Raw genomic sequence first — 128,799 nt, forward strand, 5'->3', positions numbered from 1 at the left:
GAGGGCTTTCTGGAAGTTGTTTTATAATTATATTTTCACCTCACTAGCCCGGAAAAACTTTCTTCCTCATTAGCAATCCGTGCGCTTAAGCGTTTTTCCACGCTAGTGTGGAAAAGGTTTTTGACATTCGAACTTGACAATGGACATTGGTGCACCTAACTTTTTCTTTCGATAAAAAAAAAACATAATGACACATTCAACTACGCGATTTCTCATACATCATTTAGCCATACGACGCCCACTGCTGGGCATAGCATAGGCCTCCCCCAACGATCTCCACAACGATCAGTCCTGCGCAGCCAGCATTCATCGGCTTCTCGCGACCTTTACCAGATCGTCGGTCCACCTGGTGGAGGGCCTAACCACTGAGCGTCGTCCGGTGCGCGGTCGCCACTGGAGAACCTTTCCGCTCCAACGGCCATCGGTTTTCCTAGCTATGTGCCCCGCCTACTGCCACTTCAGCTGAGCAATTCTTCGAGCTATGTCGGTTACCTTAGTTCTCCTACGGATTTCCTCATTTCTGATTCCATCACGTAAGGAAATACCGAGCATCGCTCTCTCCATTGCCCGCTGAGTGACCGTGAGCCTTCTTATGAGGTCCATATTGAGGAACCACGTGTCTGATCCATATGTGATCACTGGCAACACTGGTCAAAGACTTTCGTCTTGAGACATTGAGGTAATTTGGACGCGAAGATTTTTTGTAGTTTCCCGAACGCTGCCCATCCGAGCTGAATTCGACGAGAGATCTCTTTCTCAAAGTTGGACTTACCTAACTGGACTGTCTGTTCCAGGAACACGTAATGGTCAACAACTTCGAGTGTAGTGCTCCCAATTTTAACTGGAGCGGGTACAGCATGGGCATTCGACGTGATCTTCGTCTTGCCCATGTTCATCTTACGATCCACTCTATGGGAAACACTACTGAGATCTTTGAACATTGTTTTCATGTCTCCCAAGGTGTCAGCAATAACAACTATATCATCGGCAAATCGAAGGTGTGTTAGATACTCGCCGTTGATGTTGATGCCAAGTCCTTTCCAGTCCAGAAGCTTGAAAACATCCTCCAACGCAGCAGTGAACAATTTCGGAGATATCACATCTCCCTGTCCCACGCCTCGTTGCAGTTGAGTAGGATTAGAGCTCTGATCCCGTAATCGGACTGACATAGTGGCGTTTTTGTATAAGTACCTGAACACCTCGATATACCTATAGTCTATTTGGCACCTTTGAAGAGACTGCAGCAACGCCCAATCTCGATCGAATCAAATGCCTTCTCATAGTCCACAAACGCTAAGCAAAGTGACCGGTTATACTCCTCGGTCTTCTGTATAACTGTCGATAGAAACTCTATCTCCCTCAGAATTTCACGCTTAGATGAAATGATGATACCGTCATCAGTTTTCAGCTTGATCAGTTGACTTTGCCCAATAGACAGATTTCTCGCAAACAACTTCAAGCCTTTGTTCCGCTCAATGGCCTCTTTATTAAATTGAGGCCTCTTTATTGAAATTGATATAAAAATACGCTCTGTATTAAATTGGTGTATGTCGCTAGTCACAGTCTTCAATATCTGCTTATTTAGCCGCCTGCAGTTACTTGCATCCTCTGAGTTCTGTAGCCTCATTTCACGTCTCAGTTCCATGAGTTGGAGTGTTTTGTCGGAGAGTTTCTTCGTTCTGGTACGGTGGGTTTTGAAAAACTTATACCCAACCGTACGGACAGTATCCACCACCATGTTGTTTAGATCGTCCACATCTATGCCGTTTTCGAGGGCCTCGAAGCGGTTCCCAAGTTCGAATTGAAAGCTCTGGTGGTTTTGGAGTTGTGCTGGTATTGGTCGGAGCGTAGACTTTATCAGTCGAGATCTTTCAAGCCTGATATTGATATTCAATATGCCTCGTACCAACCGATGATCACTTCCTGTTTTAACGGTGTTCATCACAGAGACATCATTGAATATATGCTTTTTCGTCGACATGATAAAGTAAATCTAATTTTTTACTTTACCGTCCGGACTCATCCAGGTCCATTTTCGAGTTGTAGATTTCCTGAAAAAGGTGTTCATGAACATCCGACCTCTGGCGTTCCATTGCCCAACTCCAAATTACCTCACTCTTAGCTCATCACCGCAACGCTTTCTCAACTTTGCATTGAAGTACCCCATAACAACCGTGTAGTGGGTTTTGTTGCTATACATAGCTTTTGAGATCTCCTCATACAAAGCCTCCACTTCGTTATCTGGGTGCGTCGAGGTCGGAACATAAACCTGAATGACATTCAACGAATATTGTTTTGATAGTCTGAGTATCAGGTATGCCACCCTGGTCGCCACACTTCCGATGGAAATCACATTGTTAACGAGGGCCTTGTGGACGATAAACCCGACACCGCCAAGGGACCGTTAGTCGCCCTCCCCGTATTATAGCCGGAGTTAAGGATTATCGAGTTCTTCCCCTCTCTTCGGACTTCAGATAGCCCAATAATATCCCAACGTAGCTTACTAATAGCTTCTTCCAATTCTGTGAGCTTTGCGTCGGTCCTCAATGTGCGCGTGTTGTAGGTTGCCAGGTCCAGTCGTCGTCGTTGATGGTAGCCGGGTCTCCACCGGGGATTCTTCGCAGCCCATGCCCTGTTTCCAAAGTCGCTACCGTGACTAGGAAGAGCAGGACTGCAGGGGACTAGGGGCTAATTCTTTGGTGTGTGTACCATGGGGGGGTTTGACATAGTCGCCACGCTTGACAGGCGGGTTGTCGATCATGGCTCTGGCCAAGATAGGTAGAAGACGCTGCTGCCCGTCTACTTCTGGCAATTTTCCTTTAGTCGCCTTTTACGACACTCACAGGATGAGAGGGGGGTGGTGCTATTCTAGGCTGGTAATATAAATCCGATGGTATATTTTATTCTTATTAAGTATTGTTGACATTAAATTGAGAACGATAGCTAATTTTGTTTAATAAAACTTTGTTATAGTTCAACTATTTTTCTCATTTACAATTTTCATCGCTATAGAGAGGTGAAAAGTTGCGTGTTTCGCTCGGCAGCAAAATTGTGCCTTGTTTTCTTCGCTGCGCTCAGAATTCCATTTTTGAATCTTAGGCTTCTTCGCTTGCTCAAGTTTCAATACAAGCACTCACGTCAAAAAACATGTTTGCGGCCTTGTATAACAAATAACGATTATATACCTACTAATTCTTTTATTGTAAAGTATAGAAAATCTGTTTATAAGTTGTAAATTAAAGAAATTTGCCCAAAAAGATGCCTAAAATACAGGTACACATTTATTTAGTTTATACATCTCAATTGAACATATTTGTTACGAACATTGTATAATTTAGCTTCCTTTCTTCTTGTTTATTTTCCTTGTCTATGCATTTGTTTTCCTTATATTATATTAGATTAAGTTATACTGAATTAAATTTACCTTATCTTGTCTTAATAGCTACCAGAAGATAACGAGTCCAATAACAAAAACTACGACTACAGCTCCTGATTACAAATGTTAAATTTGCGGTATATACCTTCTATATTATTGAACTTTAGAAGTAAGTAATCATATAGTTTCATTAAATTGAATCAGTCATGTTTAATAATTAACTAAATAAAAAAGTGCCATTGCCAATTTTTTTATATTAAGTCGACAGTGACTAGTGGTTAAGATTTCTCTATCAAAACTTTTTGTTTCTAAGCCTGGTAAGAAATCTAGCTCAAAACACACTGTTTAATTCTAGGCGTGTTATTTTGTCGAGCTGTGTTTATACCTATGACCATTGATCTACCAACAAAGTTACATTAGGTTACCTAGCGGTAGTCCGAAATGACATTTTACAGAAATAACGTTTGGTCGAAATTTCATAACCTCGAAAGTAATTTAGAGAGGAAAATGTTTTTTCTTTTAAACCTAACTTAACCTAGCCTAACCGAACCTAATCGTGTCTTTCCGATAAACATTCAACATATCCTGAAAGAACAACTGTTTCGTTATGATTCGGTTTTCGGTGTATTGAAAATTTGAACAAACTATATTTCGAACAAAATATTTTCGACTTTGTGATAGGTTTCCATTACATTAGCGTGATTGTTACACATAAGATATGAAACTAGTTTTTCGCATCTAAATACCATAATAATTGTTTACAGATTTAAACCAACGTTGTGTTTTTTTGTAAAAACTAATATAGATGATTTGAATCCGAAAAAATAGTTTATTTTCCTATATCGTTGCCTTACTTTCACAAAGTAACTTAAATGCTAAAATGCATAGTATATACAAATAGTGCAGGTCGATTTCACGTCATATTTCCTTCATATTCACACACTGGCTAATAAAGTAAAGCATCCCAACTAACACGCTTAATAATAATAATGCTGGTCTCGGATATGGAGCTAAAAACGGATGGTAAAGGCTAGTAATTCACCTATTTGTAGAAAGCTTGGATCTCTGCTGCGATAAATGTTACATCTCTAAAACTTTAAGACACTTTTTTACTTATCCTGTATGTTCTATGCAATGTTAAGAGAGTGTTACCATCATCAACAACCGATTATACGTTCCACAATGTTGCACGTGTTTTTTTCTGAGGAGAGCGTTGAGGCAATGCGAGTTGGGGACTGATACGTATTCCGAGAACCTTTTTAATCATGCAGATCTTATTACGAACTTTTCCTGCAACGTTAGCGTTAATTGCATTTCATAAATGTTTGTAGATAGTAAATATATGCCGGCACAGAGATTCGATCTGTCGTCCTCTCAATTATTATTGAAATATATTAAAGTAATGATGTCCCAGTTAGCCACACTAATTACCTGGTTCAAACTGGGGAAATTCCCATGAGTACCAGAGCAACGTAATTCACCCAAATCAGAACCAATTTAGAAAAGGTCATTTCTTAAAGTCCTACCGGGGAGCGATTTCTGGACCGCCTCGTCCAGTGCACACCGAGGTCGTCCTAATTGAAAAAATGTTCTCGTATTAGGCGATCACCAATTAATGAAAAAAGAACCACAAGATTTATGATCAATATGAGCTCTACGCATGAGTACTTATTACGATTCAGTTACATCAAATAACAAAAAATGACACAACAGCGATGAAATAATTCCTGCCTACCTTGTCGTTGGTAAAATCTAAGACTGAAAATACTTTCTCTTATGCGACCTAGAGCGTGCGCGTACGCTTTCCGGCTCGATTCTCACTTCCTATAAGCACGAATGAATGTCCAGGAGTAGTATATAAGACAAACCAAATTCAGGAGTAATCATTCGCAGATCATTGTGCAAACAAATCAAACGTATCAAAATGGCAGCTAAGGTAAATGATATCGTATAGTGGTGGAATAAGTGAAGTGCAGGATTCACTGACCAAGGATTCATGTTGTGAATTATAATAATTGTTTTGAATTACGGACAGTGCGAGTAAATTTGACAAATGGGCGGCTCTTGCAGAGGCTAAAGTTTAAAATTCGTTTTGTAAATGTGACAAACTTGCTTAGATCGCAATGCTTAGTCAAAGGCTAAGTCTGTTCTACAAATCTCACCCTTGATTCCAAATACTATTCAGTATAAGATATTTTGTCCATTTAAGCCCGCCTAAGATTTTAGGGACAAGGAGGTGGCTGGAAAACAGCGCTGTCTGCGACAACAAGGGTTCCAGGCAGCACAAACTGAGACACCTCTTTGTGCTCTCTAACATGTTTGGCGTACCGCTTATTTTTTGTTTATTTAACATGTTATTTATGTCCAAAAAGTGTCATTGTGGCAATAAAGAATTTTTGTGTTTGTATTTATCAACAGTTCGTAGTGCTCGCTATGCTAGTGGCTGCCGCTTCGGCCAGCGGCAACAGCTACACGTACTCGTACGGCGTGGCGGACCCGCACACCGGCGACGTGAAGGGCCAGCACGAGACCCGTGTCGGCGACAGCGTCGTGGGCCAATACTCGCTGCTCGACTCCGACGGCACAAAGCGCACCGTTGACTACGCCGCTGGACCCCACACCGGCTTTAACGCTGTCGTTCGCAAGGACCCCGCCTTAGTTGCCGCTCCAGTCGTCGCACACGCTGCTCCTTTGGCCGTCGCCCATGCCGCTCCACTGGCCCATGCCGCCTACGCTGCTCCCCTGGCCCATGCCGCCTACGCCGCTCCTCTGGTTCATACCGCATACGCCACTCCTCTGGCCCATACCGCCTATGCCGCTCCTCTGGCTCATGGTGCTGTTGCCTATGGCGCTCGAGGACTCGGCTATAGCGCCCATGGTCTGGGCTACGCAGGCCATGGCCTTGGTCTCGGCTATGGCGCTCACGGTCTCGGTTATGCGGCTGCTTGGTGAAAAACGTGTTAAAACAATTTAGAAATAAAAATCGAACTGTGATTCAAATATATGGAATAAAAATATTTTATAAAAATTTTAGTATTTTCATTTCCTGTGAATTATTTTATAAAGCTCCATCGATGTTAAAATTACGTTTTACTCGAGCGGCCTGTGGGTTAAGTATATGAAATGAGTTTACAACGCCCTCAAATTTTAATTAAGTACATGATATTAGTGTAGATATTCGTATATTATTCATAAATATGACAGAGATGAATCTGACCACAAACACGTTGTTTTATTCGAGGCGTATCATTTTGTCGAGCCCTGTTTTATATTTATTTAGTAATTAGGTTTTCGCGATTATTACATAACGATGCCTTACTTATTCAAACACGTGTCTTATAAAGAGAAATTTTTCAGGAGATGGCAAAATTTTCAATTTATTTTAAATTTCTTATAAAGGGTGCTAATTTGGATGTATTACTTTAGAAATAGGTAAAAGCTAGTGTGTGAATATGAAGGAAATATGATGTAAAATCGACCTGCACAATTTGTATATCTCATCACACCTTGAACCTCTAAAACTGCGTAGAGACGTTGCATCACTTAGCGCCCTGTATCGGATTTACCATGGCGAGTGCTCTGAAGAACTGTTCAACCTTATCCCGTCCTCCCCTTTCCTGCTCCGAAGCACGCGTGCGGGCCTTCGTAGTCACCGTTTTACAACTAGCCGTATTCCATCGAGAACTAAAAGGTATGGTAGCACCTGAGAAATGGAACTCCCTTCCAGCAGACTGATTTTGATTCAAATCGGGTAGTCTCGAAATCAGATGGGTTTCCGAGAGAGAAGATGAACCTGATTCCTGCTATATCTTTCTAATTTGTGAGTTAATATTGTTCCGATTTGAAATGTCAAAATTTTCCGATCGACCAATTGTGGATCGCAATTATGCGGCTCGACTCGGAAGAGACGCAGTTTCCGATCGGGAGAGGCAATCAAATTCAAACTGGGCATATACTTCCTCCGTCTTACGATATAGGGTTCTTCAAACGAGGCATGAAAAGACATCTTGTTAGCAAGTAGATTGGAGGTGGCTAGGGTGGTGATTATATTAACACTAATTATCATTAAGCTTCCTTCACGTTCGGATTCCATTTTCCATTTTACATCAAGTGGAATAGAGTCATCTGCCTGTCATATATAAAAAATAATGCATTTTTGCGTTTCAGTTACTTTGTGCTTTAAGATACGAGTTTGAGAAAGTAAGGCATCGATGTGTAACAATCGCGGAAACCTAATAATTCGATAAATATAAAACACGGCTCGTCAAAATAACACGCCTCGAATAAAATAACGTGTTTATGGCTAGATTCATCTCTGTCAAAATCGAATATCTATACATTTCATGTACTAAATTAAAATTTTCCTGTAATTTTACAGCATTTTTATTATTCATGGAACGTCTGTGATCGGTGAATTGGGTACATCGTATTCAACCTGTGATGGTGTGACCTCCTTACACCGTCATCTCACCTTTTTGTATCGCCTCTCTCCGCTTGTATCCTATCATTTTTTTTTTTTTTATATGTATTTAAATTTTAAACTTTAATTGTTCCATCTTCCTTCACTTTTTCATTTTGTTTTCGTACCACGGTCACTCCCAGCTCGACCGCCACAACAGTCGGAGCTGTTAATAAGCTAATCATGTGTAATAATTTATAAGTCTACATCCTTCATGTATCTATTTCTGTAATTCGGTTTCTCGGCCCATTTAGGGGTAAGTGCCTTTATTAAAGTGTAGGGAGTGCTTTATACTGTTGTACCTGTTTTTTTTTACATTTACCTTATATTGTTACAGCCCTTTCTTTCAACTTTACTTCTTTAATAAATTTTGTTGACCGGAAGTTTCCCGTTTCATTGCCGTAAACCTATTCAAGGCTAGTTAGGGTTACAACCCTTTCAAACCTACTAGCAGATGCACAGATACTGATATTTGGTCTCTACGCTTAAGTTTTATTAATATTTATAGAATAGAATGGAATTCTTTATTTCACGCATTGACAAATATAAATTGGACGCAATTAAACATAAAAGATATTTGGATCCTTTCGAGATATGGCAGTTTGAAGTTTAAAAGTGTTTCTCACTCTTGTTTTGTTTTCAAAACGTATAATGTCATGTATCTCCAGAGATATTTATTTATGTTTATATGTTAGATTTTTTTTTTGTTGATCTAAGAGGCTAGACTTTAGGAACCGTTTGGTACATATAACTCATTCTTTGATAATTTTGTGGATTGGATCCTTTTTGCTTAACTACGTCCAATTGTTACTAAGATTTTCACTTAAAATAGGTTAGTATACACGATATAACGACATTTTATTTAATATATATAAAAACAGGTTTGATTTGCCTAACCTAGTACTTATAGAGGATAGGACAATCAAACCTGCCTGCAACCTTTTTTAGGATGCTGTTGTGGCTAACTTCCGTCACGTGTTATAAGCGATACTATTTTTTCCGCATTATCGCTTGTGAGCCATCTACTTGCGCCTCTGCGAACATGCCTGATGCACTATACCATCTTGGTAGTCTCAACAGCATCCTGAAAGCCTTATGGCATTGAACGCGTAGGGCGTTGTAAACTCATTTCATATACTTAACCCACAGGCCGCTCGAGTAAAACGATTGGCTGTAAGTGTTGAATAAAGTAATTTTAACATCGATGGAGCTTTATAAAATAATTCACAGGAAATGAAAATACTAACATTTTTATAAAATATTTTTATTTCATATATTTGAATCACAGTTCATTTTTAATTTCTAAATTATTTTAACACGTTTTTCACCAGCCAGCCGCATAACCGAAACCGTGAGCGCCATAGCCGAGACCAAGGCCAAGGCCTGCGTAGCCCAGACCATGGGCACCATAGCCGAATCCTCGAGCGCCATAGGCAACAGCACCATGAGCCAGAGGAGCGGCGTATGCGGTATGAGCCAGAGGAGCGGCATAGGCGGTATGGGCCAGGGGAGCAGCGTAGGCGGCATGGGCCAGTGGAGCGGCATGGGCGACGGCCAAAGGAGCAGCGTGTGCGACGACTGGAGCGGCAACTAGGGCGGCGTCCTTGCGAACGACAGCGTTGAAGCCAGTGTGGGGTCCAGCGGCGTAGTCAACAGTGCGCTTTGTGCCGTCGGAGTCGAGCAGCGAGTATTGACCCACGACGCTGTCGCCGACACGGGTCTCGTGCTGGCCCTTCACATCACCGGTGTGCGGGTCCGCCACGCCGTACGAGTACGTGTAGCTGTTGCCGCTGGCCGAAGCAGCAGCCACTAGCATAGCGAGCACTACGAACTGTTGATAAATACAAACACAAAAATTCTTTATTGCCACAATGACACTTTTTGGACATAAATAACATGTTAAATAAACAAAAAATAAGCGGTACGCCAAACATGTTAGATAGCACAAACAGGTGTCTCAGTTTGTGCTGCCTGGAACCCTTGTTGTCGCAGATAGCGCTGTTTTCCAGCCACCTCCTTGTCCCTAAAATCTTAGGCGGGCTTAATTGGGCAAAATATCTTAAACTGAATAGTATTTGGAATCAAGGCTGAGATTTGTAGAACAAACTTAGCCTTTGACCAAGAATTGCGATCTAAGCAAGTTTGGCACATTTACAAAACGAATTTTAAACTTTAGCCTCTGCAAGAGCCGGCCATTTGTCAAATTTACTCGCACTGTCCGTAATTCAAAACAATTATTATAATTCACAACATGAATCCTTGGTCAGTGAATCCTGCACTTCACTTATTTCACCACTATACAATATTATTTACCTTAGCTGCCATTTTGATACGTTTGATTTGTTTGCACAGTGATCTGCGAATGATTAGTCCTGAATTTAGTTTGTCTTATATACTACTCCTGTACATTCATTCGTGCTTATAGGAAGTAACAATCGAGCCGGAAAGCGTACGCGCACGCTCTAGGTCGCTTAAGAGAAAGTATTTTCAGTCTGAGATTTTACCAACGACAAGGTAGGCAGGAATTATTTAATCGCTGTTGTGTCATTTTTTGTTATTTGATGTAACTGAATCGTAATAAGTACTCTTACGTATAGCTCATATTGGTCATAAATCTTGTGGTTCTTTTTTCACTAATTGGTGATCGTCTAATACGAGAACAACTTTTCAATTAGGACGACCTCGGTGTGCACTGGACAAGGGGGTCGAGGAATCGTTCCCCGGTAGGACCAATTTAAGAAATGACCTTTTCTAAATTGGCTCTGATTTGGGTGAATTACGTTGCTCTGGTACTCGTGGGATTTTCCCCAGTTTGAACCAGGTAATTAGTGTGGCTAACTGGGACATCATTACTTTAATATATTTCAATAATAATTGAGAGGACGACAGATCGAATCTCTGTGACGGCAAATATTTAATATCTACAAACATTTATGAAATTCAATTGACGCTAACGTTGCAGAAAAAGTTCGTAATGAAATCTGCATAACTAAAAAGATTCTCGGAATACGTATCAGTCCCCAACTCGCATTGCCTGAACGCTCTCCTTAGAAAAATACACGTGCAACATTGTGGAACGTATAATCGGTTGTTGACGATGATAACACTCTCTTAACATTGCATAGAACATACAGGAAAAGTTAAAAACAGTCTTAAAGTTTTAGAGATCATTTATTTCAAGTCACTTAACATTTATCACAGTAGAGATCCAAGTTTCCTACAAGTAGTTCACTTTTAGCCTTTTACCATCCGTTTTTAGCACCATATCCGAGACCAGTAGGTCCAAGAGCCAGAGGCGCAGCGTAACCGGCACCGTATCCACCGTGACCGGCAAATCCCGCTCCGTAACCGCCGTATCCACCATGACCGGCATATCCCGCTCCATATCCGCCATAACCAGCGCCATATCCAGCTCCATAAGCACCGTAACCGCCATTGGTGACAGCCCAGCCGCCATTGCCGGCATAAGCTCCATGAGCACCGTACACACCGTTAGCTCCATACGCTTTAACCGCGTATGGAATATGAGCACCGTTGTAGGACACTTGGTTGGAATAAGAAGTGCCGGTACTGGCGTAAGGACCAGCATAAACTGCCGCATTGTGTCCCACAGCACCGTGTCCCACAGCGCCGTATCCCACAGCACCGTGTCCCACAGCACCGTATCCCACAGCAACGTGTCCTACAGCACCATATCCCGGTGCGCCATACCCAGCAGCGCTATAGCCAGCGTGGGCTAAAGGAGCAGCGTAAGCCAAAGGTGCGACAGGAGCGCCGTAACCAACTCCCACTCCATGGGCTCCGTAACCGACGCTCTGTCCAGCGTATGCCACAGGAGACGGGTGGACACCATGAGCAGGAACTTTACGGACGACAGCGTTAAATCCAGTATGAGGATTGGCAGCATAGTTGACAACACGCTTGGTGCCATCGGACTCCAATAGAGAATACTGGCCTACAACATTATTTCCAATGCGCTTTTCGTTCTGCTCTTTCACATCTCCGGTTTGAGGGTCATTGACTCCATAGGAGTAGGAGTAACTTTGACCGCTGGCGTTCACTGCCACCACGAACAAGGCAACAACTAATAACTGCAAAAGAAAGAAACATTTTTGAACAAAACTGAATATAAAATGTTACCAATTAAAATTCTCAAGGTGTTTCGCTAAGCGTGAAATGTTTACAGACAACATAATCTACAATTTAGATAGCAGTAAAGCTCCTTGTGACAGACTTCGTCTAGGGGAATAACTGCTGCCATATTTATGCCGTCAAGCAGTAGTGAAGTACAATCACATGGGACTTGTCAACTTTCTGTCTCAGTGTGACGGGCACAATGGCGGTATCTCTCAAGTCTTTACGTTTTAAAGAAATGAGTGATATTGCAACTGTTGTAGGCAGGTGTGTCCCTCACCACCAGGCGCAGATTGTTTGTCCCGTCAATTAATATTTTTTTAAATATTTGAAAGTTTACCTTGGCTACCATATTTCTGACGTGTGCTATTGTTCGTCTTTGGCGAGTGAATGATAAACCCGAGGGTGGGCGGATTATTTATATTCGCAAGAAATCTCTGCACTGTAGTTTTAGGGGTCATAAGAAATTGTATTATGCATGGAGATGTTGCATTAACACTCATCTAGGCGATAATTAAACTAGCAACGAGTGTTTAATGTTTGAATATCTAAGATAATGTTCCCTGTTCCATTGTAATTACGTAATGAGCGTTGTAAGTTCCAAATAATTTGCGTACAGTTGGTAATGAACGAGCTGGTGGAAATATTTTTTAAACTGTACATTTTATTACGTAATTACTGCGTAAGGGCGCGTTCCCACTAAGTCGTGACTACAGATTGTCGTGCTGTTTACAGTGTCGTGGCTTGTATATTTAAATGGATTTGTTCACATATAGGACGACACGATTAACTATCGTTCACGATTTTTTATCGTTACAACGACAAACTATCGTCACAGTGGAAACAGCTAGAACGACAGTCGTCAGACGATAAAAAAACGTCACGATAAAAACGTGACGACAGATTGTCGCAGCTCCTATTGTCGTCACGTTTTATTTACCGCTGTCCGCACGTATTCTGCTCCCTGCCCTCCCCTCTCGTACCCCGCGCCCTCTGCTCGCTTTGCAGTAGCGTCGTAGCCAGAGACGGGCAAGCAGGCTGTCGTGAAACGATAAATTGTCGTCATGATCTAGTGGGAACAGCTAGTCACGACAGTCGTTCAACGATAAAAAATCGTCCACGACAGATAGTCGTGATATGGAAACAGGCTAGACACGACAGTCGTCCAACGATAATAGAACGTGACGACATAGTGGGAACGCGCCCTAAGGCAGATTCTCCTGAGGAGAATGAACAAGAAATCTTAGGGGTTGCTCTTTGTAAATATATATTTGAATGCATTTACGAGTATATTAATTGAATTTAAATATGACTAATATATTCAATTCTATATCTCTATATATAAAAAATCTTGTTTATTCGTATTATGCATTCTCTTATTATTCGATTGCGATGAAATTTACATGAATTACTACGTCTACACTCGCAAGTATTAGAACCATTTAAAAATATCATGACGGCGAGTTGTCTTAACAAATGTGTCTAAAGCCGACAAGGCAGTTTTGCAAATGCACTTTTCTACTACATGACCTTCTTTTGTTTTAACAATTGTTGCAGTTTTTTTTTCTTTTAGTGGCGTTACAACACATGCCTTACAGGTAGTACAGCTAGTATGTTTTAAATATTAGATATAAGGTCACGTTTGTCCACAATGTCACCTGTGGGAAATTTAAGTTACAGACAAAAAGACAGAGACAAACAGATCTCCAGGTGCGCTATTGCGAAGTTTTTTATTTAAGAATACTGCGTGTATAGTATTCTATCCTAGCTAGCCTATCCTATAATCTCACCGACTGAAGAAGGTACACAGTTTATCTAACAAAAGCCCATTCACACTTATAAAAAAAATATTGATTTCGGGAAGCTGAAATACCAGAATATATCCAAGTCCAAAGTCATGGTACCACGATTTCGCTTAACTAAGTTAAACGATCTTTAACTTTTACTATTTACAAGCCCCATGTGCCAGTTATATCACCTAATGCCTCTAAAACCTCACGTTACTGCTGGACGGTAGAAGTAGGAATGATGTCAGTAATTCCCTGGACGAACACTTACACAAGGACCTATGTATGTATGTTTTTATGATACTACGTAATGGGATGATCAAGTCGTGCTCCTGGTTGTGTGACACGCCTGTCTATGTATATAACAGTTGCAGAGCTACACAGAGCTTTAAATCACAAAGATCTGAGGGGTACTGCCATTACGCCCGTCACCCACAGACATAAATTACAACAAGTCCCAAGTGTCTGTTATTTCACTTAACTCTCACATTACTGCTTAACGGCAGAAATGGTAGGGTGGCAGTACTTCTCTTGCCATTACAGCCATGGTCGGTAAAGAGAATTCTTTATTTGTAGCGCGACGTACTGCCTTAAATAGGTCAGATTTAAGTTGAAGCAAAACGGTTACTGAAGTACAACATTGAAACTTTCGCTTAAAATGTTATCTAAACAGAAATTTCTTTACAATTCAGCCGTCTTCGTCATCGTCTTTGCTTTTTACAACATTGTGTTGTGAATGATATTTATTCATACAAGAAATAAACATTGTATTTATTTCCTCGCAAATGTGGTGAAAAACATTGTATGTGTTACGGACGGTAAAAAAATACAAAACTCGAGTTTTTTAAAATTATTAATTATTCTTCCATCCTTAATATACAATCTACTGTTGGTTTTCATTCGATGTTTTTTTGTTTATTACTGTGGACTTTTTACTTGTAAATAAAACAATACTAAATAAAAAAAACTCTTTCACAAGAAGCTCTACTGTTATTACATCTATGTGTGTGTGAGAGAGAGAGAGAGAGAGAGAGAGAACTTGACTATTACGGTCTTCAGCTGAGTAATTTATATTTTATTAAACATTTTAGTTTTCATTCGCATTGCTTGTCAAATAGGTTTTGATTTCCAATATTTACAAAGTAAACGCGTGGCATATTTCTGGAATCAACAACACAATTTCAAATCATTCCAACTAGTTAACTTCTGCGTTTGACTTTTATTATAATTTGCATTATTATTATAATATTACAAAATGTTAACCTTATTTAATTTTATGGTTTTGAATAAATTCATTAATAAGTTGTAAGTAAAAGGAAAGAAGTTTCCGTAGGCCATTATTTAGCATTTATCGTTTCCTGACAAAACCATTGCATTAACTAATAAAGTTAAAATTAACCTAAGTATAAAAAGGCGGACAATCAAAAATTATACACCAGTCGTTATCAACGCATCAAATGGTAACAATAGAAAAAATGATTTTCAAGGTAAATAGAATTTAAATTAAACAAAATTATAATTAATTAAGTTGCTTTTGTTCAATACACATACATTTCTGTTCTTAACGTGTCCTTGTAACAAGTATTAGTTTTCGCAATTGATACTTCGTCCAGGGAAGTACTGAGTTTCGGTTTCGAAGGGTGCTGGTGAAATTACAACTTCTTATTTGAGAACTTGAGTAGACCCCCTTGTCTGTTGTTCAGTATTTGTTAACATCCTCATCTATCTCTACCCGAAATCACCCACTGCTGAGTATATACGTTCGATTTTGTTCTTGATTGAATGATTGAATTGATTGCCAGGTGGTATTGATAGCGCTGTTGGCTGCAGCTGTGCACGCCGGAGCGATCCACGGCGGCGGCTACTCCAGCTTCTCGTACGGCGTCTCCGACCCCCACACCGGTGACGTCAAGAACCAGCATGAGAAACGCGTGGGCGACAGCGTCGTCGGCCAATATTCTCTTCTCGAATCTGATGGCACGAAAAGAACAGTCGACTACGCTGCCAATCCTCACACTGGATTTAACGCCGTCGTTCGCAAAGATCCTGGTCTTGCTGTTCATCCCGCCCCTGTGGCTTACGCCGGCGCAGGTTACGCCGCACACGCCGCCCCGCTAGCATACACCGGAGTCGCTCCTTTGGCGTACTCTCATGCGCCAGTAGTTTCCGCGTACTCGTCCACTGTTTCTCACGGCAGCCCGTATGCCTACGGCGGTCTTTACAAATCTTACGCTGCTCCTTATTCCGCGTATGGAGCAGGTTACGCTGGACATGGCGGATACGCCGGCTATGGCGGTTATGGATACGGGGGACTCGGGTACAGGGGCCTCGGCTACGCGGGTCTCGGCCACACGGGTCTCGGCCACACGGGAATCAGCCACACGGGTCTCGGCCACACGGGTCTCGGCCACACGGGTCTCGGCTACGGCGGTCTCGGTTACACGGGTCTCGGCTACAAGAGTCTCAGCTACGCTGGCTACGGACACGGCCTCAACGGATGGTAAAACCTCAAAATATAATCGCCCACCTTCCAAAGAACTTTGCTTGGAACAAGGACCTCTTCTATTTACATAATCACTTAAAACTATTTTCCTTTCTCTCCTTTCTTTAACAATGATGCTTGTTATACAAACAAATTGCAGCGACCTTCTTATTTCTTTACTTCTGTTTGAATAAAAATCCAATGTAGTAGTACACTATTATATTGGTAAAACTATTATCTCTTTTATTAAACTATGTCCAAAATTCCCCTGAGAAGGATGAGTAACAAACTCCAGGGGTTTCAAATCTATAATTTGCAATACAGATAGAAATGACTTGAATAACCTAAATGGGTTACTGCCTCAAATTTTGTCATCTAAATACGAAGAAACTGTTTTGTATTTCAACAAAAACCTCGTAAATCGCATCGGCACTTAAGATCCTATGTCCCATAGCCACTCACTCATAGAATGTACATATTTATTTATAACTGCAACTGCCTCCGTTGCCGAACGGTTACCATGCCGGACTGCCGCGCAGAGGTTCCAGGTTCGATTCCCGGGCCGGGAGAAATATTTGTATGGTCTACATTTATTTCTCTCGTGAGTTTGGGTGTAATTTGTGGTTGTCTATGTGTGTGTCCATGGCACCTGAGACACAGGGTTTTCCTAGTGCGGGGCTATGTTGAGTGTGTGCGTTATTATTATTATTTAGCGGAACAAAAATAATGATAATATAATATAGGAACTTTTATATCTAAATAATAAGAATTAAATTAGCATATTTTAACAACGACTTAATAAAGGCTTACTCAGTCGTTATTGAAAAAAAAATCTAAATTAAACAAAATGCATTTTTTACATATTATTTGAGAATTTTGTGAAATAAATCCATTAATTGTGTTATGATTATTAATATAGGAGCGAAAACATAGTAATATTTATTGGACCCGGTGGGACTTAAATCCACGATCATACTGCACCGTTACATTGCTCTTACCAACTGAGGCACAGGTCAAGTTTTACCTAAAAAACTTTTTTCTGTGTGTTCGATCTTTGTATTAATAACCAAAGCAATAACTATTACAAATTTAAAAATTGTGATAGTTTAACATTGATTAAATCAAAGTTTAAATAATAAAAAAAACTTTTAAAAGAATTTAAACTCAACCTAACCAACCACCAACCATTAACCAAACCAAGTAACCATTTGACAAAATTTTTCATTTTGTAATTGGCCCTAAAATTATTAATTTATCATTTATTAATTTATCTAGTCGTTTTATTAATTTAATTAATCAAACAAAATCAAGTTTCAATCCAATTTTTCTAAAACAATAAGTGAACTAAAAACCTAGCAAATCCTTTTTTTTTTTTCAATTCAATTCAATTAATTTATTCATTCGTTATTACAGGTACATGATATAGATTGTAATAATAATTTTATGGAATCTCTGCAATAAGCCAAAGTGGCATACGAAGTCAATTAAATAAAAATGTAATGTCAAAATAAAAATAAAAGAAAAATGGATACAATGTCAAAAAACTAATAGTAATTGAAAAGTCTAAAAATATTAATAACTAAATGGAACCGAACTGTCAGCATTTACCCATTCTAAGAAAGTGTCATTAAAATATTCTTCTATGCTATAGTAACACTTGTCAATGAATAATTGTTTTAATACATGCTTGAATTCCATTCCACTAAGGTTTTTTATTGCGTCTGGAATTTTATTAAATATTTTGGGTGCCATATCAACAACGCAATTTTGTATAGGGCCGTTTTTGTGTCATTTTTGTACTTTTTTACGTTAAAGTTTAAGGTAGACCTTGATTTGTGTTTTTGGACTTGTCTAAACCACTAACTAGATTTTGTTATGGGACAGCCGAAAATGCTTAGTACCATAAAGCGTGAAAAACAGATAATGGGTGCGGGTCGGCGGCTTGTCGGGTGGGGAGCACGGCGGGTGTAATTCCGTGTGGGTATGGACGACAACGACGTACACCCGACACGCGCCCGCTGTCAGTGTGTTTCACGCTTAAACGTCTTAATGTATACGCCTTATACTATTTTAAGCCCCATTTCTGAGCACAAGTCTCTTTGTATGCAGGTTTTATTACAATATTTTCCTTCACCTAATCATTCACAAATATATTTAACCTCGAAATTAAGGTGCCACGGGAATTGGAACCGTGGATATCTCAATTGTGAAGCAACAGTTCTCCCACTACGCTATCGCCGCTCTGTTTTTAATTACTATAATTTCATTAACAAATCTTGCAATTAACATGCTTAAAAAGCTGAAGATATTTACAAATCTTCTATTACAACGCAAATAAACATGAGGTCAAGTTGCAATGTTAAATATTCAGTAAAGTTAATGATAATAACTTTTTATGAAAAAAAAGAAACCTACCTCAAAAATGTGGAATTATCTTATATTATCTATCAGCCAAGTTACAAATTTTTCAAAGTTTCAAGTTTAAAATCAGATAAACCGGACTCATCCCCTAACTTGCCACCCTTCGATGTGGTATATTTGCTTTAAATTTTAATGGGACTCACTATTGAGGACTAGGACCCCCTTTACAACAAAAAAGAATCATTGAAATCGGTTCACAAATACCTATCGGAATCATCGCGTAACATATTCACACAAAAAAAAACAGTCGAAGAACCTCCTCGTTTTTTTCAAGTAGGTTGAAAACAGACTTTAGTTTATTAACGCGACAGGTACTTGATATAGACAATAATAATAATTTTATGAAATCTCTGCAATGAGCCAAAATGGCATACAAAGTCAAATAAATAAAAATGCAATGTGAAAGAAAAAAAAAATAATAATAATAGGTACAGTCTTAGAATAATAACGCATAGAATGATAGTTTCATATCAAACGAACTGTCACAAGAGAGGCAAAAATCAAATTCATGTAGGCATTTTCGTGTCTTGTTGCAACGAAATTAATTTTCGGTTTTAGTGAATATTTATATAAAAATACAAGTTGAAACGCGTTACTTCCTTGTGGAATGTGATGTTAGTATCTATTTACACTCATTTACCGCACATTTCGTCATTTTTAGCTAAAATTCTGGAGCTGTTCCCGGTGCAAGTTGACCTTGAGCACTGTAGGCCCGCCCGCTCGTGTAGGCCCATTGGGCGCGCTTCAATTTGCCTCACTTAGCGTGTGCGGACTAGGTTTCTATGCGTTATTATTGTAAGGGTACAATGTAAAAAAGAAAGTTTGAAAAATCTGATAGTATTAACTAACTGGTATCCATTAATTAATTAGCATTTACCCATTTTACGGAACTGTCATTTCAATATTCTTCTATGCTCTGGTAATACTTGTCAATAAATAATTGTTTTAACTCATGCTTGAAAAGCATTCCTTTGAGATTCTTTATTGCGTCTGGGATTTTATTGAAAAATTTGGGTGTCATGTTGACAACGCTGTTTTCGAATAAGGCCGTTTTACAAATATTTCCTTGGACCATGGACCAGGTTGTGAGTATTTTCTCTGGAAATTCACTCGAGTTCGTCTTAACAAACAAAGATTCCTCCAGGACGTACAGATATGAGAAAGTCAACAATATCAGGTCACGTTACGTTAATATCATATTACGGTTAATATACAACCTTTATTTTCAGTCTAGTAATGATGCCTAGGCATGGTTCATTGGTTCTCTTTGAAATAGTAATCTAGTTTCAACACTACTTTAGAAATAATTTGTATTTTTTTGCCTAGAAGAGTTGCTTCCTGTATTTTTAATAATTGGATAAATTTAAAAAGTCAGTACTTTAGTTAGTTCTATTAAATATAACTAAGTCATAGAAGGATAAAGAGTAGAATGATAGTTAAAAGTTTCAAGATACTTACTAACACAATAAACAATATCTTGCGTACAGAAAGACCTGTGCCAATCCGTGGGATGTAACTAGTGAACATTTTAACTTAAGAAAGCGTATAGAAAATAAAATATATTTTGCCTTGTACAGAACGTAAATAAGGCACACACTGATAGACATAGGAGTTAATACTCTCACATCCTATCTTGAGATCATGTGATTGGGTGACGCTCTAGTTTGTGAACAGTAACACGGTGATATACTATTTTAAGTATATGTTTTTTAGTTAGTAACAGTAGAGCTCCATGTGAAGTCGAAGTCAAAATACGTAATAAATATTTATTCATGGATATAGTCCTGTTTTATCTTTAAAAGCTGCCTCTACGCTAATCCAAGCTACGACACTCGTTAAAGTACTCACAAGTAACTAAGGAACATATTCAATAGAATATGCATTTTCCAGACAAAAGCGTATCATTAGTCAAAGTCAAAGATTATTTATTCCATAGGTAAAATAAATTTACACTTGAAAACGTCACATTTAAGCTACTGCTTGTTCACTACGCTGACCTCCCTGAGAAGAACGAGCAAGAAACTCTAGGGATTGCTCTTTTCAAATAAACTTAAATGCTATGGAATACACTTTGAATCAAATTTGTGTGGATTCTGGAGCCATGTCGTCTTTCCATACATCTTTATCTAACACGTAGTCTTCAATTTTGTAATATGATTTTTCGATCAAAATATTTTTAATGTAGTTTTTAAACTTAGGAAATAATAAACTTAATATATGCTCTGGAATCTTATTGTAAAAACGTATACAGTTCCCCATAAAAGAGTTGTTTACCTTGGTTAAACGAAATCGTGGTACCATGAGTTTGGACTTAGCTCTAAGGTTAATATTATGGATATCTTCTTTCTTATTGAAATTATGTATATTTTTACGGGCATATAAAATGTTTCAGTAAATGTACTGTGATGCCACAGTCATGATACCAGTCTCCTTAAACTTTTCTCTGAGAGATACTCGAGAGCCTAGACGGTACACAGAACGAATCGCTCGTTTTTGCAATACAAATATGGTTTGAAAGAGTTCACCTAAGAAAGAACTGCCACCAAACCTTTCTCTGCCGCCAATGAGCAACGTGAACGTTTATTTATTTATTTAAACTTTATTGCACAACAACAGAACAAATAGCGGACTTCATGCCATTAGGCATTCTCTTCCAGTCATCCGGAGAGCTGTGTTCAGAATAATTAACAGGGGTGCATAACATTACAATTAAAAAACCGATAAGATCAACACTTTTTAGTACCAGCAGGGCTCCTTGTGAAAGAGTTCGTCCAGGGAAGTACTGCCACCTTACCTATTTCTGCAGCCAAGCAGTAATGTAAGCATTACTGCGTTCCGGTTGCGTCACTTGATAATAAAAAAAAAATTAAAACACAATAAATAATGCACACAGTATATAATATATTTCATAATGCATTACTAACTACGTCCTATAGCATTATTGCATTCCAGTTTTGAAGTATAAAGGTGCTGGTGAACAGTCACATGGAACTAAACAACTTTATGTCTCAGAATAGCACGCGCAGTATCACTTTGAGATCTTTGCGATTTAAAGCTCTGAGTGGCACTGCAACTGTTACGGGTAGACGTGTGACTACTACCAGGGGTTCAATTCAGAACCTTACGATAACTCAGTTGTCGACAGATTTCTTTTTATTTTTATTCGCAACACCCGAATCGAACGTCAAACTGTCGTATTCGAAACCGAACCGAAATAACGTCACACCCGTACGATTGCACGAGCTTCGTCACCTATTGTTTACAAAACAAGAATGTAATAAATCTGTTATTGTTTTAAATAAAGTCTGGATTTTGTACAATTTTTTATAAATATTAATACAAAGATCGAACACTCAGAAAAAATTCCTTCGATCCGGTCGGATTCGAACCGACGTCTTCTTGCATACCGTGCCAGATGCTATACCAACTAAGCCACGGAACGAACCAATGGACCTCACGAATTTTTCTATGTGCTTGCGTCGTGTCTTTGTACTTGGTCTTTCAACGACTTTTTAGTCGTAGCGCCATCTATGAGAAATCTATGACAGATTTATCACCCAGTTAGTACCTTTACAGTTACCAGTCCTGGCGAGAGATGTCGCTATTCAATGTATTAACTAAATTTTTATTGAATTCATATTCAGTTATTTTTTGTGAAATTACTCCACTAGTTTGTTATAATTATTAATACAAAGATCGAACACTCAGAAAAAAATTCCTTCGATCCGGTCGGATTCGAACCGACGTCATTTTGCATACCGTGCCATTATAACAAACTAGTGGAGTAATTTCACAAAAAATAATTGAATATCAATTCAATAAAAATTTAATTTGCACAATTTTGCATTGTATTTTAGGCTTATAAATTCTTAAAAATGTATATAAAAGTATTTTCATTTTTCTTATCATCTATTTCACCGACTAACTCCGTAAACGCTGTTGGATAACGATATCGTATCCGAATCCGACTTGAACGTTTAACTCGGAATTTTCTGAATAACTCGCCCGGAAAGTGCCCTTCGATTCGAGAACGATATCCAATCGAAAGACTCGGTTAAAATATCGAAGAGTTGTGAATCGGGGTACGGGTGCGCGATTTATTTGTCCCGTGACTTGATGCCATAAAAAGTATTTCTTAAATTTTTCTCCTGCATTTTAGCGTTTAAATTTTTTCTTACAAATACCCAACACCAACTACGCAACAAAAAATACAAAGCGTTCCAATTATTCATTACGTCCTTGACGCAGTTTATTAGGCCGTTAATTTGTAGCATGGACAAAGTAAACCTATCAAACGTATATATCATTGAGTATTACGTGTACTATTTTTACTTAAATGCTTCCTGTTAAACTGGTTGTGCAGGTACTTGATCTTTATAAGTTATAATCGAATTAGTGGTCATTGTATAGCTATCGCATTTAATTCGTCCAGGGAAGTACTGCCATCTTACCTATTTATGCCGCCAAGCAGTAATGTGTCCCGGTTTTGAAAGGTAAGGGTGCTGGTGAAATTAAGGCACTTGGGACTTGTCAAGGCTTTGTGTTGTGAAACGTCTAAGAAAAGAAGGTTTTACTACAATGTTTTCTTTTAATGGTGGCGAGACATTGCCACTAAATAATCATAAACGTACATAGATTAGAAATAAAAATCATAAGCATGCCGCCACTGGGATATGAACCGTCGCATTCTCAATTAAGAAGCAACCGTCTTCCATTAAGCTATCGCTTATCGCTTACTAGCAGGCCCACGGCTCGTTCGTCCTGTCACTTGGTTTCTGACAAAAAAAACTTAAGCTAATTGATAAGCGATTGATATTTGCCAAATTGTAATCGCTGTAAGCATTTTTAAAGTACTAACAACCTCGTTAGACCACATTACTAATATTATTTATATAAACAACAACTTTAGTTCCAAGACTTTTTTACAATGCAATAAATTCACCCAAAAAAGCTTTTAACTTATTGTTATATGATTATTTGAAATTGATATAGGTATTGACTAAACTCTACTACCCTTCATAGGGCAGAGTCCCCTGAGAAGAATGGGCAAGAAACTTTTGGAGTTGCTAACCGAATATTTGTAAACAAACATTTGTTATGCTCGTTGATTGGATACGTATATATTATCAGCACCGGAATAATGGGAAATTCTTGATGTAATTTGAAAGTCTTAACAGTGATACTTGAGAATATAAGAAATATTATGTTAATAGCTTCTAATTATGTATTAATAGTATTTATGCTCATGGAATTGACTTATAATTATATGGACGTCGGGTCCGCGCTAAAAAGTGTCCGAACTTATAGGGCGTTAAAATCGTATACAGAGCGTCATTCACGCTTTAGTCTTCGTTTGTTTGACTGACAGCGAAGCAAGCAAAATTAGACAGTACTGCGATGACATTACATTTTAAAAGCTTTTTCATATTCCTTTACATGTCACTACGTTTAAATAGGTTGACTTGGGACATTTTTCTCGTGGTTTTTGTATTAGACCCGTCGTCCATTTATTTGTAAGTCAATGGCTCATGGACATATTTATATAGAGGTCCTCTAAAAAAAGTTGAATTACAATAACAACGTTCTTAAGCGCCATTGGCCACGTTTAAATCGCAGTCATAAGACAATTTGAAGTAATTCTTTTTTTTAAATTGAACGTACTGGTGGCCAGTGGTTCATACGACAGGTGTATCTTAAAACAGCACACTATTTTGTTATACGTGACGAATAACTAAATACATTATGTTTATTTTCTTCATATGTATATATATGTATATATCTTCAAATTCGTATTAATCTTCTTGCGCTTTCGACAGCTGGCTGAATGGTAATGTATGTCAATTCTACAAATTCAAATTTCAATTGCGAGTTTTCAAAATGGTTTCCATAAAGATATAACGGTTTTCCTCGAAAAAAATCAGCCATAGCGCCCAGTTACACGAGGAGAAAGTTTTCCACGCCTACATGTATATTAATGACGAATCTGAGTTCTATTTATTAGGCAACAACATATAAATTCCTCTGAAGAATTCTATCGCGCGGTCGCCGCGCGGGCCGCCTGACTCCGCTCAACGACCGCGCGATCGTCAGGCAAAGCCAGGCTCGCCCGCGTGTCCGGAACGCTCATTTAAGTTAAAACGTAAAAGCTAAACAAATAAGGCGTATTTTGCCATTACAATTAGACGCATGCGTTCGCTGCGCGGCAGCAACGCGGGCGTATTCCATCACGCAGAGCGCGAGGAAATTCGTGTCGAATAAAGGCGCCCTAAAGGTCTATTTACACATATCCGGGCCGTGCCCGGGACGTGGACGGGCCGTGCTCCGTCAGGGGCTCAACAAAATATCGTTCGCTCCCTGCCCGCGTTTTTCCGCATTAATAATTGATACCTCTGTGCCATAACGAAAGAAAGCGGTAGTGTAAAAAACCAATGCCCCTACCATGAGTTTAATGTGACGGTTGTCTAGCGACCGCGTAAATTACTTCTCAATTTTGTATGGTAATCTCATGGTAGTAGAGGCACTGGTATTACGATACCGATTTCATTTGTTGCGTCCACTAAAATTGTTGTTCATGATGTTGGATTTTACAAATAACCTTGTAAATCAATGTGACAACATTAGTTGTGTTAAAATCGTTGCTTAATTCGTCCATTCGTCTTGATTTCTAAAACATGCACTTTGCAATTGTCACAATGTCACCCACTATAGCTGCGAAGGTAGATTCTTCAATATGAAAGCGTAATGCAAATATCTGTTCCGATCCGAAGGTTGCCTTGAATCCATATAAGGAGTATGATAATGATATCTTGTGCAGCAGTTGAACGCTCTTACATAAGTTTGAGTTAAATAATATCACGTCACCAATGGAGGTAAATTATAATTGAGTCTAGTTAATGTTTAATGTTTAAAATACAGTGAATAGCAACAACTCTAGCTGGTAGCTGTAAAGGTGTCTAACTGGGTGACGAAATATGTTCATAGATTTCTCATAGATGGCGCTACGGCTAAAAAGTCGTTGAAAACCAACTACAAAGATCCGACAAAACAAGCACAGATAAATTCATGAAGCCCGCTGGTTCGTTCCGTGGCTTAGTTGGCATAGAGTAGTTGGCATAAGTGTTCGATCTTTAAAGAAATTATAATGTTTAAAGGAATTACATTAAAAAATGTATCGACTTTCCCTTACGGTAACTCCATACCTTGTCTTTATTCTTATTTATCAATAGATCGACCTTTTTTATAGATCACGGCTTACACATAACAATTTTTTTCTTAAATGTCACATGCGCCATTTCAACTAACGGCGGCAGTGATTAAACTATTTTATATAAAAGACGGACCACAAAAGTTTATGGCATTACATCTAAGAAAGTGGGTGAAATCCAATAAACCGGATTCACCCCCTAATTTGCCGCCCTTAGAGGTGGAATATTTTCATCAAATTTGAATTGGACCACTACTATTTATATTCCAACAAAAAAGAATCACCGAAATCGTTTCATAAAAGTCGGAGTAACCGCGTGACATACAGACAAAAAAATACAACCAATTGAGAACCTCCTCCATTTTTTGAAGTCGTTATAAATGACTATACGATTGGCACTGTGGACTCCAGACAAGGAGGTCCCGGGGTTGTTATACAGTAGAACCAACTTAGCAAACTGTTTTTGTTGTTTTATTTTATTAAATTGGTTCCAATCGAGTTGTGGTAACTGATAACTACCTCGGTGACCGAACGGTTACCATGCTGGACTGCCACGCAGAGGTCCCGGGTTCGATTCGAGAAATATTTGTGGTTGTCTACCTATGTACGTGTCCTGACACCCGCGACACAGGATTTTCCTAGTGCAGAGCTATGTCCATTGATCTCTCATGATATAGGGAATTCCCTAGTTAGAAATCAGGATATTGGTGTGGTTGTCCAGCAAATCAAATGACGAAATGAACGTAAATACAATTTATTATTGGTACAAAGATCTATGATTGGATTCGAACCAGAGTCTGAAGCCATGCCGAAGCCACCGCTTTTCGAACTGAGCTACAGACCCCGATATTTCTTTATTGTAACATCTAACACATTTGTATTGTCTTTATTGAGAACTGATAAAATAGAATTTTTTTTATGCTACCAAATGACGAAACGAACAAGCCTGGTGGTAAACGACACGTTAGTCGATAGCAGTTGCAGTGCCACTCAGAGCTTTAAATCGCGAAGATCTGTGGGGCACTGCCACTGCCCCCATCACCCTGAGACATAAGTTGACAAGTCCCTTGTGCCTGTAATTCTGCTCGCATTGTAAAATGTAAGTAGTTGTCAAAATTATAAATTCCAAGCATTGACTTACAAATAAATGGACGACGGGTCTAATACAAAAACCACGAAAAAATGTCCCAAGTCAACCTATTTAAACGTAGTGACATGTAAAGGAATATGAAAAAGCTAAAACGTTGAATTTAAATTGTAATGTCATCGCAGTCTAATTTTGCTTGCTTCGCTGTCAGTCGAACAAACAAAGACTAAAGCGTGAATGACGCTCTGTATACGACTTTAACGCCCTATAAGTTCGGACACTTTTTAGCGCGGACCCGACGTCCATATAATTGTAAGTCAATGATTCCAAGTCAAAGTTTTATATACAATAAATAGAAAAATAAAAAATGTATCCATAGATATAATTTGTAGATCTTGGTACTTGGTGCAACGAGCTGGTATCCGCAACTCGACGACAAAGCGCCTATTTTGCGTGTATAATTTGTAGATAATAATACGTAGACTATACGAGGTTTAGTATCAGTAGAGCCTTCCATAGGGAAGGCAGAAATAGTTCTGCCGCCAAGCAGTAATGTGAGCATTACTGCGTTCCGGTTTTGAAAGAAGGATGCTGGTGAAATTGAGACACATGGGACTTTCAACTTATGTCTCAGGGTGACAGGCGCAGTGGCAGTGTCCCTTAGATCTCTACGATTTACACTGTGGTCAGGCATGTCGCACACCAAGGGCACATCACAAAAAAAGAGTTATGAAAAGTTAATATGACACTTTAGAACAGTAAAGCTTATTAGCTCTTGCAGATAACATCTCACGGAAAAGGTCACCAACTCTATTTTAAATATATTCTTACCAACATAACATAAAATGCATTGAAAGCGTTTTTTATAAACGAGCTTTTGATATGAAGCATCTCCTTATAAATTCTTATAAGGAGGTGCTTCATTTGTACCTGTATTTTTATCTTGTGCACGAGTCTCATAACTTTCGTCGCGCAACTCAGTCGATCTTTCTTATACATTGTTTCAACACAATGTAAACGATCTCTTAAACAGTAATTGCTATCCGTGAACCTTAAAGAACTTACCGAAGAGCCGCGAACAAAGATACCACATCGTTATGCATTCCTTCTTCTTCGCAAGATCGCATCATTCGTAGTCTTAACAACCGAGTAATGTAAACAGTGCTTTGCAATTCAATTCGTTATTGGGTAAGTTTTTATTTAAGCTCTTTGACGGATCATCAAACGGCCTTGCGTTTCCGGATCCCTCGGGCAATGATTATTACCTGCGCATGAGTTTTTAAAGATCAACCGACCACGCCCTCGCGTGTTTTGATTATAAAAGCTCTTCAATAGATGATGTTGTACTCATTCGACCAGACATCCTCAAATCTAACACTATGTTCAAGGTGACAATTTTTTTTTTGTTGTTAATATGTTAAATGACATGTGATTTAAATAGTGTTCAATTGTGCAATTATTTAACCTGTTTAAAATTAACAGTGCTCTTTTAAAGTTTACTTTAGGTGATAAAGAATTTAGCTTAACACGTTTTTTTTTAAATTTCTTTTTAAAATTTTTAATGTGTTCCTAAATTTTTGATAGTTTAGCACTTGAGATACGGTACTATTTTTTAAACTCGGTTTTTTGTAAACAATACTGAAGTAATAATTTCGTAAATCGGTAAAACATAACTTGAAACATTAGCCTTGTATCAAAATTGTTAGTCAAATTTAGTCGATTACTTAAGTGTTATAAAGTTCCGACAACAGCATGTCAATATTTAATACAAAAAAGATAATTGAAAATGAAACTGTTTTTCGGACCTAAGTCGCGTAATTTTCTGGTAAGATTTCTCTCCATCTGATTTCGGTGTCAATTTCTATAATTTAAATATCGTATAATACTACATGAAGTATCATTTAATATTCGAGTGTAATTAAATATAATTTAATATATCAAAGTAAAAATTGCCACCGAAATCAGATACACAAAATGTACATGTATATTTGTTATTTTGAAATAAACCAAACTTCGTGTGGTCACCACTGATAGTCACTAAAACGAATGTACACGACTTAGGTCCCAAAAAATAGTATCAATTAACAATCGTGTAAATCTAAAAATTAGTCATCCAATAATTGATTGGCACCAACTGAATAAATATAATACAATAATAAATAAACAGTTAAACTTTTATAATTCCCAGTTCATTTGTTACTTACCTTACCTATTTATGCCGCCAAGCAGTAATGTGAGCATTACTGTGTTTCGGTTTTGAAGGGTGCTGGTGAAATTACAGGCACATGGGACTTGTCAATTTACATCTCAGGGTGACGGGCGCAGTGGCAATGCCCCTAAGATCTCTACAATATAAAGCTCTGGGTGGCACTGTAACTGTTATCAACTGGCGTGTAGCTTACCATCAGACGCACGACTTGTTTGTCCCATCACTTGATGTCATAGAAAAAATAAAAAAGTTGTTTCTAGAACCACAGGTTATATAGACGTTGACACTAACAAAACAAATCTGAAAAAACGTTCGATTCCCGGGCCGAGAGAAATATTTATATGGCCTACATTTATTTCTCTCTTGTGAATTTGGGTCTAATCTGTGGTTGTCTATGAGTGTGTCCTTGGCACCCGAGACGCGGGGTTTTCCTAGTGCGGGTCTATGTTGAGTGTGTGCGTTATTATTATAAAAAAAAATGTAATTTCACCCTACCTGGCCAAGGATTAAATATACAAATACTTTGACGGTATATTGCATATGCAGGTAGTCGTTCATTAAAATAATACTCAGTGGTCTAAATTAGGCGTAACATGTTTTTTTTAAATAATATCACATGGGCGTGCATACGGCACTTAATATTCCGTCCTCCTAATCATAACTAACACAATCGACTAGCGAAATTTAGTTATACATTTCTAGCAGCGTAACGAGATCTACAACCCATCCAACCGTTTTATTTATCCCATTTAGTTCAGTTTTTTTGTAAAGCAAAATCAGCGTAAGTAATTGTAATTTTTTTTTAATTGAGAAAGAAAAAAATTTAGGTGCCAATAGAATATTGTAGAAAATTACCACAATGCATGCAAATGTGCTAGTTATGACAAGGAGGGCAAATATATCAATCAATAATTTATTGTGCGATTTTGGTGTTTTTGAATAATAATAATCGTAAAATATATCTAGATTGAAATAATTAACTGCTAACCGATAAATTACAACGTTCATTAATGTATAAAACAGGTTAAAAATACAATCGACAACATCCGTCAAACTCGAAAAGCCTAAACTTCTGATAACTTCACCAACTTGTCTAGTTAAAACTAAAACTCCAGCCATTACTAACTTGATAATTAATTTTTCGCAAGATGTTCCATGTTTTACTATGACAGTTCTTTTAATGCCTTTTAACGAATAAACTAAATTTAGACATTCTATTTTTCTGTTTCTTGGTATATCTACATGACCATAGTCCACTCCTGATCATAAGTAAATCAGTTAAGCTGTAAGAAGAAGACGTTTCAGGTCACATCTCGAAGACTTATGTAACGAACATAATCAAAAATGAGTTTTATGCTAAATATATTTGGTATGTCTATTCCGATATTACTCGTTTCATGGACAAATCGCACCTGTCGAGTGGTAAGGCCACGAAATTGGTCTATAACTTTTATGGGAAAGTTAATAAATTTCACATTATATGTAGTTTTTATTTTTATGACAATAGCGCTTTTGACGTATCACAAGTGGTTTTATTATACCAAGGGATTGAAATAGTTTACAGCAACGATGCGTAGCATTTATCACATTCCAGTATATAAAGACCAAAAAATATGATTATTGACAGTGAAATCCTAACTTTTGTTACTTTGTTTATAGTTTGCCTTGATCCTCGCCTTCGTGGCCGTTGCCCGTGGATCTGTCGTGCCTGTGGCGCAAACAGGTGCTGACTACACAAGCTTCGCGTACGACGTGGCCGATCCCAACACTGGCGACTACAAAAGCCAGGTGGAGACCCGCTCCGGAGGCAACGTCGTCGGTCAATATTCGCTTTTGGACGCTGATGGCACTAAGCGCACTGTCGACTATTCCGCTGATGACGTCAATGGATTCAACGCGGTTGTGCGTAAAGACCCTGCCGTTGTAGCTGCCGCTCCCGCTGTGGTGTCTACCCCCGTTGTTGCCGCTCCTGCTGTGGTTTCCGCTCCCGTTGCTGGCGCTCCTGCGGTTGTTGCTGCTCGCACTTACACCGCTCCTACTGTGTACGCTGCGGCTCCAGCCGTAGCCTCCGCTCCCGTGGTAGCCGCTCGTACTTACGTCGCTCCCTCCGTATATGCCTCCGCTCCCGTCGTTGCCCAAACGTACGCCGCTGCGGCTCCCGTGATTACCAGTACGTACACGGCCGCTGCTCCAGTAGTAGGAGCTCGGTCTTATTCTTCTGTTTACTCTGCTGGCCCAGTCGTGTCTCCCTATTACACCGCGTACTCTAACCCCATTACCCACTGGTAATTCAATAAGATCAAACCACGACTTATTCCAACGGTTTTCTGAGTTATTCAAATGTTATAACGAATTGTACATTTCATTGAAATATATGAAAAATGTAAATGTTTTTATTGTTTTTTTTATATTCCAAACCTCGTCGTTCGTTGATGAAATCTGTTCTAGATCCCAATTTTTCTATTTTAGTACATTGGTACTGATCATTAAGCTGAAAAATTTATGATATTTTTTTAATATTTCTATTGAGTGAAGTTTAAAACGATAGCATAAAACATCCTTTTGCTTGCAAATTTCTAATTTAAGTACATTTATATGGTATGATGGACCCAATACATTAAGGAAATGCTGTAACTGTAATAAAGCACATCTCCACCAAACTAACATTTCACACAGCAAATATAAATCGTAATACATGCAATGTGGCTATACATGTCAAATAAGTAAATATAATTTCTTAGATCGCTACACATTAGAAATGAAAATGCTTTTCAAAAAAAATGTACGCTAATATTAGATCCGAAAGCTCTTCTAGGTAACGAAAAACCTTGAAAATATCGATAACTCTAAACGCGAGACGATTAAATAATTCCTGTTCATATTATTAAGTAGCTTAGCTGTCGTTGTTATAAGACAAAAAACAGATTAGCCTTATTCGGATGCAAGACATGATTTACTTGCTCGGTAACAATGAACCTTACATACCGTTATTAAGAAATTGTGGCAAAGCGGTTACTGTAAATAGTAGAGAGAAGTATCGACATGAATATATCGATAAAAAAGTTAGCTTAAAGATTAGTTGGAAGAAATGGGTTGGTTTGTCTATTTACACTAACATTAAAAATTATTTGTTAAAATTTGTAATTTGTTTGTTTTGTGGTACAATAAGATATATATGATATTTCGTAGTATGGGTAGTTAAAAAAAAGATAATAGTTTTTAATTCCTGACCAAATGACATTGGATACTGAGTTTCAATAAAAAAATCGAGATAGATATTCAAAAGGCAGACACCAATCCAGGAGATTTTGTAGTTATTGTTTCTACAAGAACACATTTTTAGGAAATGAAATTATTTTTCCGAATTTAAATCGCGTATATTTATTTTTTCAAACAAATCGACGTTTCGGGCCCTTTACAGGTCCCATGGTAAAGGGCCCGAAACTTCGGTTTGTTTGAAAAAACAAATACACGCGATTTAAATTCGGAAAAATAATTTCATTTCGTATGTGTAACAATCGCGGAAACCTAAGAACTCGATAAACATATTTTTATTTTAAATATAGTACTTAAGTTTTCGAGTTAATTATTTTTTCTTACACTTTTATGCTGATTGCTCTATAAGCCAACGCTTAATAAATATAATAATACCCGAAAGAAATATTGATTACTATTTCGAAATTCAAAATCGACGAGGTTTGTCTATTATTTCCTAAAACAATATCAATAGGTATATTTCGACGTTTTTACCCAACCCTATTATAAGTATAGGTACTTCTGGGATTATGACTCGATGGTACTTGGTAGCTTTGTATACCGGAAGACTGGTAATGAATATTTTGCTAACATCCTTGAAATGATAAAGCACGGTTACCTCAGTAGTAGTAGGTGAGTAGACGTGATTCATTATAATAACTCTGCTTAATATGCTAGAACTAATTGCCCCAAATTCTTCTCGAAGCAACTTCGGTCTCTTGCATGACATATCCTGAATAATAAAATTACGAAACTGGTAAAGTGACACTTTTGTGAAACTGACAAATTAAATAAAAAATATAGAAAATAAAAGTAATAATCAAATTGAATAGAATTTTGACACATTTGGCACCTGGTACCTATATAGGGTTATTATTTTTTTATTTTGGTCACTTTACTGTTAGTGATGGTGCGATTTAACGGTACGCCTTTAATAGTCTCTTTTATAATATCACATGTAATATAATTACGCTTCATATTTTTAAAGTAAAATTAATAGAAGTAATCAATATGGCAGTATCACTTTTTATTTCAATTTGTAAAATTTAAATAAATACATTATTTACACTGAGTAGAACACCATAGTCGTATCGTACGCGTTTGTCACTTCCGTATTATGTTAATAGATCACCAGCTGGCGATGGGGGCGGCATTTACGCCGTAGGCAAGAGGAGCAGAGTAGGCGAGGCCGGCGGAGTAGACGGAGGGACCGACAACGGTTGGAGCGGCGTAGGAGCGAGCTGCAACAACAGCGGGAGCAGCAGCTATGGCGGGTGCGGCAACGTACGCAGCAGGAGCGGCGTAAGTACGGGCAGCAACCACTGCGGGACCAGCAGCTACGGCGGGCGCGGCAGCGTACACAGCAGGTGCGGCGTAAGTACGAGCTGCAACCACAGCGGGAGCAGCAGCTACGGCGGGCGCGGCAGCATACACAGCAGGTGCGGCGTAAGTACGAGCTGCAACCACAGCGGGAGCAGCAGCTACGGCGGGCGCGGCAGCGTACACAGCAGGTGCGGCGTAAGTGCGGGCAGCAACCACAGCGGGAGCAGCGGCAACAGCTGGAGCAGCAACTACAGCGGGAGCAGCCGCAACGAGAGCTGGATCCTTGCGTACGACCGCATTAAAGCCGTTGATATCATCAGCAGCGTAATCGACAGTACGCTTTGTACCATCAGAGTCCAACAGCGAGTATTGACCGACGACGTTGCCACCAACGCGGGTCTCGCTTTGGCTCTTGTAATCGCCGGTGTAGGGGTCCGCCACACCGTACGTGAAGCTCGTGTAGTCAGCGTCTGCTTTCGCCAGGGCCACGGCTGGCACCACCGACCCGTGGGCCATGGCCATGCAGGCGAGCACTACTACCAACTGCAAAAAAAATTTTATTTTAATAAAAGAATGTTCTTTGTTACAACCCGGATGATGCAATATTTGCGCCCTATGACAAAGGATCGTATAGCGAAACTTATCAAGGACGTCTGGCTTCCTGCTCTGTTAACTAAATTTATTGGCAATACAAAGGAAAAGTAAGATTGAATTTCATTAATGATGAGGCCCTCAACGACGGTCATGGTACTTAATATAGTAGCACTCAAGTACTTGAGACAAAGAAAATTCACGCGTTGATTTCCGTCACATTTCTCTTTAACTAAGCTAATGTATATAGATAAACACACTGAACATATAGGTAGTACATAATCTTATGATCTAATAAATATATTTAGAAAGTACAGCCAAAACCAACCTTAGCTGCCATTGCTGATTGAGAAGAAATCCACTCGTTGAATGAACGCTGATCTCAAACCAGCAACAGTTTATATAGGCCCGAAAGAGTATGCAGGCGGTCACCGGTTGATCTTGAATATGGGTCGGGTAACCATAAGTCTATAGAAGCGTTTAATATTAATATGATTCACTTTAGAAGAATGAGAAAGAAATTTTATACAGCTCATACCTTTTTGTAAAAACGGCTCCAACTGGATGTATAAAAAAATATACAACATCAGTAAATATCTGATCTATTTTTAGATGGTCTACATTGGCATTTGACAACAATGTTGTTTATTATCTCAGGAATAAGGACGTTTGTATGAAAAAAAATATCAACTGTAGGTATAACAGTCACTCCCGGACTAGTATTCACTACCTACCTAATTTTCGTGGCAAATTTATTCATTAAGCATTCGATTTTTTCTCGTGCATATATATATGTATATTGTTTTATATAATAGACACACGCTTGGCCACAATCTCACATGATGTTAAGCGACGATGTGACCGAGGATGGGACGCGTTTGCCTAAAAAATGCCTATTCACTCTTGCCTTGAATAGCCCCAAATTGTAGGTACTTTTCGGGAAATACTGATGCCGCAGTAGAGCATTCTATTCCTTTGCCGTACGCATCAGAAGGGAGCAAGTAAAGCGCTTATTATATATTATTTAATATTAGAGTATTGTATCGTGAAATATTATTTAATAATTACACGATAATATACTCGAATATTTAAATATTAAAAATTGCCACGAAAATTAGGTAGTGAACACTAATCCGAGAGTGACCGATAAATGTCACGTTCAACAATAAAATAACATTATAGGTTTAAAAAAATAACGCACATAATCTCTTTAACGAATATGCCTGACAACTCCACAATTCACCTGGTCTCAAGCTAGGAGATCCCTATTCTATGAGCACCAGAGCAATAAAGTTAACTCCCGGGGTATTACCCAGAACACTCATATCAGAAGCAATTTAGAACAGTACATTTCCCAATCCATTGGACATCCTGATCTAGTGCCGGCAATGCTAACTGCTAGGCCATCGAGGTCGTCATTTGATATGAAAAACAATATGTTTTTTATTTTATTGTTACTTTTCTACTTTAGTCACTTTATTATTAAGGGTACGAAATTACATTCCCGTTGATGAAAATTTCAAGTCTCATCAATGGTACTTATCATTATAAACACCTTTTTAAATGGTACTTTATGAAACATCTGGATAACTTTTACAATTTGAATCTAACGTCAAGTATGTCGGATAAGGAAGCGTAACGTAGGTAGCTGTGGGTAGAGCATTATTGTAAACTTTCTTCCTGATTGTTTAGTATATTATTTAAGGAATGTAGGCCAACATTTAGAATTGACAAAAACTCAAAACCGAGAAAATAATGTAAAAATTAAATTTAAAAAATTATTCCTTTTCTCTTGCGGTAATTTCATACGGATAAGTCCACCTGGAAAAAAAAAATCTATAAAAATAGCCGATCTGTCGATCGACTTTTTTCCTGATCACGGCAATAAACAAAACAATTTTTTTTAAATGTCACATACTCAACTAACACTAGATTCCGGACTTTTGATATTGGCGAACATCCGTTTATTTATGCAATATCTTCAAATCTATATTTTTAAAGTGTAATTAGGAATTGAAGGTTCGAATCTGGGCATACAAATTTAATTTGCAATATAAAGTATTCGATGAAGGAACAAATAACAAACATATCGTGAGGAAACCTCCACACATCTGCAAAACAATTTAATTACGTGAACTATAGTTCAAGTATTGTGAGAGTCGGCCTGTGCGCAACTATGGGACCGTTATTATTTATTAATTAAATAGCAATTACTTTACTGCGGTAATGTATTTAAAACAAAAGTTTTGTAATTGTAAATAAAAATATAACCATATTGTTTTGATTTTTTGTCTTCATTTAAGAGGGAGCGAAAAATTCCTAATCTTCGATTTGATTTTAATGGGGTATATCCACTTTAAAGTTAAAAATAAAATATTGTATGAGTAACTACACGATATATTCAAGCATAGACACTAATCAGAAACATAAAACAATAAAGTTTCCTCGATAGATAAAAATCACGAAATGACCTCTAATTTTCACATTTTTTCGAATTATCCTCGTAATGCTACAGGTTATTAGGACAAAAATTAGATAATTAATTATATTTATGCATGATCGACAACTACGGATTTTTTTTATCCCTTTAGTTTTAGAATTATTCCACTAAAACGAATTTGGTACTTTAATGCGCAAAATTCAACATCTCCTGTCGCATGTCACGCGAACTTCAGGCATATATTTGTTTCACAAATTTGGGCGGAGTCAACGTCAAAACTTTTTTGGCATGAGAGCTCTTAATCATTAGGTTGTATGTTTATTAGGATTGTTTATAAATTCAACAATTTCTCTAAGCACAACATTGAAAATGACCGGTTTATTTGCAACGATTGCGCCTTCTTGCTAAGTTTTGCTGATGCAAGAACTCCGAGATCGTGGTAAGCTACTTTAAAGTACGTTGGGTCCGTTGACGCCTTGAAAATTCTATTGCCCTTTCTATTCTCTATAAAAGATAATGACTACGAATTATATCAGACGTCAATCAAATGAAAAATGAAAGCTTCTTAATATTTTTAAAGACCTTTTAAATTGATCGTCATATCGTATCTATAATATTTTTTTATTAATGTCGCAAAACAGATTTATTTATACGAGGGGCGGCTGGAAATAAATCTCTTTTTCCTGTTTCCAATGTAAAAATAATACCAACCACTATCACGACGTATTTGCCGTTTATTGAAAATTAGAGACACTTTCGTTTGTTACGTTTCGCTTTGCATGACCATTGGACTACATATCGAAAGAAAATAGCAAAATGTTTAAAAAATGAGCAACAATATACAACGATATCCATGTACCAGCTATTGAAGTCTTTACAAATTCTACTTGTCTGCTTAACTGATCTGACTAACAAATCCAAAGTCCAAGTTCAAATTATTTTAGAGCTTATTACCCACTTTTACATTTTACTCATCATCACCTCCATGAGTACAAATAACTAATTCTTTACTCAAGTCGTCGAAAATTAGAAATATAATACCAATAGGCGCCACTCAACCATTCAATCTTTTACGTAATTTCAATCGTACAATTGAGTATTGCTCCTCAAATATGAAAATTACAATTGTAAATTAACATGACAGATTTTTCTAACGAAACTTAACAATAAAATATGGAATATTCTGCACTCCAGTACGCACAGACATTATTATAATCAACTATAGAACTTTACTTTTTATAATAATTCGGTAAAAAACACACGAGTTATTGATTAATAAAATACAAAGATAATTAATATACATGTTTGAAAACAAATCATATTTTTTAATCCACCTCCTATCTAAACAGTAAGAGGTTACTGTTCTTAGCTTCCCATAAAGATGGCTCTAATATCGCCACGCGCGCGAAAATGTATTTCCTGTTTCCCGATTTCAGTTACAATCTTTTACCTAATTTAACTGCCTCTGTGGCCGAACGGTTATCATGCGGGACTACCACGCTCAGGTCCCAGGTTCGCTTCCCAGACCGGGAGTAATATTTGTATAGCCTACATTTATTTTTCTCGTGAGTTTGGGTGTAAATTTGTGGTTGTCTATGTGTGTGTCCATGGCACCCGCAACACAGGGTTTCCCTAGTGCGGGGCTATATTGAATGTGTGCGTTATTATTATTATTATTTTTAAACTAATAATTCCAAATCAGTTAAATATTAATCCATTATAAAATCCATTGCGAACGGACATAATCAATTAGAGAACTTTTTATTATAATTAGGTACAAAACACAGAGTTATTGTAATTTATTATATTTAATTAATTTACACGTTTTTAAACAAATCTTGACATGACTCTTTCTAACAAAATTAAATATATATTTCTTTCCCAAAAAAAGGAGGCATTAAGGGTCGTATTCTAGAACTCTACTCAATGCTCAAGTCTGGAGTATGGTTCAAACCATTAGAAAGCATACTCAAGTCCTTGCCATCAGGGTCGTATTTCCAGTGCTTGAAATATACTCAAGGCTGCTCAAATCCTGACTTGAGCATTGAGTGTATTCCAGAACTCTATTCAATACTCAAGTCAGGACTTGAATATTGCAATGAGCACTGAAAATCATACTCAAGTCCTTGCCATTAGGGTCGTATTTCCAGTGCTTGAAATCATACTCAAGTCTGCTGACTTGAGCATTAAGTAGAGTTCTGGAATTCATAATTAGTGTTTTATTTCATACTTAAGGCGCGTTCCCACTATGTCGTGACGACAGATTGTCGTACAGTTTACAGTGTCGTGACTTGTATATTTGAATGAAGTTGTTCACATACAGCACGACACGATTAACTGTAGTTCACGATTTTTTATCGTCACAGTGGGAACAGCTAGAACGACAGTCGTCAGACGATAAAAAACGTCACGATAAAAACGTGACGACAGATTGTCGCAGCTCCTATTGTCGTCACGTTTTATTTATCGCTGTCCGCACGTATTCTGCTCCCTGCCCTCCCATCTCGTACCCCGCGCCCTCTGCTCGATTTGCAGTAGCATTGGGTCGTAGCCAGAGATGTGTAAGCGCCCGGGTTTTAACTCGGCGCTTTGTAAACGCCGGGGTTTAATCGGGTTAAAACCCGAAATCGAGGGCAATAACTATTTACGTCAGAATGTTTGTTGTGAATTGAGTTTTGTTCAAATTTAATTATACATATTATTACAAAATATTTGTTGCTTTATTATCAGGACAGTTCGATTTACCTTTCTATTGAATATATTCGCTTGAAAAGTTCACCAATAATTGATATAAAAAAAAGTTACATCAAGCACTTGAATCGATCTTCATTGAGAATCCACAGGATTGACAGGTGGTGGGTATTATGCGGAGATGCCTCTTCTACTTGTAATAAAAATATAGAAATTTGTTACAAGTTATTATATATATTATGTTGTTAGTGTTGGAATTATACCAAATTCTGTACCCTGTAAAACCCTGGTGAAAACACGGGCGGGTTGATTGGGGTTTAACCCACTGCCCATCTCTGGTCGTAGCAGAGGGTCTACCCTCGATCTCCGATCGACATCCGTCCGAAACAATTACAGTCAAATAAGTAATATTCGACAAAATTAAAAGACAAGTATAAAGTATGAAGCTTCATTCGCATCACGCGTCTTTTCATTTGGTCAAGTGTTGCTTATTTGGCAGTAATTGTTTCGGACGGAGATCGAGAGTAGACCCCCAGGTTTTGACAATACCGAAAAGAAAGCAACTTCGTATACCGTTTGACATAAACCTAATAGAATTATTTATAGCATTGGATGTACCCAAAACTTTCTTTCCTTTGTTTGTTTCCTCTTCCGTATTTTTAAAAAGTAATACATTATTAAAATTTCGTCTTCATCCATTTCGAGCGAACACACACTACCGGCTTCCAAAAGAACATACAAGCGACTGCAGTGCATGAAACGATTCTGTCGTGCAAACGACAAGGAGGCTGTCGTGAAACGATAAATTATTGTCACGATCTAGTGGGAACAGCTAGTCACGACAGTCGTTCAACGATAAAAAAATCGTCCACGACAGATAGTCGTGATATGGAAACAGACTAGACACGACAGTCGTCCAACGATAATAAAACGTGACGACATAGTGGGAACGCACCCTTACAACGACAAACTGTCGTCACAGTGGGAACAGCTAGAACGACAGTCGTCTGACGATAAAAAGTCACGATAAAAACGTGACGACAGATTGTCGCAGCTCCTTTTTATCGCTGTCCGCACGTGTTCTGCTCCCTGCTCTCCCATCTCGTACCCCGCGCCCTCTGCTCGCTTTGCAGTAGCGTTGGGTCGTAGCCAGAGATGGACAAGGAGGTTGTTGTAAAACGATAAATTGTCGTCACGATCTAGTGGGAACAGCTAGACACGACAGTCGTCCAACGATAATAAAACGTGACGACATAGTGGGGCTGTATCTCGTTTGTATATAATATACCATAAATTTAGTATATAATACGTATAACCAAATTCTTATATTTAAAAAAATTATACACAACTTCGTGCACAGTTTCCCAAAAATGTTACTTCTCGAATTTCTTCACTGTATCACTGTGGATGCTATATATACATCCACACACTACCCATTTACACTATTCTCCTCGTAATTATATATAATAATAATATTAATGTGCCAGACAACCTCACCAATTACCAGGTCTCAAAGTAAAGAATTCCCTGAATTCTCGGAACACCCAGACCAGAATCAATTTAAAAAAGTTCATTTCTCAAATTGGGAATCGAACTCGAGACTTCCTCATCTAGCGTCCACATTGTAAACCGTTAGGCCTCCGAGGTCGTCAATCACAAGGTAGAAGGCTACAAATGTTGTAATTTAAATCTCAAAGCCAATATATTATTAGAATGAAAATGTCACTTGTTCTATTTGCACCAGACTGATCCGCTGATAAGTCAGCTGTACTCACTGCTGTAATCCGCAGTAAATGGATGTAACCTATTTGCAAACACTTTAGTACGATGGTTCTCAAAGCGGTACGTACAGTGGTACAGTATACATAGGTACACATTGTATATCCATCCACTCCAATCTACAAGGGGTCCATATCAACGAAAAAAAGTTATAACATGGAGAGTGCGATAGAACTGTATGATTGAATTAGACCTTCCCCATTCCATCATTGAGGGACTAGACGTAGGCTGGGGTTGCACCCCAGTGTTGTGGGTATTCGAAGGATACGACACGTTTTGCTGAACGCTATAACTTGAACCCTTTTAAGGAGATAATGAATAGGCGTTATTTAGGTGTGCGTGCTCCATCCGACCTCATCGTCACTTTCTATCTGGCGAGATGGAGATCTAATGCGCACTAATTTTTTTAATAAAAAACAAATAGTCATAACCACAATTTAACTATCCATAAATAGAATATAGAAATTATTAGCGACAAAAACATTTTAGACCAAAACAAGATATGGAGTTACATTACGTTAGATAAATGTATGACACTTAACATTTGTTTTTTTTTTCTTTGTAAAGTTTCTCATTGTACAGTTAAATTTATCATAGTGCTAACTGTGTCAGTTGTCAGAAACACATTTGAAGCTAATGAATTTGTTAACAAAACATATACTAGAAAGGCAGGTGTCTACTCAAAACAGAAAAAGAAATTAAAGTGGCCTACGAGACAGAATGTTTGGGAACCTCTGCTCTAATATGACATTTACATTATTCAAACTGTATCTAAAGCTTGCATTTAAAAAGAATAATTAGCTTTTTGATTCACGCAAGAATTCTCTATATTTTAATGGTATTCGGATTATTTTGTTACACATTTCATATACACATTTAAATCGGAATAACTTAATTACATAGTAGATAGCACCTATTATTATTTAAGATGGTGGCGCCAGTGTCCGACAAGGAACAGTGTTCAACATCTATTTTTAAAATTCATTTCTAATACGACTTAGGACAAAGTTATCTGGCATAGTAACGCGTTACTTATTAGTAAGTGTCAATTACTAGGTATTTATTATTGGTGAGAGTCGATTACTAGTTAGGTATTATTTCGGAGACTCCCTTTGACTGTTAAATCCAAACGACTAGCCACGGACTCTCGACAAGACTGTATTTCTTCACCACTGACCCTTGCATTGGTCAAGTGTCTATCTACAATTATGCTGTCATTTGCATACCCGAAGATACCTGGAATTGACATATCGTTGGTATGAAGCGGAAAGAGTGGTTTGGACACTATGGAACCCTGAGGGACTCCTATCGCCCGATGTTTGGAAGAGTGGCCTTCTAAGACCACTCGAATCGAACGTTCCCTCAAGAAATCTGAGATCTAATTGCAAAAGTCTGTGGGAAGCCCATAAGAGGGAAGCTTGCTTATAAGTCTTACGTCACAGGCTTTAGCTAAATGTCCAAAGACACTGCAAAAACTTCCCCGCTCTATAAGTGAGAAGCATACACAAGAAGATAATTACAGAAGTAATAATTAATTGTAATCTAAAAGCTATTGAGCTTTTTTATGAAACATACCTACAATAACATAATCTTTCTTGAGATTATATCTGTCAATTAATCACTATCGATATATGTTCAAAAACAAAAGAGTTATTTCAGTAAGTAGAGCTTACTTATCCTGTGAAATTTCGTTACTGCGTGTCGCTAGAGATTCACTATTTTTGTGTGTTGTCGACCAATGACGTCACTATTATAATTTTGTATGGCCAAATAGCATTCTCTTACTTTCTTCAATGAAATAAAAGAAATTTAAAGACGTAATGTATTACGTCGTATAACCTACTATATATAGTAGGTTTTTGTACATCACTTACAAATGATAAGGCGGCATAGCTGGCTCTAATAGGCATAACTAAGGCTCGCACGGATATAAGCTCCTTGTGAAAGTCAAAGTCAAATAAAGTTTATTTCGTAGGGTAAGGTAAATTACACTTACACTAACAAAAAATTACACTTGAAATCGTCATACTGATTAAACTCTTCTACTCATTCGTAAGGCAGATTCCCCTGAGAAGGCGATCTTCACCGGCTGGAGAAGGCGACGCGGACCATTCATGCAATGAGCCATCGCGTGTACAACCACCTACCTGATTTGTTGTTACCAGCGCTACGAGCACGTCTTCCTTTCGTTTTAGGCTAAAAATGCGGCTTTTTTAATACATCGGATTTTTTATTTTAAATAATGTTATTTTATTACATGTAAATTTCTTTTAATTTTTTTTTTTTTCCTTTATCATACAATATTTAATTTAAACATCTTAGATCTAGACTACCTGCAAGAACTAAACGGGTCACTATCAAGGATTTTTGTCATCCAAGTATGCAAAAGTAGTATAATAACCTTTAGTACAAAGTTTTTGTTGCACTATAGTTTTAAACCTCGTTATATGACAAACTCTTCTCTTGTTATAGAACCGTACACATTGCCCCTTATATATGAATTGGAGACTTTATGAAAACGACTACCAAGAACAGCTAATTTATTTCTGATTCTCGTATTAATCTGTCACTATTTAACAGTGAAAAAATACGTTCAGGACAATATTACCACCTTACCTGTTTCCAAGCAGCCAAGCAGTAATTTGAGCATATTGAGTTCCGGTTTTGAAGTATAAGGTTGCTGGTGAAATTACAGGTACAAGGGACCCTTTTAGAGGTCCTTAGATCTTTGCGATTTAAAGCTCTCAGTGGCATTGCTACTGTTATCGATAGGCATGTCGCTTAGCACCAGGTGCACGACTTCTCCGTCTCGTCACTAGATATCATGAAAAGGAAACCTCCTTCAATTAAAAGCAAAACAATGTACCCATTCTTATACATACTTACTTGCAATTACTTACACTACTTTAGCAAAGTAATTAGTAACCAAAAATGAGTAATAAATACTGTAATTCTATTCTGGGACTCTAATGGGAGGTTGGAGTATATTCTTCCTGTTCCATCACTTGTGATTACTTACTTACTAAATTTAGTTTCCTCATTATCACGATTAAAAATAATGCAAAATTTTATCATAGTCATGAGTTATGAGTGAGACTTTGTCAAGGAGCTATAAATATCCTTTAAAAATATAGTTACAAGTAGACTTGTTGTTATATATTCCATCAAAAGGCTGAAAACTGAGATTTAATCGTTAATCTAAATTGTAACCACTAGAGACATATTATATATACAATCGTTTCCTAGTTTAGCTATACTAATCCAAAAGTGAAAGTTTTCCCTTTTGGATCGCAAATTAGCGTATAATATTTTTAAAACTCTATACACATATATAGCTCAGGCGTTCTATGATAGACATAAAAGGAGATGGAAAAATAGCGCCTGAAATAAATATATCAACCTATTTTTAAAAAGCTTTAGAAAAAATTTGCTCCTGCATTACTCTCAGGCGTTCTATAATAAACACAAAGGAGGAATATAGGAAAGACGCCACAAAATAAACAACAACAATTTACATATTTTTTAACATTTTTTTATTAAGAATTCCACAATGGAACAAATTTTCTTCCATTTAATATCCATTTACTAAGTCAGATTGTAAACGTGGGTTCGACACATAGGTTTTTTTCTATTTTACAGTGCACATTGACTTATAATACCTGTATTCAAAGTAGCATTTTCAAGATGGCCACGTTAACTTTAAAAATATAATATTTAGACGCTGTGTTTTGAACAACGCTCAGTTACATTAGGACTTTCACTATTTAGTTTAGTATAGTGTGTGTACGTAACGCGACCATCTGTGTGTTCGCGTTGAGAAGTCCAAAGTAGTAGTGGAGGTTCATAGGAACTTTGAATCTGAAATACGCATAGAGATATAACACTGAATCATTACAACACTAACCTGTAACATTATAACATTAATTACATACGAACCGGGTCTAATTTTGTTGCGTACATGTATATTAACTCCGTTTACAGATCTGAAAGCAATTTTTTAGACATACGTATAGGGTGAAAAATCTGATCTATTTATGTAGTTTTTATATAAATGTGCGGAACAAAATCAAAACTTACTCTTGCTATAGTAAAAATTATATTTCCATACTTCTAACTTAGGTACACAATGTAATTATATATTCGCCACCAATTTTACTAACTTTAGACTTCTCCCGATGCCTAATCAAAACATAACATTTATGTCACTACTTACACCGTAAAACTAACGAAAAACGCCATACATTACAACACTAAAAATTCGCTAGAACGAGGTAAATTTACCGTCACATTATCCAAATTAATTATCTAAGAAAGGGTGTCAATGTTCTCAAGGAGACCTGTTAATTCGTTATTAGGAGACCCTTTTTTAGTACGTCTTAGTCCGTTCGGTTCCTCCACCTCTTGATTACACATCAACTTAATTTGCGAGCGTGGAAAAATATTGTGTTTTAAAGAAAGTCTCCTGGACAATTTTTGAGAACGCACGACTCCAAACACAAATAGGCAACTTATGTGGTCAAACCATTTTACCAATGGCCAGTATACACTGACCTAACGTAGCCGATTTAAATACATTATTTATGTATATTATATACATTCAACCCGCATTCACTACCACTGGCTACTTTTATTCTATCGTATAGTACAAAAAATGAAGTCAACTAATAAATATCTAAATGTAAAATCACAAGTAGTGCTATTCTTACTGTTTAGGAATATTTTTTTTTCCATATATATAAAAAAGTCGCTTAAAAAAATCACAGACAATCACTTTTTCTCCTTTACAGAAACACCACACCGACCGAATTATTTTCTTACTGTAAGCATTTTTATTTCGCTACGTACAAAAACTCTACTAAGTTTTACAACCATGCTGGTTTATACAATCTTATATCGATTCTAAGTTACCGTTCCCCGCCCTACCAGTCTCCGTCACTTCGACTTGGATGTCATATCTACTGCTTTTCGAGAAACGAACCAACTTATAAAAAATATCCGTGATAGAAAAACCGCGCAACACCACCGTCCACCCCACGCGGGCTGCCCGTACATATTTTTTTTATATTTTTTTTCATCAATTTTTGTACTTTCCATATTCACTTACTTCTACAGTTGACTTAAGTAAGCGCGTACTTAAATAATTTACGATTATAGCCTAGGTACAAGTATTATTTTACACCCATGTTCCTGATTCTATAGTTAATACTAGAGACTTTTTCCTAGACCATACAAAATCTATTTATTTTTGTTCAAGTATGTATTACATTACTGCTAAAAATGAAACTTAATAAAATACAGATTTACGTAGTTTTACAGTATTGTAGATATATTTAAAAAAATATTATTTACACGCTTAGAAAAGTCAACATTAAATTATAACTTTAGAGATGCCCCGAAAAATACAATTTTGGCAACCGTTTTACATAAAATCCGATACCGTAATAGTTATTAACTAAATTTGTACTGGCAGTAACTATAAGACTTCAATATTTGTACTTTAGTTCTCGAAAAAGATTGCTCGTTGTATTTCATAAAGATTTTTATTCTTACACCATGAATATTCACACATAGTCACACTGAGATAGTTAAGTGACACCGAGACTAACCAAATTTTAACTTAATTAGATTTTATTAAGTTAACATGTATATTTTTTAAGAAATATAACTATTTAGGTAATATTTACAGCCATAACTATGACCTCCTTAATTCGTTATGAGACGCCCATCCACACTTTCTGTGACATCCGTTTTTCCTTTCCGATATACACAAGCTAGAGAAATGAGTCAAATCTCAAAACACAAATCTTTTACTTATTGTACCGAAAAACTTTCTACAAAAGTTGTTTTCAGTATGGTGCAGTACCAGATTTTGTATCATTCATTAACAGGATTCGAAGCGATAATTATCATTGATAATTATTTTCATAATTATCTCAATTATTATACCTTGATAATTCCCTTGATATTTACAAAATTAACTGGAACAACCAAATGCGCTATCAATATCGTGCTATGTGTTTGTACCCGAGACGTATTCAAACATGTCAGCTGTCAAATTAAAAAGTCACAAACCAAATCGTTTTCCCAAAGATTTTTCTTCGTGTACAATTAGTTTTTTCACTGTTTGTCATTTTAGTAAAAAAAAAATGAATCAACAAAGATAATTGTTAGATAATTATTATAATAATTATCAGCGAAAATAAAGAAATGATAATTTCGAAGCCTGCTTATTAGTAAGGTCTAAAAAAACTTGTTTAAGCAACATATACGACTTCGTTATTTTGCTTCAGATTATTGACAATAGCCAAATTCTATTGGTAGTTCGAAATAAATCTTCTTTCTGCTTCGATTTGTTGAATGAGTTGGCCGTTACATTCCCTAGTTCGCGTTCATGTCAATTCAAGTTTATCAAAAGATGGTACCATTCAAGACCATCTTTAATATCTTTTCAATATTTTTCACAAAGTTGTCATGTGAATTTACTCCCTAGTGATTCATAAAATGAGCATATAACCTTAGGTACCTTTAAACTTACACAACATTAAATGCAAGAGAATATTTTAATTTTTTTTTCATTATCAAATTCGTACAATAATCCCGAGGTACCTCGTGACAACGCTAGTGCACCCTTAAATATATACAATACATCCTGTCCAGTTAAGTGCAAATGCTCTGTTCTTAATCAAAATCACAAAAACCTCTTAGTTACTCTTGGGAGAACAATTTTTCACCGGGTCGCGTCGGATATTGCCTTTCACACTATATTTGTTCATTTTAATGTTCAATGGATGAAGAGACCTCATTTTATTTGCAACCCAGATTAAGAATAGCGCACTTCATATCCTTAAATTGTACTTACAATTACAGTTAACTTTAAATACGATGGACGGGTGTAAACTTGTAAAAATAAAACTAAAAAAAAAAGGAATATAAAAGGAAAAAAAATAAACAAAAAGATAAATTTTCTTACAATTTTTAATTCGCTGAAACCTAACAAACAATAATTTTTCATTTTTCATCATCTCCTTAAAAACATAGTAACATCTATGCAACACAAAAAAGTAACTGGGAAAAAGTAATAATAATAAAATTACGAATAAAAAAATTGTTTTATACTCCGGAGAGTGAAGGGACAATTTAGATTATGTGGCGGCCGGCCGATCTCCCTTACCGATAAGAAATGAGGTAGACATCGATGAGATTTATAACCTAGCCTAATTAACACTTACCAACTAACATTTAAGACTGTCAACTCAGCTCGTACGGAGACAAACGGTAAATACATCGATGGATATAATCATCCCCTTGAGCAACATAGAGTCGATTACTACCTTCCAGAGATTCAAAATGTGCAAACGATATAGAACTGAACGCTCTTTATTTACATCTCCCTCGCCAATTATTTTATTACTTAAAATTGTTCCACAAAACGTTCAGTCCGGCATTAAGTATTTATTCATCTCCCGACGAGTACTAAAATTACCAACGACATTTATATTAAAGGATACATTTCTGTTTAGAGGTGACTTGAGTTGAATCCTGAGGTAGCATATTTGTACTTTAAATTTTTTTTATTTTTCGCATATAGCTTACTTACTAAATTTTATATTTTATCTTCATATAAAAAATCTATTTAGAAGCTTACTTACATCTAAGTTATATTCCTCGAGGTAGATAATCTTATAATCTAATTGGGCTGCACAAATTATACTACGTTCGAGGCCTTGCAGCATCCTTTCGACCTTTTATGTCTGTTCCCTCGCTGGAGGCTGAATGTAGAATATCCGCGCAGCCCTGTGACGGCAGAGGGTCACCATACCCGTAACAATCTTTGGCTTTACCATCACGACATTTCGCGATAAAAGAAAAACTTAAAATTACCTTATTTAAAGACTTACACGAGAATCCAAGATGGAGCTGAACGGTTAAAGAAAGCAATGTTTAAAAAGTTTTGATCCAGCAAAACGTAAAGACTCCATGACAAGGATTAAAACATTGAATATGCAGCAATGATTGGCGTAAGGGGAAGGATCACTCGTTTTTAGCGAATTCAAATTTCCTAGTGAGATTTGTTACGTCACTAGAATTGTTGAATTCATCTTTCCCCAAAGATATAAATGATTTAAAATGTCCAAAAGATTTCCATCCACGGTTATCAAAGAATCGTTCTTAATTTGTCCCACGTGGCATTCAGTCGCGGAATCATTGCCTTTACAGAATAACTACAAAATAGGGATAGATCGGCCTAGTCCGTATGGAGGGGAATTGCGATACACCGACTAAATGTGAAACTCATCTATCACATCAAATACAACATTACAACTATTATGGACTGCATTATAAACTCGTCCACTAGTGTTAACAATGCGACAATTTAATTTAGACGTGTTATACAATATCCCAACATTAGTATACTGAAACTTTGTACAATCATCACTGGAAATTAATGAAAGATGTTTACAAAGAAATGTTTTTAATCCAAACTTATGGTTATTACATCAAATTGACAATTGTAATCTAGAATTTGTACCTTATTTAGATTTAGAAAGCAGCAAATCAAATCATTGATTGTTTTGCCTTACTGTGTTGTCACCCACAAACAACCGCTCCTATACATTCTTACGCCCACGTTCTACTTAAACGAAAATATGCAATTAAAAAGCTAAAAAAAACGTGATGCATTAATGCAATTCTCTTTATGTATCACAAAAAACATTAAATGTCAAAAAAGAAATCACAACTTTGAATTTTTAATTCATAAGAAGAAGAAAAACTAAAAGACAAAATAGAACAATTTCCTTTTTCCTCATTAATAATAAACATAATGTTAACAAGTAGCGAATTTTTATCATCTCAACAAGAAATTTAAAAATAAGAAATATGTCGTAAGAGTGGCATAATGTCGTAACGACCGTATTGGCTCTTCAAATCCACACATGTCTCCATTGTTCAAAAATGTCATGTGGTTCGCACGGTAAATCTGATTTTCGAACGATGATTCTACACACACAATATTTACTAAAACTGACAAGTTTACAGAGATATTGTAATTTCGACTTCAATAATGAAATATTTAGAAGTACTTTCACAAAAACCGTTTGTCAATTTAGATCCTAACAGTGAAGCGAAGCCCAGAATGCTACAAAATCTAAGAAAGATACAGATGTCATCAGGTTGCAGTAATAACTTGACTGCGACAAGTGCATCTGTTAACTAGTCAGAACTTTTTGCACATCCCGAGCTGATAATTGTAGGCATAACCAAATTATATTATGGTGCAAACCAAGCTAATCCGAAGAGACTACACCGATAATTCTATCCATTGCGCGAACATCCGATGTCAAGAGTCCTAAAAAAAAAACAGTACAAATTTAAATTTACCTATAACCAAGCGCAACTGACAATCGAGATTGGCCACGTACAATTTAAAATTAAATTTCTCACCAAAATACTCGAAACTGCTTGAAACGCCATACGACATGGTCTGATTTGAAAACTTCGTGGTCAGAATCTTGCACACAACATCCATACTTTCCTTAACTTTGCCCGAGCACAACTACGCCGAGAAATTCCAAAATCTATGCCAAAAATTAAAAACTAAAGGCCAGAAGACAGGACAGTTCATTGAAATACACCTACCTACATTCCCATAAACATAATTATTAGCTTCCTGACATTGGTACAAAACCTTTTAGAAAAAAAAGTATGCGTTATGGATAAGAAGAGATTGTAAAATATCATTTTAAGTATAAAAATACGAGTATAGAAAAATAGACTGAAAGTTTATATACAGAATTCAAAAAATATTAAAACTTAAAATTTGAAACCGTAAGTTCAACCGCAAATCAAATTTCAGTTAGACATATTTGTTGAATTCATGTCTACATTATTGTACTTCTTTATAGCTTCTATTCGGTATATGGAATCTTATTTCGTAAAGTAAATAAATATCAAATCTGTCATGAAGAAATGTGGTTAAAATTCTCTGTTTAATTAAATTAAATAAAACAATATGAGGTATTGTAACCATTTAAAGATAACTAAAACGCTGTCTTGCAAATGGTAACAATCAACTATTAAAAAAAATCACGGAGCCTTTCGTAAAGCATTTCACTTCATAGATCCTTAAACATAAATATGATAATAACAAAAAAATATGAACGCAACCAATTCCTAAATATCAGGAATAAAACACGCAGTTGCTACATTTACACTTAACAAAAAAAGAAATAAATATAAACAGTTGAAGTGAACTTAATTGAGGATATTTGGCACTGTCCCATCTGTTCAACTTAGACCAGTATTGCAAAGTAACAGGCGGATAGTTAAAAAACTTATCTGATACCAACACACTGTCCATCTCCGCTCTATTCGCATTCAACTGAACATTTTCCATTAATTACACGTCTAACTTTTTATATTTGAATATAAAAAAAAATGTTACAGGAGTCTGACATGAGCTAAACTAAAACAACGATATCCTGAAAAAATCCCTGATATCCTGAAATTTTACTTACTTACGGTTAGTCAACAGGTTATTGAAACTTTAGCTCTTAATGCGTTAGGTAAATGGAGTTATGGATACCCTGCGAGTTTAAGTGCAGTCTGTTAAACAATTGGACACAAACAATACAGCATCAGTCAAGTTTTAACACCGCGAGTTACGTTCAAGAATAATACTGGACCCCGTTGGCGTCAAACACCAATATAATACAACGATACCAACGGGAGCCCCTACATTTATATTTAAATAATTATTCTTTAAATCTCAACTGGTTGCACATGAAATGACTAGGAAATATAGAAGTAGTATGTGGCCTTTAAATGCACTACGACAACGGAATGTTGAATCGACACCATCACTTAAACATACTATAATTATAGGTCTCAATTAACACCCGCGGAGCCTTGGAACGACAGAAATGGATTGCAGAACACATTCACGCCTCGTATCTCGCATGCGTACATTTTATAACACGATTTTATACCTAACTACTTATGTAAATCTAGGGCAACATTGTACTTTGTACAAAACCGAAAACCGTTTTAAATCCACTGTATAGTACAAACTGATGTAAGTCTACTTTTGTTGTTTCTCCGCACATAAGCAACAATTGTGGCATAACTACGTAGATCCTGTTTCTATTGTATCACAGATGTATTCGAAGAACTTATCCTGGTATACGAAGAATATGATAAAAAATATTGTGATAGGGAAAATAGAAATATGGCATATTGATTTTTGCCACAAAGTTGTTCCGAGCGCATGTCTCAACCGAGGCCAAGGTGTAATACCACATTCTCCTATTATATACATTTACTTAAACCAAGACCTTCAGTCTCAACATTATTTCTAAGAATCCCTAGCTCGTTCATTAATATAAGCTATATCGTATTCGTCCGAGAGCTCAAAATAAAAACGTCTATAAAGGTAACTTTTGTTTCACAGTCACTGGACACATCTCAATAGCGTTTGCACGAAATCAAGGTACGTAGATAAGGGTGCGAGGGTACTTTGTTTACAACAGGGTACCGGGAGAGAACACTGAGCAACCATTCGAAGTCACACGTGAATTAAGTAACAATTATCGCATAATTTCTCCAAAAAACCTTAAAAAATCTTAAGATCAATTTCTGAGGTAGATTACTGACAATATAATATGCATCGACGAGGTATTTTTATTGTACGTACGTTACCAAACAAATTAGATGGCGCGTCTCGGGTGACCGCAGCTTAGTATAGGGTTCAAAATATAAAATCGACATTTACAGTTATATTCTAGTGACGGAATAAAATACCGCCGTCGGTACAAAACTAACGACAGTCCAAATTAAATATTTAGACTTCGATTTTCATGGTCATTATGGTTTAGTTTTTTTAGTGTAATCTATAGAGAAAAAATACAAGTCGAATGTAGCCTAAAACATTAAGTATAACGATTAAAATTGAGGTAGACGGTGTTATAAAAAATGTGCGGTCACCCGGTTGCGCCGAAACGAGTGGAGAGGTTAGTAGGGGGCAGTTACTGCGTGTGATTCGGCAGCGGCGGCTGCGCGTGCGGCAGGTGCGTCCCCGCCGCCACCTGGAAAATTCAAATATTTTATTGTATTGACAAATTTCTATTAAAAACTTGTAATTAGTGGCACCAGCATAAATTCCGAAAGCTGAAACATTCGTTAGAGACGTTCTTGAGAAAGATAATACGCTAGAAAGGTAAACCGTCTAACGTGCATTTGGAATATATTACAAGAGAGTGTTTTAAACTTTCTAGTTTTCCATATAACAAATAAAATTAGAGTTAAAAAATACTTTAAAACGCTTCTCCTGTAATATTTTCCAAAACGCACGTACGATGTTTTACCTTCACAGCGTAGAATTATATACGTATTGTAAAGATTGCAATGAGCTATTGCTGTTGTACTACACATGTACAGGTGTTCTCTAAAGAAACGGTTTTATATCATTTTCATTTGCAAGCCCAATACATCGTCATTTGTACGTCCCACTGGAGGCCACGAGTCTCCTTTAACGCGAGGGTTCAGGCCATAGTCCACCACGCAATATGTGTGAAGTTCAAAATCCGCATTGAAGTCGCGTAGGAACTACGACCTAAGCCCTTTCAATGTGAGAGAAGGTCTGTGCCCAGTAGTGGGGCTATATATGTATAGACTAACTACTACCACCACACTAATCCAATTCAAGTTGGGGACGGCAAACGTTTTCCGAAAGCTGTGAACGTTTGTGAAGTTATGTATTGTTTTTCTTCACCGAAAAGCTCACGGTATAAGTGCGAGCCCGCATTCAAGCGTACGGCCTCTGCTTCAGAGACCCAATGCATATATGTATATGAGCCTATGCACACATCGCGTTGCAAGCTAGAATTTCATGTAGTTGCTTCATTTCGAAAACAATCAAGCAAAATTAAAATTAAAACTATCTTTTATCATTATGCGCGATACATACACGCGACTTCAGCACTACTGCGGTGCGTATACGCACATATGACGCGCGTTTACGTAAGTACGCCGTCATTAACACAGGCTCTTTAACTTTTTCAGCAAACGAAGAAATTATGAACCGGAGTAAGATAGTATGAAGGAATTTATATCAAAACTGTACAAATAAATTTTCCCACTCAATACAATCAGTCATCTACCGCCCAATGACTCATTCGTTTTTAACACTGGTGACCTAGACTACCTTTTTTTTTTATAACATTAAGTGACGGGACGAACAAGTCGTGCACTTGATGCCTGTCCATAACAATCGCAGTGCCACTCGAGAGCTTGAAACCGCAAAGATCTGAGTAGCACTGCCACTGCGCCCATACCCTGAGATGTAAGTTGACAAGTCCCATGTGCCTGTATTTTCGCCTTTCCTTGCACCACGGTACACTGATGCATTTTTGTACATTGCACTGTCATGGTATAAGTTCTTATTGATGAAAAACAAAGCTCAAAGAACTTAAAAGCTTCTCGGGAGAATTCTCCAAGTGTAATTTGCTTCCCTAAACAATTCGATACTCTGGGGAAGGAAAGGCATAGAAAACTAACTACAAAACGAGTGTCCATAATAGTTAATTGTTAACAATCCATGACAACAAACGCAATTTTTTTTTAATATATTTCCCATTTTGTGGGTAAGCAAAGGTACAGCCTCTTCATATATTTAGGCGGAAGCCAAAAAAACGCTACAAAACAAGATACTAAAGAGATAGAATAGAAGTGGCCAAGTACCGATAAAATTTTAACCAATCTTTTTTTTTAATAAAGGTTTATCTAATGGTTGCAAAATCTTTAGACCAGTTTAACCAATCAGGAGGCAGTAGAGCGTTTGATATTTGAATTAGGAAAAATACGACGTTCTTTTTTTTTTTGAAACTCATTATAGTACTGTGTACAGAACTTCAATTTTTCAGTTCGTTAACAAGTAGCTTAGACAATAGAATTTTGATTCTGCATTAAAAAAGCGCCTTTGTGATGTGGTTTATGACATTACAATTGATAGTTTAAAGTACAGGAGCAGAAAAAATTATAAACGTTCTGGGTTGTTGTTAACCCCCTACGCAACAAGAGGGGAGTTATAAGGTTGAAGCCTTTTAAGATTAATTTAAACCGGATGGTTTTAGCTGTGATGCACATTTGTTGCGATGTTTAAAGATCGTCAGCTGTTTTTCCAGTCAGTGTAGAACTCTCAGCCAATGATAACCTTGATTTTGCTCGTTAGATTGGTTTAAACGAGTAGAAGATAGACAGATAGCTTACTTTATAGACTTTAATTTTTTTATTTTTTTATTAAGGCTTTGGCAAAGCCATCAGCCTAAACATGAAGTTTAATTATGTTTATGTAAATATGGCCGCCACAATGAGGATAGGCAATTTGAGGCGACGTGCTTGGATTGACTCGGGATTAGAACTTAGAACGGGCCGATACGGGTATTTTAGTTCGAGATTCGTATAATTTTGCGTTTAAATCTTCGATTAAGGTACAATAGCACTATCCTATTCCACTTTAAACTAGATTTCACAAAATAATTGAAGGTCAAAATAAAAACGACTATTTTCCCTCCAAAAGGTCCAGAGCGAATCCTTATAGACTTTAAATTTCGCCGATTTATCGCGTTTTTTTTTATTTTGAATTTTTTTTACTGTTCCAGATATGTTTACGTAAAATAGAGATTTTTCGGTCAGTGACAAAAATTTTAATGGACAGATCGAAAGAGAAAACGAAAGTGAATCAATAACAAATTTTTGATAAAATTTCACGCCATTTCTTTCCCGAAGTACCGTTTAGCAGAAAGTAAGTTCTTTCTATGCATATCTGAGGTAATAAACACATTACTGAAGTGTTTACACTACAACACTTTTAAAGTATTACACTGATGGTAAAATCGAGTTTGAGTGTGGAAGGACGCTTACCGCGTGGCGGTGCTCACGGGCAATATGGCGGCGCACGGTGTTGTTGCGCGTGAAGGTGCGGCTGCAGTGCGGGCACGGCACTCGAATGCCCTGGTGCCGCTGCCGGATGTGCGCGCGCAAGTTTGTCTCATATCCGTACAGTCGCTCGCAGTAGGGACATTTTAGTTTCTTGCCTGGAACATCCCACACATAATATAATAACGCACACACTCAACATAGCCCCGCACTAGGGAAACCCTGTGTCGCGGGTGCCATAGACACATACATAGACAACCGCAAATTACACCCAAACTCACGAGATAAATAATGGTATACCATACAAATGTTTCTCCCGGCCCGGGAATCGAACGAGGGACCTCTGCATAGCAACCGTTCGGCTACGGAGACAGCTTCGTACAATCAAAAAACGTCTCAGACAGATGTATGATACAAATGCTGTGTTGTTACCATTGACTTACAATTATATGGACGTCGGGTCCGCGCTAAAAAGTGTCCGAACTTATAGGGCGTTAAAATCGTATACAGAGCGTCATTCACGCTCTAGTCTTCGTTTGTTCGACTGACAGCGAAGCAAGCAAAATTAGACAGTACTGCGATGACATTACAATTTAAATTCAACGTTTTAGCTTTTTCATATTCCTTGAAATGTCACTACGTTTATATAGGTTGACTTGGGACATTTTTTTCGTGGTTTTTGTATTAGACCCGTCGTCCATTTATTTGTATGTCAATGGTTGTTGCAGTCTTTTATATTCCATATTTAAAACATTACAAATTATGTACGAAATATACTCACACACAGAAACAGAAATAGAAAACAGAAATAGAAAACATTTTATTGCCACGCCACATTATAAAAATAAAAAGACATAAAAAACTAATTAAATGGAAAGAAAAATAACAAAAAACATTAAACAACAAGTTATACTATATTACATAATATTATATTGACATGTTGTGGCGTACGCAAAAGGTTCTCATTCAGCTAAAGTGCCTACCTTTAATAATGAAGTAACTTAATTCGCAAAAGTAAAATTTTTAAGAAACTGACATAAAAAAGATTTATGAAATAAAAATCGTTTTTCATACGAAATTCATTTTTGTCATTTTTTTCTTAATCCATTTGATATTGTCAATAGCATTTTGCGCAATCATTGATGAGGGTTTTTAAAGTCGAATACCGTATTTAGGCCACGAGGCTTTACCATGTGACTTAAGTAATAGGTACGAGATTTTAAGACCTAATTATGTAATGATTGCATACCATACTTTTTCTATAAGTAAATTAAATAATGAAACACAACCAATATTTAATGTAAATTTCGTTAATCCATGACAAACTAACAAACGCTACAAAACAAAAAACCAAAGAGATAGATTAGAAGTGGCCAAGTACTGCTTATATTTTAACTTTAGATTTTCAACAATCATTTGATTTAATAAAGGTTTATGGCCGGTGGCAAGACCTTTAGGCCAATTTAACTAATCATGAGGCAGTAGAGCGTTTGAGTAAAGTCATATTCAATATTTGAATTAGCAAAAAATACTACGTTCTTTTTTTGAGACTCATTACAGTTTTGTGTACAGAACTGCAATAATTCAGTAGTGAGTACTGAAACTAAGGCGTAGCTTGGGGATGCGTAGCGAGAGGTACTTTTATGAATTTAAACTGGAATAATCTTCAAAATTTGCTTTATTGCACTGTTTTACATATTTTCAGCGTTCGGTTACATTTCGTAATATCAAGATGTTCTATTCTTTTCTTATTTCATTTTTCAAAACACATTCCAATTACAAAACTATTCACTCAGCCAGTGATTCTACTCATGGAGTAGAGCCTAGACTACAGTACCATAGACAATACAATTTTGATTCAGAACCAAAAAGGGCGCCTTTGTGATATGGTTTGGTAACATAAAGTCCAAATAAGGGTACAGGTTTACTTTCCAAAATTTAGAATTAGAATTTTTTTCATTTTACACACCTAATTTGATTTAAGTTATAAGTTATAGTTCATAAATGTCTTAAAATAATTCAGACACTAGCAAATTCTTTTTAAGGAAACGTGGAAACATCAGTGATACTGGTGGGACAAATCAGTACAATTTGTACCATGAATGAGATTGGCTAATAGTAGGTATGTGCCACGGACGGATATTTTAGGCGATGCTGTTGATATAATATCATTGCTGTCGAATATCAAATTTTTTTTTACATGACATCAAGGAACGGGACGAACAAATCGTGCGCCTGATGTAAGCTACACGCCTGTCCGAAACAGTTGCAGTGCCACTCAACTCTTTGAATCGCAAAGATCTGAGACGCACTGCCACTTCGCCCGTCACCCTGAGACATAAGTGTCATGTGCCTATAATTTCACCAGCACCCTTACCCTTCAAAACCGAAACAAAGTAATGCTGACATTACTGCATTGCAGCAGTAATAGTTAAGGTGGTAGTACTTCACTAGAAGAACTCTTTCTCTCTACTGCTACTAAACTTAGAGAGGAATAGTGCAGTAACAAATGAAAAATGCATTTACATTCAACCGTTTTGCAATTGCATATTCCTTGTTGATGGCTACCTCCACAAACCAAGTAACACTATATACAACAACAAAAATGTTACTAAAAATCGTGAGCGACAAAGAATATTTAAAAACAAACAATTTACGACAAGACAAGAACTATGACATCATCAGCTTGTAAATAGTGGGCGGCATTTATCTGAGGCAATGCCAAGGCCAAGGTCGATCGTGTAAGGTCATCAAACTACCGAAACACCAGCGTTTTTTGCTTTACTATACAATCCCATCAGCCAAACACACTTTGTTACCATGCAACAAGGAGCAATTGAAAAACAGCAGACCAGTTTTGGTCGCACTAGAGATTACAGAGGTGGACGTCGACCATGCAGCAATATTGAATTTCTTTATATGTTACTAGTAATCAGAAGTCAACGATCAATTTATTCAATCTTTACCGTCAGCAGTAGCGATGCCTCCAGATTTGCTGGTAAGCAGCTTAGCAGGCCAAATGTCGGGGCTGTGCTTCGGTGGCTGAGGCGACGTCGCCAGCGGCTTATCGTGGTAGTTGGTGGTCGGCATCGGAGCGGACGGCGGCGGGGAGTTGTTGTATCCACCACTTGGATGGTAGTCATTCTCATTTTTTAATTTCCGTAAATCTGGAACGATAAAAAAATTCAAAAGCCGAAAGCTGCGGTCTCACTAATTTGACAGCAACCCGATGTCAAGTTAGGTTCTCGGGGCTTATTTAACATTTTAAATTTTTAAAAGGTCTGAAATTTATTACACTAACCTTCTGCTCCCTGATCATTAGGTAGGCATTCAGTCATTTCTTCGTTGGTGGAGGCGCTGCGTTCATATCCGTTGTTCTTTGTCGGGTTGCCGAGTGTAGATGTGCAATCAGGAGGATTCTCTTCATATCGCTGCCCAGCGCCGGGCGACGAACGCGTATCCGGCTCGTCGGCGACGCTTCCGCAGTGAGATGACGATGAACTTTGTCTGAAATAATGAGATTGTTTGCTGAAAATCAAAACTTCTGCTTTTCCAGCAACGAATAATTTTTGAATGTTGAAAATACTTCTTGCAGTAGGTAATCTAGACTTATAGAGTAATTACCTATAATTCCTTGCATGTGGGCTCTGTGAAGGCGACGGTTTGGGTGCTGCAGGTCGGCGGTGTGACGGCATGGGAACATGAGCAGGAGGGGCATACCGGCTCATTCCTCCACTTCCGTGTATCGGCATTCCATACTGAGGCATTATCGGAGCAAACGTAGCGGTATGCGATTGTGGTGGACCGGATTCCTGCACCTCGCAGGTCCCTGATCCAGAAACTGGGCTGGTCTTGATACGAGTCTGGTGGCGGTCACCGGATTGCTGAGTCTGCTGCTTCACCCACGCATCTTGTGACATCTCCATCGACAAACCTTTGACCTGAAACGCAGTAGTTGGTCTTGAACAAAACACTTGAACAAAATTCACGCGCAAAATTGATGACGATTGATTGACTTAAAAGATTTAGCTGAAAATTGCAGATTATGTTAACAGCTGTGACGCTGTTTGTTTTGCAATTATTTTGCAGTGATTTATCGTTTGGTGGTTCTAAGACGTAAGCGTATTACGGAAAAGCTGTTCATTGTCCCCATTACGCCGATTGCTGGTATTCTATAATCTCAAGCTACAGAATGCTGTACTTTGACTGAACAAAAATGTCATGTAGTCATACCTGTAAATTTTCTCCACTCTTAAGAAAGCTGGACAATGCATCCTGGCTGACATGAACCTCGCCTTTGTACATGAATTCAAGCAGAGCCTGCATGTTGTCGGCGGAGGTAGCCTCCAGGATGACGTAGCAAGCACCGGCATGGCTCGGCGGTGCACTGTCGAACAGCTCTTGAAAGTGTTTACTGCACGCTGCCAGGATCACCTTATGTGCTTTGAACGTACGACCTGGGAAAGAGGAAAACGGTATTTTATAATTTTTAAACTCTCTATATAATTACATGCAGCTTGAGGTAAGAATTTGTGAAAGTGTGGTAAATGATCATCCATTATCCATTTGATTAGGCATCAAATCAAAACTATTATTGTAAATAAAGAAAACACAATAACTCGGTATCTCTTAATTCTTGAAAACACGTCAGATGAGAGAGATGTGAAAGAAGAGGATTTAGGATCAGTCCACCGCGCTGACTCAATGTGGGTTGGGCACTTCACACACTTTCCAAAGGTTGTGAATAGGACAAAGACCAGGAGGCAAGAACAGTGCAAACGTCTCCCTTCTCTCCCTTCACAAATCGCCATTTAACGCCGCTACTGGCCAAGATCTCATATTTTTCTCAGGGCGTTCCTAGTTTTCGACTTCCGCTAGCTGGGATCTACTCCGTGGCGGTCTTTCCTCACAACTCGCTTGACATGCGGCAGATGTCCAGTTCCATTACAGGCTGACGGCTTTTTAACCAACGTCAACAATTTGTGTTTTGGTGCACACTCTAACTGTTTATGCCTCACTAACAAACCCCGAATGCGAACTTCTGATGATTTGCAAAAATCATACTACTAATAATTAAAATTATTTTAACAAGCTACGGTATGAAATTCTCGTGCCTCGTGGAACGCATCCCACATTGCAGTAAACAAAATTCAAGGCCGCAGTCGGTGGTCGGTGCCGATTCCGAGTATCAATGGATAACTCTTACGTAATGTGCAATAAGAGAATAATACGGACATTATTCGTGTGAGTACACTGGCGTAGTGGTACGGGTTTGTTTACAATTGGGGTTCTTGAAACTCTCATTTATGTCATCGCTTCTAAAAGTGTAAAGGTGGAAACGAAAAATTGTATTCCAAAATGGGAAAAGGATTCAGACGTGGACGGTTCGGAAGTTAATACAGTAGCAATACCTGTCGTAACAATAAAGGAAGAACATCGCGATAAAACCTGCATTCTTTATTATGAACGAACAAGTCGTGCACATCGGACCTTACCATAACGATCGATAGCTGAAATAGCATTAAACAATTTCAACATTCTAAAACCGGATTATGGTTTTAAAGGATCAATGCTCACATCACTGCGTGGCGGCAGAAATAGGTATGGCGACAGAACTTCCCTGGGCGAAGTCTTTCACAAGGAGCTCTATTGCCACTGCATAAGGAGGAAGGTTCACAACCTTTGAAAAATGTGAAGCTCCAATTCGTATTGCGCCAGCTTGGTGGATTGTAACCTGAACTTTCCTTAGGAGAGCCGCTCCTAACTGGTGGATGATGACGACTTATTAAAAAACAACTAGGCTCTGTATAAAGTCGCAAAAATGCAAGGAGAAATCTCATTACTCGTTTCAACTGTATTGGGGAAGTTCTCGCTAGATTCTTTAGAACTTGACAGAAGATGTATATATTATGTCTTTAAAATTTGATTGTAAGGATTGTCGCTTGCCTAAAAGGGGCCCGTACCAAGTCTACAGTGGGATGACATCGTGCACAACATGGCAACAATAGTTCGCCTTATTGTTAACATTATAACGTTTCCTGTTAGATTTGACACTGTCAAAATTTTTAGAACGGTAAAACTAACTAAAAATACAAATCTAAAAAATGCAATCAATGTATAAATGAAAATTATTGAAATCAATATAGGTACTTATCTCAAACAGTAATCGATTACGTATTGGCCATGTTGATCTATAATCTTTTGCCATCTTTCGGGTAAATTAAAAGTTTCCCCAGACACAAAATTTCCTGTCTTTACTTATGAAATACAGCTCTAAGTGTGATGATGTCTTCATTATCAAAATGATTTGTAGTGTCCAAAGAATTTCATATAGATCGAAACAAATTAAAATCTGAAGGGAAATCTATAGGGCGAATACGGTAGATTAGAGAACCACATGCCAATCTAACTGCAATAGGTTTCGGCAGCTTTGTAAAAATGTGTATGATTTGGCGTTATTCTTCAGCAATTCTGGGCAATTGTTACGAAATAAAAATTTAAAACATTCCCGTCTATTCTTGAAATGCGTACTAAAATATTGTTTTGTAGGGGATATTGCAAATCCGCGTATGTAGTATTGGCAAAAAGCGCGTATCTGCAGCACACCAAATTTCATAGGAGAGGTATTTAACGTTATTACTTTGTTATTTCAATGTCTACGACTTTTATTTTTGCACAGTAAGCATTCATTTATATTATCTATGGACTGATAACAATAGATTCTCGTAAATTATGCTAATTTGGTTGCCACGATATTTACGCGGATTTGACTTGGCCACCAAATTACCGAAATGGAGACTCATAATCAAATGCTAGTTACGCGTAATTGCACGAACCCCGGCGATTTTTTAAATGGCCATAGACAATATAACAGTTTTTTTAAATTAAAGTTAGCTATATTATACGCAAACTAGGATGATCCCCGTGACACTTCATATGACGTTTGTCATAGGGATGAGGTATAGTTTTATTTTTCTAACGTATTCTGAACGATGCATAGATGTGTGAAGTGTTTTGTATTATATTGAAGGCATAAAACATACAACTGTAATTCATCAATTTTTAAATTTATAGGTTTAAAAAAGTAATAACACTGACTTGTTAATTCATTGCCTACGATTAAAATTCATACTTTAAGAATGAATACCCGCGCTATACAATTTTTTATTAAATTATCGAAAACTTTTTATCTATATACCTCATCTCTAGCAAATGCAGTATAATGAAGTAACCTTTGCATGTTGTCGTAAAAATTTTGAAAAAAAATGTTTTTCCGCTCATTTTCTACAAATAAACATTGATTTGGTGTTATTTTCACTTTAATTTAAGGTAATTCCTTAAACAAAGGCTATTCGTTTAAACGCGAGGCTTATAAAAATAGTATATGAAATACGTAAATTAGTGCACATCGTTACAAGGCTATATTGTGTAGATTTTTATGAACTGTCACAGGTATCGCTTAAATCATTTTTAGTATAGTGACTAAAACCGCGCGAACTTTTTATCCAACCCATCATTTACACGCTGAATGCACAAAATATCTGCGCGATCGACAAAAAGCAAAACTATATCGATGAACTCATTGATAGTGTTTATTTTTATCAAACATGATGATAAAATTGTCTACTTTGAATATGTGAATATTTTGGCTGAATTTCATTGTTCGGATCAATTTAGTACTGAATATACTGTTGTACTATGTGTATAATATAACTAAAATGGCTCTTCTATCATTCGACGTGACACGTAAAGACAAGGGAATGGTCCCCAAGAATAACGTCCTGAAATGAAGTCAATGAAACCATTTAAGGTTTATTCAACTGTACATGAGGCAAAAACTATGCCCAGGGAAATTATCCCAACTCTGACTGATTCTCGTTGTGTGTTTTTGGTACTTAAAGAGACAAACAAACGATAGAAGATACATACTATAATATCTTTTTAGCTTTTAAAATTGTATTGCATTTCGTTTTATTGCTAATTCTTATTAAATATCTAATTGTTAATTATTACAATGTTATAATTTACAATTACACTTTTGATCCTTGTATTGATATTTACAACAAACTTGTGCAGTAATTTTAGAAAAAAGAAATGGTATATCAAGTAAACATTGTGATGTTCAATCAATTTCATATTACAATTTCATATTACAAGGCCAAAGAAAAGATGGATGGATTGTGTGAAAGATGACATGGATAAGAAAGGTGTGAGTCAGTGTGAGTACAAAAATGACGGCTGATAGGGGAGAGTGGAAGAAAAATACGTGTTGTGCCGACCCCACCTAGCGTGGGATAAGGACAGGAAGAAGAAGAATTGAATAAAGCTACATCTTTACTCAGCCGCTGGTAGCTGTAAAGGTACCTAGCTGAGCGAAGAAAAACTTTCAAATATTTCTCACTGATGGTGATACGGAAAAAGTCGTTAAAAACGAACTGCAACAAGCACTTAGAAAAATTATTAAGATGATGATTCGTTCCGTATCTACGGTATGCTACCATATACAATATTTTTCTTAGTGTTTCGTCGTTGTTTTAATAACAATTACACTATTATATACAATTTCATCAAAGTATTATACGTCCGTGTCATGATGCGATCTGATTTGTTCAATGAAAATCAACGTCGTAGCACTTACAGTAAAACGACACAAATCTGAGTGGATGACGGATGTATAATTGAAATGTTATGATTATTTTTATATTATACGTTGTTATTGTTACATGTATGTGAGCTGGGTTGTTTCTTTTCGAATAATGATTTCTATTTCCATTTATTTGATATCATATAAAATGTACTAAAAAAGATAAAAACATTTATCGAGACTGAAAATTTGCCGTAAGTAAAAAGGACCCTATTCCATATAGGCCGAAACGCGAGGATCCCTAAGCTCTCCGCACAGGGCATTGGAAACGCTACTTCATGCCAATTACGAATTCAATGAAATAACAGAATATGTAAGGAAAAGAAAACGAAATCGAGGAATCCTTAAAAGAGGACATATTAAAAATAAGCATCTAGAATAACTTACTGTACAATTTAATTTATAAAATTTCTAATTATCATTGTCACATTACATCTAAAATAAAACACAAAAAAAAATTCAATCAAAAACACTAATAATATAAGTAATGAAAACCAAATAGGAACGAAAATTAAAAGGGACCGCTCTGAACCGTACCCGGCTCAAACGTCCCCATCACACTAGCCGCATTACCGCGCTGGATGGCCAGTGAAATCTGCTGCACCAGGTAAGATCCAGAGCGTGGATCATAGCCCCTTTCTCGGAGCCGGCGGCCCAACTCCCGCACAAATTCCTTGGCCTCAGCAGCCCAAGTCCCCGCAGTCTCCACTGCAATTGGCACAAAATCGTACATTGGTTCCAACGCGCTGTATTTTGTGTGTTTTAATTTTGCCGCATATTCCGCAGCTGACCCGGCAAATCTGGTGGTGTGACTCAGATGGGACGGTGCAAATGTACTGACACACGTAGCGTCCCACAATAGGCATCGACCTCTCCGCCATGGAACCAATGTAAGACCGTCAGGCCTCTTGCCATCCGTACGGCACAACCCCGGAGGTTCCAAGACACAAGGCACGTTAGCCAACACCAAAGCCCGGCGAACTAAATCGTTAATCGCATGATGCCTTGAAAACCGCCCCGCGCACCTTTGACAACTGAGGCCGTGGTGGCCATTCTCCTCAACCATGACCCCACAAATGCAGTGATGCAGTTCACAAACCTTACATCCCAACCGTAAAGCAACTGCAATTCTCAAAGAGTCATTATCCAGAATTGAATTTAGAATCATCTAGAATTGAATCTAGAATTACAATAAAGAACATTGTAAGAGATCTTATGCTTTGTTAAAGTAGCGCCACGTTTCTGCGTCTATTCAAAATCAACCCCTATCTAATACTTACGTAAGGCAGCGCTGATTTATTTTATATATAGTAGCTTTCTATATCACCTGTATTTACACCCAAAAATACACATTCAGGCATGTGCAACAAGCACAACGATCATTATACGTTAATTGGCAAGTAAAAAAGTTCAAAGTCACTCAACGAGCTACGGAGCGAGCAATGCTCGGAATTTCTCTACGTCATCGAATCAGAAATGATGAGATCCGTAGAATTACGAAAATCACCGACATAACTCAAAGTATTAGCAAGCTGAAGTGGCAGCGGGCAGGGCAAAGCACGCAGAACTGACGACCGTTGGGGCAGAAACGTTCTCGAACGGAGAGCACGAACCGGAAGGCGTCCGTCACGTCCGATCGGCTAGTCTGGAAATCTTTGGGGGAGGCCTATGTTCAGCAGTGGACGTCTTCCGGCTGATATGATGATATTGAATTGGCAAGTGAAGACGTTTCGCTCTTATTGCATAGACATAAAACTTTTTGAGTTCAAAGAGATTTCGCATCAATAAGTTAGGTTTTGTGCACAAAGGAAGCGAAAGAAGTATTTTTATGGGTTAACACGCGTATCCATAACAATTGCCGTGCCTTTGAAAGCTTTAAATTGTAAAGATCTTAGGGTAACTGCCATTACGCCCATCACACCCACACCCATATGACCGTAGTGTCACCAGCAGTCTTCGAAACCGGAACGTTCACATTATTGCTTGGGTGCAGAAAAAGGTCTCCTTTTTTTCTTCTCATTTATGAGCTACGCTACGCTACTCTCTTTCCTTCGATGTTCTCTTCTATTATGTTTCTAAGAAAACTGTCGTGACGCATCAGATGACCAAACATGTTTCCCCTTCGGTTCTCTATTGTCTTTAATAAGCTTCTCCTTTCATTCACTATTCTTAACACCTCCGCATTGGTCTTTCTTTCCGTCCAACTGATTCCCTTCATTCTTCTCCAGCACTACATTTCAAATGCCTCCAATCGTTCTCTGTCTCTCTGTGTCATTATCCACGTCTCACTGCCTTACAATGCAATACTCCACATATACACTTCTATCAATCGTTTCCTAGCCTTTTTCGAAATTTGTGCTTTTAATAGATGTTTTTTGTTGTTGAAAGCCCTTTTAGCCATTGCGATTCGTGAAACTATGTCCGAGGTACACCTGGAATCACTGGTTACCAAACTGCCCAAGTATCTAAAGTCAGTTATTTCGTCCAATGGTTTGTCGTTTAGGTTTATGATTGGTTTAACGGTATAGGGTTTTGAATTTTTTAAACTGGTGAGTAATTTTGTTTTATTATTATTAATCTTCAGTCGAAGTTCTGTAAACACTACATCCATGCTCGATATTAGCTCTTGCAACTGCTGAGCGTTTTCACCTAAAGCAGCTATGTTGTCTGCGAATGTAATGAATTGCAATATTTCACTATTAAACTTGACACCCTCCTTTCTCTGATTCTACTACCTTTCAGAAAAAGGTACCTATCAGTAATTCCCTGAACGATATTTTGACAAGGAGCTCTACTGCTACTAAGTATGCCAGGGTAGTAAGTATAGGACAATATAATAATAACGCACATACTCAACATAGCCCTGCACTAGGGAAACCCTGTGTCGCGGGTGCCATGGACACACGCATAGACAACCACAATTACACCCAAACTCACGAGAGAAATAAATGTAGGCCATACAAATATTTCTCCCGGCCCGGGAATCGAACCTGGGACCTCTGCGTGGCAGTCCAGCATGGTAACCGTTCGGCCACACAGGCAGTTATAAGATAGGAGAAAGGAAATTAGTACTCTCTGCCTTGCCTACTCCACTGTGAAATATTATAATCTATCTATAATACAAACACATTGTACAATCGTATACGTACAAGGAAACAGGATGCAATGACGTATGGACACGAGTTCTCAGTTAAGTGCATAAAATCTTAAACAAACACAAAAAACCTTGAATTGCTAGCCTCGACATTGAATGCGTAAACAAATTATGCATATTTGACGGTACCCGTCAAGGTCCTATTCGAATTTGTGTTATCTGTATTTTACATTGTAATATTACTAAATTCGCTAGTGTATTTTATCGATTCTTTCTGGCCCAAAAAGACGTCTGTGTAAAGATATTTGGAACTATTAATGGATTAAAATTGGGCGAAAATTGGAACCGTTATCATCATTAGCCTATCGCTATCCACTGCTAGACATAAACGTCTCTCAATATGCCTAATTTCGCCTCGACCTCAACTTGTCCCGTCTGCATCTGCTGCTAGCCACTTTCCGCAGATCATCATCACTCATCTAACCAGAGAGCGTTATAAACTACATTTGCCGAGACATGTTCTCCACTTAAGAATTCATATCCCCAATCGATTACTGGTTCTTCTAGCTTGCTTATTCTACCAGCTATGTCGATGACCTTGGTTCTCTATCAGATAATCTCATTTCCGAGCATAGAAATTCCGAGAATTGGAACCGTTCCTCCCAATTTACAATTTTCTTAAAAACATTCAGAAAATGCTCAAAAATATGGGAAACATTCAGTTCTAGTCAATAAATTTTACAATCTTGCTGAATCCTTTAAAATCTTCAACGCAATGAAAGATATCCCCAAATAAGTTCCACAAGCAACGGCCACTAGTATATCTCCAAAACCCATACACCAATTCACAGTCAATATTGTATGGATATGTAGAAAGAAGGTCTATGAAGAAACGCCAAGATTTTTCAAGCTCCCATGACCTATTTATAGAATCTGGAATCATTTCATCATAAACCGTTGCCTTGATCAATGGAATTCAATGTTGAACGGCCATCATTCCAACGAGTACCATTCGAGGATATCTATTTAAGGCTGATTTTTGAGATGATGTTGAAGGGAATGAGGGCTTCTTTACTCAGGAAGTTAAACCAAACCCAATACAAAGAGGTTTGTTCCAGGAAATAACAGTATTACGTTACTTTGAATCGCTTTTCAAACTAATAAAGTAATGAAGATAAATTTAGTCAGTACAGAAGCCGTTGTATCTATAGCATCATCTCTAAGACTTTAGTTCTTCCAGAAATCGAAATCTCTTTTGCATATCGGGTCAGTTTATGAGCTCAAAACGTATGCAGAACACAGAATTGAACGTACGGCTTTACGATACGAGTTACATTTATAGAAGCTATAAAATAATCGTAGTAGAAAAATCCTTCATCCAGGTACAGTCGACAGTAAATTTACATCAATAATAGAGGTATTGATGTTAATACTTAAAATTAATTTTAGTAGTGCGGTGAAGCGTAGTACGGGTGACAGAGGAAACCAAACTTTCTTCTGTTTAGCACAAGTTTATTGCTTGACACAGTCGGTACAACAAGTATTATAACATATAGTAGTAAACTACTCCCCCTAGACGACACGTAACGGATGTCCCATGCACCGTTCCAAATAGGACGGGACTCTAGGTGCAACCGCTGGTGTACAATACCCTAAAGTAACTAGCGATAGGTACGACCTATAGTGCTGTTACAGATAAGGAAACAGTACTAGATGCGTACGAGGTAGTCATTCCGCGAGGGAAAATCTTAACACCGCGATGCAGAATTTGCTATATCGACGCCAATGCCATCTAGCGGTGCGCGACGGAACTAATTTGTGTTGCATATGTGATTTTATTACAGTAGGTAATTACCGGTTTATTGTTTTTACTTTCAATATAACACAATACACTAACATAGTCCACTAGAGGTAAGTCTTTTACGTGTTTGTTTTATTATTTTAATTAATTTATTTGAAAGACTTTCTAAGATATAAAATGCATAAACAAAGGACGAATGAAAGAAGGTGTTATTGCTAATTTCCGTTTAATCAACATAAGGCAAACTAGAAGACATTTTGAAATCAACTGTACACATGTAATCTGTTTTGTTGAGCGGCCTCCCCGATATGCGATACGATATCGAGCGATAGTGTAGATAGAGGCAGCGGAGTACACGAGTGACGTCAGATGGATCGCGCGGAACAAAATTCGGTCAGCCTTGGATAGGCTATGCGCCACGTAAAGCCGCCACCACATAGGCGGCTCGTTACGCAATAGTCGCAATCGAAACATATTATGTAGATAAACTCTTAGAATTTATAAATTAAAATTATGATTTTTATTATTAAAAATAACCGCAAACGGATGTAAAACGTCGTCCTTGGAAATATAGACGAAACTCCTCACAAAAGAGCTTCAATTTCGACTCGTTGTTGTCCCTGGTGACCAGAAAAAAGCTACTTCTGCCAAAAAATAACACACAAAACCAGACTGGGCACGGCACATCTCGCGCGGCTTCAATTATTTTTTTGTTCCTTACTTCTATATTTAGTACATTATTTCCTCGATATACGGTCATCTGTACCTCAATCTTATACACTTTTGTTCGAATATCGTCTCCAGTGCAACAGAACAAGTCCGTCAATGTGTAGCTTCATATGATGCCGTCTGTACGTGTAAATATTGCACCTGTACATAATAAATGTTTCGTCTTTCGCATAAGAACAGTAATTGACACTCAAGTTCCTAATATTCAATCGACGCAAAGTTTTCTACAGAATATATTTCGGTGAGTGTGTTCGTGAGTTCCATCACCTAATCACCCCACCCCCTCTTTTACCATCGGACACACATATTCCATTCAGGCGTACTAAGCGCTTTTCGTCATCTGTTATTATGCGCCCAGGAATGAAATTCCCTGCCTACGATTGTGTTTCCGAGCAGATACAACCCGAGTATCTTTAAGATGCGACTGAATAGGCATGTCCTGGGCGAGCTCGTTCCATCACAGATCCAATCTTTGCTCCAGGGCTAGGTAGTGGTCAAGAGTAACTCCTTTTACTTTAATAGTCGCCCGTCTGTATCTAGCCTACAAAACTGCGCTGCACGACCGTTCCGCTCCTACGAGCTCCGCCCACAGCGACCACTTCCTCATTCGTTCGCAGTTTGTTACTTTTCAATACTTGCACTTGTGTTGGTAACGTTTGCCTTGAACTTAAGCACGCTTTTTATTGTATAACACAGCCGAGGTACCATAATACATTGACATCTCTGTTTTATAACAAAACAGTCACACGAGATGTCAAACTTATTTGGCACCTTTAATTGTACATAGTGATCATAGCAATAAATCGGTATTTATTTACTTAATTAGTATTTAACCAGTCATTGCAGAATTATTCTAACTAAAACTAGAATTTAATTTGTAATCTGATTTTCGAAAACTTCGATTTGAGGCTATTCAAAACGGAACAAACTAGTGGACCTTCTTTGTGCTTGTTGCAAATCTTTGTTTTTTGGTTTTTAACGACTTTTTGTCGCAGCACCATTTGTGACAAATCTATTTCTGCACTCACTCTGGTAACCAGCTCCAAATTTGCACTTAATTTTTTTTTTATATGACACCAAGCTATGGGACGATCAAGTCGTGCATCAGGTCGTATAGAACAATAATAATAAATAAATTGAAGATGTTAAACGTAGATACTAAATAAGCACGTATGCATTTTTTGATGACGGGCACCATCGTTGCGCTTCTCACGAAAAAGTCCATAGGTGCCTGTGACTTCACCAATAGGTACCCTTACCTTTCAAACCAATTTAAATAAGTGAGACGACAGTACTTCCCTGAACGAACTTTGTAACAAGAAGCTCGACTGCTACTAAATTCAAGTTGATCAAACCGTAATTTTAAGTATACGCAGATTTTTAAAGACTTTCTACAGATTTTGCAAAACTATGGCCTTAGGAAAAGTAATTTCTTATTATATTATAAAGTTACGTCGAAACATCTGCCGTATAATTCGAATGCACCTACGAAATAACAATTACCACCAACACAACCTGGTAGGATAACGTTTCTTCTGAACTATGAAAGGGTGGAGCTGCAGCTCAACTGCTGACAGTAATTAATGTTCGAGTCGTCTGTAAAAGAAATAAGTTTTTCATAATTTTGCAACATGCCACGCGCCCAAATTCATAGAAGCTTTTAATTTTTTTATAAACAATATTCACCCGTGAATCTACCAATGTTGGCACCAAATACTTTTTATGAAAAAAAGTATAAGTGCAATGCCAACATTTTAGGTGATGTTATCAGATGTGATTTTGTGGACTGATGCAACATTAACGCTTGCTAAGTTTTCTTGTATATTAATTTATAGTATTATATTTTCTAATAGTGTTATACCTAGTTTTGTTGCCACAGCTGGCAACACTTTGTATTTAGTGTCATTGATTACGTAAATAAGTTGTGTGTTAATTTTATATTTCTTTAGTATATAATTTTGTTAATATGTAAAATTTTCTGTTACTTTTTTCCCGTGGCAGCGTGGTTTGACCTACTCTCAGTCAGAGACTGTGGTTTCGAATACGGCTTTTTCGGAATTTAAGTGCCAAATTTAATATAAAATATACCATGAGTTTTTTGGAAAACGTGTGGAATCATCCCAACCCACATGGACCCAGCGTGACGGACTATGGCCCTCCCATCAAACCGTCGCCTATGACTAGACCCGCATCCAGCAGTTGGGCGTATAAATGGAATGATATTTTTTTTACACTTACAGGTAAGGTACAATAAAAGCTTCAATACTAGAAACTAAAACTTGGATTACATTATGTGAGCAAAATTCGGTCGTCTAAGCTTTTTGTTTAGATTACAGGTAAAAAATGTTGCAATTTTTTTGCGCACAGATAAGGAAGAACCTTGTCTAGTCTTGTTAGGTTTTTGTTGCATCAGCATTACTAGTAGATGGGAAATACATCTGATATTAAAAAATAGAAAACTCACGGTGGCAAAGGGTCCATAGAACACGATTTAATTTGGATCTGATGTTGCAACTTGGACAGTCTGAAAACTTATTTTTTTATAATATCCAGTGACGGCACGAGCAAGTCGTGCGCCTGATGGTAAGCTACACGCCTGTCCATAGCACTTGCAGTCCCACTCAGAGCTTTAAATCGCAAAGATCTCTGGGGCACCAATACTGCGCCCGTCACCCTGAGACATAAGTTGATAAGTCCCATGTGCCTGTAATTTCACCAGCACTCTTACCTTTCAAAATCGGAAAGCAATAATGCTTATGTTGTGATGGCAGTCTTCCCTGGACCAACTCTTTCACTAGGAGCTCTACTGCTACTGCCAAGCTCCTCAGCTACTTACAAACAGTCAGTTTTGGCTTAAAGATGCTGACTTTTTCGAAAAAAACTTAAGTATCTTATGCGTGCAACTGCGCTTCCTACCTTTCAAGCCAGAAAACAACAGTACTGCTTTACGATGAAGAACGCAGCTTCTGCATTAAAGAAAGATGCCGACCAAAGTCAGAGCCTAGAGCGTATCGCTTTCACGTAATATTTACATAGATAAAGATCTTCTTCAAAATAATAGACATTACGCGCAATAACTAGTTCAAACTTATCTAAATCTAGAATGTATTTGTAATTTATCAACCCTAATCTGCCTTATCTACAACGTACCTATTTACCTTGAAACCCTATTGCATATTGATACGTTAAACAGATACATGAGTATATAAAGACGTTATATAACAACTAGGAAGCGCCGTCTGTAACATCCAAAATATCTTTATTTCGGTGATAAATATTCACACTTGAATTTGTCAAATTTATTAAACGCGTGTTTATTCCTAAGACAAATTCTCCTGAGAAAAGTAACTAAGAAACTCGTAACTTACAATAATTATTTAAAAATATCTCAACAAATCACTTACGTAGAGCTCCTTGTGAAAGAGTTCGTCCAGAGAATGACTTAAACCTCTGAGCGGTACTGCAACTGTCTTAGACAGGCATGTCACTTACCATCAAGCGCACGACTTAATCATCCCGTCACTAGGTATAATAAAAAAAACTTTGGTTTTTATTATTCCAAACTTAAATTGTGATTATTGCAACTAAACTTCAGAAATGATAAATTTTTAATGTCATCAGGGGTGTTATTGTATATAAAAATACTTTATTGAATTTGTGTCTTTGTAGAGACAATTGTCTAACAGTTCACTGATAACTTCAATATCGAATTTACACTAACACAAACTTAAAAAGTTCTGCCGTGTATGGGTTGGGTGAAGACAAATAAATAAATAAAATATGTTAACAAAATAAGTTAAAAAATACATTACTTTGATCACAAAATAAGTAGCTAAAGCACTTGTGTTGTGTAAATCGGAAACAACGACAGTGCCACAATTATCCAGACCCGAGATCGTTCTTCGTCCGACATCTGGCCGAAACAACAACTGTCAAATAAGCAATACTCTAATGTGTTACCAGTAATATTCTAATGACTTATGGCACTGAGACGTGGTCGCTCCCTATGGGCCTCATAAGGAGGCTCAAGGTCACTCAAAGGGTAATGGCAAAGGCTATGCTCGGAGGTTCGTTGTGAGATCGAATCAGTAATGAAGATATCCGCAGGGGAACCAGAATAACCGACATAGCCCTAAGAATTGAAAGACTTAAGTGGCAATGGGTAGGGCACATTGTTCGCAGAACAGATGACCGATGGGGCCGATGAGTGGCGACCGAGTATCGGGAGGCTGATGGTTAAGGCTGCGGGATGCTGCTGTATGTAAGCAGTGCAAGACAGGTCGTTGTTGCATTCTTTGGGGCAGAGGACGTCTTTAGACTGGAATGATGATGATGATGAAGTTAAAAGACAATGTCTAGTATGAAGCTTCATTCGCATCGTGCGCTTTTTAATTTGGTCGAGTATTATTTATTTCACAGTAATTGTTACGGACAGAGAACGAGAGTATAGGGCCTGACCCGGCTGGGACCTCAGGGGGCCTACCAAAACCTCTTAAAACAATATTACTTTAACCTTACATTGACTTTTCATACCATAACGCGCTTAAAGCAAGCTTATTGTAATGTTAAAACTATGATGTTTTATTGGCAGCTTTGTGACTATTCATACACTCAGTTCGTAGTATGATGCGACTTTGACATTAAGGTAATATTGCTCTAACGTCAAATTTAGCAATCTTAAAATAGTTACACAGATGCAAAGGAAACAATATTATTTTCAGTTTTATTGTCTTAATATTGATTAGTAATGATTAAAAGTTAAGTTGAACTTATTTATTTACATAAATTTTGTTTATTTTTTATTTAATAGCACATAGGAAATAATTTCTCGTTAAATAAAAATACGCGATGTTTATTTCGTAAAATTATGACAGCGCCATCTATATGCTCCTTGGCGAAACTAACAGTTGACACCACACTATAGTTCCAAATCCACAACGTTTATCTTCATGAAAATGCGAATTAAATATTGAAAACAACGTAATTTTAGTAGATTTTATTACTACATACATTTCTTCTTTTAACAGTCAAAATTCTTATACAATAGTTAAACATTATACTACGATAAGACGATTCGGAACATCAAAAAAGACATAGCGTTATTATCTCATTCCTATTATTAGTAAGGAATAGACAATATTGGGAAATCATTCGTTATTTCAATGACTTTTGCAATAATACATTACTTGGTTGGCAGGTTTGATAATAGGCTTACTTTAAGCTTACATTGAAATAAGATTGTTTTTGGAAAGGTTATAGTAGGCCCCCAGAAATGGTGACACCATGAAAACCGGTATGCAAGCCACATGACCACGTAAGTCGTCAAAATAATATAGACTAATTACTAAACTAATTAGCCTATATTGTAGTCACACTGGGCAGAGGCGTAATCTCACAATGCGAGAAATTGGGCTACAGTTCACACGCGGGCTCTATGGGGATTGGAAACCACACACCATTAAACTGCTTTGCAGATGTGTGCAAAGTTTCTTCACGATGTTTTCCTTAAAAGAAAGGCTCATTGTAAATTTTAAATTACATTTCGCGCAAAAAGCTTGAGAAGCCGTTAGAGCGTTTACGTACAACGTTCGATTCCTGTCAATTCCGAATCCGAGAAAAGACGGTCCGAAATGTCACAGGGATCATTATATCTCTATAGATGTACAAGCGATATCCGTATTTTTTCAGATTCCAATCGGCTTTATATATAATATAAAATATATATAATATATAAAATAAATAAGCGACATCCGAATACGGTCGGAGTCTTCTAGATTTGGATAGTCTCGGAAAGGCGCTAAAGCCTTGTTTGATCTGTGCTACCACAGCTATTTACACAATAATAAAATTCTGTCCTAATGTTGCCTGGAACAAAAATGCGAGCTTAGCTCATTATTTTCGATCACACTTGCACGTAAATAGTGTGCCTTTTTTCTTCTCATTACAGCCATAGTCGGTATTGTGAAGAAAAAAGCCCGAGGGTTTTATTTGGGGCATTATAGTCAAGTTAGCCTGCATTCAATCATGTTTCACGGTCGGTACGGGAATTACTAGCCTCGACTCCGAACTCCAGCTTAAAGTCTCGTTCGTAATCCTTTACTTACCGCCCTTAATGCACAATGTAAATTACACTTTAATTATCTGGCTATAAAACATTTTTCATTCATTCATACAATGTGGTGCAGAAATAAAACTCCATATTATTTAAAATCGTGTCATAAAAAAAATAAGAAGTCACAAGATGCAAACCATCGACTACCAAAAATAGATGTAGACATGGCATTGAAACGGTATGTTGTCAAATTGTTTATTGCAAGTTTTTGAGATGAAAATACGAGTCACAATGACATCCTTTACAATAGGTGTTTATGACATAATCAGATGTTTTGCCAAATTTAACAACCCACGTAAATGCAATGAATAAATCAATATTCATATTTAAGTTAGAAATGTCTATTCTAATTCTCTAAATAAAGTTAAATCAGAGTAAACCGACAGCAATGAAAACGTTGATATTTTTCCTGCTGTCAACTACAATGCACTGCGTAATCTTTAAAAAACGTAAGAAATTTAATTTCTAAGAAAAGAGCTCTAAATTCAAACGCATTTTACATATTGCAACACAGCGCATGCGCGCCGCCGCCGCCATGTTGAGGAAATGAGCGAACGACATTGGTCGATTCTGCCGGCATCGGCGCGGGCGCCGTTGCAACACCGCTGACATTGGCCTGCTTGCGAGACCTACTAACGCTTATCTAACGTCAGCGCGACGCCGAATTGGGCTATTTTAATTATGATAGATGGAATTTCGAGGATTTAGGGCTAGTCGCGATATTCGACATTTGTATGAAAGGAGAAAGATTATATTAATAAAGCACCGTTCAGCCTTTCATTGATCAACAAACGGTATTTCTTTTTTAACCTGAGAGACACGCGGTGTCCTTAAAGCGCAGGCCACAACGCGAACGAAGCTAGCTAACTTAGCTCACGTAGTTGCATGCAACCAACTATAACTGCCTCCGTGGCCGAACGATTACAATGCTGAAACGCAGAGGTCCCAGGTTCGATTCTCGTGCTGGTAGAAATATTTGTATGGCCTACGTTTATTACTCTCGTGAGACATAAGTTTACAAGTCCCATATGCCTGTAATTTCACCAGTACCCTTACCCTTCCAAACCGGAATGCTGCAATACATACAAATGGCGAATGTCATGCCATAAGGCATTCTCTACCAGGCAACCATTGGGCCAAATAGAAAAATATACAATAGGTTAGTGCTACACTTAAAACAAAGGTAACAAAATATCATAATTTAATAGTTAATTTATATGGTAAAGAATACAATAATATTACATAAAGTACTTAATAAACACAAACAACACAACAACATTATGCAGTCTTGATCATGAAGATAGTCAAATTTTTTAAGTTTTTTTAAAATAAAGCAATGACTACGTCAAAATTACACAGCTGATTTTTTGACAAACTAAGTAAAATGTTCATATCTTTCATCGGCTCTACTAAATAAAGAGCTATTTAAACTTTACTTGTGTAGCAGAGTCATATTAACGTGACCCTTTATTAAAGAAAGAAAGAACAATGGAAATAAAAGCTATTTATTTCATTACCACAAATTAATAACTCGAGCGAATTTTAAAAATTGAAACAAAAAAACGGCATAGAGTAAAAAAGTGACAATACAAATTAATAGCAAAAAGAAAAACACTTTAAAGGTATGTATTTTATGCAGTACCAGTTGCGGATCATTACACGCGACATTTGCTGAAAAACGCACAGCACTGATTTTCAGCTAGAACCCATAATAACTTATTAATATTAAGTACTACATTTAGATGCTTTATTTCTATATATTTTAGGTTTGCATTTGCACACAGTTTTTCCAACATTATTAGGAAAATAAATAAGTAAAATACAATTTAGAGTTTATTTGATTCACACGTCCGCTTGCTAACAAACGATGCATCGCATTTATCAAATAAAACATTGATTATTTCCTTTCGACCTATTTTCCTAAGACTTTTAAACGAGTACCGCTCGCGGGCCCCAATGGGTCATGATAGGGTGGCCAAAAAGATAACAATTCTTTTGTTTCCTTTATTTTTACATACATGTGAAGTGGTAGTCCACAGGTTGCTTCGCAATTGTGAGTCTATGATCGATTTGACATGAAATCATATGCCCCATTGTGCCTGTGACTTTAATTTCTAAATTACGTAACTGAGAAACCATGTAACATAAATAAGGTTCGTTTCGTCAAAATGTTCAATTACGTCTATTGGCTCCATAAGGGATATTATTGCAATTTTAATAATAAATTGACATAATTAAACTAACGTTTTTGGATAACTGACAAAATAAATCGAAAAATAAAAAAATATAGTACGAAAAAAATTTTACACTGTTACTTTAGCAATGACAATCTACTACCTAGTTTAATCAAACTTCACGTCATGGGAGCTCGGTGATCTTAGCAAGTATCATATATTAATTGCCCTTCATTCAGTCATATTATTTTTTATCTATAATTTTTGCAACTAACAACAGAGGAAGATAAACTTGTAAGTGTACTAACAAAATGGACTGTAAATTGTCTGCATTATTTATTATTATTTATTTTAAATCTATTGTGTCCCAGGTAGTATAGTGTAGTGTTTGCTCACCTCTCGGGTTGAACTCATGTAATAAAGGTAGAACTGTGCAATTTTATACAATAGTATAGTCCGTTAGACTTTATTTTACACAAGTCTATCACTACTTTATTTTTAAGTATGGCCTCATTGGCTGGTAACATGTATGTAATTTTTTATTAATTATTTACGTATTTGTGTAGGTTTTCCTAAAATATGTTTTCGTTTACGTCACTTTACTGTTGAGGGTGTGATTTTTACGTATCTATAATAATAATAATAATAATAATAATAACGCACACACTCAACATAGCCCCGTACTAGGGAAACCCTGTGTCGCGGTTGCCATGGACACACACGTAGACAACCACAAATTACACCCAAACTCACGAGAGTTATAAATGTAAGCCATATAAATATTTCTCCCGGCCCGGGAATCGAACTTGGGACCTCTGCGTGGCATTCCGGCATGGTAACCGTTCGGCCACAGAGGCAGTTAATCTATCATTTAATTTTTTACCAATCTTACCTACCTATTATTTTATTTTACCCCATTAAACTTGAATTTCACAAAACTGTAAACATACAGGTGTGGCTGGACCACACAACGTGACAATGTCGCTGCTATAGACTATTTCAAATCTTATAACATGATCGTTTTATAATTTATTTTTCTTTATTATTTCTTTAATACGGTTTCCATTGTCTGAATATAAATTTTAATATGGTCACTCTACTTGAAGTGCAGCGTACGTCACGTGTGAAATATAGGTCAACTACTAAACAGCTCGGGTTAGGTTGCAAGAAGGACGCAATTATTACAACCAGTTCATTACAATGGTTAAGTACAGATTAAACTCGGTACTTTAATCTAGTTTTAATAACTTGATCAAGTGTTACTTATTGATCCATGCCAAGCAGTGGAAGGTGTGTATATTATTCGTTTTTAAATACGTACTATATAAATAAACGTCAAAACAGTTATTTTTACAACATCGGACTATATCAATTAATTCATATTACAATTCAACTTTAAAACTTTAATACAGTGCATTCTTTACGTGGCTCCTTGTATAATAATACTATATAAAAGAAAAAACAAACAGAAGATGACACCAGAGTGTTTATGACAATCGAATGAAGCTCCCCCTCGCGTGTCCTCGACGTAATTATTTTTGTACCATTTGTGTCAATACATGCAACTTAAGGTACCTTGAAATGATACGTCACAGATCTGTTTCCATACAATGGTTTTTACATAAATGTGTCTAAATATATATTTAAAATCACTTAATAAGGGTCAATGTGGTATAATTAATTCTAATCTTAAATTAAAACACCCTTGTACCTTTAATAAGTGTTCTGACATAGTGTAATTTAATTCTACTACTTGATTAAATTACTTGTACCTTTAATAAGTGCCAATATGGATCACACCATGATCCATTTTAGTGCATGATTACTATCTCGCAATCGAGAACCTTTTATTACATAAAATATGGCTTAAATTCAACGACTCTCGAGCAGCTGTTTCCAATATTTATTTATACTACTTATAGAATTACACAGAAGAGCCTGTGCGGGCAACAAGTGTTCTCCCCTCACGCGTAGTTACTTTTCAGTATCCTTGTTGACTTAGAGATAAAGTATATTTTTCTTTGTCATACTGTTATTTGTGTTTTTGGTAGCGCGAGCAAATTGTGTACTTATGGCTTGCTGGAAAAGTATATGAAAATTTAAGATGCCTGAATGGGGATCTCAATTGTTACTGCGTACGGCGATTTGTCCTCTTTATTACATCATCATCGTCAACATATTATACGTTGCACTGCTGGGCACGGCTCTCTTTCAGGGAGAGGGTTTAGGCCATAGTCAGCCAGGCTATCCATATACATATATCACACGTTATCCATTTAGCTTTTTGAAACATGAAACATAAGTTCAAATAGGGTTATGTAACAACCATGGAGCTGTTAAGATTAGATTATTATTTTTCTTAAGTATAATGTTACGAAATGAACACTTTTTGTTAGATAAAGATGGAAAGACGACATGGCTCCAGATTCCACATAAATTTGATTCAAAGTGTATTCCATAGCATTTAAGTTTATTTGAAAAGAGCAATCCCTAGAGTTTCTTGCTCGTTCTTCTCAGGGAAGTCAGGGTAGTGAACGAGCAGTAGCTTAAAAAGTAGCTTTAAAAATGACGTTTTCAAGTGGAAAAATGTTGTATGTGGAATAAATGATTATTTGACTTTGACTTAGATAATAAGAATATATTAAAGATATTATCACTATCCACAGCCTGATTTAACCCACTGCTGGATATAGGCCTCCCGAAGTTTGTGCCATCCACCACGGTCCCGTGTTAGCCGCATCCATTGATGCCCCGTGATTCGTCGACTATGTCGTCGACCCACCTTGCAACTGAACGCCCGACGCTTCTTTTACCCATCCTCGGCCACCAATCAGTCGATGTCTTGCTCCACCTGTCATCGATGACAGATGGAACTCAAACAACATCCGAGTTCCAGCACCCTGGACTTTCGTCTGTCGTCGGATCTCAACGTTTGGAACTCGGTCTACAAGGCTGATGCCGAGCATGGCGCGCTCCATGGCCCTCTGGTAATCCCTCAAGGCCCTCAAGATATTAAATATTTAATTCATAAATCATATGCCAATAACTTGATAGGACTGCTATGTTTTTTTTATAATCTCCATACAACAGATCGCAACTCTGACAAAGGTCAATATACCGTCTTATACCTAGATGGCGCTGATCTGTAGCCTAGAAATAGTTTATATTATGTAAACAGCCGTGATTGTCCTTTAATTCCTCTTTAATATAAAATGTGAGAAGTCAGTTTTTTCTTGTAATATTATTAAAATATTGACGCATGAGCTTTGACAAATATGCATGCCAATAGATGGCATTGTATGTTACAAACTATTTATAAATTAACGCTTCCTAATATGGGTAGATGGCGCTAATCTTAAATATAATAAAAGAAGAGCCGGCACTATCCATAAAAATCTGTGCAATGAGCGCCATCTAGTTGATTTGTTTGTTATCACTAGAAAATGAGTAGCTTTGATAAATTACAGCATATCAATGTAAAAGAAAAAAATATTTGGTGCTATTTGATGCTAGTTTATATACTCGTCGCGACATCTGGTGTACCAAAAAATACAAAATACCTTTAACATTTATTTTAAATACATTTTTTGTTTAATAAAATACATAAGACATAAAAAATGAAACTGTTATAAACAATTACATTGTTATTATTGATACGAAATTCGAAACACTCGAACCAGCGTCTGTCGCCACACCGGGGCCACCGCTCTCGCCAACTGAACTACAGACCGAATCGCAGTACTAAATAGTGAAGTATTTTCACAATAAAAAAAGACCTCAAAAGATCGTGGAATTACATCTACATATTTGCCAAGTTTTATTGAAATCGGTTACCGGAAAGTAGGTGGAATATTTCCTTCAAACTCAAGTGATACCAATAGTGAGGTACCCTCTTTTCAACAAAAAAGAATCATCAAAATCGGTTCACAAATGGAATTATCGCGTAACATATATTCACAAAAAAAATGTAGTCGAATTGACAACCTCCTTCTTTTTTTAAGTCGGTTAAAATAGATGAATAATATTAATTAAGACAAATATTGTAATAATCGTAGTACATATATAGACATTGTATAAACGTCATAATATGTACGTATGTTCTTGCAAAGTAAATTTAAATTACCCATTAATCATAAAATTTTTAGTTATTCGCATAACAATTCAACTTCAAGTTGCGTCTTCAAACCACGTAACACGTAGGTACGTACGCAAGCAAATATTTGAAAATTATTATTCAAACGCCGCTTGCTTGGTGCACCTGCCGTTTTCGTGTTTTTCCTTCATCAAGGCCGAATTTGTGACAACCACTTTGAGTTAATGAAACACAAAAAACCTTGACGTTCACCCCATACCGCTAAATAAAGAGACAAATAACCATTCAATAGCTCCGCGTTAGTAATAAAAACAATATTTATTATTGAACATCGTAAATTCCAGTTCACACTGAATAATTCATAAAAAAAATCGCCGAGCAAACGTCGAAAACACAAATATATTGAAAGAGCCTCACACAAACGGATCCCCTTGCTATTCGATAGCGTCGAAAATTCGCTGCGAATCCGAAATCGAATTGAAAGTCCTCTTCTATAGGTAGCTATGGGTGTAGGGCACATAACAACCTCCCGGATGCAAGTGAAAACGACATCGGTAGGGGAGGGGGGGGAGGAACACGACTAACCCCGTTTCCAGGCGCACTCACACATGTAAACAAATATAGATGACGACGCATCCCTTGCCAGACATCGGTGTGCGTCCGCCCTGTTTCAAGGTCGGCGTCGCCCACCCACGCGTATTGCCAGACAGAGACAACAACACACACCCCTAGTAAAAGTGCAAGTGAAATGCGGGAGAGAAAATCAATCTTGCACGGAGTGGGGGTGCTGAAAAACTAGGTGAACCATTTCGGACGTTCGGCTTTGCGTCGTACGTGCTTGGGTTACAAATATTACGGCCTTTGTGTGGGATAATGCAGTTAATTTTGATAGTAGTAAAATTGCTTAATCATCCGTGAAATTCGTAAGGAGAGAACAACTCGCTCTAAAGATCGGCGTACGACGTTTGATTTAATCATTATGGGAAATCGATTTTATCAATTATATACAGATATTTATCATTATTTGACTTTTAATTCGGGAATTAATCACGTATAAAACATGTTTTAATTGCCTCGACGTTTCGGACGTATTGCAACGTCTATGGTCTCGAATTAAAAATCAAATAATTTGTGAAACTCGTGGAAGTTTAAATTAAAATACTTATCAGTTATTAGGTCATAATTTACCTTCTTGGATAAAACGTTTCATTACTATGTTTCTTTTACCGTTAGCGAAAGCTATTATTACTGAATACAAACAAATGGACGTAATGAACCGACTTCAAGAAAAAGGGGATGTTCTCTATTTGACTGCATTTTTTTTATGTATGTTACGCGATAACTCCGGGCTTGTTTGTAAACCGATTTTGATGATAATATTTTTGTTGGAAAGTGGGAAACTCAGTAGTGCTCCCATTTAAATTTGGAGAAAAAATTCCACCTATAAGGGTGTGAAACTAGGGGATGAATCCAGTTTCGCGCAATTTCCGATAACCGATTTCAATAAAACTTGGTAATTATATGTAATTCCACGATCTTTTAAGGTCGGTTTTTAGTACTCTGTACTGAGTATATTGTTAATACAAAATTCGAACGGTAAGAAAAATTCCTTCGATCCGGTTGGATTTAAACCAGCGCCTTCAGCATACCGTGCCTGACACTCCCAACTGTAAAAATTTTTGTATGTTTTTTGCAGATCTTTTGGTTTGTTACAACTTTTTTTGCCGTTACGTCATCTGTGAGAAACCTTTGAAAGTTTTAATATGTAAGCTAGGTACTTTTACTGCTACCAGCGGCTAACTAGAGACGTAGCTTTGATAATTTTAATATTAAGTTTCTTCACAAAAAAATAAATATTATCGTTAACATTACAAACGAACGTATCTTTGAATTTATAGTTTACGACAGGTACCTGCCGCCATAGGTATTCAGACCGTCGATATCTGAATTGAGAAGCCACCAAAATTGTTGTACATAAAATCCGAAGTCACGTGGCAATAGACTTACTATAGTATCAATCAATTTGTATAAGCTATAGGACTCAACTTGAATCTCATAAAGTCCATAATGTAACTCGTATCGTCCACTCTGATTAATATCCCACAGACGCTTCATCACGATGAGTATCGAATAGAAAGCGAGGTGTGCCACTTCGGGCATCTCCCAACCAATCAATAGTTACATCCCTGCACATACACCCTAAAGGGGTAGATTAAGCCCACATGCACAACTACAGAGTAAATATCTGGGCCTCACTGGGGGTTGTTTTACGTATAATGCACTCGAGTATAGACAGGGAGGGAGGCAACCACCCTTGCGGTACAAACCGCCTACACACCACCCTGCCATGATGTTTGGCCGACCGCAACACCTTGATTTTTTTAATGTTAACTAAAACACGTGATACCAGGCACTATGGGAAAAATAACAGTACTACTTAACAAACATTTACGGTGCCGGCAAGATGTTGTTAAATCACATTTGTTACAATTTGACCTAAGACATTATAGCTGCGTAAGAGTGACCATGTATAATTTTGTGATTTATTATAACTACATTCACAACTTTTTGTCTTTGATTCAAATCAACGGGTTAAAAGTTTTAACAGTTTTCGTTTTATCAAAGTGCCTATCGATTACATTTCCTGTTTAAACTGCGTGGCAATAACACCATTGGTAATGCGCAAGTTAATTTAAAATTAAATAAATAAAATGTTGGACAATATCACATACGTTTCTCTTATCCCAAAGTTAACTAAACCTCTTGTGTTATGGAAATCGGAAACAACAACGCTACCACAAACACCCAGTCTCGAGACAATACACCCGACCGGGGATCGAACACGGAATCTTAGAGGATGAAAACCCGTGTGCAAGCCACTGCGGAAAGCGTCAAAAGTTAATAAAGAAAGTTTAATGAAATAAACTAGAAAAAACTCTTTATAAATATAATTGCTTCTAATAAATACAAAACGACACAACCGGGCCATATTAGACCCATAATACCACCTATACCTTAACTGCCACCGTTACCAGTACCAATCAATAGTTCATTACAAATTCAAGCGCACATTTATCGATCCTACCAATGATAGAGCTATAAATACCACATAAAATGATTTTATTGGGACCAAAAGCTGTACAAAAGCCGGTTCTTATCAAGTATTAAAGAACAAATATCGTTTAGTAAATCCGACTGGACATCATTCCAGTTATAATATATTATACCGTGCAGAGTGCTGAAAATTATCTGAATTATCATATTTTAATTATCCATTAGTGATACGCGTTTGGTTTTCTGGTATATCGATTAACTGTATTACACAGTAGATGACTCGTGATGAAAAATCCCACGTTCAAACAAATAATAATAATAATAATAATAACAAAAATCTCGGTTTTTTAAAATGTCAACTTATCTTTTTAATTTAGTGATAGTATGCATTTTAAAATGCGATATTTTAAACTGATTAAATTTAAATTTAATACGCGTAAATGATTTACTCTCGCATACATTACGCTTGACTCCCAATAAGGTGGCCCGAAGCCATGAACTTAATCAGTTTCTCCTTACATGCCCGTTTATTCTTGGAACTTTTAACCTGGCCCTTTGAAAGGAATTCCCAATCTGGGGGTCTACTTTCGTTCTTCGTCCGACATTCCGCCGAAACAAGTTCTTAAATAAATAATACTAACAAATTCAAAAACAATGTCGAGTTTGAAACTTCATTCGCATCGTATGTCTTTTAGTGGCTTAATCGCGTTATATCCTGTCTCTCACATCAGCTGTGTACATTTTTAACATGACCAAAGCAGTCAATTGTCTGTTCTATCCTGATCACTACAACATCATTCACACCACAACGCTCTCATACTACACTCTACAAGTGCCTACTCTAGATTTTCAGTAAATAATTGATTCGAAGTTGAACATTGTGCAAATGGCTGTATAAGATGAGATTGAAAACAATGAAGATCCAAATATTCAGCTCTGTAGTCAATTCTGTGTCTTATACAGCACTCATATAAACGTGGAACGTATATCAAGTGAAGCGCCACCCGGGCCTAATTTGAATAACTGCACGAAATTCACACCAGCCGGGTGAAACCGTAAAAATGATGCAAAAGAATCACGGGCACCCTCCTCGTAACCACAGAGTGGCACTGAAGCAGCTTATCAGAAACCTCATGATTACTTTTGTTATACTCTTACATCGAAATACCCGCGATTCATGTAAGCAATGGCAGTTTAGAAGGTTTCTTTCACTCCACTATGAGATATTCTTCCATCGAACAAAATTTATATTATAATTTATAACAATATTAACGTCAAAGAGGTATACAGACTCGTAAACAAATAAATTACGATAAATTCTTATGAATACATCGTTATCGAAAAATAACATTGGTTACTTTTATATTAAATCAATAAAATCAAATTCTCTGTCGTCGAAACGTGTACGGTTTATCAGTAGATAGTTCTGGAATAAAGCTTCAAATATTCATCTCCCAGACGCAGTAGGCTGTGTCGTCAGCTGGAATAAGGGGGCCCACCCATTGGGAGAGGGGGTCCGTTGCCTCGCGACACATATACTGCCTCGGTCGATAAGGGAAACGAGCTGCGCCGATGCGTTCCGCCCAGTTCGGAAAACGCAATAAATGCGGCAGTTAAGACTTGGATGTCGTGCTATTAACAGCTGGCTATTAAATCTGAATATGTTTTTGAATAGTCGTAAAAATACTGGAATGTACCGAGCTATATTTGGGAAAGCGTTGTTATGGGAAAACAAATGGTTTGTTAACCCGATACAGCATAATTTACTTGGATTTAATTTTAAAAACGAGAAGTATCTTACGTACGTAATAGCCTGACGTGTTGCCATTTTTATTTACTAATTGATCGTAATCGGTTCTCTCTACTCAAAGTATATTGAGAGAGAAAAACGCCTTGAATTGGAGAATAGCAAAATCAACCATTAAAATAATTGCTCCTTATAATAAAATGTAGGCGCCATTTATAAAAATGAATCTTCATGCGTGAACAGCCACCCTTAGAGGTGGATGAAATTCTTCAAAATTAAATGTCCTTTCCAACAAAAAAGAATCATCCAAATCGGTTCACAAATACCGGAGTTATCAAGTAACATACATACAAAAAAACCATACAGTCGAATTGAGAACCTCCTCCTTTTTTGGAGTCGGTTAAAAAAGATAACATAATAGGCCTAAAGGGGAGTAACGAGATCTAAAAGAATGGAATTTGAAAAAATCTGCAACTTGGAAATATAAATTAACATCGCGTACATAATATTTGTTTTTTTTTTGGCAATCCGTTTGACTAAAATTGTTGTCCGTGACCATGTGGCCTGTAACGAGTCTGATAGAGTTGTTTGATAAAATAAATACACGCGATTCAGGTCCTAAAAAAAATAGCAGTAGAGCTCCTTCTTCCAAGGTAATGGCTATCTTATCTATTTCTGCCGCAAAATAGTAACGCGAACATTACGGCTTTTCAGTTTTCAATGGTAAGGGTGCTTGTGAAATTACAGGCACTAATGGAATTAATTATTAATAATTAAGAATATATTAATAAATTATGAATATTATTTAGAATACAAATATAATACTATCGTGTTATGTAATAACATAACACGATAATTGTTAATTGTGTAATTTGATTGCGTAGGTAGTTTTGATTTATTTTTTATTTTCTAATTACGATTTGAAATTAATGGTATTGAATAAATTTTCTTTCTTCCTTCCTCTAATAGTAATGCCAAAAGTATAACAAAATTATTGGTTTCGTATGTTTGACACTCAAAGGTAACAAAACTTAACAAACAGGTGTAAAAATGCTTGCCAGAGCAGGACGCCGGACCGATAACATCTATTCCCGATAACACGGATTCACGTAGGCGTCGTTGCTGTTATTGATACTTTCAATTGCCACGTTTCCGGCGTGAAAATGCTTATATACGAAGTGGAAGTTATTACTTATCTATTCCTGCCACTATATATGGGACTTGTCAACTTATGTCTCAGTGTGAAGGGCGCAGCAGCAGTGCCCCTCAGATGTTTGCGATTTAAGAGCGGTTACACACGAGCGCGATTTTAAGCTGCGATGCAAACGCGCGATTGCATCGCTACACTTGGGATTTATAGGCGATTGCATCGATGAAGTGGCAGTGGGCGCGGTACATAGCTAGGAGAACCGATGGCCGTTGGGGCGGGAAGGTTCTTCAATGGCGACCGCGCACCGGACGACGCTCAGTGGGTAGGCCCCCCACCAGGTGGACCGACGATCTGGTAAAGGTCGCGGGAAGCCGATTAATGAAGATGATGATGCATCGATGCAGTCGCTAATACTGGTGAAACCACTCTAAAGCTCCGAGTGGCGCTGCAACTGCTTACCACGATTGTACGTCCAGGCGTACAGGCGTACGATTTATACGTCCCGTCACTTCGTAGCACAGAAAATGGAATGTACAGCTTAATTCGTCGTCTTCAACAAGAATGAACATAAGTTATAATTTTACTTATTTATTTTGTCCCGTGTTCAATATCACTGAATCAAAATTTCTAACATCCGCTGGTTCACGACCCAAAGCTGATTCAAATTCTGCAGCTTATTTTGGGCCAGTGTTCGACTCAACCCTTCTTATGACTCATATGTCTAGTTATAAGTACTATTAGTGTAAGTTGTACGAATAAATACACTTATAGTTTTGACACAGAAAAGTTATTTACGTAGTTTGATTCAGTCGTGATGCAAATGCAAAAGTTTATTTATATCCTTTAAGTAATATATGTAGAGGTGTAATACCTCCCTCCTAAACCCCGGAATGACTGAAACGTAAAAATCAAAGCAAGATAGTTAAATTGGAAATGAAAGTATTTTTTCGCATCTCATTTTGCGTATTACAAACAAATCAACGTTTCGGGTTTTTTATAGGCCCCAGCTGACTGAATAAGTATATAGATACTGTGTTCATGGTTTTTTTTATCTATATATTTAAATTTTAATGAATTTATTGTACATTGATAAAATCTTCATTTCTTCGCCATGGATTGCCTGAAAGAGATTTATTCTAGAGATAAACTCACTGTATATGTCCTCTGTAACATGTGTTTTCTTCGTGCAACAAAGAATTTATAAATAGTTGAAATTCAATTTACATTTACAAAACATTTTCTCTAAATACACATCAAAAACAAAATAATTCCAATATATCAAATTATTATGAGAGTATTATGCACTCTATATAGTTTACTTCAATTTTAGGTAAATATACTCTGCCTGTTCCAATCACAGGTCATTACAGGTCTCATTTTAAGGAATGGCAATGTAGACATAAACGGTATCCCAACAATTTGAGGTCAGTACGTTGGAGAAGAGGGCGGGAAACAGCAAATTGCTCTCTGGTGAAGATTAATTATTGTGTGTATGAATTACACGACGACGACTTCGTATCAAAGGTAAAATTTCCACCATCGTACACACAAGACTATATTAATGTTTAGAGACATGTCAATAACCATGGAAGACGTGGAGCGATATAACGAGGCCTCGAGTCGGCCATGCGGAAAACGAGATTCACCCCTTAAGGCCGAGCTAAGTGGCAGAAGAGATTCTGTATCTTGTTCTCTTGCACTTGAACGATATTATCTGCTAGATGACGTATCTGTGTATACTTCTATGTGAAAAAGAAATGTTTTTTTTATGGTAAAATTATTTTCAAATATATAATAAGTGAACTCGATTCTCCTAGCTCTAATAAAAAAGTATACGTAATCGCACTGCTATTACAATAGGCAAAATAGGCGCCTTGTCGTCGAGTTGCGGATACCAGCCCGTTGCACCAAGTACAATAATGTTGTAACTCAAAATATGTGAAATTCAAGATTATACTATTGCCGAACGTAAAATTTTATTCTCTACACATCTATAAAACTGTCGTTAGAATAGTGTAAGAAATAATTAAAAGCTAATTGTGGACAAAATGTAAGGACTATTCAAAAATATAAAAATATTTTTCCCATTTATTTGGCAAATAGGAAATTGTTTAGATGCCTGTACCCTATACATAAATTTTAATAATCTTTCACGGGAAGTGGTTGATTTGTTTTACATTGATTTTGAGAAAATACACTTTTTGAATTAATACACTATTATGTTAACAGTGCGGTATGTAGTTAAACCACAAAAACACCTACAGAAACGCCTACTTAAACAATAATTACACGCGCATAAACGTGAAATATGGAAGGAAAGGGGGAGCCCTTGCCTAAAAGTAGCACAAGAATAGGAAGTTAAAAAATAACAACGAACCACGTTATCCACTCACAAATCTACGCTTTTTTCCTAGTGCCAACTAAAATCCAAGTAATAACGCGGAGCAACAAACAATTAAGGCAGCATTAAATTTCCAAAAAGCGACCTCTACGAGTGCAAACTTCCTAGACCCCGGTCCTCACGCGCCGCCGCCGGGAGGCACGCCACCCCACACTTTTCCTTTCACCTCACCCGCCGAACACCCCCTCAGAAACAAGGGGGCGAACCCCTCCAAAACCGCCCGCTGCGTCTAGCACACTTGTGCTCCGACCTCGAAAACTTGGGACCTCAGTTGAAAGTAAAAGTCATTCATTGAAACAATTTTAAATGAGTTACAATTAGTCGGCATTGTTGAGTGTTAGGTCGGATATTTTTAAGAAAATTCTTTGTACGTCTGAAAACCCTGGAAACAAAAATCCTTGAAAGTTCCCTTGAAACTTCCATTGCTAATTGTTTCACAGGCTTCGTTACCACTTCGAATTTCTTATTCCGTTGCAAAACATTTCTTCACTAAAAAAAAAATATGTTTTACGTAATATTTTGACCTTTAAACGCTTGATTCCTGAAATTACTGCACTAGTTTGTTATAATTAATAATAAAATAAAAACCAAAAACCAAGATCTACATCAAGTACATAGAAAAATTCGTACGATCTGCTGGTGAGTTCCTTAGGTCAATTCAAAGGGCAAGTAAAAAAAAAAAGAGTAGGTATCAGGCACTGTATGCTGAAGGCGCTGGTTCGCATCTAGCCGAATTGGAGAAATTTGTCGTAGTATTCGATCTTTGGATTAACAAAATTATAACAAACTAGTGGAATAGTTTCATAAAAGAAAATTTACATTATGGTAGTAAAATATCGTTACTCAAAAGTTTCGCGCAATTTTATCGGTTTTCGGAATCCTCTGGGTTTTAAGGAGGCCATTTCATTCACAAAACAGTAACGAAAATATTTTTTTTTTAAATATATTGCTGATAAGTAAATCAAACGTAAATAACAGAAGAACCAGTGCCTTCAGCATACCGTGTCTGACGCTCTTCCAACTGACCTACAGAACGAACTAACATACCTTACGAATTTTTCTATGTGCTTTTTGCAGATTTTTGTATTTGGTTTTTAACGACTTTCTTGACTTAGCCCCAGCTGTGCGAAAGCTTCGAAAGTTTTCTTTATATTTATAAATTACAACAAACTAGCGGAGTAATTTCACAATAAAAAATTATGTACGTGATATTCAATAAAAGAAAACAGAAAAATATATCTGGCAATAATTGAGGACATTACATTTACGTAATATTTGCCTCTCGCATCTCTAGACATTCAGAAATAATTGTTTGTGAATGAATACAAAACAACACTTAATTAAATTTAAGAAAAAACGGAAGTACAAAATGTAGTTCCGTATTTTTCAAACATTATAAGTAAATTTTCCGTCAAAATTGCAACTTACGTTAATTCGTGCTTTCGATAATCATAAACATAAAAATTACGGAGCTGTGGTAGCCTAATGGGTTGACCTACGGCATCTCGAGCAGAGGCCGTGGGTTCGGATCGAAACTCGCACCTCGAAAATTACCATTTCGGTGAAGGAATCATCGTGATCAAATATGCACGTCGAAGAATGGTCACAACTCTCAGAAAACGTGTGAAGTCCCTAACCCGTATTGGGCCAGTGAAACCCGTGACCAGCCATGGAACGTCAAATGGGTTGATGATTAGGCTTGCAAATGAAGATACAAACATAAAACCGTTTCTTTAGTACGTATCTTTCTCATGGACATCCATTAGATGGTTCCAGGTCATATTTGATCCCGTGTCAGATTTCGGAATGGGTTACTTATCAATAGTCCGAGATGACATTTTCCAGAAATAACGTTTGCCCGAATTGCCATAATCTCGAAATTAATTTTGAGAGGAAAATGTTTTTTTTTCTATTAAACCTAACTTAACCTAACCTAACCGAACCTAATCGTGTCTGCAATAAACATCCAATATATCCTGAAAGAACAACGGTTTTACGGTTTTGTTATAATTCGGTTTTCGGTGTAATGAAAATTCGAACAAACGTTACTTCGGAAATAAACAATTCGAGTTTGTGATAGGTTACCTTCGGAATGTATACTAGTGCATATTGCACTATATTGTTTGCAGGACAGAAAGTGGAACAAGTAAAAGAGGTTTTTGGGTTCTATGTTTACATGTGATGGAAGATATGAAAGTGACATTGAAAGAAGATTAAACACGGAATCAGGTAAATGGTGCGTTGCATGTCTTCATGAGCAATTGGAAATTGTGTAAAAAGACACTACTGGCTGTGCCCCCCCATGCACATGTGCTGGTTCCTACACTAATGCATGGTAGCGAATGTTGGGTTTGGCAGAAGAAGTATGAAAGTAGAATTAATGCAGTAGAAACGAGAGCTTTGAGCAGTAAAGCTAGAGTGACTCTGATGGATAAATTGCGGAAGAGTGTGATAAAAGAGAGTTGCGGCGTAGAAGAAGATGTAGTGACAAAGATAGAGAAAAGGATGCTCAGATGGTTCGGACACGTAGAGATAATGATTGAAAGAAAATCGACGAAACATATTTATAAGGCGAGTGTGAGCAGGCAAGTTGGTATGAAGTGGCCAAAGTAAACTTACCATGACCAAATTGAGGCCGTCCTAAAAAAGGGCCAGGTCAATAGTACCCTTAACCGACGAGCGTGTAAAAAGCACTGACGCGTGTTGATGAGGTGAAAGATGTGTGGGATCAGGACCTGTGCTCTCGTCCCCTGTCCGACATCCGCCCAAAACATTTACTGTCAAATAAGTAATACTCGACCAATTTAAGAAATGCGTGATGCGAATGAAGCTTCATAATTGGAGGACGAGAGTAGACTCCCAAGACCGTAGTAAGTGGAAGACTTGTCTTTGCCTGCCCCAAAAAAGGGGGAAAAGCGTGAAGTATATGTATGTATGTGTAGTAACTACAAGTTTCTTTTTTAATTGTAATTAGAACCGTGTAAAGTCCCCAACCCGCATTAGACCTGCGTGGTGGATGAATAATTACAAAACTAACCTCAACTCGACGCAACCCCAGATTTAATAGAAAATCTTTTACAATGAAAATGTTTGCCCAAGTTCTCAGTTAAAGCAGTGACAGTAACTAGTAGTTTGCAAAGGAGGCTTGACGTGCGTTAATTAACAGCCGAATTTGAATAGAAATACCTACCTACATCATTATATTTGTTATACATTTGCATTATAGTGTACTAAGAATTTGTTAGTTGATAACTAACGTACGTTGAATTATAAGCGTACAAAATAACTTTACGTTTGTATACAGGTTTATTTGCAAAATATTTGTAATTTTCTTTTATGACACCAAGTGACAGGACGAACAAGCCGTGCGGCTGGTGTTAAGCGACACGCCTGTCCGTAGCAGTTGCAGTGCTACTCAGAGCCCTAAAAAGGGAAATGTTGAGGGCCTTGCTGCTTGGCGGCAGAAATAGGTTAGGTAGCAGTAATTCCCCTTACGAACTCTTACATAAGAAACTACCAGCGATAGACTCGTTTGTAAGGTAAGGTAAGGTAAATTGCATTTGTTTAATCATTTTGTGTTTAATGATAGATGTATATAAAGACTAAATTTATATTAAATATTGCTTAGTAGATTAACAGTAAAACATGTATAACGTTTATTTTTATTCAATCTGTGTCAGTGCGTTAATTGAGAATTGAATCAGACACATCACTATAAAACGGCAAAATTATTTTTTTAAAATTTCATTGGGTGCTGTCAATTTGTTATATCAGATTACATAATTAATTAAAATTAAACAAAGTTCAGTTATCCCTTGGTTAACGGGTCAAATACAATATTTAGTAGTGAGTTTTATACGTCGTATTACTGCTGTACTCTTGTCTGATGGCATGTTGTAGGTGTCATATTTTAAGGACTGGATTTTTGGTAGTTTATCGCAGGAAATTTGTAATACGTGTTATTAAATGTCTTTTTTTAAATATTATATTTATATTATATATTTAGTACTATTTTACATAGGTGGTTCAAGATGTTGTCTATTACGTGAAAATATTATCATGTCTAAATACATTTCCGGAAAATTCATTATAATTTTACTATAAATAACTAGGTTTAATTAATTGCCTAAACGTTTCTAGTATAATGTTCTTTAAAAAATGGTATGTGGTGGTAATTGTAATGGTGGTGGTAGTAATGGTAAGGTTTAAAAACTCTTTTTTCAACTAAGAAAATGTAGTATGACGTCGTTTATCCGTGCTCCGGCTCCTATCATTGTCAATGTAACAAAGTTTAAGCCCTGTGATCAAGGAACTGCGTATCATCTTCGATTAGCTTACATTTTGTCGAAGAAAAACTGCGCTCTCTTTCTTACACTGAACAAAAATGTCGCTTTTTTAACCGACTTAAAAAAAGTAGGAGGGTCTCAATTCGACTGTTACTTTTATATATATGTTTCTTTGATAACTCGATAACTTGTGAACCAATTTTGATAATTCTTTTTGATTGGAAAGAGAGTACCTTGGTAGTAGTCCCATTTAAATTTTAAGGAAATATTTCACCTCTAAGGGTGGTAAAGTAGGGGATGATTCCGGTTTCGCGCACTTTCCGGTAACCGATTTGAATAAAACTTGGCAAATACTTCTGAGGTCGGTTTTTAATATTCTGTACTGCAATTATGAAAGTTGAAACTTTATTTCGTAAACATAAAAAGTGCATTACTCAGAAGTTGACTTTTTCTTTTAGTGACAGTATTGGTTTCATCGTGCGAGTATTTTAAGAATCCATATTATACACAACAATAGGGAAATAAAATAAACTCATTATCTGTTCAATTCCTTAATTTGTAAGGAAAAAAAATATTTACACTACTATTCATTACTACGCAGACACACTGCGTATTGTTAAAAAGGTACAAACACGATAAACGTTGCATTCGTCATTTGTTTTCGACAAATCGCTCGATTAGATAATGCTTGAAAATACACTGGCAGCGCCGAGATAAAGATTTCTGCACGAAAATAAATCTATCGGAAAGGGAATATATTAAATCATAATAATCAGAAACCGGAATAGACGGAGTATATTCACCATATAATACCTCCCTCTGAAATACCGGAATCTAATACTGTATATAACAAAGAGAGGAAGACCAAGAATTACAGTGACAGTTACAAAGACGTACAGTGAACATCGTGAACTGCTGCAAAGAGGTCAAGGAGCGAGCTATAAACCGCCGTACGTCTGAATGTCCGAAGGTAAAAGGGCGGCTGATAGAGCTCATGGACACATTCACTGAAGTATATTCTGTAGAAAATTTAAAGTAAAGAAAAAAGAAAGTTTAAACTCAAGCTTATCGTCACCAAGAAGTCTCCTGGTTCTGTGTTCAATGGACTCAAGAGCCTCTAGGTGATATTCCGAAGTTGGGTATCGAATTAGATGATAGAGCTCATTGTAAACGATCGAAGGAACGAAGAAGGCGAGAGAACTTGAGCTGGGCGGGCGGCGCGGCGCTCTGTGCGCACTCACAAACCGTGCACGTCGCTCGAAACGTTTAAATCCAGTGATTTTCCACGAATGTAAATATAATATACCTATTTCTACAATACACGAACATTCTAATCCTAATACATGTTTTTTATTGTCTGGCCTGGACACTCATATGTGCATATTCTGTACAAATTTCGATAAGATACGTTCTTCTCCAGACCTCCGTGTTCCTGATTCGATGTCGGAGACAGATACTCATCACAGCCCGTTCAGCTCGATCTCGGAGACAGATACTCAACATAGCTCTCTGGATAATCTATAGCTTTTACAAATTTCACTATTTTATTTCTGTTTATTGCTTTTTCTTCTTAATCATTCCGCGATTGTAGAAGGAGGTTTACTATTATGCAAGAACCTGAAGGATGCCATCTTCCAGCTTTACATATATATTTTCTGTATACAGGGTATAGGGAAAATGTTACGCAATAAAAGGCTATGAAACGGGTTTTGGGCAAAACCTTAATAAATAATAAATAATAAGTAATTAACGCACACACTCAACATAGCCCCGCACTAGGGAAACCCTGTGTCGCGGGTGCCATGGACACACACATAGACAACCACAAATTACACCCAAACTCACGAGAGAAATAATTGTAGGCCATACAAATATTTCTCCCGGCCCGGGAATCGAACCTGGGACCTCTGCGTGGCAGTCCGGTATGGCAACCGTTCGGCCACGGAGGCAGTTAAAAAACCTTATTCATTAACTGCCCTACATGACATTTTATCGAATTGAGCACGTACGATATTATTCAGTTTTGATAAGCGAACACTGGTCGTCTTATTTTTACTTTATTTATAAATATAATTTGTTGATAGATCGAGATTGGCAGTCAAGATATGGGCTAAATCAAGAATACGTTGAAATTAACCAATTGCCATAAGAATGGCTAAACGGCATACCATCACATGACAGCGTTATAAAATCTATCCGTACAACATTTCAGGGTAAATCGTCTTCTTCAGTCAATAGTCTGATTGTAGTATCAAGTAGTTGAAAATGTGTAAATGGGGGATGTTAGTCTATGTGATGCTCTAACACAATCCCTCATACCTTTGTGATGGAAGATCTCTACATGGCCGCAGATAGCGCAGTTGAAGGCAACATACTATTTAAAATATAAGAAGCATCGACTCTATAAGAAGAAGAAGCAGTCTGATCAGAACTGCCGTTGTCGTCTTTTATCCAAAAGAAAGACCTTGAATTAGAAGTTTCAAATTTTGTCTGTGAGTGTAATTTGTGTTTTTTTTTTAATGTAAGTACGCATTTGACCTCCGTCTCACCTGATGGAAAGTGACAATGGAGCATGCACACCTAAATAATACCTATTCACTTTCGCCTTCAAAAGGTCCATGTTGTAACTTTCAGAAAATAAGTCTGCAAGCAGTAAATTCCACTCCATAACCGTTCGCCATATAAATATGGAAGCGTAACATCTTTGGAATATCCACAACGTGGGGTGGAACCCAAGCCTACGTCTAGTCCTCGGGTAATGGATAGGGAAAGGCCGAATTAAATCATGCAATTCCATCGCATACTCTCTGTGATGTATCCCGTAAAATACCGATACGCAGACAACTTTACGGCGGTGTTCATAGCTCTGCTTCGCCTCTACTAATTCCGAGTCATATATAAGCCTCCTGTCAACTGAATCCAAAGTGGCCAGTTGTATGTAGCAGAGTCGTTCCAAAGGCAGCAGTACTTCACGCACGACGGGACTTTTGTTCGGTACAGATGAAAACTGTCCTAGTGTAAAGTAATTCTAACCCTAACCCTCTGTAAATAATGCCAAGCTTGCTTGCTGCATTTTTGGCCATGGATTCATTGTGTCTGCCGAAGTTCAAATTGGACAACCTATTAATACTTGAGTTTGTTTTTATTGTCAATCACTTAATTGAGAAACAACCGTTCTCAACTGTAGTTTTTATGATATCAATATGGTAAAAATAGTTGCCGTCCCACACAGCGTTTTAAATTCCAAAGGTTACAGCACCAGTCTCTATGAGACATTAGAATCACGCGCTGAGAGACTTACGGTCTATTCTAGAACTCTACTCAATGATTTCAAGCACTGGAAATACGACCCTAATGGCTGGGAGTTGAGTATGATTTCTAGTGCTTTAAATTACACTCAAATCGTGGCTTGAGCATTGAGTAGAGTTCTAGAATACGACCCGCAGAGAGAAATGCGCCACGATGCTTCAAGGTCGGTCTCAGAACATTCAAAATTATACCTTATATCAATTGAAATAACATAAAACGTACATTGATAAATTGAACGTGCTCTGCCTTCCCGTCCGCCGATTTACCTTTGCCCAGTCCTTGTCCTTCAAAATCAGAACGCAGTACTACTCACATTGCTGTTTGGCGGCAGAAATAGGTACGTTGGCGTTACTTACGAAAGTCTCACAATGAGCTTTACTGCTTCTAAAAACTCTACTCTACTTAAATCTCAAAAATAATACCTTTCACATTTTGAAGAAACGCACCTTGTGTATTCAAACTCGGTAATGCAAGGAAAAACCGCATACTTTGGGCAGCACGTGTAAGCTGATAACGAGTGCAAATGTATGAGTATTCAAGGCCGCGCAGTTTGCATACAATAACTATTTGCGTTTTTAAATAATGTTGATGTTTTCGGGCGTACAGTTGATGCTATATATCTACTGGGAAAATTCCATTTGTTTTAGGACATTTGTTGCTTAATTCTGTTTCACCTTTTGCCAGTAGCTCTATGGCTAGAGCTGCTTATGAATGAGTTCGTCCTGAGAAGCACTGCCAGCTTTGAAGTGGTAGTGAAACTATAGATGAATAAATCTTGTCACTTTTATGTCTCAGGGTGACATGCGCAGTTAAAGTGCCCCTAAGTTCTTTGCGATTTAAAACTGTGTTGCCACACGCGGCAACTGTTATCGGTCGTTCTCGGACTAATGTTCACTACCTAATTTCCGTGGCAATTTTAATTATTTAAATATTCGATTTCTTTATCGTGCAAAATGTAATATTCGAGTATTGTATCGTGAAATATTATTTAATAATTACACGATAATATATTTGAATATTTAAGTAATAAAAATCAGGTTGTGAACCACTAGTCCGAGAATGACCGTTATGGGTAGATGAACAAACTTGTTCATCCCGACATTGATATAAAAAAAATCACTGCTACCGTATATTAGCTGCAATTAATCAACTACGTACTTATCGTTTACAGTTTACACGTTCTGACGGTGAATTAAAGTACGATAACCATCTTATAGATTGTCTTGTTCACTAACAAAAACACACAATTACGTTTTAGCGATTCTTACAAAATAATAATTCATTTACATTGTTTTCTCACAAAACTGGTAGAAAAGAAAATGAAATGTGGAAAGTGAATTAGAGTAACCTACTGAGAGACGTAAGGGCTGGCAATCACATTGCCCATCATTAGCACCCTGCCGCTGGGACCCAATTTCATTCATAAAAGCAGCACATAGCTGCGGTACCGATCCTTGCGGCAATATGTACATATTTACGACTATAATTTCTTCTCGTTAATGCTCAAGGGTAGCCTGCATGTCGAACAATGTTCCACAAGCATTGGAGATCGTATGGAACTTACTACTCAAGTTCGGCGCTTGGCCGTCTATAGCCGAAATCCTCTTCTTATAGAAGACATATGCCCAGTAGTGGAATGTATAAAAATTGATGGTGATGAAGTATACTTAATGTACTCTTAAATTAATGCAAGTTTTCGAGAGAATCCTCAGTTTCTTTTCCATTTCCAGATCGATTTCTTTAACCCGACACACATCATAGAGACATACTGTGTTCCACTTCTGTACCGTAGCGTCCTAGAGCCACGGCCAAAAATTAATAAACACAAAATCATTTCGGACACGGTGTGTATCTAGAACGCGTGACGGGTTAATTAAGGTTTCAATCAAAAAGCAGAAATCTGGGAGAGATGACAGTAAAATCAATTTTTCAACAAAAGCAAATATTTATAGCGATCCTTATAACATTATAAAAAAATAATGTCAATCAAACAAATGTAGCAAAAGTTAAAAAAATACATAAAACGTCGAAGCTAGTTATCACTTCAAACTCGGTTTATTGTTTATGTAAAGTGCTTTACAAAGGGATAAATTGTTTTCTAATTATTAGAGAAGTGATTTATTAAGCTATCTACGTATCACATTAAGTAGTCTCGATCATGGTTTCTTTGTTCACAAATGCCACGTCACTTTGACAGCTCAAATTGGGTGAGGTCGCAGAGGTGGCGCTGTTGTCGTTTGAATGTGTTGAATTTAATATGACTTGATTCTATGACATGATGGCGAGTGGTAGAATATGGAAATAACGAACTCGCATTAACAAGATAGACTTTTGTACGAATTAATCGGAAAGTGAAAAAGCGCGGCCTGTCCCTGTGAACTTGCCGCGCGACATTTAAAATCTCTTTGAACATTCGAAGTATTTACTGTGAAAATTGGATAGATGAATTAATTGCAATGAACTGCAGTTATTATTAAACCGCCGGCTGGACTAATTGATAACGAAGAATGACTAGCCTAATTATCAACCCATGAACGTTTCTTATGTAATCCCTAAGTAAATCAGTGATTAGTGTGTCCCTTACGGTTATATTCAGACATATAATACGTATTTATCTGGAGTTGAACAACCTGTTTATCATTTTTGGCGAGATTTCACGGACATGCATGATTGTAACTATGTATGTTTGTGGGCACTATGTTAAACTGCGATAACGTTTTTTAATTCATAGATGTTAAAGTTCAACATTGTTTAATTTGTTGCTTTCAAAACATATTATAGAAAGATAATAATTCACAATCGAAAGTAAACTAACGCTTAGTTTTAGTTAAGTGCACGTTCTTTTAAAAAAAGGATATTTGTTAAAGGTGAAATGTTTTTGCAACTATTTGAGACATGCTGTTGTGAAAAAACGCTCCAGCCGCTAACCGCTCGACAGTCCATATCGTCAAAGCATTTGCTATTAATTACATTTATTATTATTTTGTTATTTACTAAACAACATCACAAACGTTGCTGTGATCCCAAAGTAAGTAACTAAAACACTTGTTTTATGGAAATCGGAAACAACGACGGTACCACAAACACCTACAAACTACGAGACCTCACAGATAGCGACACCATGAAAATCGGTTGCAAACCACTCGACTACGGAGGTCATAAAAAGATGTCGTTCATAGACGACAAATTGATATAGAAACTCGAATACGTTTCACTTATGAATATATGGCGAGGTCGTAGAATAAGACTAATTAGTACCTTTGGTGTAATAAGTCCACATCTGCAAAATCATAATTTTTCACGAGACAGATTGAAGATTCTATGACGGCATTTTTTTTCTTACATACGAGTAGGAGAGGTATGACGGTCAATCTCGGAATAGTGTTCACTATCTAATATCCGTGGCAATTTTTATTATTGAAATATTCAAGTATATTATCGTGTAATCATTAAATAATATTTCACGATACAATACTTATATATTAAATAATTGCACGATAACAAATGAAATATTTAAACAATAAAATTTGCCACGGAAACTAGGTAGTCAACGCTAATCCGAGAATGATCGTAAAAATTTTACATACACGCAATTTGTTTCAAAGCACTTTTAAAGCAAAATCACGTGGCTTTAATAGACCAAAACTACGAATTATTTCTGCAGATATATAGCCACTTATATTGCGTGAAAACAATTAAGTCTATATTAGTAATAACTTTAATAATTTCCTTATGAAACTTGGTTAAAGTTTTAGCAACAATAATTTTAAATAAACAATTACAATGTTTATATTCCGTTACTTTAGGATAATAAGAATACCGTGGTAAAAAAAACCTATTTCCAGAGATAATCATCTTAGAATTTATAACGCAGGCATAGGTCTCAATTAAATTTAAAACCTGCGCTCTCGGTTGAATAAACGCAATTCTGTTCTTAACAAAGTTTTCTCATTAACCTCTCTATACAACATGGTAGGCTGGCAGAAAAAACAGTTGCTTCTCTAAGAGGTCCAAGGTTTCAATCCGTATTATTTCAATTGCTAAGCTATGTTTTGTAAATATTTACTAGCAATACTTCCAGGTATTTGCACCTCGAAGAAGGTTCACAACCCCTGGCAAACTTGTGACGTTCCCAAACGCAATGGGCCATTCAAATACCCTTGACTCAAAAAAGTTCTTCTCGACAGATTTTTTTTCAAAATAAGCAAACCATTGAATGTTACAACTTTTTTTATAAAAGGAAGACCGACCTCAAAAGTTAGTTCCCGCGTTAGTAACCGCGGTCTCCTCTACTGAAACGCATTTGGAAGTCCTCGTCAAAACGACTCAACAGTGTACATTGTACAACGGTTCACAAATGTCAATGTAACAAACACACAAATACAAAAATTCAGTACAATTGAGAACCTATACCTTTTTTGAAGTCGGTTAATAAAATGACGATTTCAAACGTTTCTACTTGAATATAAAAAATATTCTTCTATATTAAGCATATTGAGTAAGTATAATATTTCCTGTATTTTATGTCATTTAATTTATATAATTGTTATTTGCTATAGCATGTAGTATTTTTCCTCCAATTATTATATTGCCGGATGCACATACATTACAATCAAAATATACAGTGTGAGAATACAATTGCACCTTAAATAATAATGTGACTTAATTCGAAAAATAAAGCACTTCAAGCTTGATAAGAACGGACAAAGTCCAAAGTGGGAAACTTGATGCAACCATATGTACCATCGGTGGTAAGTCTGTTTCCTTTGTGTCAAAATTTCCACCGCAAAGCAGCACCGCTATTTTGCAGGAAGTGCAAAATAAAAGCGCCTATAATAAGTAAAGTTTTTTTTAAAACTACGTGGCACTATGCCATTTGGCAGGATTTCTATTTGATATGAAAAACAATATACTGATTATATTTCGTAAGATTTTGTTTCAGTGTTAATTTTAGTCAGCTTCCGAACAATTTCACTTTACGAATTACGACATTTTACTGTCGGAGATACGATTATATTGAAAAGTAAATTTTCAGTATAGCAATTCAAACTAACCCATCCGTTAACCGTCTTCATAAAAAGGAGGACGTTCTAAATTCGACTGAATTTCTTGTGTGATTTTTTCCGGTATATGTGAACCGATTTTGATGATTCTTTTTATGTTGGAAAGAGGGTACCTCAGAATTGGCCTCATTTATTAATATGAAGAATATATTCCACCTCTAAGGGTAGCACATTAAGGTATAAAAAGTAGGTTTATTGGATTTCAACCACTTTCCGTTAACCGTTCTCAATAAAACTTGGCTTTAAATAGATGAAAGGTCATATTTATTTATTATAGGTCAGGTTTATTTTTATCGAGTTCTTAGGTTTTCGCGATTGTTACACATAGGAAATGAAACTATTTTTCCGGATTTAAATCGCGTATATTTGTTTTTTCAAACAAACCGACGTTCCGGCCCTTTACAGGTCCCATGGTCACGGTTGATTGAGGTGGTAATTTAATTGGTTTATTTTTTTATAAAAAAGGTTCTTGTATCTAAGTCTCTGGTTGTCCGTATGTCTGTGGCACCGTAATGTAACTCCCAAACGAATGGAGTGGTTCTTTTTATTTGAAAGCTAATTTGATCGGGATAGTTCTTTGCTATGATCGATAAACGTCTGTCCAGGCTGTTTAGAGACCATCAACTCTTTTCTCAGTTCGTGTAAAGATCTCAGTCATAAAATGAATATTAACTTCAATGGCACTTGTCCAAACGTCTTGAAAATTGGTATACTATGGCAATCCGGTGACGTCACAATAAAATGGTAAGCTTGATCTGATGCTACAATCAGGATAGTCTGCAGACTCCTTAACTCTTCAACTACTTACAGTAGAACTATCGTATTTGGGCTCAATAAATAGGTCTGCGTTGTTAGCTTACGGATGGTAACTTTATTGACCTTTTTGAAGCACACTGTATCGTATCGGGATTATTATAAAATTTTAATTTAGTATGTTGTTATGATTATTAATATAAAGATCGAACACACAGAAAAAATTCTTCGAGCCGATGGGACTTGAACCCATGACCACGCTGTACCGTAGCGCTGCTCTACCGACTGAGCTACAGGTCAAGTTATCGAGTTGTTGAAATTCTCCTATGTGTTTTTGTTAAATATCTTTGTACAGGATTTTTCGGCATTCTGTTCCGCTAGTGACATCTAATGAGAAATTTTAGTGCATTCTTCACTTCAATTTGTATAAATAATCATAACAAAACTAAGTTATTTCACAAATAATCTCAATAATACATTTAGTATGTTCTTGGTAACAATCTTCCGTAAGATTTTGGGACCAAGACGGAGGTAAGATGGTAGCTGGAGGATCCGAAAGAACTGTATGACATAAAGATTATAGACACAACGATCAAGTCTGCAAGATGCCATTCGCTCGCACATCTCGGAAGGATCCAGCTCATAGGGCGGTAAAAGAGCCTACATGACACGTCCTAGTGGTCGGCCAATATACCGATGGAGGGACGAAGTAAAATAAGACCTCCATGACCTGCACGCAGAGAACTGGGAGGAGATCGCACAAGACAATGTGTTCTGGCGCCAATTTCTTGTGCGATCTCGTCCCAGTTCCAGTCCGTCTCGGAGGCCAAGACACACTTCGGGTTGCTAAGCCAACGGGTAAGTAAGCATGTTATTATTTTACTTACTAGTAAAAGGGGATACCATTAACAAGAACTTCTTAAAATTATTGATGTTAAGTTATAAAGAAATGCTGACAGTGTTTACTGCCGAGTAACTCGATAGCGAGCACGATCATAACCTCATAATAAACGAATTGACTCCAAAGTTTCAATTTACATATTTACGCTGTTGAAAATCATATTGTTTGAAGTCAAAACAAACGTAGTCTACTTTGAAAGTACCAAGTAACTTTAAGGTTGATATACAATCTACATATAGTTAAATTACTAAGTAATTGAGAAAGAATTCATCATCAAACATAAGTTTGACGGTAAAAAACTTAGACTAAAGAGTCTACTGTCACTATGTCACGCAATTCCTGAACCGATTTCGATAATTCTTTTTTGATGGAACTAAGATACTTTGGTAGTGATCCCATTGAAATTTGAAGAAGATATACCACCTCTGAGGGTGGCAAATGGGGGATGAATCGGGTTTATTAGATTACATACACCTTCCGTTAATAAATTTCAATAACACTTAGCAATCAGATGTACTTCCACAATCTTTTGAGATCGGTTTTTATTTAATAAAAAGTTATTATCTATTATAACTACAAACTATGTTCGTTATGGCTAAATGATTGTGTTAAAGCATGTCAATAAAAAAGAGCTACCAAAAATTGAGCTTCCTTTCAGGAGGTTCTTTACACCAAAACAGCTTTTAAATCTTTATCAAGCATAAGTTCGGTCGTGTTAGGAGTATTGCTGTCACCTTTCTAGCGATTCTGACCTATACTAGTAAGTTGCTTTAGACTTGATGGAACAAAAAGCAAAAGAGAGACTAATTAGCAACAACTCTCGTGTAGCATCGAAGCTTCTAGTCTCAATCACCGCTGAATAATGGCCTGCTTGGCTATTTTCTATCGCTTCGATGATATTCGACGGGATTTCGCAATTTACTTCCCTTATTCCTTCTTCGGGTACACCAAAAGTATAAAGTCCGAAACATTTCATTCTTATGTCATTGAATTATAAGCCATTAGCACAAATTGGTTTGCATCCTTCCTGAGTTACTATTTAAGCCCACTGAAGGCTAAAGTTAATAGACATTTACTAGACAAAAAGAACCCCTTGAATTTCTTACTCATTCTTTTGGAATCTGCCTTACGAATGAGTAATAGATTTTAAACAATGTGACGATTCCAAGTGTAATTTGTTACCTCGGAAATAAAAGTTATTTGAGATTGAGTTATCCAATCGGATGGCTTAGATTCGAGTTGAAATTTGAAATCCAAAGATTACAAAATGTTAAAACTCACCCTCGCAGTACAGAGTAACATCGGCGAGACTCTCTGAGTTCCAGAGATTGGCGAACGACGTGGCCAGGTTGGAGCCGAAGCTGTTCCATTTAAGGCAGTACTGTTGCTGTTGCGAGTCCATGCCCGGGCCGCCTCGGATACCTGCCCTGTAACAAGAATAATCATATTTAGTATGCTTTACATAAGAGGAAGATCGAAGATCAGCAAGATAAACCTTATAACAGGCCCGCTGTACCGATAAGACCAAGGTGAAAGACGAAAATGCTGTCATGACTTAGCTGTATTTGCTTCTGAGTGTGTTCCTAGTCTAGGCTAATAGTGTTTATCAACATTTCTGATGATGCCTGATATACGACTTCCAGATTGCGATGAAAAATGTCCAATCGAACGTGGGTAGGACATCCGGCTTTACATTTTGTACTAAACAATATGCTTACATGGATGATGGTATCACACAAATGTCTACACAAGAAACTATCTGAAAGTAATCGATCTTTTCTGGAGACAAGCGGTGGTACGCTTTTGGAAGAATGGTTGCTTCTTAAGTGAGATGACGACGGTTTCAATCCCGATGGCGGCATTCACCTCTCACTGACGGCTATGGAAAACATCTGGCAAAAATCTGCTAGTCGAAGAAGGTTTGCAGACCTTCGAAAACTGGTGAAGTCTTGTAGCAGTAGAGTTCCTTGTCAAAGAGTTCGTCCAAGCAAATACTTACCATACCAATTTCTGCCGCCAAGTAATGTGAATATAACCGCGTTCCGGTTTTGAAGAGTAGGGGTTGAAATTACGAGTACAAGGGACTTGTCAACTTTATGTCTCAGGGAGACAGGCGCAGTGGCAGTGCCCCTTAGATCTTTGCGATTTAAAACTCTGAGTGTCACTGCAACTGTTTTGGATAGGTGTGTAGCTTACTACCAGGCACACGACTTGTTCGTCCCGTCAATTTATATTATAAAGAAAAGTAACGTCCTAAACAGCTAAATTTTCTTGTTGGAGAACGCCCGTGACAAGTCGTGGGAGGTTACCTCACTAGACTACTACTAGTTAGACTGCCTCCGTGGCCGAACGGTTACCAAGCCGGACTGCTACGCAGAGGTTCCAGGTTCGATTCCCAGAAATATTTGTATGGTCTACATTTATTTCTCTCGCGAGTTTGGGTGTAATTTGTAGTTTTCTATGTGTGTGTCCATGGCACCCGACACACAGGGTTTCCCCAGTGCGGGGCTATGTTGAGTGTGTACGGTATTATTACCTCATATCGTCACCATTCATGGAACAATTTAATTCTTTTTTTATCAACAGGACATACCTTTAGGGTGATATTAATTTTGGTTTCAATCTGATTTCCACTTAGTGAAGAGACTCAGTCTTTTAAGGCGTTTTATAGCGACTCGACTCGACTCCATTTTACAGGACTCGACTCTAAAATTAAGACTGGGGTTTCGGGTTTTTATTAATAATACTCAGTCGTTATACTAAAAGACTTAAACGACTTGAACGACTTAAACGACTCGAGTTGTTTGCAAAGGACTTATACCTGTTCTATGTCTTATTAAACCTGAAGTTTATAAATAAAAATGGCGTAAATAGTATATAGTAAATAATCACGTTTATTTACTTATAATAAAAATCGTAAAATAAATGCCTTGTGGGTAGAAATAAAATCGCGCCACACGGCTCATGACTCGCGACTCCCGAGGCTATGAGGCGTCAGTCGTTTTAGTCTTTTTAGTCGTTTAAGTCCCATAAGTCTTTTAAGCTTCCTAGGGTTAAAAGACTTCGACTCGAATTAGTCTTCAGTTTTAGTCTTATGACTCAAGACTTGAGGGTTAAAAGACTAGACTAGTCGTGAGGCGTTAAAAATTTGTCGAGGTTTTTTAAAGGGCCTTAAAAGACTGAGTCTCCTTCATCACTATTTCCACTACAGGGAAACAAATACCGTCAACTTGAAAACCTACTTATTTTCAAAATGGTAAGAACTAATTTTCAAAAGCTACCAGGTAGTAATTACAGAGCAGAACCGCATTAAGGCAAATATATTATGTTTCAGGAAGGCTCCACAAGGTCGAAGGGTGTCTAACCGATGCATGATCGATGCGGACCCAGCCCTGTCATGAATGTGTAATGCCCCGGTGACTGCTTAACGCCTGATGGACGTTCCCACGAGAAGTAAGGCATATTATCAACACAGTTAAAAGTAACAAGTATTTTCAACTTAATTACTATTAATATCAAACCGATAACAGCATTTTATGCAATCGTTACATAATGAGGATTTTTGAAGTCGAAAGCCTCGCGGCCTAAGTAATAGGTATTTTTTTAGATTTTAAGACCTAATTATATAATGATTGCATACAGTACTTTTTCTACGAGTAAATTATAATGTAGCATAACGGAACACCCACTATTTAAAGTTGTTAGTTAATAATTCACAACAACAAACTCAAAACAAGCGCTACAAAATAAAAAACTATAGAGACAGAATAGATGTGTCCGTGATTGGCCAAGTACCGCTTATATTTTAACCAACCAGGAGGCAGTAGAGCGTTTGATCAACGACATATTTGATTATAGTCTTTAAATAGTTCATTTTTGCCAAATGGTTACGCCTTTGTATTTGTTACGTATCATTTTAAGATTATATTTAATAAAATAATTAGAATTTTTACACACAGTTACGCGTTTAAGAAGAGTCTTTTCATTAGCAAAAACACGACGTTCTTTTTTTGAAACTCATTTATAGTCCTATATATGATAATGATTTTTTTCAGTTCTGCAGCGAGTACCATAGATAATAGAATTTTGGTTCAGAACTTCGCCCGAAGACGAGGTTCATAACGCTCATACATGAAACATACAATGTTTTTCATCATACTTGCACTTCCTTCTCATTAAAATAAAATAAATAATAATTATACGACCATGGCTGTAATGAGAAGAAAAAAGGCCAGAGGGTTTTACTTGGGACATTATAGTCAAGTCAGCCTGCATGCAATCATGCTATTTACGTAAGTAATGTAACACAACGTCACGTACGTGCAAGTGTGATGAAAAAAATATAATTTAGCGATGTAGTTACTAGCGAAATCATTCTGAGTCAATCCACATTGGACACTTTTCATTTGTTACTAAAACTGTTACTTCAGTAACAGATATCCAAATACCGTCCCTAAATACACCACTGCCCTTTACTATCCACCTATTAAACTTATTATGGATATACTGCCCGATACCACGCAGTATTATCGTAGCCTAAATTACACTGAGCGTAGAAACCTGAAGTGTGTATTAGAAAGAACCTTGCGATTAAAAAAATATTATTTTATTAATGAAAAGAAATATTTTTATCGTTAATTTATTTATTTATTTATTTATTCAGAGAACTTCATAGGTCCACAATTGTCTTAACCTACGTTAGTACTTAATAATTAACAATGATTTCATCCTTTGAGTGAATTTCCACATCGAAGGACAATCAAATTTCTTAGACTTAATCTTCAAGATGCTGTTATACTGTCCCACACTCTGTCTATAAGCGAGTTCATTTTTTTGCGTAATACTGCGTTGAAACTGTCTGTGCGTGCCTCAACGAACATGCTCGAAGCACTACAGAATCGCAGCAGTTTTTTTGCAAATTAAGTAACCACATAGGAGGATAACTTATTGAGGAGCCACTCAATTAAAAGGGGAATTGAATAGTTGTGAAAAAACGTGGAAAAACGAGGACGTCCAGCAATGGATGCATAAGTAACGCATGTATAAGTAATATTAAAATAATTGTTTACAATTTTAAGTTTATTAAATGTTTGACCACCATGGTATTCAATTATTTTTGTAAAATTACTCCACTAGTTTGTAGTAACTATAAATACAAAGATCTAGCTGGATTCGAACCAACATCTTCCAGCAAACGGTGCCAGACGCCAACTAAACCACGGAACGAAATGGATTTCTCATATATAGTGTAATGGCAAAAAGTCGTTAAAAACCACAAACAAAGATCTGCAACAAGCATTTAGAAGAATTCATAAGGTCCGCTAGTTCGTTGCGTGGCTTAGTTGGCATAGCACCTGACAAAGTTTGCTGGAAGACATTGGTTCGAATCCAGCCGGATCTTTGTATTAATAATTATTACAATTGTTTACACATTTAGATTTTTGTTGGTTGTTGGTTTGAAATACAGTGTGAATAATAAATGAGAACAAATAAGTACCTATTTACAAAGAGCAAATCCAGAAGAAGAATCCAGAATTTCAATTTGAAAGACACATACAGGCAATACAATAGAATAATAATTATCCCCTTTAAAAAGACGATATAAATTATCCAGGCAAATGTAGGCGAACTTTGCCCTCTACCGGTTGCGTGTTACTCAGCACTTTAGTTTTGTTGCATTGCCTATTCTATAGTTATTAAGCCTTTATTCTCTTTATAACAATTTACTAAGCCCTAAAACTCGACTGCTAATTAGGACCCCATTATATTCGCCTAATACGCTTAAGGGACTTTATTGCGAATAATGCGTCGTTATAACGTAATTAATTTGGCAGTGCATCATACATTTACTGTATAATAAAAATATAAGATGTGAAATATTTTTTTATAGCTAAATCGCGTATATTTTTAACTGGCTTCAAAAAAGGAGGAGGTTCTCAATTTGATTTTTTTTTTCTCCGGCGGTATTTGTCAACCGATGTTGATGCTTTTTTGTTGGAAAGACGGTACATCGGTATTGCTCCCATTTCAATTTGACGAAAATATTCCACCTTAGGTGACAAACTAGGGGATTCATTACTAACACCGGTTTCGTGCACTTTCCGGTAACCGATTCAATAAAAATTGGCAAATAGATGTACTTCCACAAACTTTTGAGATCGGTTTTTTATAATTATTTTTATAAACAAACGAAAGTACCTGTTTGCTGGTCCCATGGTCATGGCCATAGACATCATTAGTCTAATATTAACAAATACACGCGATTTAACTCTGAAAAAAATAGGTTTGTTCAACCGCGACAACCAAACAAATCGATACAATAATTATAAAGTATATGAAAAAAATCGATATTTATTTTTGTGGCCGGCTTTAATAGAATCTTTACCCTACAGAAGCTACCCTCTTAAGGCAATTTACAAAGTAGGCCCCAGAAAAAAATTAACATTCTTATATTGGCGTTACAGTATATTTACGAAAACGTAATTTATACCAAGAAAAGTAATAATCTCGTAAAAAAATAGGCATAGAAATAATATTAATATGAAAAATAAAAATAAACCGACTGTTCTTGACAATCGTCTTCACAAACTCACAGCAACATCTCTGGGGGTGATTCACGTAATCAAACCGTTACGACTTCGTAGCGATTTAGTCGTTGGACTGCTTTTTCGTAGTCACGTGTGATAGTTAATGCCAGCGAGTCCAATTTTAAAGTCGTTCGATCCAAATGTTGTTAAAACGTATTCTGGCATATTCTGCTAAAATTTTGACAGTTCTTTCAATAAGCTTTGGACGACTAAATGTCATTAGTCGTTACGTTTTGATTCTACTCATATAATACCTATATATAATAATAATTTGGATAGGACGTCGATCGAACGACTACGTAACTTCAACGATATTTTGACAACTTGAACTTACGTGAATCGCGAATCGCACTACTGTTCACATAAAAAAATGTATTAGAATAGCGTTAAACAAAAACCTTTTGCAAATAGTTATATTATCGCCTCCGTGGGCGAGCGGTTACCATGCTGGTCAGCTACGCAGTGGTCCCGGGTTCGATTCATGGGCTGGGAGAAATATTTGTATGGTCATGGTTTATTTAACTCACGAGATAAATAAATGTAATCATGACTATAGTCAATTTCATATAGGATAACTCCTGTGACATTTCCAATGTTTACGTTTACGCATACTATTTTTAAGCAATCTCTCAACCAGGTTACCAAAAGAAATAGCAAAATTTGTCATAATGTACCAAAAACAAACAATATTTGTTACAACTGTAATTTTATTTAAAAATTATATGATAATGATAAAAATTAATTACCCCGATTACTTGTTGCGTGAAACGGAATATTTTATCCATAGAGATTTACACCGTAAAATCGATAAATCTAATCGTCTATTTTGTATCTCGCGTCAAAGCGAGTGCATATGAGTGTCAACAGCGCGTCAGTCGTCGTTCAAATGTGATATATACCTAATTATTTTGTGGAAAAAATAGAAATATTGCCGAATTGTGCTATTATATCATGTCGCGTAAAAAGCCAAAGTTTAAAAAATACTCCGGCAGTGATTTCTTTTCATCGGTAAGTACTAAAACTCTGTATTTTCTAATAATTTGAACAATACAATTTTCTTGCAACCTGCTAATAACAATATACATTGGTTGCTAGCCATCGCCGCCGTCAAAAGAATAATTCGAATGACGCTCAATGAATTGCTTGCACTTGCGTCGTATTACACTTGGTACTGGGTCCGTGTGTTGTAATCAAATTATCGATATGTAGAATCTCTGTATTTAGAAACCCGGTTTTGATTTAGTTCAACATTTTTTTTTTATTATAGCGGTACCCAAGTGTAAATATAAATTGTTTACACTTATTTAACAGCTAACAATTTTGATTATTTAAATGTTTGGTCCCAACACTCTTAATAGTTTTTTTAATTTTTAATTTAAGTAAAAACGATAAATTAATGGAAAAAAAGGAAATATAGATAGAAGAGGTACAGTATCGATAATTTTACAATGCACGTAATCTCGTGGAGTATCAAATGAAGACTTTGAGTTTGGAGATTTTCTTTCCCTTATCTACATGATTTCCTTTTCTCTGTACTTGCTTATTATACGTCACCTTCACCCTCTTGAGTTCTTAGTTTTATCACAGGCATGATTTACATTTGCAGTTTTTGTATCGATTTTTTTAGTTTCCCGCCGGATCCTTTTTAAAGGAGAAATGAGCTGAAGCAACAGGCGGTAAAAACTGGGTACCTACTAAATGTAGCACCATTTGGTAAAGGCATTTTATGACATCACATTCAATTATATACATATGCTTAACAACCGAAATATTCATTAATAAATACATCATTTGGCAAATCAGGTAATATATGACATGAAACTGAGTCGCAAATTATAGACCACATCTAAACGTGAAAACATTTCTGAAGCATTGTCAGTTATTTTTCGTCAAGTTTTCATGAAACAAATGATTCGCTTCTTCGCCTTCGGAAATAAGTATCTTCATTTTCTTGACAAGCTCGTCGACACTATAGGTGTAGTAATGTTCAGTCAGCTCAGAAAGAGGTAATTATTGAACAAATATATCATATTTCAGGGAGAATAAAGATTTTTATGATGACTGTGTTTTATTTCATTTGTGTTATATTTAAACCCTTCCAGTGAACGGATTAGCTTGAAATCTAGTAGTTTAATGAAAGTACGATGATAATATAATAAATCATTAAAACTGTCATTGTAGTATGTAGCTACGTTTACGCACACGCCTGCGTAGCCATGCCAATATGAATTAATATTTGCGTGTAGTAAAACCTTATGCGTATTTGGTAACATATGTGTGCGTGTAAAAGTCACCTACGCTAGTTTTCGAAGAAATTGCTTTAAATGCCGTTTCCATATACTCCGTGGTTAACCCTAATTGTAGCAAGTATAAAGCAATGCCTAGTTCAATATTCCGCTAGTTATGAAACATAATGTCGATATCAATTAAATGTCACATCCCTATCTGTAGATTGTCAACTTTTTGCTTTTGTTCCTAGAAGTTTATCTTGATAGGATTTTTAGCTTTTATGTGACTAGTAATAATAAAACCTTATTAGATCCAAGTAAGTTTCAATTTTTTTTACCAAAAATTTTTTATTATTGTCTATTTTCGTTCGATAATTTATAACCAATCTAAATTATGTTATCTTAGTACTAATGTAAGATTACGTTTTCAAATGTGTGTGTGTGGCGACACCGGTTTTGATACAAATGTTACTTGATGCCATTTCCATTCTTTTCTTTCTTCCGTGGCATACACCTTGTATACGCGTTATCTTTTGTTTTGAGTTTTGCGTGATGTTTTTGAAGTAATTGTTTAAATTTCGTTTCATTACAGTTGGTTTTGTGCTTTGTTGTTGACTTTTCATTTAATTGTTAATTTTTTATTTGTTGTGTAGTTTTTTGGTAACTTAATAATTGATTCCTTTCTATATTGTTTATTATTCATCCTTAAATTATTTTATGTAAATCGATTCTATCGTCGTTACAAATTAAATCGATAAGATATTTAAGTTGATTTTTTAAATTAGTTTTCACATTACTACAACTCTAGAGATTTCAAATCTCAAGCGCCACCGGGGCAAGTGTAAAAAATGGCGGGTTTTTTGAAGTTACGAGTACAGTTTTTATTTTAAGAATATTATAAAGACAAAACGAAGAAAGAAATAGTGACGAAGAAAGTTAGAACTATATTCCGCATTTTAAGCCAAAATGCAAGACTTTATCCTGAAAACTCCACTAATTACGAATTCACAGTTATTGTTCAAAGTGATAGAAGATAATGTGATTTAAGTGAAAATAAAACATAAATATTGATTCACGCCGTTTAAAATCCTATTTAATACACCCAAATAAGTGAACTAAGTTATTTAAGACAAAGTTGAAACATAATGTATTAGAATTTAGAACTAAAATGGCAATTATTACTGAGGATCCCGATAATTAAACGAAGACATGGCTCAAAGGACTTGTATCCAAGCCAAAACTATTAATAAAAAAAAGTCACCGGAATCATGCTCTGTGAAATTAAACTATTTCGGAATCGATATTTTAGCGAAATTAAGTCATTAATATTTCCGCGATTAGCAAAGCAAGATCTTCAACCCCCTTATGAGCGGTTTTTATATATCTTATTTAGTATCAGTTTTATTGTTATACGACATTTTTCAATTAAATAAAACTTTAGGTGCCAATATTTCGAAAATTACCAAAATACAAATGCGATATTATGACCAGGAGGGCAGAAGTGTATACCAATGTCTTTTTACAAAGAGCAACCCCCGAAGTTGCTTACTCATACTTTTCGGGGGAATTTGCATTATGTAAACATAATCGACATCTACCACGACTCATTAAAGTTCAAACTGAATGTCACAACTGGTTTAACGTGGAATCTTAGGGGTTATAATTTGTTTAATAATTACTTAGATAATAGTTTTTGTTTTCTTTTTTTTCTCTACATGATTTTAACCATTTTCTTTTTAAATTAAGGTTATTTTCTCGTTAATGCTGTACACGCCTATAATGGTACAACACACTGCATAAAAATGTATATGTTAAAACAGTGTAAGGTTCTCTATGTGTCTGCTGACTTTGTATCTAAATATATATACAAATTAATAAATGAATAATAATATAACAATTACGTAACTTCGTAACTTATCCACCTTTTTTTTTTTTCTAAATAAAATAGTGACGGGTCGGCCTTTTCTGATGGCCTTACTGACCACGGCAGTATACGTAACAAAATTTAAAAAAAAACTCACATGCGCCCTTTCAACTAACGGCGGCAGTATAATTGTCCTATCTTAAAATATTAGATAGAGGATGAGGAAGTCAAGGGAGTAACTCAATTTTTAATATAATGAAGTTGAAATTCTCTTTTCACCGTTTTTCTTACGAACTAGGCATGTTTTATGGTTCGAAATAAATTATTATCATTCTGCTTTCTCATTTTTCGGCCTTTTACGGACCCAAATCAAGTAAATGCAAGTATGGTGTGTTGTGATAAGAGCCTAGTTCGTATTTTTCTGTCTACGTGACTACAACAACAACAATAGCATCGTTCACTTACACATCCCACTGCTGAGAACGGGGAACTCTCATGCGAGGGTTTAGGCCATAGTTGGTCACCCTGGCTTAAAATGGGATGGAGACTTTACACGTCTTCCGAGGTTGTAGGTTTCACCACGATTTTTACCTTCACCGAAAAGCACTTGGTAAATTTGTTTGAATTTTACTCATAAATTTGAATCCACGGCCTTGAGAGGCGGTAGCCTATACCATGGTAACTTCTGTCAAATTTGGTGACCTCAGTTTTTTTATGTGCGTGAACTTATTTTGCAAGGTAGTGTAGAAGGTTCCTTTAAAAACCCATAATTTGAGGCTGTGGATTAGAGAACTAGAGCCTGTTGTGGAAAGGATAGTCAAGACTTATACTTTTCCTTGTCACCAAATTCTAGTTACTTTATCTTTAAGTTTACGTGTTTACAAATTTTTTTCAGTTATTGTCTTTTACATGTTAACTATTTTGAGAACTACAATATCTACTAGGTAAGTAATTCTATGTACTTTATTGTTATTAAAGAGTATGGGCCGAAACAAAAATGCACTACAGTTTCTTTTAAATATATAACCACTACCGAGCCTACATGTAATATATGAGAAATATTCTTGACTTCTAACAAACCTCCTAGAACTTTTCCTTTCACAGGAGTATAAATATGTGTCCGTTTATTCTTGACACCTGGTTTTAACCAAGTCTACCGCTTTCCACGTGTCCATCCACATTCGCTCTATAAATTTGTATACTCAATCTACCAACATCCGTCCTTTACTATCCTAATCAATACACCAAAACGCTCTCTTACCACACTGTTCCGAATTCTTAATTATACGAAGAGAGATAGAAATGTCGCACATAAAACTAAATATTGTCGTAACTCAATTATGGTGAAATTAAGAAAACACGATTTGAAAATTCAAAACCTTACTGAATGGCGAATAATGGGTTTTTTTTATTTATACATAATATCTTATGATTCACTTATCGGTAAACGAGAATATATTATTGGTTCCATTCAGTAATTTTTGACTGGGACTTAAAACGTTTTCCAAAAATCGAGAACCTTCTGCGATATCCAGGGGCACTATGATTTTCTTCATCGAAAGATATACCTATCAAACATTCACAAATGTATGTAACATAGAAATTAAAGTCATGTGTACAAGGGTTTTGATGGAATCGTCATCCTCTCCATTGACAGTGACAAACAACTGTTCTTTCCACTGGGCTACCGCTCTTGCCCTCTCGCTCTCTCACAAAATTTACTTATAATGAACAAAAATTATCCATAACGGAGATGTTCAATTTTGGCCCAAATTGTATACCGAGGTAGAATTTATGTGATTTTTAAATTTCAATAGAAATTTGCTGAAAAATTAAATTCTTCAATTATACGATAAAAGAAAAACGACACTGCTTTCGAAGAAACGTAGATTATCATGATTTGGCAGCTGTGACTGTAGCTTAATAATCGGGTTCGATCGAGAGAATGTCCGAAAGTCGGTGATGAAAATATCAAAAACACAAATAGTAACTCCAGGAACGCCAATCCAAAGAAACACAGATCAGAAACGAAATAAGAAATCTCTATGACGTGGACATGTGGATCGCGTCATAATGTAACATTTAAAGTGTTTAAATGGCGACCTTTAGCAGCAATGCAGTAGATATACAGTTTTAATGATGCAATAGCCTATAAATCCCAAGTGTAGCGATGCAATAGCGCGTTTGTATCGATGCAGTCGCGCGCTTGCATCGCTGCTATAGTCGCCGTGTGTAACCACTCTTAAATAGAGTTTAAGAGATTGAGACATAGTTTTTTAGCTGACCTTATTAGATATTGTATATAATAATGGACTCGTATTGAATGCGTTATAAAGGAATTAGTAGGATATTTTTTACAAACCTACAAATGATGTTTAAATCTATTTTTTAAATAATCCCTATGGCTGGATACCTATTATTTAAGTCATAGATATTGCCATATACAATTATTATGTTACCATACGTTCGAACGATAATTTTGAGAGGTACAAGTGATTAACAAATTCCATTTTATTTTTTATGAATTCACTGTAATTTTTTATTCAATAATATGTAATAAATACTTATCTATCACATATTATCTATATATTACCTAGGTAACCGAACTATATATAATTTACACTACGTCTATACAACGCGGATTTCGTCAGATATAACATTTAAATCGAGTAGGTATGACATTTTATACGGAACGAATAGACTTTTTTGTACATTTTGGACAGCGGTCTCATAGTAAAACCAGTTAATATTGAGAAGTACGTATTGATTGAATATATGAAAACAAACATGACTAATCTTCTTCTACGTAGAATACATGGATTACACAAATATCACTTCATTGTAATGCGCAACAACTCAACAAGTTGGTTCTTTTATTTACGAAATTTAAAAAAAAAATATTATAACCAAATCAACAACTTCAATCTATAGACAAGAACATTCACAACAACTACATGTTCAAACAAACAACTATCAATAGTGACATTGTTTTGTTTTAATGTTGAATTTTGTCAAAGAGTATCACTATCGTAGTACCGTGGACAGACGCCACAGTCCATACCTATTGGGAATGAGCTTGACAGGCAAATAATATTGAGTGTTTACCAATGACATGTATCCATTTTGGAATTAACGTAAACTTCCTGTCATCCAGTTGGGGAATTAACGTAAAGTTCCTGGCAACGTCGCTATTACTTGCACAATACATTTCATTTTGCTTTGATTATATTACTAAAAAAAAACAAATTATGTAAAAAAATACAGTCGAGTTTTTGAAATTATTGCTGTCAATTTATGTATGTTGCCTTGCCGAAAGGCTAGGATCTTGCAGCCTGGTATTCTTGTTATTTTTTTTTAAATTTATACATCCAAATGGTAACTATAGAAATTATTTTACTCATATTATCCCTACTCTGTTATTGTGAAGTCATAACACTCTGTTGCTTATTAATCTATGATATTGAAGTGTTGTGTCGTAACCGCACACCAGTAAAACACAGCGTGTACGGAACGTCGCATCTAGCACGCTAGTACATAGATATTGTTGAATAAAATTGTGACAAAGAACACCAACATGCGGGGAACGAAAAACAGGGGTATTGTTTAAAAAATGATTTAAAACAAATGAAAACCGAAACAATCAAGACCAACAGAACGAAAAACTTACGATTTCGACGACGATCGCGATCGACTAGCTCTATTCTTCTTTTGACCCGTGGACACCATTTCGGGAGCGAAATTCGAGCATTCTGCTGCTGCACCGAGACCCGATAGAGTATCGATTGCCGAGCCTCAACCGTTACAGCCTAACTGTACATTTGCATGCGTGCACGTATAGACAACCAGTTTGATTGAACCTTAGGCGTCACTTGTAATGTGTAAAGTAGGGGCCCCTTTTAAATTGGTGCTCTCGGAATTTCGGCTGCGACCCGGTTCCGGCATGCAACACACGCGCACGCGTACTAGAATGGTGGGGCGGGAGGGGAGTGCACCGAGTTGCGCAAAGTGCCGCAGCGGCGGTCACTCTGCAGCTGTAGTTTGGGAAAGAGTAGCTTGCTTCAGACAACAAATTGAACGAATGAATGAATGGAATAATCTTTTAATACATATTTATTGGGTATATCATTAGAAGACGATATTAATAAACTTACTATATTGTTAAAATATTTTACGAGAGTGATTTTATGTTCTATTGTGTGCAATAAAGTATATTGCTTTGCGATGAATTGTATACAATATGCAACACGTGTAAAAGGTCATTGACATATTTCAATACTTGGGAATAAAACAACAAACAACCACAAACTTTGTTAGGAGGAAATTTTATTTTAACCTAAAAAACATAATTCCCGCGACTTCTAATTGAAATGCAATAATGCAGTACAAGTTTTTTTACAAAGCCATTGACCTAAATTCATTTATTTTTCATATATTAAATTTAGTATTAGTTTATGTACGATTATTGTGGACCATCGGATAATTTGGAAAATATCTTTTGTTGTTAAATTTGTGTTATGGTTATTTATTACTATATCAATATTCCATAAAAATCTCAAGGTTATTGTAATTTATTGATATCAGTAGGTATTTTCGAAGGTAATTCCTTATCATGAGACACATCGGTAGCGTATTACCATGATGACTAATTTTATGTTTCGAATTAAAATTATATTGTACTGGTTTAACGCTCTGTTTAAATATATTTTTTTAATTACCAAATGGAGACTGAAATATAATAAAATGGCGCATAATATAACAATACAATAAATAGTCAAATAAATAACTTCCTGATTAATCTGATTACAAAATTGCTCTACGCAAGTACAATGTGCACGATTCTAACGGGCCCCAAACAAAGCCCTGCATCGAGCGAATACAGCCTTTACTGCATTCAATGTTCCCACAGGTCCCCCCGCGCGTCGCACCGCTCCCCTCCCGGGTCATAATTTACTACGACGACGTAAGCACATTGAAATTTTGGACTCTATTTCCACGAACGAAGCAGTGAAATTGCTTAGAGACACATTCAGAGCTCCGATTTTCCACTAACTACAAAACAAACACAACGAATTTGAACCTTAATGCTAAGGCGATAATAACGATAAGGTTATTGAATAGGTAGGATTTGGCATGGTCGCAGTGTAGTTGTAGAGTTCTAGTATTTATGTAACGATGAGAAAAATGTACGCAATAATAAAAAGTTTAATAGGAACTTGTGTACATTTTAATAGGAACGAAAATCCCGTGCCTGATTGTTTTTTTAATGTGTTTATGACGATTGATTTCATGATTAGAAATGCTTTGATTGTATGATTATTTGGAAAGGATAGATTTTTTTTACGATACCAAGTGACGCATGATATTAAAGCCCACTGCCACTGCGCCCGTAATCCTCAGATATGTAAGTTGACAAGTCCCAGTACTACCAGGACCCTTAACAAACCGGAACACAGTAATGCTCACGTCACTGCTCGGCGGCAGAAATAGGAATAAATTGATGATGACAATGATAAGCTGGCGGAAAGAATAAAAAGTAATAAGTACCAGGATTCCAGACTACCTTTGGAGTCAAAATCCCGTGCGGTCCCAGTACCCTTCATCTGTACAAAATGTTATCCAAAAAATTAATAGGCTGTTTGGGAAACCCAAGGGCCGGCAGCTACTTTGCCCAACGCATTAGCATAGCAATACAAAGGGGGAACGCTGCCAGCATCTTGGGCACCTTGTCACGGGGACGCTACTATATTCATACCCACCAAGTATTAGTTTCTAGTATTTAAGTTTTTATTGTACCTTTCACACTGTATATTTTAACTTATTGTCTAATAAATAGTTAAAAATACATAATGTGTTTCAAGTAGTTCGTGTTATTTTTATGATTTTCATTTAATTAAAGCAATTTTGAAGGCTTTATTATAATGCCAAGGAGAAGAATTTTCCATTTAGTTCATCTCGTTAGTTCTGGTATATGTTAGGTCAGCGCTCTTTCACCACCACCAAGTTGTTCACAGTAGCTTCATGTTAAACAATTCCGAGATGCAGCTGTCCTTTAATGCATGTATTGTTCGTAAACATTTCGGAATTTATTAATTTTTTTTATTACTTTCTGTTAAGCTTTATTTGTTTTTTTTTACCTTACCCGTATATTATCAAAATAAAAATACAACGATGAGAAGAAAATTTGGAAAATTACTTGCCCTTTGAAAACCAAGTAATTTGACACAAATCACCAAGAACATTTGAAGCACGCATACAACGATTGCACTAGTCATACCGTGACCGTGCAACGGTACTTGAAATTGGCTCAAATCATAGCTCAACTGCATCGCACTACCATTAGATACGCCTGCATTTTGGGGAACAAAGCTGAATCGAAAATTCTTTTTTCGCTAAGTACCGTACAAAGAGATCGTACTTTATTGTACCGTAACCTATTAAGAAGACACCAATGGCGGCTGCTTTCAGGTTTACCTAAACTTCAAGTGATACACATAGAGTAAATACTACCTCCTGAAATATCGGAATTATTAAAAAAAAATATTTCGTATGGTATAGTGTGTATTTTAAATTATAATTACAAAGCTTTTCTTCTAAATCATTGACTTACAATTATATGGACGTCGGGTCCGCGCTAAAAAGTGTCCGAACTTATAGGGCGTTAAAATCGTATACAGAGCGTCATTCACGCTTTAGTCTTCGTTTGTTCGACTGACAGCGAAGCAAGCAAAATTAGACAGTACTGCGATGACATTACAATTTAAATTCAACGTTTTAGCTTTTTCATATTCCTTTACATGTCACTACGTTTAAATAGGTTGACTTGGGATAATTTTTTCGTGGTTTTTGTGTTAGACCCGTCGTCCATTTATTTGTAAGTCAATGTTCTAAATACACTATCGTAGTAATAATAATGCATATAGATATAAAAAAGGTTAACCAGGTGGGTTTTTTTTATAATACCAAATGACGGGACGATCAAGTCGTACGCCTGGTGGTAAACTGGAACTCTAAACTGAAACACAGTAATGCTGACATTACTGCTTGGCGGCAGAACTAGGTAAGGTGGCAGTACTTCCCTGGACGAACTCTTTAACAAGCACCTCTACTGCTACTAAAGTGGTCCTGGAGAAAAGCTTAAAAACAGCTACACAGACGAGAAGGACGCTGTTAAACAGAGAGAAACATTAATAATAACCATAGGCACTGGAATAGTAAAATAATTACTAGTTACATAACAAATAACCATTCCGGTATTTCAGAAGGAGGTATTATTCACTCTATGTGTATTATGTAGTTCTTTGTAGTTAAGGTGAGCATACTCCGCCTATTGGAATTAATTTACTAAAATTAGATACTACAAAATCGACTACTATGTAGTTAAAAATAACCATCAATTACATAAACGAGTATATCTTAATTGTAATAAAACATCTTTATTCATTTTGCCTTATAAAAAGCAACGACCTATATAAAACCACCTTTTTTCAATGTCCGTATAAAAATTATACAGATTTAATAACAATACAGATAGGGGCGTAACAAATATGAGAAACATAGCAAACTCGTTAGTTTAACTACATTCTGTGTCTCAGACAGTAATCTGTTAAAATGGATACTTTTGTATATGCATGTATAAATTATACAACAAAAGTTGATTGTTGTTTAATATCATATTACAGTTATAATATGGACCACAGTTTCTATGTCGCACTGCTGTTGCAATTGCTTATAACTCATAATCTAAGATACTTCATCTTCGGTACCACCTCAGCTAGAATTAAAATTTTTACCGTACTAATACGGTTCGTTTTGCTTGGGGCTAGCGACAGGGACACTGGCTTTATTTCATAATTTATTTTTTTACAAACAAAATTAAAAGAATTTGAAAAATGGATATCGTATACTATACGTGTTTTAGTTACGTGTTTAGTTCAGTTGATATAAAAAAAAAATCATTGCTATATTGAAATTACCTATGAGATAAGTTTGTGTTCTATTGTAAACATTTTTAGGAGGGTGTTACTCAGTGTAAGATCCTCAATTTTACTATATATTTCTTCCAAAGTAATTGATTCCACACTTTCACTGCTATGCGAAATCAACCAACGCCATTTGAGATTGTTGCAGTGTAGACTCTTAACTCATAATGGCACAAACATTTTGTGTCCAAGGAGAAAACATTCCTTACTCAAAAATACAAAATCGTTAAGATTTATTTATTTATTTATTGAGGAATGACAAACAAATGTACACGGTGAGTTATACAGAATAAGAATATCGGTTTAGCTAATAGTACAATCAACCACATCATCCACAGATTACTACAAAAATATAAAATTTTAAATTGAAGCATAATCGCTAGTGTAATTATTTAAAAGTGCAATGCCGACAAAGAAAATAAGTTTAAAAAACAAACAAACTTAATAACGTTACTAAGTACAATTAAAAAAAAAACAGTTTCACAATCCACTACAGTGTCATACCCAATGCTTCAGTAACCGCCCTCTTAAATTTGTATTTAGACAGATCAAAAATGTCAACTTCCGACAATAGCTCATTATAATTTTGAAATGGTCGCCTTAGAGGAGCGCGTATACCGAGACGTAAGTGCAAAGATCTCTCTAATAATCTTTGATATATACATAAATTTTAATAATCCTTCACCGGAAGTGAATAATGATTTTTTTTATCGATTCTATTACAAAAGATTGTATTAACAGTATAAAATACAAGTTATTACCAAGATATAACAATGCATATTCATTCATTTCCGACACGACACGTTTGTTTATAAAATGTAAACAAACAAAAACAAGCGTTGAAGTGCGCGAGCGCATTTAAAAGTCATGTTCTGGGTCAGATTGATTGGTGCAACAACATAGAGACGAAAGTTAAACAACTACAACTATAGACGGGGTTCTTTGATTCTTACATGACGTCATCAATTTCAGGCAAACTTCTAGTCCATTGTTTTTTCAAGGTTAGTTTATTAACTGCAACGTAGAGGTCCTGGGTTCGATTTCCGAGCCGAGAGAAATAATTCTATGGCCTACATTTATTTCTCTCGAGAGTTTGTTGTGTTACATATAGACAACCACAAATTACACTCATGGCATCCGCGATATAGGATTTCCATAGTGCTATAAATAAAAAAATCTTTATTTTAAACTTAGCGCAATGAATGTGTGCGTTTTTATTATTACTATTATTTGAGAGTTTATTAAGTGCCAGGTTAAGTGTAACCGGCGCGGCGGTAGTAATGGTACCTACCATACAAAAAAATTATTAAGCAAATGAAAAAAAACTGTTTTTTGAAAACGTATTTGCAAAACCGCCTATTTGGCTGTTGGTACATTTGTTGAAGTAATTGGCCCACCTTACTTCAACAAATGTGTATGTATGTATTTAGTAGCAGTAGAGGTCCTTGTGAAAGAGTTAGTTCAGTGAAGTACTGTCACCTTATCTATTTCTGCCGACACGCAGTAATGTGAGCATTGGTGTTTTCCGGTTTTGAAGGGTAAGGGTGCTGGTGAGATTACCACCAGGCGCAGGACTTCCCGTCACTTTGTATCATAAAAAAAACGCAAAACTCACAAAAGTTTTACAGCAATCTGATGAATAATAAAAAAACAAACATTCTTATTACACATTTATACACATAGACCTGCAGCACCTTATACCGACAAAGAAATAAATTCGTTGATTAATTTCGGGACAGCATTTAGGCCACCAATTTAATAATAATAATAATAACGCACACACTCAACATAGCTTGGGGAACAACTAGGGAAACCCTGTGTCGCGGGTGCCATGGACACACACATAGACAATCACAAATTACACCCAAACTCACGAGAGAAATAACTGTAGGCCATACAATATTTCTCCCGGCCCGGGAATCGAACCTGGGACCTCTGCTTGGCAGTCCGGCATGGTAACCGTCCGGCCACGGAGGCAATTAAAATTAAAATTAAAAATTGCAATTTTGATAACAATTGTGGATTCAAATTACCCGTAACATCTTTGTTCACGGCAAACGTATTTTACGGTTTCAAATAGATGCAAAATGCATCTACGTTGGGAAAGAAAGACGCGGCACTCCGGATGGCCGGCGATGCGTGCGCTAAGATTCCGCGATTACGTAAAACATTTCGACACCGACGACGCAGGCGCAGCCAACGGGTTTTCTAATTCCTCCGATGCAACCATTTCGAGGCAAGTGCATGGTGAGAATTAATTCATACGAATAAGGTTGTTTATTGCGCTCAAGTAAAACTTTAACTTGTTCGAAAGCGGTGACGGTTCAGTGGGACAACGGTTGCTCCTTGAGAAACCCATGGTTTGATTCATTTTGCAGTGTTAAATCACTCAGGAACAAAGGATTCCGTAATATATGCCGGATAAATTAAATGGACTACGCTAAGTATCTGTATAACAATAAGTTTTGGGAGGTGACTGAAGTGCACTGCTGGTTTGGGCGCATTAGGTGCACTGTAAAGTACTCCAAATCACCCAAATGCTTTAAAAGCACGATATATTCTTCTAATGTGTAATATAATTATATTTCTGTCCATATCCAACCTCTTAGGGTGACATGGCACATCAATGTTTTTTAAACTTATTAAATATCTTTTTAGATCTAATGTTCAATTGTTTTATCACTGATCCATTAACTATGATACGAATCTACATTTTATCACATTTAACAATATTGATAATTTAAATAAATGCCTTAAAACAAAACTAAATATGTTTATCTACCCTAGATAAACTCGAAACAAAGAAAATAATAACTTTCTAATGCATTTCCCTAGCCAAAATCGTGTCGGCCCCGTCCCACCGTCGGTCGCGGGCGCAGGTCGCCAAAATAGAAAGTTGCAAGTTGCAGTACGCAATGCGCGTGCGCGTGCTCGTTCACTATTCTCTATATGATAATCGTGTGACGTAAGGGTTTTTAGCCGCCTTTCGTTGTTAGTCGCAATAAACACAAAATTGATACGAGTAGTTAACAAAATATCCAATTGCTCTACGATTCGTTTAACTTGAAGTTTATTTTTATGTAAGTGTTAACTACTCCGACAACAGTAGCTATACGATACAGCATTCAGAACAACAATCAATATGAAGTCAACACAAAAGTTTGTAAAAGCTAAAATCACATTGAGTTTTAAGTAATTGGACAATAAGTTAAAATTCCTACAATACCATACAATACTAGAAACTAAGAGAAAGAAAGAATACAGTACAATACTGGAACCTAATACTACTCGTAGAATTAAATTCTATGAATAAAATTGTCTCCGCGGCAAAGTGCCGAAGACGCCAGCGTTCCCCCTTTGTATTGCTACGTTAATACATTGGGCGAGGTAGCTGCCGACACTTGGGTTTCCTACACAGTCTGTCAGTCTGTTAATTTTAAGTAATAAACTATAGTATTTAGATTTATAAAATAACAGACTAACACCGAGTCTTTCTAATAGGATAATTACTTGTAAACCCTGTGTCGCTGGTGCCATGGATTCACACATAGACAACCACAAATTACACCCAAAGTCACGAGATAAATAAATATAGGCCATGCAAATATTTCTCCCGGCCCGGAAATCGAAACTGAGACCTCTGCGTGGCAGTTTTAGTTTCGGCATGTTCGCAGCGGCTCACGTCGACTGTTTTTACTCGACCATGCGCAAACGGGCATTGGCACTGGTGAGTAGGGTACGGGTCAGCCCCAACACCATCATGCGCATGATTGCGGACAGGTTCGACTGTCCATATATGAACCAAGCTTGTCGCCTGCATGTTGTTTCAAACACTTAGTTCATAAGTTAAATAATTTTATAATGAAAGTTTGTGTTTTGTAATATTTTGTAAATTTTAATTTACATTATTATTACCTGCATTAAATTTCAGGTAATAATAATGTAATGTGTAGTGAATGTATTGTCTATAATATGGGTTTTTGCTGCCCGAAATAAACGAATTTTATTTTATTTATTTATTTTTTATTTACTTAGATACAAATTTGTCAACATTCCTAAAAGACCTTTTTGGAAGTGTTTATTTTCGTTGTACTAGTATTTTTCTAGACAGTATTTTTGTAAATATCGGGCTACATTATTTGTACATCCATATCATATATTGATAGCAATCAGCATTACTTACGGCTACCTTCTAGGCATCGCAGAATTTCGTACTAAAAGAAATTGACATTGTGATATACTTGGTACGCAAGAATTGGAACAAAATCAATCAATTTTTCGAACACGTCTCACAGATAAGTAGTGCACTCCGTGATGCCTTGTTCTGCAGGATTGAATATAAGAAACTTGACCGCATCGATAGTCGCCGATATCAGAATCAGATCAAATGTTTTTTGTGGATTTTAGCATCAGTGGACCAGAAAACGGTGGTATCGTGAGAAAATGAACAGCCTACTTTGATGTAGCAGTTGATGACCACAACTCTATCAAGCACAAAACAGCAAGCAAGATCTCATGAACGGTTGGATTCTTGTCGTATAGCCGAAATGGCAGACGGATAGAAGGAAGACGGATGATTTCCCAGACATCAAATAGAGAAATGGCGGTGAGAAGAAGCCGTAGTAGAGTCTGGTTTTTGATTAATAAGGCGAAAATTC

General features: G+C 36.7%; 6 protein-coding genes across 6 annotated transcripts; 3 read left to right on the plus strand and 3 right to left on the minus strand.

The window, feature by feature from the left end:
* The first annotated feature begins 5,277 nt into the window (after nt 1-5,277).
* On the plus strand, nt 5,278-6,401 carry LOC113226196 (larval/pupal rigid cuticle protein 66-like). Its single transcript, XM_026458732.1, has 2 exons — nt 5,278-5,312; nt 5,795-6,401. Exons 1-2 carry the CDS (start codon nt 5,301-5,303, stop codon nt 6,326-6,328), a joined length of 546 nt encoding a protein of 181 aa, XP_026314517.1. The 5' UTR covers nt 5,278-5,300; the 3' UTR covers nt 6,329-6,401.
* Nucleotides 6,402-9,107: 2,706 nt separating this feature from the next.
* On the minus strand, nt 9,108-12,321 carry LOC113226127 (fibroin heavy chain-like). Its single transcript, XM_026458656.1, has 3 exons — nt 12,310-12,321; nt 11,098-11,926; nt 9,108-9,791 (listed from the first exon to the last, which is right to left on the minus strand). The coding sequence occupies exons 1-3, from the start codon at nt 12,319-12,321 to the stop codon at nt 9,160-9,162; spliced, it is 1,473 nt and encodes a 490-aa protein (XP_026314441.1). The 3' UTR covers nt 9,108-9,159.
* A 3,225-nt stretch (nt 12,322-15,546) lies between these two features.
* On the plus strand, nt 15,547-16,398 carry LOC113226128 (cuticle protein 8-like; the record flags this gene model as incomplete). The annotated part of the gene is made up of 1 exon (XM_026458657.1): nt 15,547-16,398. A coding segment is annotated over one exon (714 nt), but the record flags the coding sequence as incomplete, so codon positions are not given.
* An 11,909-nt stretch (nt 16,399-28,307) lies between these two features.
* LOC113226154 (cuticle protein-like) lies at nt 28,308-31,508 on the plus strand. Its single transcript, XM_026458685.1, has 2 exons — nt 28,308-28,338; nt 30,819-31,508. The coding sequence occupies exons 1-2, from the start codon at nt 28,330-28,332 to the stop codon at nt 31,446-31,448; spliced, it is 639 nt and encodes a 212-aa protein (XP_026314470.1). The 5' UTR covers nt 28,308-28,329; the 3' UTR covers nt 31,449-31,508.
* A 1,912-nt stretch (nt 31,509-33,420) lies between these two features.
* Nucleotides 33,421-34,697, minus strand: LOC113226145 (cuticle protein 16.5-like). Its single transcript, XM_026458674.1, has 2 exons — nt 34,657-34,697; nt 33,421-34,280 (listed from the first exon to the last, which is right to left on the minus strand). Exons 1-2 carry the CDS (start codon nt 34,666-34,668, stop codon nt 33,543-33,545), a joined length of 750 nt encoding a protein of 249 aa, XP_026314459.1. The 5' UTR covers nt 34,669-34,697; the 3' UTR covers nt 33,421-33,542.
* A 16,912-nt stretch (nt 34,698-51,609) lies between these two features.
* On the minus strand, nt 51,610-119,891 carry LOC113226150 (zinc finger protein chinmo). The gene is made up of 8 exons (XM_026458681.1): nt 119,830-119,891; nt 106,765-106,910; nt 60,406-60,629; nt 59,797-60,113; nt 59,474-59,679; nt 59,139-59,339; nt 56,158-56,330; nt 51,610-53,321 (listed from the first exon to the last, which is right to left on the minus strand). The coding sequence occupies exons 1-8, from the start codon at nt 119,886-119,888 to the stop codon at nt 53,262-53,264; spliced, it is 1,386 nt and encodes a 461-aa protein (XP_026314466.1). The 5' UTR covers nt 119,889-119,891; the 3' UTR covers nt 51,610-53,261.
* Between the last annotated feature and the right edge of the window lie 8,908 nt (nt 119,892-128,799).

The sequence above is a fragment of the Hyposmocoma kahamanoa genome, unplaced genomic scaffold (assembly GCF_003589595.1).
Source record: "Hyposmocoma kahamanoa isolate Upper Pololo Valley unplaced genomic scaffold, ASM358959v1 182, whole genome shotgun sequence".
Lineage (NCBI taxonomy): Eukaryota > Metazoa > Arthropoda > Insecta > Lepidoptera > Cosmopterigidae > Hyposmocoma > Hyposmocoma kahamanoa.

Coding starts and splice junctions, on each gene's coding strand:
- LOC113226150 (XM_026458681.1), bottom strand. CDS start 119,888: ATGGTGTCCACGGGTCAAAAGAAGAATAGAGCTAGTCGATCGCGATCG. Junction 106,911..119,829: donor TCGCGATCGTCGTCGAAATC/GTAAGTTTTTCG, acceptor TTCTTGTTACAG/GGCAGGTATCCGAGGCGGCC. Junction 59,680..59,796: donor CCACATGCAAGGAATTATAG/GTAATTACTCTA, acceptor TCATTATTTCAG/ACAAAGTTCATCGTCATCTC.
- LOC113226127 (XM_026458656.1), bottom strand. Junction 9,792..11,097: donor ACCTACTGGTCTCGGATATG/GTGCTAAAAACG, acceptor GCACAAACTGAG/ACACCTGTTTGTGCTATCTA.